General features: G+C 31.9%; 9 protein-coding genes, 1 long non-coding RNA gene, 2 other non-coding genes and 3 pseudogenes across 38 annotated transcripts; 10 read left to right on the top strand and 5 right to left on the bottom strand.

Annotated features, from left to right (window-relative positions):
* Nucleotides 1–4,048: 4,048 nt before the first annotated feature.
* On the top strand, nucleotides 4,049–8,454 carry LOC129285400 (mitogen-activated protein kinase kinase kinase 5-like). Its single transcript, XM_054921094.1, has 9 exons — nucleotides 4,049–4,435; nucleotides 5,704–6,008; nucleotides 6,102–6,177; nucleotides 6,408–6,470; nucleotides 6,588–6,748; nucleotides 7,153–7,228; nucleotides 7,654–7,707; nucleotides 7,805–7,924; nucleotides 8,136–8,454. Exons 1-9 carry the CDS (start codon nucleotides 4,058–4,060, stop codon nucleotides 8,295–8,297), a joined length of 1,395 nt encoding a protein of 464 aa, XP_054777069.1. The 5' UTR covers nucleotides 4,049–4,057; the 3' UTR covers nucleotides 8,298–8,454.
* Nucleotides 8,455–11,623: 3,169 nt separating this feature from the next.
* LOC129286138 (purine permease 21-like) lies at nucleotides 11,624–13,027 on the top strand (annotated as a pseudogene).
* A 2,984-nt stretch (nucleotides 13,028–16,011) lies between these two features.
* Nucleotides 16,012–18,261, top strand: LOC129285404 (purine permease 21-like; annotated as a pseudogene).
* Nucleotides 18,262–23,652: 5,391 nt separating this feature from the next.
* Nucleotides 23,653–25,869, top strand: LOC129285401 (purine permease 21-like). Its single transcript, XM_054921095.1, has 2 exons — nucleotides 23,653–23,793; nucleotides 24,570–25,869. The coding sequence occupies exons 1-2, from the start codon at nucleotides 23,757–23,759 to the stop codon at nucleotides 25,769–25,771; spliced, it is 1,239 nt and encodes a 412-aa protein (XP_054777070.1). The 5' UTR covers nucleotides 23,653–23,756; the 3' UTR covers nucleotides 25,772–25,869.
* A 20,443-nt stretch (nucleotides 25,870–46,312) lies between these two features.
* LOC129285485 (probable starch synthase 4, chloroplastic/amyloplastic) lies at nucleotides 46,313–57,963 on the top strand. Of its 2 annotated transcripts, none has more exons than XM_054921221.1 (16): nucleotides 46,313–46,675; nucleotides 47,350–47,596; nucleotides 49,530–49,608; nucleotides 49,700–50,780; nucleotides 50,857–50,908; nucleotides 52,872–52,994; nucleotides 53,082–53,157; nucleotides 53,230–53,414; nucleotides 53,514–53,708; nucleotides 53,787–53,858; nucleotides 54,346–54,555; nucleotides 54,933–55,058; nucleotides 55,772–55,921; nucleotides 56,781–56,842; nucleotides 56,924–56,999; nucleotides 57,320–57,963. In XM_054921221.1, exons 1-16 carry the CDS (start codon nucleotides 46,536–46,538, stop codon nucleotides 57,497–57,499), a joined length of 3,054 nt encoding a protein of 1,017 aa, XP_054777196.1. In that variant the 5' UTR covers nucleotides 46,313–46,535; the 3' UTR covers nucleotides 57,500–57,963. The 2 variants fall into 2 exon arrangements, with proteins under 2 accessions (XP_054777196.1, XP_054777197.1); XM_054921222.1 differs by having other exon boundaries at nucleotides 46,314–46,675; nucleotides 49,712–50,780.
* Nucleotides 57,964–58,563: 600 nt separating this feature from the next.
* LOC129286707 (sm-like protein LSM5) lies at nucleotides 58,564–60,827 on the bottom strand. Of its 2 annotated transcripts, none has more exons than XM_054922707.1 (5): nucleotides 60,743–60,827; nucleotides 59,977–60,049; nucleotides 59,751–59,874; nucleotides 59,239–59,311; nucleotides 58,564–58,828 (listed from the first exon to the last, which is right to left on the bottom strand). In XM_054922707.1, the coding sequence occupies exons 2-5, from the start codon at nucleotides 60,008–60,010 to the stop codon at nucleotides 58,796–58,798; spliced, it is 264 nt and encodes an 87-aa protein (XP_054778682.1). In that variant the 5' UTR covers nucleotides 60,011–60,049; nucleotides 60,743–60,827; the 3' UTR covers nucleotides 58,564–58,795. The 2 variants fall into 2 exon arrangements, with proteins under 2 accessions (XP_054778682.1, XP_054778684.1); XM_054922709.1 differs by having other exon boundaries at nucleotides 59,977–60,041; nucleotides 60,743–60,821.
* Nucleotides 60,828–64,943: 4,116 nt separating this feature from the next.
* Nucleotides 64,944–73,361, bottom strand: LOC129285216 (chlorophyll a-b binding protein of LHCII type 1-like). The gene is made up of 3 exons (XM_054920796.1): nucleotides 72,514–73,361; nucleotides 68,259–68,265; nucleotides 64,944–65,501 (listed from the first exon to the last, which is right to left on the bottom strand). Exons 1-3 carry the CDS (start codon nucleotides 73,296–73,298, stop codon nucleotides 65,100–65,102), a joined length of 1,194 nt encoding a protein of 397 aa, XP_054776771.1. The 5' UTR covers nucleotides 73,299–73,361; the 3' UTR covers nucleotides 64,944–65,099.
* Nucleotides 73,362–75,419: 2,058 nt separating this feature from the next.
* LOC129285634 (uncharacterized) lies at nucleotides 75,420–79,416 on the bottom strand. 2 transcript variants are annotated; one of them, XR_008587249.1, is made up of 5 exons: nucleotides 79,101–79,416; nucleotides 77,859–77,991; nucleotides 77,612–77,775; nucleotides 76,228–76,855; nucleotides 75,420–75,976 (listed from the first exon to the last, which is right to left on the bottom strand). XR_008587249.1 is itself a non-coding variant. In XM_054921387.1 (3 exons), exons 1-3 carry the CDS (start codon nucleotides 79,259–79,261, stop codon nucleotides 77,719–77,721), a joined length of 351 nt encoding a protein of 116 aa, XP_054777362.1. In that variant the 5' UTR covers nucleotides 79,262–79,416; the 3' UTR covers nucleotides 77,184–77,718. The 2 variants fall into 2 exon arrangements, 1 of the variants encoding a protein (XP_054777362.1); XM_054921387.1 differs by lacking the exons at nucleotides 75,420–75,976; nucleotides 76,228–76,855 and having other exon boundaries at nucleotides 77,184–77,775.
* On the top strand, nucleotides 76,282–76,880 carry LOC129285635 (chlorophyll a-b binding protein 1D-like; annotated as a pseudogene).
* A 3,431-nt stretch (nucleotides 79,417–82,847) lies between the features above and the next one.
* LOC129287301 (uncharacterized) lies at nucleotides 82,848–83,908 on the top strand. Its single transcript, XM_054923516.1, has 2 exons — nucleotides 82,848–82,919; nucleotides 83,014–83,908. The coding sequence occupies exons 1-2, from the start codon at nucleotides 82,866–82,868 to the stop codon at nucleotides 83,644–83,646; spliced, it is 687 nt and encodes a 228-aa protein (XP_054779491.1). The 5' UTR covers nucleotides 82,848–82,865; the 3' UTR covers nucleotides 83,647–83,908.
* Nucleotides 83,909–86,691: 2,783 nt separating this feature from the next.
* Nucleotides 86,692–117,281, top strand: LOC129286137 (sister chromatid cohesion 1 protein 2-like). Its single transcript, XM_054922155.1, has 23 exons — nucleotides 86,692–86,944; nucleotides 87,131–87,270; nucleotides 93,346–93,664; nucleotides 99,830–99,858; nucleotides 99,991–100,222; nucleotides 100,353–100,382; nucleotides 100,468–100,490; nucleotides 100,599–100,830; nucleotides 108,774–108,817; nucleotides 109,140–109,362; nucleotides 111,658–111,916; nucleotides 112,008–112,045; nucleotides 112,130–112,173; nucleotides 113,067–113,143; nucleotides 113,291–113,976; nucleotides 114,137–114,248; nucleotides 114,685–114,821; nucleotides 114,904–115,175; nucleotides 115,270–115,356; nucleotides 115,823–115,859; nucleotides 115,968–115,989; nucleotides 116,073–116,202; nucleotides 117,121–117,281. Exons 1-23 carry the CDS (start codon nucleotides 86,692–86,694, stop codon nucleotides 117,229–117,231), a joined length of 3,537 nt encoding a protein of 1,178 aa, XP_054778130.1. The 3' UTR covers nucleotides 117,232–117,281.
* Nucleotides 87,363–87,434, bottom strand: TRNAP-AGG (transfer RNA proline (anticodon AGG)). The gene has a single exon. It is a non-coding gene; the product is annotated as a tRNA-Pro (tRNA).
* LOC129287332 (U5 spliceosomal RNA) lies at nucleotides 94,028–94,145 on the top strand. The gene has a single exon (XR_008587653.1). It is a non-coding gene; the product is annotated as a U5 spliceosomal RNA (small nuclear RNA).
* Nucleotides 117,282–118,521: 1,240 nt separating the features above from the next.
* LOC129284754 (uncharacterized) lies at nucleotides 118,522–122,584 on the bottom strand. Of its 2 annotated transcripts, XM_054920216.1 has the most exons (10): nucleotides 122,432–122,584; nucleotides 121,668–121,936; nucleotides 121,119–121,262; nucleotides 120,908–121,023; nucleotides 120,493–120,584; nucleotides 120,340–120,361; nucleotides 120,155–120,223; nucleotides 119,931–119,988; nucleotides 119,069–119,137; nucleotides 118,522–118,987 (listed from the first exon to the last, which is right to left on the bottom strand). In XM_054920216.1, exons 2-9 carry the CDS (start codon nucleotides 121,867–121,869, stop codon nucleotides 119,091–119,093), a joined length of 750 nt encoding a protein of 249 aa, XP_054776191.1. In that variant the 5' UTR covers nucleotides 121,870–121,936; nucleotides 122,432–122,584; the 3' UTR covers nucleotides 118,522–118,987; nucleotides 119,069–119,090. The 2 variants fall into 2 exon arrangements, with proteins under 2 accessions (XP_054776191.1, XP_054776190.1); XM_054920215.1 differs by lacking the exon at nucleotides 119,931–119,988.
* Nucleotides 122,585–136,674: 14,090 nt separating this feature from the next.
* On the top strand, nucleotides 136,675–142,451 carry LOC129284898 (uncharacterized). 23 transcript variants are annotated; one of them, XR_008587017.1, is made up of 10 exons: nucleotides 136,675–136,934; nucleotides 137,019–137,090; nucleotides 137,695–137,752; nucleotides 138,430–138,487; nucleotides 138,580–138,806; nucleotides 138,908–138,971; nucleotides 139,706–139,769; nucleotides 140,154–140,274; nucleotides 140,958–141,005; nucleotides 142,120–142,451. It is a non-coding gene; the product is annotated as an uncharacterized LOC129284898 (long non-coding RNA). The 23 variants fall into 23 exon arrangements; XR_008587011.1 differs by having other exon boundaries at nucleotides 138,183–138,487; XR_008587006.1 differs by having other exon boundaries at nucleotides 138,145–138,487.
* Nucleotides 142,452–144,179: the final 1,728 nt, after the last annotated feature.

Genomic DNA, 144,179 nt, shown 5'->3' with positions numbered 1-144,179 from the left:
TATAAGCTTCGTGTGGGCTTTGGAATCACGTCGATCGGATATCGGACGGAGAAACGACGCACTCCGGAATTTGGTCTGGAGGTGCTGTCATGACAGCATTAAATTGCTGTCATGACAGCTACAGTGTTGATTTTGTAACCTGCACAAAATTCAATCCGTCCGTTGGATCTTTTCAAAATTTAGTATGCTAATAGTATTCTTTAAAAGTGACATGTGGGCTTTGGAATCACTCCGATCGGAGGTCAGATGATGAAATGGTGCACTCCGGAAGTTGGTCCGGAAGTGCTGTCATGACAGCTTTTTAGCTGTCATGACAGCAAAAATAGTCAATCTTTTAACATGTCTAATTTTTAATCCGACCGTTGGATCTTTTTGAAATTTGGTACACTTATAGTACCCTTTGAATGTGACGTGTGAGCTTTAAAATCATTTCAATCGGAGGTCGAATGACGGAACACCGCCTCCTGGAAGTTGGCCCAGGAGGGCTGTCATGACAGCAATAAATTACTGTCATGACAGCATCTTTTTATTCCATTTTCGTCTAACTTGCTTCCGTGCGCTATAGGTAGAACCTATAATTATTTTTAAGGTTTTAAATGATTTATTTCTTAAGTTGGTTAGAGGATCAACTCCTTAACCACACTTAGTTTGTTTGAATTATGTGATTTTTGGATAACACTCAAGGCAAGTGTTACATCTTTGTTAGCCTTGCTTATGGCTTCTAGAACTTGTCTACCCAAATCACATTGGCATAGACTTTGCTTCTCTTGTTCAGTTCATCTCTCAGTTCCCTGAAAGCCATAGACAAAAAAATGGGACCCACATGATTTTGCAAGAAGACTATGTAGGTTCTCAATACTGTGCTTAGGTTATTCTGGTGCTTGACTTTGTTTTCATTTCTCTGAGCTAGGACTCTAACCACAAAACAGGCTAGTGATTGAGTAACTTCCTCATCCTATGTTTCCTTGATCATGTTGGATCCATAGCTAGAGTTAGGTTTCTTCCCTCGGTTGTGCTCTCAGAGAATACTTCTTTTGTGATGGTAAAAGATTAGAAGCACAATACAGACCTCCAGAAGCAAGTTGGATCCATCTTGATGTTGACGGGGCTGTCAATTCTATTGGAGCTGCAACTTGTGGCGGCATTGTACAAGATGACAAAGGTAATTGGATTAAGAGATTTTTCAAATATCTTGGCTATCAAACCAACATATCGGCATAACTTTTAGGCATTTTAGAAGGGCTTTAACTTTGTTGGAATGTGCGATTCACTAAAATCAATATTCCTTCTGATTTTATGAAAGCTCTTTCTCTTATTTAACATAATCTCTCTAACAATCACCCTGTTTCAGAAACTACTAATAAAGTCAGAGATTTTATCATGAAAGATTGAATCATTATCTTCGATCTTATGTTCAAGAAAGCGAACAAATACACTGATATGCTTGCTTACAAGCCTCTCAAGCAAATTTTGATCTTGTTATTTTTAACTATCTACTTTTAGGATGCAGATTCTTTATAAAAGTTGACATGACTTGATTTTTATTCTTCTTTACACGGTTTTTTCGTGGCCTTGCATTAAAAGAAAAAAAATTACTTCTTTCAAAACATCTGCTTCATTTACCTTCTTCTTGGAAGAAGTGCTGAACAGGGTGTCCATCGATGGATCGTGTTCCCTCCTGATCGAATGAATAAATAAATAAGGGAGAGTAATTAAGCCATTTATTACTGTTAGACGTTCGCAACATCTTATTCCCCCTTTTTTTTTTTTTTACAGTTTTGATGCTTGACAGTATAATTTTTTGTTCTTCCAAAGGTGTAGTTGGAGAATCATGTTGGGATAATTAAATTAAAGTGTTTTACAAACACAGAAAAAATAAAAACACGAAAAGTACCAAATGGCGTGCAAATAAAAAACGCTGTAAAATAACGACAAAAAGAAGTATTTAGGAGTTCAATGGTGTGGAAAATTAATATATTAATATAATGAAGAGAAAATGGGACAGATGGATCAAAAGTCAAAAGAATTAGTTGGAAGAACTTGTGTCCCGTCCCGTTTAGTATGTTGAAAATAATTTTGATGGAAATAAAAATGAAGATGAAGATGGAAATAAAAATAAATATGAAAATGGATATGAGATTTAAAAATATGTTTGGTATGTTTATGGAATTGAAAGATTATTTTTATTCAATATTAATATTTAAAATGTGAAAAGACTAAAAAGCCCTCATCCTAAAAAAAATTGCTCACATAGAATCATCATTTGTCATGGCTTGAGTTTGCAGCTGCCATCCAAAAAAACACAAATGCAGATCATTTTTTATTTCCAACCCAGAATCATTCTCATATAATCATATAACAAGCGCATTGAAACAAAAGCATAGCTAATTATGATTCAATAAAGCAGCAAAAATCTATTTCTATCTAGAAAAAGTCATGATTTCATAACTGCCATGATTTGAACTAAATCTGAGAAAGAGGTGGTCAAGAGATTGAAGGTGGTCTCTGCCGTCACCTTCCAATGAGAGATCAAGGGAGCACGATCGACCTTTCGATACATCTCTGCTGTAGCCTTCACCTCCCCCCACAGCATCTCTAGTAACAAACAGTGGTGCTCGATGTCATCGTTGCAGCCAAAAGTAGACAAGAGGTTGTCTTCTCATCCACCTTCTCCATCTAGTTTGTCTTCACCATTTACAGATCTAGTTTGTCCTTATCATTAAGAAAGTCACCGAAAGTAAGTGAAAAGTTCATTGGCATATGAAATCGTTGATAGTTCCTGGAGGTCATCACAAGAATGTTTTGGTTCTGTAGGTCACCGTCACTGGTTGTTAGAGGTCGCTGGCACTGGTTGCTGAGGTCGTCGATGCTGGTTGCTGAGGTTGCCGGCACTTGGTAAGGGCGAGAGGATTGAACGAGAGAGGAGAAAGGAAAGGGTAAAAAAATGAAAAAAAGAATATGGAATTGAAAATCTAAAGTTTTGTAATGAAATTGGATTCCTTATGGAATTGAATTCTAGCATACCAAACTAATCATTTGTTGAATTTTATTTCCATTTCCAATTCTAAAGCCAAAATTCTAGTGTACCAAAGGGGACCTAGGTGTGCAGTGTGTTGGATTCAACCAGGATGCATACTCCAATTTCATTTATTATTTTTTAAAAACATGCATTGAATTTTGATTATCATTAAATATTTATCTAGGATATTTTATAAGAATGTAATTAAAAGGATGTAAAAAATTTTAAAAGATTAAAGTTGTATTTTTTAAAAAATTCGTAATTCTATGCTCTAGTATAAAAGGAGGATTAAAAAAAGCAGTTTTATCAAAACCGAACCGGATTTCCCTATTCGATAGGTTGAATCAATTTCAAACTGGCCAAAATTGGCATGATTAATGGGCTTACTGGTTGATCCGGTCTTAATTTTTTAAATTTTTTTAAATTTTAATTCATATTTATAAATTGCAATTTACACATATTTATACCTAATTAGTGCTCGTAAATTTAAAAAAAATATGTAAAAAAATATGTATAAAATGTGTATATATGGATACATTTTAAAATTATAAATTATAAATTATGAAATAAGTATATATATTTTGAATAAAAATGATAGAATAATGATGAGGGGTATTACCTTTTTATTTTATATTATTTGTTTAAAATTAACAATTCACTTTTATTATTATATATAATTATTTTTTTATTTTAAGCATATATTATTTATAACATATTAATTCCTTAAGTTGAACCACGATTTAAATCACGGTTTGACGTTATTTAATAACAGGTCCGGTATTCTTCAGTCTTAACATTGGAAAAGCGGTCATCGGTCAAGGATTGAAAGAGATGATCTGCAATTTTTTGGGTTTGACGGTGCCCCACTTTTCATCAAGTCGCCGTAGACCGTAGGCTCCTTGAATCGGTTTCTTTATCTTCTGCTGCTTCTTCTACTGCTCGGTGCTTATTACCAGTTGCTCACACATCTCTCACAGGCTCTCAAATCTCATTCACTCAAAGCGGGTGGATCGAGCCCTTCCATGCATGTTCAGATTAATGCGTTATTTTATGACGCTACTTACTGGAGATGTGCTGATCGGCTGCCTGCTGATAGCGAGAAATCTTGAGCTAGAATCCTGGATGAAAGAAGACAGAAGCAAAATAGATGATCTGTCTGTGATCGATGAGTTTATAGCAATGCCGGTTGCACCGGTTTTACAGTTAGGAGTGATGGTGATGGATGCCCGGAGACATCGCCGGTTTTCCTCACGAGAGTTTCTCTTGCTTTCCGAACTTGCAAATACTGCAAGTTCTGCTTTGGACTTCTTAGTTGCCAAATCCTCACCCCGTGTAAAAGCACGCTTTAAGTTTCATCTGCTTTTTACCACCGGCTTAATCTACGGCTTAATCTCTCGCTTAATCTCCGGCTTTCAGGTGTGCCATTTCTTCCCTTCTTATAACAGGCATCCTACGGGCTAGAGCCTTGTCAATTGTCAAGTACATATCCCACATAGATAAGTTATTATTTTTGTAAAATAAAACAAATTTTTAATTTTATTTTTATTTAAATAATTTTTTTAAAATTTATATGACATTATTTTTAATTATTTAATAAATTTACATAATAATAATAATAATATTTTACAAAATGTAATTAATATCTTACGAAACACATTATATTAAAAAATCAAAAAGTCTTTCTAAACACATCTTATATGTAATAGCCACTGAAAGGAGTATGTTAGATGCTATGTTAATTGTGCTTGGACTCTTTAATGCCCATCTTTCCAACCATTCTTCTAATATTTCAACCTTTTAATTGTTTTTCCTCATTATCTTTTATATACAATTAGAAATATTTTGATATTTTACTGTGATTAAATTATGCAATTTTTTCAGGTAAAAAATGATGCAATTTTACATATTTTATGATTTTTTGAAAAGAAAATAAATTAAAGCTGCATGATATTTGGGTATTTTTCTAGTAAAAAAATATAAAATTTTATCGTTTCATTTAATAAGATATTAAAATTAAAATGTCTTTGATTTTATATAAAATCTAATGATAAAAAATATATTTGGAAAATGTTGAGGCATTACCAGAAGCACCCGAGAGTGTGGTATTAAATTCTCATGCCCTTAGTGACTTCATTGCACCACAAAAATATGTTATATAGAAAACTTTCAGAGTTGAGTAATGAGTCTTTGTTCAATATTATAAGAGATGTTTTTAAAAATATCATGTTAAAAGTATCAATCATTTTAGGCCTTTTAAAATATAATCAATATGGTTTTTTTCAAATACGTCTTCATAAGGTATAATTTTTAAAATTTTACCTTTAACCGAACCCTTTTTCATAAAAAAGGAAAACACGCATACACCCACATATGCACACTCATATGTCAATGTTGGGTTCAAATTTAAGATCTCTTTTAAATAAGGGAGGTGATGTTGACACTAAAATAATTGACTGTTGACTTTTATAATGTATGATTAATAAAGTTTTTTAATGAATATAACTTATTAAATAAGAATAAATATAGAGAAATGTGTAATTTTAAATTTCATTAATTAACTTATTGAGATTTGAAGATATAAATTAGTTAAATGTTGCTTATAATATTGAATGGACGGACGGAGGGTACTAATGAAGATGCTTTAATGAATTTGCTCCGAAATGGTTGCTTCAATGATCAAGCAGGGCAGTAAACTAGAACAAGATCATAACAGCCCCACCGAAGCGACTACCTTGAACACTGAGTTGGTTGATCAACAGAATTATGATAAAGCTGCTAATTCAATCTCTTCTACAACCAACTTTACTCAACGGGAAATAGAGGATCTTATTGGCCCTGTTTCTTCTTTGAACACTGAGTTGGTTGATCAACAGAATCATGGTAATGTTGCTCTTTCAATCTCTTCTACATCGAATTTTAGCCATTGGGAAATATCGGACCCCCCTATAGGGGATGGTGGATTTGCATTTGTTCGTGTTGCCTATAACAGGTATGAAGGATTCTGACTATGTTGATAGTTTGATCTTATTGTGTTAATTTCATTTCTTAATTAGGAATATGCTGTGTTTATCATTTTTGACAGAGTAACAGGAGACTTATGTGCAGTAAAGACACTTAAAGACCCTGACAATCTTGAGAAAGCAAGGTCTCTAATTAAGGTACGTCTTCCCGTAGATCTGTATCCTCCAAAATTGAAGAAAAAGAAATAAATTAAAGATTTTCAAGTGTCTTTGAAATAGATCAACATGTGATTGAGTTGATTGAAAAAATAAATCAACATGCATGCGGCACACTATTCGTATCATTTTTTCTTACTTAAAAGAACGCTACAACTTTAAATTAAGTTTCTTACCAAACCAACTAGCTAAGTGAGATTGTGTTTTTTCAGGAAATCAGGATTCTCAGCCAACTAGACCATCAAAACATAGTAAAGTATTATGGCAGTGGAAGTGTAAGTTATCTCCTGATTTATGGAGAGGAATAAAACCATTATTTGTGGATCACTGAACAGCATAGATTCCTTTTGCATGTGTCTGTGTGTCCAATTAATTGGTTTATGTGCAAATAGGTTGGAAACCAGATATACGTATTCATGGAATACGTGGAAACTGGTACACTGACGAATTACATTAGTGAACAAGGTCCTTTCCATGAACGTTTAGTTCGAGATACCTCTATACAAATTCTCTCTGCGTTGGCTTACTTACATGGCAAAAGACTAGTCCACAGGTACATTCACCTTCTTATATGAAATGCTGCATGAGTTCCACACAAAATAAATCACACGCACGCCTGAAGGGAAATGTTACTAGTTCCACATCACTAAGCTTCATAGAAAAGTGCGGTTTATAAATTTAAAAATCTCACACTTGATATATTGGTCTTTTAAGTTGGGCTCTTTCCTTTTAAACTTACTCTTATAGAAAATACTCTTTTGGCAAGAAGCTGAGTGTAAATATTGTGGAGTAGAGCTGCTTTTGGTTTCGTAACCGCAATTTAAAATGGGCTCTTCTTTTAATGTGTTCATGTGTTCCAACCAATGGTCATGTAATCATATATGCTGGCATAATCTTAATTAATTCTCTCTCTTCTCTGTCTTAATCTTTTTTCCTTTATTTTATGCTTACATATAGGGATATCAAGCCCGATAACATACTCGTTGATTCCTACGGCTTTGTAAAGCTCATTGACTTTGGTTTGGCTAAGCGTGTAAGTACTTGAATATCTCCTACTGCAACTGCTTAACTAATTAATTGCTTGCAAGAATATGGTATTTGTCATCCTCTCTTTCGATTGTATTTCTAGCAGCTGGCGTACTAGATTTTCAATATTTTTCCCTATCTAATGAAATTACTAAAATACTCTTATATCCCTTTAACGTTTTTGCCCTCCCCAACATGTTGAAATATGATATGTTCAAGGAGCAAACCAGAACTTGAAAGAAGGAATTTGAGACAAGTGAAATTTAAAGAAAATTACTTTGTTTCACACTCAAATAAAATTACTTTTTCCCTAACCTTCATTCAAATCCAAGCCTGCACCTCAAATCACTTCACTTTTTGACACTCCGTGCGGAATTATTGATATGATAGTCCTTATCGTGAGCAAGATATCTGTTCTGATGAGTTGAACAGGTAGATGAATCTGTGGGCAATCACTCGGGAACTTCACATTATGCATCTCCAGAGGTATAAATATAAATATATATATATATATATATTCATACTCTAAATTTCATTGTATACGTTGCGAAGTATTTGTTAAAAAACCATGTTTCTCATGCAGACTATTCTTAAGCAAGAATATAGCAGCTTGAGTGAAGCTTGTGCCGCTGATATATGGAGCCTCGGCTGTGTAATCATTGAAATGTTCACAGGGAAGCGTCCTTGGCCTGATCTTAATTGGGTAAACACTTTTAACAGCCTAATATGTAGCCAATATTGCGTTAGATAACGTGATTTCATGGCATGTGGCTTGGCTAAATAGGAGGAGGACGAGTGAATTTTGAGAATACCTTTTTCTAAGTAATATTGAAATTAGCAGAAACAACGCATCTGATACAGGGATCTTTCAATTAATTGTTAAACATATCACTAAAATAGATTCCTGCAAGCAGTTCCAGGTGAACCGTGCAGTATGTTTGAACAACCGAGATCCTGAAATACCCGAAGATTTGTCGACGGAGGGCAAAGAGTTTCTCGAATTATGCTTCCAGAGAAATCCAGCCAAGCGGCTATCAGCTGCAGCATTACTGCAACATCCATTCGTGTCTCACTGAAAGCACAAATCTGCATAAAGAGAATCTTACAGATGGAAGAAGAAAGAGAAAAGAGAATTGTGATGGTGGGTAGATGGCTGCTGATTTGCCAACTTTTACAGGGAAATAACTTCAAATAGATCTCAACATATTTGGCTAGCACTTTTTTTTAATTATTATTTTTATTTAGCTATCTAACTGAGCTACATTCGAACATTGTCAGGTTCAATTGAGGTTAGCTCTCTTTCTACATGTCATAATATTGGGCTTTTTGTAATTTTATCATTTTCAACTAATAAATATTAGGAAAATTGCATATAAGTTTTAGGGAGTAGATTTATTTATAAATAAAGCTCGCGAAATTTAAAAATTACAACCAAGTCCCTTAGGACCTGAGTTTAATTAGAAATTGATGTGTAAAGACAATAATACCTTTATCAAAAATATATTACATTAATAAAATAATTTACAACTATTTTATCAATAATTCATAACTATTATTTCAACTTTTTACAATCAAAATTTTATATATCTAAAAGTTAAACTACTCACACATTACAAGTTTATTATTAATTATATATATCCACCTTATTAGTAATTTACAATAATTATTTCAATGTTTTATAACTATAATTTTATATATTTAATAATTAAACTGATAATACATTACTAACAAAATGTGTCACTAACAAAGTTTAACACTAATTATTTATAATTACCTTATCAGTAATTTAAAATTATCATTTCAATATTTTATAATTGTAATTTCATATATTTAATAATTAAAATGATCATGCATTATTAACAAAGTCTAACACTAATTGTTTACAATTACTTCATTAATAATATATAATTATCACTTGCATACCAAAAAAAAATACAATTATCACTTCAACTTTTTAATACTATAATTTTACATATCCAATAATTATAAATTACTTTATTAATGTAATATATTTTTAATAAAGGTGTTATTGCCTTTGCACCTTGATTTCCAATTACACTCAGGCTCCAAAAAGCTTGAATGTGATTTTTAAATTTTACAAGAGTTATTTTTAAATAAGTCTACTTCAAAGAGCTTTTACATAATTTTTCCTAAATATTATCATATTTTTTGAATCATGTCTATAAACCTATAGTTTTTGGGATTAATGACTCTAGTTGTGGCCTTCATGAGTCATAGCCCCTCCAATAGACTTGGCTATGCACTTTCTTCCTACCTTCGTGAGTCCAAGACATTAATTGAAGACCTTTCATTAAGGTTGCATGCATTTTTGGCAATGTATGTTATTCTATATATTGATAGATTTCATCCTTTGAGATATTTCTTAGATCAAAAGTATATAAACAGGGGCATAATTACCTATGACATTGTACACACATCAACATCAAAGGGATAAGAATTCTCCACCATCTCTCATCTTAGTAATTTCTCTTGCTCTTCTATATTTACTTATTTTATAATACATTATAAGCATGACTTACTCATTTGATTTGGTGCAATATCTCCTCTAAGAATATTTTATTTCAACGTCATAGTGATTCCTCATATAACTTATCCAAATGTAAAATGCTACCATACACTTTTGCAACATCATTCAACTTATGGTGGTAGGTAGATGATGATTGATAGTCCACCAGCTTATAAGGTTGAAATAACTTATTGTGAATACTTTATTTTGTTTAGGTATTATAAAAATAATAATAAAAGATGAATCAAGCTTGTGTGTGAAATTTAGAAAAGAAAAAATAATAAATAAAGGACCTTCCAAATAATGGTGGCCGGTTGGCAAGGAAAATCATCCAAAATTAAAATTGAGGCTAACAAAGGATTTGCAAGACCGACTTTTCTTTCCATTTTTGGGAGTCTTTATGAAAGTCAAGTCTCTTTTAACAAGTATAAAAAAAAAAATGGAAGATACAGATGATGTCAAGAATCCTAGCAAAAATAATGATGCAATATTGAGTGATCTCAAGTCATGATCTAGATACAAAAGGGGTTGAAGGCATGAAAAGAAAAGGAAAAAGAATTTCCATGATAAGCCCTCTAAAGGTAACATGTAGCTATCAAAATCCGTAGTGCATTATTGTCAAGAAAATCCTTAGCCCTTGTAGTTTGGGTTGCTCTCTTCATAACAAACTGACTTTCAACGCGCTAAATCAAGCTCCCCACAAGAAGGTTTTCCTCGATACTGTTGTCTTGGTCCAATTTGTGTGTTGAGTTTTGAGTTCTTTCGCACTTGGCCTTTGAGTTGGATTTTCCTTGTGTTTTCAATATGTATCTTGTGATTTCTTGCATTCAACTTTTGGTTCTGCTCCAGATTTTGAATGATAGACGTTGCAGTCTGTGATCTATACTTTTGTCATTGTTGTGCTTCGAATTTGCATTTGGTACAACGTTGTGGTTTAGGATGCTATACATGTGTTGTGGTTAGGATGATATCATTGATATGTATATGAACTTCATGTGGCAAACCTTGAGGTTTAAGAATGGCAGAACAAATAGCAATCATAAAGATCAAAATACCATTCACATCATAGAAGCAATGGGATCGCTATGATTCTCTGCAAGTGCAGGAAAATCCTGATGAAGAGAGAGAGAGAACAATTTTGGTGGACCCAATTAGAACCAGGGAAGTACCTACGTTGTAGGTATTGAGGGAAAGTGCCGTCACAAAAAAAATTTCATTTTGCTTAATTTTACATGTATGATGTCGATTTGTTTGAATGATTCTCAATATTTAACAAATAGTAGTTGTAATGCCCCTATGTAAAATGTATATCGTCCCCATATATATTCTAAAATTTCAGGTTCCGTTACTGGTTGGAACCCACTAATTTATCTCTCTTTCTCTCTCCACCTATCCTCTTAGCTTCTAGTTCCTTGTGAAGAGAATTCATGTCCCAAAGAAATGCAACAGGAAAGAGAAAGGAAGAATCACATCCCAAAAATTCAACATGTCTGTCTAACAAACCTTCTCAACCTCCACAGCTCATGCAATTTTCCATCTTCTTCCATCAATCATGTGTTCTTCGTGCACTCTTGAAAAACTCTTATTGGATGCAACACACCATTTGTGGTATGTCTGATAAAAACATAACATTTAGATATTATTAAATATAAATTAATTCTAATATAAACAATAGTAGGAAGATAAAAGATAAAAAATTAAATGTGCATTCTGTTATAAAAATAAAATTAATTAAAAAATGTCACACAAAATTTTATTTAAATTACTTGGAGTATTTTAATTGGACAAATTACAATTTGCATTTTTCTTCTCAAACAAACTCATTATTCTTTCTCTTCAGCTTCTCTCTTCGACTGCAATTTCTTCACATTAGAAATGGCAGAACCTCAAGTGCAGCTCCCTGCAATAGGTATGTCAAATAAGTTCTCATCTTCTATGCATTTTTGTGTGTGTTTGTACAGCTAAATTTGGAGATGTCATACTATGTCTATGTATAGCTATTGGATTGTCTTCTGAATCAGATGGAGCCAAGGAATCGAAGGAATCCAACGCAGACAAAGAAGAAAATCCCAACGGAGATGCTAATGATTTCCCTAATCAACCAGACACTACAATCAGAAACCAAAGGAAACATCAACGTTGGTTAAGAATAGCCTTGTATGCTGTTCTTCTGTTGGTGGGCCAATCAGCTTCAACCCTCTTGGGAAGGCAGTACTATCAACAAGGTGGGAAGAGTAAATGGATGGGAACACTTGTCCAGCTTGTGGGTTTTCCTATTCTCCTCCCATTTTACTGTATTCCTGCTTCCAAACACCCCACTGAAACAAAGAGCATTCACAATCATAAGCAACCTACTGTGTTAGTTCTGACATTTGTGTATGTCTCCCTTGGCCTACTTGCCGCGTTAAACTGCTACTTATACTCTGTTGGTCTCTCAAACCTTCCTGTTTCTACATATTCCATCATTTGCTCATTAGACTTAGCCTTCAATTCATTCTTCTCCTTCTTCCTTAACTCGCAGAAATTCACACCTTTCATCATAAACTCTCTGGTCCTTCTAACAATCTCCTCCATCCTCCTTGCGTTTGAAACCCATTCTTCTTCTGAATCATCCATGCAGGTCTCAAAGAAGAAGTATGTAATAGGGTTCATCAGCACAGTTGGTGCTTCAGCTGGGTATGGACTGGAGTTTTCTCTGACACAGTTTGCATTCAGGAAAGTTCTGAGAAAGGAAAGTTTCAGGGTGGTGTTGGACATGTTAGTATATCATTCACTGGTTGCAACTTTGGCAATAGTGGTGGGGCTGTTTGTAGTGGGGATTTCAGAGGTTTGATGGCAGAAATGGAAGGATATAAGATGGGGAAGGCAAGTTATGTGATGATTTTGAGCTTCAGTGCTATAACATGGCAGTTTTATACAATAGGGTATTTGGGTTTGATTCTGGAGGTGTCTTCTCTGTTCTCTAGTGCCATAAGTGTTGTGGCTTTCCCAATTGTGCCTATTTTGGCTGTGGTGATATTCCATGAAGCAATGGAAGGATTGAAGGCCATATCATTGGTGCTTGCTCTCTGGGGTTTTGTTCATATATCTATCAACAATATCTGGATGAAATTGAGTCCACCAATAATACTACTGAAGTCAGAAACAGTGGAGATTCTCACAGAGGTTCACCATCTCAAGAGGTGAATGAATGAACTAGGTAGGATTGAACAGCCAGCACAAATCCTCTCTACATTCCCTTGTCACATAAATGAATGGATATATTGCATTCAAAGAAATAAAGAGAAAACATTAAGAAAAATTTGTAATAATAAGACATGGACTCCATATATATATATATATATAACAATATGTCATATCTCTTAAATACATGATTGAAGGTTTGGTTCTCAACTTTTGTTTATAGGATCTTTTTATTCTCCGTACCTTGGAAAACATCTTTTTTTTTTTTATGTCGCTTTCTCTTCAAATACAGAAACAGTAAGATGTGTAATTAGTAATTATTTGAAAAGCTTTATTTATAAATGAGTCTCAATGGAACACTAGGGAGATATGTTGTCTCCCTCCGCAATTAGTTTTGTTGTTGAGAGTTTGAATCTTGAAGGATTCAATTAACTATTAACTAATGGCCATAGATTAACAGGACACCCTGAATTGTAACTTAGACACTAGAATTAAGAGTCAATCTTTTGTCTAATGAACAAATTAAGCCTGAACTTGTGTTCACAATTTGTTTATGATGAATTAATCTTAATGGAAAACTGGAGAGATGTGCTATATTCTACTAGCTACTTCACTGAGAAAATTCAAATTTCCGTAAAATTAATTAGAATATGTCAAATTGTTTTCTCTTTTTGCCTCTGCATCCGGTACCTGTAGGGTTAAATAGCTACAATGACTAATCCGAATCATGGTTATATCAAATTTTAGTATTTGAGGGATTCACGTGACACAGTAGATTTTTAACTAAGAATAGAAAAAAAAATTAAAATTTTGCTGATTATCTTCCGTATATTGGGAAAATTAATCCGATTTTTCTTGCAAAATAAAAAATAATATTTTAATCTTATAATTTACTTTGATCCTTTTTGAAAAAAATTACTCCTTAAAATAATTTGAGTTAATCCTTACACTTTCTTAAAATTTAATTTTTAGTCCCCTTACATTGTACACTGGAATCAACCACATTCATATTTTGATAATGCTAACTGATCAGTGGTGTTTATTAAAATAGTGATTTTCTCGCAGATAAATTTCATTAAACAATAACTTTTCTCACATTTCTCTTTTCTTTTTAGCAAAACAAATTTAGTGGACAAGATATTTCCAACCTTTTTTTGTTATAACAAAAATTTTGACTCTTCAAATTTATCTTAATCATCAAATTAGTTCTTAAAATTTAATTTTTATTAATCAAATCACTAAAGTTCTTTATAATGTTTTTTTGCCTATGAAACCTTAAGTATTAATTATATGTAGTTATAAAACTTTAGATACCTACTCTTTCCTTTTAATATTATAAGACATTTTTAATGAATCATGCTCTTAATAAGTTAGTTAATTGTATTTAAAATTATATAAATTTTTTTCATATTTACCTCTATTTAATAGGGTATCTTAATTAAAAAATTTAATTAATTACACCTATAATTAAGGATATTTCTGAAAAAAACCTCATTAGTTGCACCTAACCCAAAATACCTTATATTTCTCAATATTGTACTTCAAAAAAATTATTTGTATTTTTAAACGGATGGAATAACTGATGAAGATCAAAGTTCAAAAATTAAATAGATACATTAACAATAACAACAATAATAACAAATAAGTTTTGTCCCGGTGAGATCGTCTATATAAACCATACAACAAGGGCAAAATTTAAACAGATAACTGAAATCAATTTGAAGAACTAAAAATTTAATTATCACTTGTTAGAACTTAAAGAGAGTTTTCTCAATACGCAAGCATGAGTGGGAGTGAGACAGTGTGACAGAAACAGATATCGAAGTGGTTGTAATGGGCATTGGCTGTGGCTGCGGATTTTGCACCATACATTCATAGCCATGCCGTGTTTCACTTCAATTTCTGTCTCCATCATTTTCTTCTAGTTTGATACAAGGAAAAAAACTCTGATATTTTACAAATTTTAATAATTTTAAAAACTGTGATTCACATATATAGCTAGTGGCTTTGTTATTTGGTTTCACCGTTAGGGCAACTTGTGAATTATATATTGTTATAAGAACAATGCTTTGGCTTTTCTATAACCTTAATAACAAGAAAGAAATAATTCGTGATTGACAGTCACAATTAAAAACAATATATGTATTTCAAATGAAACAAATTATATTTCAATAAAAGACGATAGAAATGAGGGCAATACCATGCAGTTTTTTATTGAAAAATCACAAGTGGAAGAACTTTCTAAGAATTAAATATAATACTACTATCTATGGCTTTTGAGTCTTGACATTAATCATGCAAAACTTGTCTTTTTTTCAAATATCAAACCAAAACGAATAAAGTACTCTCACATTAAAGTTATAAGGAAAAATATAAATAAAGACCCCTTGATCAGGCTTATTTTAAATCAAAACCTCTAAATTTATGAAATATCACTGCGATACAATGGTCTTGATTTGATAGTTAAATTTTTGAAAAAAAAAACAACAAATTATCCCTCATTTAAATTGATATCAAAACTTTCTTATATTACTTGTTAATTTATTTATGAAATATTATTCATTGTTATATTTAACTTGTTTTCATTTTATATGTTTAAATTATTTTAAAACACTTGTTGATTCATATATTATATGTTATTTATTTACTATAGAACGTTGTTAATTGCCGTACTTTATTTGTTCATTAACCTACTTTACTTATTCATTATCAAACTTTCACTTGATTTCATTTCAAAAAAATAAACAAGTAAAGTAAGACAATTATAATATTCCATAAGTAAATAAATAAGTAAAATAGAACAATGAACAAGTGAAATAAGATAATTCTAATATTAATTTAAATAAGGAGTATTTTTATCATTTGCCTAAGAAATTAATATCACATTAGGGCTTCTAGACTACAGTGATATTTTAAAAATTTAAAGACTTTGATTCAAAATAAGTTTGATCAAGGGGTCTTCACTGATAGTTTTTCAAGTTAGAATAACCAACCTAACATTCAACTAAGAAAATGTCCTCATATAACAAATGATTTGTCAGCAATAGTTGACCATTCCTTGTTGCATTTGACGGCTATCATCTGCATTATTGACAATAATTTATTGTAGGACTCACCAATATCTGTATATCTACTATGTCAATCCATTTCATTTTGCACTTAAACTCATCATCCCAAAAAGAAGTTTCATATTTTCCATGGAAGAGCCTCAGGAATTGCAGCTTTCCATAATTGGTATGTCAAAATTCTCATCTCTTTTACACACACAAACGATATATATCATCTCTCTTCTGTTCTTCGATTCCAAATCACCCTGTAGAAATTTGCTGTACGTATATTGATGGCCTTACACACGCTTACACCCCCCCCCAAAAGAATATGTATATAGCTCAGAGATTATTCAATGACATATATAGATACTGAAAATTGATGTTCAAAGCTTTTTAATTAAGTTCTCTATTCATGAACAATATCGGAGCTCAGAGCTTTTTAACTTATGTGCTTGAAATTAAACTGCCTACATGCATGAGGAGGATGCAACAGAGGAATGACCTGGTTCCAATATAAAGTTTGATGATTCTAAGAGTATACATGAACCTGAAACAAAGGCATACTTTGATAAATCCAACCAACGGATATATCTATGTAGTATAAACGCTTTATTGCGTCTCATTGTCTCTGGCTCTGCAGACTACAGATTCCATATTTCACCTACCCATTTTCTTCCTACAGATTATTAACAAAAGACCAAATCCTCAAAACTTGGAATATAGAACACGACAAGAGACCACCCATGAGTGATGGGAGTTACTTTCTATTATTGAGCCGTGTGTATGTGTTTGTAGCTAATGGATTGATCAGTTCAATTGTTTCTCTCAGAATCAGATGGAGACAAAGAAAAGGAATCCAAGTGGTGATACAGTGTCTGGATGCAGCCAAGAACACAAATCCTAATGGACATACGGATGATTTCCCTAATGAACCAAGCACCTCAATCAAAAACCAAAAGGAGACATCAACGTTGGTTAAGAATGCAATATTTGTCTCTGTCTTGTGGGCCAATCAGCTGCAACACTCCTAGGAAGACTGTACTACCAAGAAGGTGGAAACAGTAATGGCTGGGAACATTGTCCAGCTAGCGGGTTTCCCTATTCTCTCCCATTGTACTCTATCACCACATCCAAACAACCCTCTGCAACAAATAGCATTCACAATTATAAACAACCACTGTTTCAATGCTAGCATTTGTTTATCTCTCCCTTGGTCTTCTTCTTGCATTAGGCTGCTACTTATACTCTGTTGGTCTCTCTAACCTTCCTGTCTCTACATATTCTCTTATTTGCTCCTCGCAATTAGCCTTCAATGCCTTCTTCTCCTTCTTCCTTAACTCCCTCAAATTCACACCTTACATCATAAAAACTCTCTAGTTGTTCTCAACAATTTCCTCCATCCTCCTTGTGTTTCAAACTGATTCTTCTTCAGAATCCGCACCAGTTTCAAAACACAAGTATGTGATTGGTTCATATGCACAGTTGCAGCTTCAGCTTGGGTATGGACTGGTGCTTTCTCTAACACAGCTTGCTTTCAGGAGAGTCTTCAAGAAGGTAAGTTTCAAGGTGATTTTGGACATGATAATGTACCAATCACTTGTGGCAACTTAGCAATACTAGTGGGGCTGTTTGCTAGTGGGGATTTAGAGGTTTTGAAGGCAGAAAGAAAGGAAGGGTATGAGATGGGGAAGGCAAGTTATGTGCTGAATCTGAGCTTACTTCTTATAACATGGCAAGTTTTTAGTGTGGGGTGTGGGTTTGATTCTGGAGGTGTCTTCATTGTTCTCAAATTGATAAGTGTTTTGGGTTGCCGATTGTACTATCTTGGCTATAGTATTGTTCCATGACAAGATGAATGGTTGAAGGTAATCTCTCTGTGCTTGCTCTTTGGGGATTTTGTTCATACACCTACCAGCAGTACTTGGATGAGACCCATTCCAATACTGGGATCAGAAACAAACATCGATGGTCTAGCAGAGATTCACTGTCACAAGGAGTGAAGTGAATGGAATATCTGGTTAGTAGAAAAAGGTCACTGTGACCTGGGAGACCAAGAATTTCTTTGTAATAGGCACAAATGTCGAAGCTGGATCTAGATGCGTGAATTCCTACCTCAATGGATTAATCTGTGTAAATCAAGTTTATCTAAATGTCTCATCAATAGACAATTGCAAATTGTACGTCAATAAGACGCTTCACGTAGGGAAATAAATTTTTTATGTTGACCTCTTTCAGGTGCATCAAACTAATGATACGTAAACTGGAATCAATCTTACTGAATGTTTCATCCCTTCTGTTTTTCTTTTTTTTTCGGTACACACTGAATGTTCATCTTTTACTCACGTTGTATGTATAAATTTAGCAATCAAGTACTTTTCCTCTGGGTGGGTATCTGTGTGCCGTTGTTTGATTCCAAATAATCTATGTTATATACTAACCCTAAGTGAATAATTAATAAATATATGTGACGGTGATCAAATGCTTTGGTTCTATTGGGAGGGGTTTTTGAAAGAAATCGGTTTGATTTTATTTCCAAGTCACTTTAGTTTAATGATTCGTTTGGATTATGTTAAGGTGATTTTTTAAAAATAATGACCTTTTCTTTTAATTTTAGTATTTACACTTCTAAGTGTGTGTATATACATTTGTGTTTTTTTTATATTTTTACAAATTTTCTTCAATTAATCTCATTTTTTATAAATTTAAATCAATAGAAAAATCGCTTTCAGGTCCCACACAAGCAATATAAATTATTTTTTAATATTTCACACATCTTAAAACATATCATTACATTATTAAATTTGTAAAAAATCATCTCAAAATTTTAATTCTACCCTTATAAATGGAAACCATGTAAAATATGTCCCTTGCAATTTACGAGTCTACCCATTATAACTCTTAGAGCAAAAAAAGGATATCATTAGATACTTTTGAACAATAATATCTTATACTAGTATTTTTCACTGTGAATATTTTTTTTTAATAGAAAACATGTTACAATAAGAAGGTTGTAGGATGGAAATAAGCTGGGCTTGGCCTTGCTTAAATAGGCTGAGCCTATTATAAGCTTAACTGAACCTCAAGCCTTTTATATTGTTATTAAGCAAGCTTTAAAAAAAAAAACCCAAGAATTAGGTTTAAAAAGCCTTCACTATATTTTTGAATCTAATTAAATTATCAACAAGGCTCAATTATTCAATTAAAAGAATATAAATTAAAAAAAATAATATAAATTAAATGTATTTATATATAAATAAAGTATAACACACACACATAATTAATAAAAAAAAGCCTAAATAACCTCTAGGCTTATAAGCAGGTCTTAGAAAACAGGATTAAAGCTGCTTTAAAAATATGTTCAGTAAATAGAATTAATTAAATAAGTCAGATCAGATCTCAAATAGGCTATGGCCTCTTTCTACTCTAGAGAGGTATATACATAAACAAATTATTAAAAACGAAAAATATTTACGGTACTATTTATGAATGGAATGACAGTAATATGTTGAAATGAACAAACTTAGCCGACCTCTTGTCTTATGACTGATGTTGACTTAAACCAACTTTGAAGTTGAAACTTAAGCACTGACTTTTCATTTCAATAATTAGACCTTTGATTAAGGTCAAGTGGAGGAAGTAATGGCATGATATGGCTGCATCACTTTACATGCACACTTTGGCTTTAATCATTGGTTATTTAGGATATTTTATTTTGAGAAAATAGACCATTTTAGCATATTTTATAAGTTTAAGAAAGAGTAAAGTTCTGAAATTTCATTGCACTTCATGAATTCTCACTTAAAATTAATTTTTAATGAAATGATAAAATTATGTTTAAAGTTTAAAGATTTTTTAAAAAAAAGTCACCTTCACCATATCATAAAGCTTTAGTGAAATAGTAACACTTTTATTAAAGGATAATTGACAAAGGTGGTTAAAGAAAGAGAGATTTAATTTCATAACTCCTTGATCATTGAAAAAGATTAGTGGCCACCAAACCATCAAATTTGATTAATTATATATAGATAAAAAAATACAGTAACTCAAGCTTTTAAACCACCTCTCAATTATAACATAAATGTATATTGATGGCACATTTATTTTATTAATATTAATTATTAATTTTTGATATAGTTAATTATAAAATGAGAGTTTTAAAATTTTATATATTTTACTTATTAAAATTTTAAATATATTATTATAATTATGAATGAATATTATCAAAACTCGTATTGATATTTATAAAGGAATGATTAAGTTTATCCTAGCAGCATTTTAATCAAAGACAATTATATAATACACACACCTGTAACGGCGTGAGTGTGCATATATTAAATCTGGCCTATGCACGCGCCCACCCCAAGCGGCCAGCGGCAAGCCCCCAGGTCAAAATTTGCGGCGCTTTTTTCAACTTCGCATGACGCCGCAGTAGGGGTGAGCAAAAACCGAACCGAAACCGAAAATCGAACCGAATCGAATCGAATTTTATCTATTTGATTCGGTCTCTTTGATTTTTCGGTTCGATTCGGTTTTTTTTTTTTAAATATTTCGGTTGATCAGTTCGATTCGGTAGTAAAATTAAAATCGAATAGACGAACCGACCGAATTATATATAATTTATTAATTTATAAATTATATTTAATTTATAAAATTATTTTATTTTATTTTTATTTATTTTAATAAAGAATAAAAATAATAACATCACTGAACCCCATTTCAATCAGTCACTCTCATCAGTAGGTATTGTGACTGAATTATGAGGCTATTATTTGATCATCGGTGTTTATTTATGGTTGTTTATGATATTCATGTCTTATAAATATTTGGGCTTTATGTCATATGAGTATAATTAGAATGGGCTCATATTGAAAAAAAACGAAAAGAAAAAAAGGCCCAATTTTATAGTGTTGTTTGTTTTAATATTTAAAAAATTAAGCCAAACCGAAAAACCGAATTAACCGACCGAACCGAATTATCAAATTTCGGTTCGGTCCTTGTTCGTTTCGATTGGCTTGTTCGGTTCGATTCGGTTTTCATTTTCAGTGTTATTCGATCGATCGGTTCTGCATATTTTGAGACCGAACCGAACCGAACCGACCGATGCTCACCCCTCCGCCGCGTCTTCGACTGACTTCTCATTTCCTCTTTGCAAGGGAAGAGAGCGGATAAAAATTTCTGATCCATAGTTGTTAAAAGGTCGAGCAGTATTGACTGTTGACCAATCAGATAAAGTAAAAAAACTAGAACACCAAAAAAAAAAAAAACCTCCTTCAATCGTATCATACTCTCTACAGTTTTTATTATATGGCATATCAGTTTTTAGTATATGGCATATTTTAAAAGAGATTGATAATTTTTTTTTTTGTATAAGACACTTAATGAAGTATTAATATAATTTTTTTTGATATACTCTATATGAACTCATTAAATGTACGAGAGAATATATAGAGGTTGAAATCAACAGTAGCTAGTGATGAGTAGTGAAGAAGAAGAAGCAGAAGAAGAAGAGGAGAGGGACAGGAGAAGAATACTAGCTCGTTTAAGTAAGGATCTTCATGATTCTCCATAGTCAACTTCTGCATACTATTAGAAGATTAAAAACTCATTTTTTTTGTACTTTTTTTTTGAAGAATGCTCAACCCCATGTATTGGTAAGTAAGGCATCTTTCAACTCCAAAATCATTGTTGATGAGCAAAAAATTCTTTTCATGGGTGACTCGTTAAATCAATCATTTTTTTTTTATTAATATGGCATGTGTGTGAGACCTACACGTAATAATAAGTATGACTCTACCACTTATTGACCATTTTTATGTTAATATTCTTGAACTTTTATTAAAATAAATTTAATATTATTAAAATATTTTAATATTTAATAATTTAATATTTAAAAGGCCCTTTCTCAATATTTTGTATAAAAAATTTTATTGGTCAACATAAACAAATTTATCATACCTGTGAAAATAATTAAATATTATTATTTTATATATACCCCAAAAATTACAGACAAGAATCTAAAAAATTTTAAAAAATTAAAAAAAATTTATTTAATCCTTTTTTCTAATTTTGAGGTTATTTTCTCATTAAAAACAGTTTAGTTAAGTTATAATTTTATTACTTTATGAGCTAAATTACATTATTTAAAAAATTGAAGGGCAACGTTGCATTAAAAAAATGAATTTAAATTTCCAAAGCACACTTGAATTTATAGTTTACAAGTCAATTTTATCTTTTTTCAAAATCAATATATTGTGTTTCATAAAGTTCCTCTTTAATTAAGCAAAAAACTTGCATGCCCACAAAGAGCAGCTTCCCTTGGAATGACTTCAAACGGAGGCTTGCAAAATGAATCCAAATTGTTTTACTTAGTTTCTAAGTGTGATTATGTTTTTTATGTCTTGTTGCGCACATGTTTATGATTAATTAGGAGTCCGTTTAGTATATGGAATAACATTAGCGGCCCAAAAAATTGTACTAGAATAAAATTTAAAAAATCTTTATGATGAAAGAAAATACCTTCCCTACACATACCTACGTTAAAAAAAATGCAAAGATTATTAGTTGATGATTACAATTTACAATGACAAGACGGTTAAAAGAAATAAACAAGGCTAAAGTTTGCTTTTTGTATTCAGGAAATCCAAATTCTCAGGGACTGGAACATCTAAACATTGCAGAGAAGGATTACGAGTTTGAAGAGCCATGAAAAGAACAAACAAGCAACAATGTGTTGCTGAATTTGTTGAAGAGAAAACAATGGAAGAGTGAAAGTCGAAGAATGTATAACCCTACAAGAAGCTCAACAAATAGAAAATAAAATGGAAAAAACCAACACATCTTATTAAACTATCATAATTTATGAAAATAATAAATCCTAACGGTACAGTTTGTTACAAGTTAGATGTAAAAATGACAATAAAAGAAAATATCAATTTCATGAATGAATATATAATAATTAAAAGACAAGGACAACATGATTATAAGATCCAAATAATTCAAGTTAGTGCATTCATTCTTATAGTTTTACATATCAAATGATTCATTTAGTTCTAATGTGCCATGGCCAGTGCATTTTATTAATTAACTTCCTTTTTTATAGTAAAAAAATTTAATTTGACTTGACTTGAAACTTTTTTTGTATAAGGTTGTTTCAATTTTCAATGAAATTACATATATTTAAATTAAGCATATCAACTTCTCATGCAACAGGGGGATTTTAATCTAGTTTTAATGGAAAATTAGAGAAGAAAAGAGAGAAAGAAAGAACAATTTCATGAAATAAAAAGAACAAATGTTTCAAAATCGCCCATCCGTTACTAGTTGAATGAAAAAATCAATTAAAAAATGCTTGTGAATAACCAAAAAAAAAAAAAAACATTTTGGTGCAACTGTACTGATGTTAAGATGAGCTTTTCTGCGCGTGCTCTTTGGTCCTTGCCTTAAGCTGGATGGTGGGCTATGATCTGATTAATTTGATGTTACCATGGTTTTCTTTGGTTTTGTAGATTTTTCAGATGACAGAAAGTACATTTGTGGTCATTCCCGCAGATCATATTTAGTGGTACTTCACTTTTTCATATATCACTGAAATTTTAATCATTAAATTCGAGACTGAGATTTTTATAATAGGATCACTGAAAAATAACCAACCTAACATTCAATATAATTCACCAAACCCCATATTTGAGCATTGAACTTTTTTCTATGACTCATCTATATAATAATTATCCATTTCAATTTGCACTCCCAATCATTACTCCCCCGAACAGTTTGCCATGGAAGAACCTCAAGAATTGCAGCTCTCCATAAGAGGTATGTCCACATACTCATTTTTCACAGACAGATATTATCATCTCTCTCCCCCTCCCCCTCCTGTTCTCAGATCACAAATCGCCCTGCAGAAATTTGCTGCTTATATATAGATGATCACACGTGTGGGTACTTATATACAGCTTAGAGATACTTCAAGGACGCAAAGATATATACATATAGATACTTAATAAGTTTCATCGTGTCCATGTTGGTGTTCAAAGCTTTTTTTACTTCTATTCATTGAAAATGCAAAGGTTACATGAAATTAAATTTGCATCAGACAGAAAATACAAGAGAAGTAGTTGACTCAAGCCAAACCCGTATTCTCATATACCCAGACACATAAAAAAACACAGGTGATAGGTTGCAATAAATAGAAAATAACATGCTCAAGGTAGTAGTTCTGGCTTTTGAGTGGCCAGATCTCTCCTAAACTATACTTTCAAAAGACATAAACAGACTCATCTTCCTCTGGTTCTCTTTATAAAAGCCTACTTATTCATTCTTAATACAATAACTCACACAAATTTTTTGAAATATTTGCGACTTATTTCAACAAATGTCCCTGTCTTTTTCTATAATATACCAATTAAAAGTAATTTCAAAAGTAGCAGTATTTTGTCCTTCTATCCCTCTTTTCTTCGTTGATTTCTTATTATTAGTATTCGCAAATCATAGTATATGACCACGCATGAATGGTAAGAGGTTCATTTCCGTACTTATACCATACATGTATATGTTGCTAGAAGACTGGTCATTTCAATTGTTTTTTTCAGAATCAGAAGGAGCCAAAGAAAAGAATCCAAATGATGGTACAGAAGCTAATTCAGACCAGAAAACAAATCCAATTATAGATATCAATGATTGCCCAGATCAACCAAGCACTACAATCAAAGACCAAAAGAGATATCGTTGGATAAAAATAGCCTTGTGTTCTATCTCTGTTTTGCTGGGCCAATCAGCTGCAACAATGCTGGGAAGATTGTACTACCAACAAGGTGGACACAACAAATGGTTAGGAACACTTGTCACGCTTGTGGGTTTCCCTATTCTCATCCCGTTTTATTGTATTCCTGCATCCAAATGCCCCTCTGCAACGACTAGCATTCATGTCAATCATGAACCATCTGTTTCAATGTCAGCGTTTGTTTATGTCTCTCTTGGCCTTCTTCTTGCATTAGACTGCTACTTATTCTCTTTTGGTCTCTCTTACCTTCCTGTTTCTACATTTTCTCTTATTTGCTCCTCAGAATTAGCCTTCAACGCCTTCTTCTCCTTCTTCCTTAACTCCCTCAAACTCACACCTTACATCATAAACTCCCTAGTCCTTTTGACTATCTCCTCTATCCTCCTTGTGTTTCGAAATGATTCTGCTTCAGAATCCATGCAAGTTTCAAAAAAGAAGTATGCAATTGGTTTCATATGCACAGTTGCAGCCTCAGCTGGGTATGGACTCATGCTTTCTCTGACACAGCTTGCTTTCAGGAAAGTCTTCAAAAAGACAAGTTTCAAAGTGATTTTGGACATGATAATGTACCAATCACTTGTGGCAACTTTGGCAATAGTAGTGGGGCTGTTTGCTAGTGGGGAGTACAGAGGTTTGAAGGCAGAAATGGAGGAGTATAAGATGGGGGAAAAAAGCTATGTGCTGAATTTGAGCTTTGCTGCTATAGCATGGCAAGTTTTTAATGTGGGAACTGTGGGCTTGATTCTGGAAGTGTCGTCTGTGTTCTCTAATGTGATAAATGTTTTGGGATTGCCGATTGTGCCTATTTTGGCTGCGGTGTTCTTCCATGACAAGATGAATGCGTTGAAGGTGATCTCTCTGGTGCTTGCTCTTTGGGGCTTTTTATCATACATTTACCAGCAGTACTTAGATGAGACCAGTTCCAATATTGAGCGCAGAAACAGCGTTGATCTTCCAGGCGATTCAGAAGAGATTAACGGATTATCTGGGCAAGTCGAAACAGTTCAGTGAAGCACTCTGAGACCAAGAAATTCGTTGTAATATCCATATGTAAATCGAAGTTGGATCTAATAATTGAATTCCTATGTCGTTGGGTTAATGTGAGTAAATCAAGTCATCTAAAAACCGTGTCAATAGAAAGTTAAAAAATTGTCATTGTGATGCTCACGTAGCTAAGAGATGTCAGAATTTTTAAGCAAGGATGGTGGACTTATAAACGAGAAATGACACTAAAGTCATGCAAAAGAATTGATGCTGGTTAGGCATGATAAATTTTTTTGAAAAATAAATTGTAAATATTAATAGTATAAATAAAAAAAATTTCTCTCATTGCCTTATAAATAAAACTAAAAGAAATAATTGCTATTGATAATAAGAATATAAATTATAAATTGACAGTTACACTTAAAATTAAAATATCTCATTTGTGATTAAAACTTCTGAATTTTTATATTTTTGAATTAATATTTATAACTTATTTTTTTAAAAAAAATTTATGAAGAATTTAGTTATCATTAATTTCCTCATTTAAAACTTAACCGTTATTGTTATTTTATGAACTAAAAATAAGTAAATTGCTACCTCCTTATTGTATAAGAAGTTTATTTTAATCTATCAAAAAAATGTTTATTTTAATAACTTGATGTTGCATAATATAAAATGTTTTGAAGAAAAATAATCATTTACTAATAAAATTTATTTTAAAATTACCCCCATGTTATTTTACTTTGTTTCTTAAATATTTTTCTTTTCCTTATCAACTTCTATCAACATTTTATGTTATCTTTACAAAATGCCGCTCATAAATAATCATTCGGCTTCCCCATTTTTCAATAAGAGTAATAATCATTGCATATGCCCATCTACATCTTTTTTGGAGATGTACTGATTATTTAATATTTATTAAAGCAAATTTATTTTTGTATTTTTAATATGGGAGAATAACAAAACAAATCGTTTTAAAATATTTAAATAATAATTAAATATTGCGAGATGTGATAATCTTTTATAATTTTTTTAAAATTTGTCTGTCTTTTTTTTGTGAAAAGACAATTTTTGCTCTTTTAGAAAATTTTTAAAAAAAATCCCAAAACTCAAATCTCTCCTTCCCGTTCTGGCTGGTGAATTACGCCGTGTTTCACAAAAGATTAGCAACCGAAGTCTGATCTTCAGATTTTTACAAGAAACCAGTGGTTCGCGTTTTGACATGTAAATAACAAATAGCTCCTTCTTTCTCTCCCAAAAATCTCATTCTCAACCAAATTTCAATTCAATTTAAAAAAATAAAAAATAATTTTAATTATAAAAAAGTCAAAATATCGTTTACTTATTGTATAAAATTATTAATTATTAATTAAATTAAAGGGTAAATATATTCAAAAAGTTTTTCTCCATGGACACCCAATATTATTAAATGAAGGAGGGTGCAAGAAGTACTCTTAACATTTATTTAACAAGTGCAACTGTGCCGAAGCCGTTTAAGAAGCTCAACGTTGACTGTGAAATAAACACGTAAGCAAATGGCTAAATTATTTTGCTGATGTGGATTCTGACCAGGTTATATTGCGTCACTTTCTCCTTGCCAAAATCCCCTTCCTCATCCGGAGTCGGTTTCGGTGCTCATCTTAATTGCTCAGCACCAAAATACTGCTGTTTGGTAATGTTTTTTTTTCTTTTATTTTTTTAAATCACAAATTATTATAATAATAAATAATTATTATAAAATTATTATTTTAATATTTAATAAAATAATAAATATTAAGATGTTAAAATTAAATATGAACAGATTAACTCATTAAAATATGATTTAAATAGTTCATATATAAATTTTGATCTGAATGATTCAAAACTTTGTTGAAAATATTAAAATTATAAATAAAAATATTTTTTGTTTATTAATTTTGCATAGTTATTTATCTATGAGAGATAATATCATTTAAGGCATAGTCAGATATTAAATATAGGCACTTCTCTTAATAGGAATTCAAACATTAATTTATTACAATATAAGAAACTGACTCATTTTATTAGATTTAACTCTCATTTTAAATTATATAAAAATTAATTTTTTATTTTTTCAATACAGTTCTCAAGACTCAGACCAAAATTTTTATTTAAACTATTCAGGTTTAATTTTAACATCTTAATATTTATTAGCTTATTAATATTAAAATAATAATTTTATAATAATTATTTATTATTATAATAATTTGTGGTTTAAAAAAAGTTAAAAAAAAAAATACTGCCAAACGACGGTGTTTTGGTGCTGAGCACCACGGTTTAGAATGAGAACCGAAACCGAGTCCTTTCTCATCCTTCTCTCAGTTTCTCTCTTGGTTATCGATGACAACTCTCCCTCGGCTAAACAAGTTCGTCGGCAACCCTTCCTCTCCCTCAGCAAATCGTTAGTTCCACAAAACAATATATCCAGAATTTACATTCAAAAATAATAAATCCAGGATTAGTCAACTTAGTTCTGCTACACTTTCTTCAAATTAACCCCGTATTAAAGCCAAAAATTTCAAGTTTCCCCCAATTACTTTTTCCCCTATATAGAAGTTATGATTTTCCCCCCTTTCATGGTAGCTATATGTTTTGAAACTAGAGCTGATTAGCCAACTTGATTATATTGACTCTTTTTAGGCATTTCTTCACAAACGAGAGGCTTGTGATTTCGAAGTTATCATTGCAGAATTTTGGAGAAGGAAAGGAGGAAATTTCCCCAAATGGGGTTGTTACCATTGAATCCGAGCCCAGAAAGCGAGCATGGCTTTTGTGCCATCTCTCTCTCTCTCCAACTCCTTCTTACCTTCTCTTTGTCATGACTCGAACTCATTGTGCGACAAAGAGATGTTCTTGGTTTGAGAACGGGTGTATCAGAAAATTTCACACCGAGGCTTCCGTCATCATCTGTATTGGAAGTATCGGATATTTTTGGGAGGGAGAAAGAAAAAGATGTCATGAAGTTGATGTTTGATTATAACGATGATAAATTGTCTGTGATCCCCATCGTTGGCATGGGTGGGGTGGGGGAAAACCACTTTAGTCCAACTAGTTTACAATGATGATTTTGTTAGGCAAAACTTTGACATCAAAGTATGGGCTTGTGTTTCTGAAACATTTGATCTTCTAAAGATAATACAAATAAAGTTAGTAAACAGGCAGGCCTAGTTTATATGGGCTCGGTCCTTATAGGCTCGGTCCTTATGGGCCTAAGCTCTAAAGCTCGATTACCCCAATTTAATCCTAAAATTGAAGCCCGGCCCTTATTCATAAGGCTCAAGGCCGGGCCCATAAGCCCGAATAAAAATAAAATAAAATAAAATAAAATTCAACATTTAAATTTATTTAGAATATTTTAAAATTTAACATATATCAAACTAAAGTCTCACATAATCTAAAAAATGAATAAAAAATTTAAAAATCCAAATAAGATGAAGGCAAACATCATCATCAATCCTAATCAAGATCTCCCTCATTATCATTCATAAATAAAATATTAAACCCTCAGATGTAGGTCCATTTGTGAAAGATGGAGGCGGAGGCTCAATATTAATTATTTTTGCAGCTTCTTCATCATCACCTACAATAATTATTAATTAAATTATTTTATTATCAAAATATATCTATACATATATCACAAGATAAAATATAAAAATTACTATAAAATGGCACAAAACAATTCAACTAATTGTTGGTACAAAATACAAATCAATGTTTGCACATTATCTGGAAAGAGGTGAAAACAATACTTTGTGAATAGTAAAACGGGTTTCACGGGCCGCCCGGGCCCGAGCCCGTTTTTCTAGGGCTTAAAAAGGCCGGGCTTCGAAACCCGGTTATCCTAAAAAATGTCAAATTTTTAAACTCAAACCCTTATTAAAACGGGTTTAAACGGGCGGTCCGTCAAGTCCGACCCTTATTTTCGACTCTAAACACAAAACTATAATCCAAGCTATCAGTCATCACTTTGTCACCAATGACCTTAATCTCCTTCAGCATCACTTGAAAGAGAAGTTAGCGGGAAAGAAATTTTTAATTGTTCTAGATGATGTCTGGGATGAAGATTATAATGATTGGGATACTTTAATGAATCCATTTCACAATGGCATTAGAGGAAGTAAGATTTTTGTTACAACTCGCAGTGAAATGATTGGGTCAATGGTTAAAACTATCCCATCTTTCTATCCTCTAAATATCTTGTCAGATGGAGATTGTTTGTCTTTATTTAATAGACATGCATTTTATTCTAGAGACTCTACTGTAAATTCATACTTAGAAGTTTGGTAGTGTTATTGCTAGCAAGTGCAAGGGATTGCCTTTAGCTGCAAAAAGCACTAGGGGTAGGTCCAGTCCTGATATTAAACATTGGGATACTATATTAAAAGATGATCTTTGGGACTCTATTGAAAATAAGATTCTTCCCGCCTTAAGAGTCAGTTATCATTACCTACCCCTACATCTAAAACAATGTTTCCTTTATTGTTCTTTATTCCCACAAGATTACAAATTCTGCAAGGAAGATTTGATCTTGATGTGGATGGCAGAAGGGTTTTTACAACTCTTGAGGAGAGGAATGACTTTAGAAGAGGCTGGCTCCGAGTACTTTGATGATCTAACTTCTAGATCATTCTTCCAGCTCTCTACTGAAAATGATGGGTTCTTTGTCATGCATGATCTCAATCATGACTTGGCGACTTATATTGCTGGAGATTTTAATTTTAGAGTGGAGAAGCAAGAAAACAAAATTGGCACTAGGACATGCCATTTATCTTGGAACTTTATGACTGGTCCAAGTTTAGAGCACTTCAAATCTTTGAATGGAGCAAAAGCCCTTCGAACATTTATTGCATTGCAAACAAATTAGCGTGGTAGCTTTAATAAAGCTTTTTTATCATCAAATTTTAAATACGTGAGAACATTGTCACTTTTTAGATGTAGTGTATTGGAGGTACCCAATTCAATTGGTGAACTCATTCACTTGCGTTATTTGAATTTGTTTGGGACAATGATTGAAAGCTTGACTAATTCATTGTGCAAGTTGTCCAATCTACAAACTTTGAAGTTGTGTGTATGCCACCGTCCCGAAAGGCTCCCAAATGATTTGCAAGATCTTGTAAACTTGTGGCATCTTGATATTAGATACACTCATTTGAATAAGATGCTAGGGGGAATGTGTAAATTAAAAGATCTGCAATTTTTGAGTAACTTCATTGTTGACAAAGAGTCCATGATTGGAGATTTGGGTGAAATGCCAAATTTCAAGGATAGCATAGAAATTAGAAAATTGGAGAATGTCAAGAATGCCAGTGAAGCCCATGATGCAAGGATGGTGGAAAAGAAACACATTAAAGATTTATATTTATCATGGTCATGGCCTTGCGATGATTACATGAAAGATTCATGGAGAGAGAGAGATATTATGGACAAGCTTCAACCACACTGCAATTTAGAAATTTTGAAAGTTGAAGCCTGTAGTGGCACAACATTTCCAACCTGGTTAGGAAGTTGGTTACTACCACAACTTGATTGAGGTGACCCTCACTAATTGCGACAATTGTTGCAGAATTCCTCCTTTGGGTAACTACGTACTCTAAGGTCCTTATATATTAATGGATTACGAAGTTTGGTAGCTGTTGGTGCTGAGTTTTTCAAGTTGGATGATTGTGCTTCAGTCATACCATTTCCATCCCTCGAGTCTCTTTATTTCGAGGATATGATCTCATGGGAAGAGTGGAGTTCAACTGATATGGAAGCTTTTCCTAAATTCTGCAATCTTCGCTTTTCTAATTGTCCCAAATTAATTGAAAATTTACCAATCCAACTACTTTCCTTAGAGTTTCTGGAAATAAATGAATGTCCATTTCTTGCTTCTTCCATCCCAAAGTGTCCAAAATTTCAGAAGTTAAGCATATGGAATAGTCAAAATGTAGTGCTGCCAGAGCATGAACTACCACCTTCCTTACACCACCTAGCAATTTCAGGAGAGAAGATGTTGGAGTCTCTGTCTGAGAGGTTGCATGCAGAACATTTATATATTCGGGATTGTTCTTATGCAGCATCACTTCCGGTGATTCATATGTCCCCATCAATAAAAAGTCTGTGTATATTAGATTGTGAAAATCTCAAATTTGTTTTGGCTTCAAACGCACCTCTTCATCATCTCCAAAGGATTTTCATTCATAATTGCAAGAATCTAACGTCATTGTTTGATGACAGGGAACATGATCTTCTCCCCAATCTGAAAGAGCTACACATAACAGAATGTGTTACTTACCATCCAGCTTAAAAGAACTTGAGATAAGGAACAGTGACAAGTTATTATCATGTGATGCAGAATTGTACCTCCCAAGTATCACTAAGCTGCAGATCTCTGGTCAATTTGAGACATTGAGTTGCAGAGGACTTCAACATCTGACCTCTCTTCAAGAACTAACAATTGAGTATTCTCCGAAGCTAGACAAAATGGAAGGAGGAATGTTGCCTCCTTCCCTTCAAAGGCTCCACATTTGGGATTGTGAGCTTCTCGAAGAACGATGCTGCAACAAGGATGAGGAAATTTGGCCCAAAATCTCCCACATTCCATTCATCAGTTTAAGTGGCGATAGATTGCTTTCATGAGACTACAATTATTGTTTACAAGGTATTTACTAATTTAATTATATATCATGTTACTTTTTGCTTATTATATGCAAGTAGTGAAGGTAGTTCTACTTCCATGTGAAATAATTCTCAGTATTTAATTAACTTCGAAGACCCTTTTTTCTTATTTTACTCTTTATTTACTGTCAACTTCTTCAAGCATGCCTTTTCTTTGCTGGAAATTTTCTCGCTATATGATTCTTCAATGACCACTTCTTCAATTCCTTTCATTTAATTGTTCTTGTATAAGTATCTTTATTATTCCAAAGACACGTCATGCAAGATTCTCTGTCCAATATAATTCAGTGCACAAATTATCATGTAATTACATTTATATACTCCCTCCCTTTTTATATATAAAATATTTTTAATTGAATTACGTAAATTAATAAAAGTTGATTATCTAATTAAAAATATAACAACATTTTAATTTTACCTCTAATTATTGTAAATAAAAAATAAATCTATTTTTCTAAAGTAAATTAATAAGAGTATTTATCTTTTTCTGTTTTTAATTTAATAAGGGTATGATAGTTCATTCATTATAAAATATACTAACAACATTTTATATTTGAGGATAAAAAAAAATTTTAAAAAAAATTCTTAGAGTATAATGGATGTTCTTCTTTTTTAATTATTTTTCTTTGGTATCTTAAACAGTTTAATTACCTTCCATGGAACTATTATTGATTGGCATATATATAATTAAAAAAATTCGTATTGAATTAATACTATTGTCAGTAACTCTCAAACTTATAGCTGTCTCACATTTTTTGCAGGACCTCTGGAGCATAAGCCAGACCCATAATCTCAATCTCACATGAATGTAGGCTTTATCCTTGAAGACCCAGACATGAATGATACAACAATTTGGGTAATCTCTCTCTCTCTCTCTCTCTGACACACACACGCACACAAAATATGTCTCTGTAAAATTGAGGTGGTTACAAACATTAATTCCTTGCTAAAATATGTTCCTTGACACTTTAGGTTCAGTCACAGTCACAGACAAAAAGTTGAGGCGATGATCAAATTTTCGAAGGGTGCATCATGACAAAAAAGGATAAGTCTTTATTTCCATTATATATATATATATATATATATAGAGAGAGAGAGAGAGAGAGAGAGAGAGTAGCATATAAGGTCCATTCAAGGAACACTTAAACAGTTTAATTACCTTCCATGGAACTATTATTGATTGGCATATATATAATTAAAAAATTCGTATTGAATTATACTACTATTGTCAGTAACTCTCAAACTTATAGCTGTCTCACATTTTTTGCAGGACCTCTGGAGCATAAGCCAGACCCATAATCTCAATCTCACATGAATGTAGGCTTTATCCTTGAAGACCCAGACATGAATGATACAACAATTTGGGTAATCTCTCTCTCTCTCTCTCTGACACACACACGCACACAAAATATGTCTCTGTAAAATTGAGGTGGTTACAAACATTAATTCCTTGCTAAAATATGTTCCTTGACACTTTAGGTTCAGTCACAGTCACAGACAAAAAGTTGAGGCGATGATCAAATTTTCGAAGGGTGCATCATGACAAAAAAAAAAAGATAAGTCTTTATTTCCATTATATATATATATATATATATATAGAGAGAGAGAGAGAGAGCGAGAGAGAGAGTAGCATATAAGGTCCATTCAAGGAACACAATTTCTCCTTAGGCCTAATGGATTATGATATTTCTCTTCAGACCTGAAGGCTTCAAGTGCAATTATTTTAAAGGTGAAAAGACTTAATTACTCTTCAAATGAGAATAGTTGAGCTCAAAGAAAATTAAAAACAAAAGGTTTGTAAATAACAAAAAAAAGTTCAATTATTTATAACAATAGATCTGTTTATTCATAATAGTTCATGTCAATTTATACTTGTACTTGAAAAAAATATACAAGTTAACTAATAAAATTATAATAAAATGTCAATAAATGACAGGAAAAATTAAATTATTTATAAGAAGAAGTTCATTTATTCATTGAAGTCCATGTGAGTTTATATTTGAGAAAATGTATGAGTTAACTAATAAAATTAACAACAAAAAACCCATAAATAAAAAAAAAGTCTAGTTATTTACAATAATTATGTTTATTCAAAAGAGTTTATGTAAGTTCACACTTGTACTTGAGGAGAAAATTTATAAGTTAATAAAAAAAATTAACTATAGAAGGTTCATAAATAACAAGAAAAGTTTAATTATCTACAACATGATGGCTGTTTAATTACACAAGTCAATGTGGTTTATACTTGAGGCATTTTCACTCATTAAGAGTAATTAGGATATTTGAGTGAGGAAAATAATTGCACCTCAAGTATTCGGCCTACAAAAAGTCAAAAACCATCAGAATTGACTGGGCGAGTATTTAGGATGTCTTTTTTTTTTTTTTTTTCATGTTCTGCTGTTATTGTCTTGTCCGTTTCACTTTGTATTGGTAAGACTTTCACTGTTATACTCATTTTTTGGGTTGCGTTGTCTTGGCATTTAGAAAGCTAGATCTTACAAAGTCTTTTTCCATTATCTGCATAAATCTTGGTTAAAGATTAATTTAAGCCTTAAATTATAAGTTCAAAAGCATTTGAAACCCCAAACTTATTTTTTTATATAATATTTTTTAAATTAACTTTTAAAAATAGTGTAAAATAACATTTACGTATTATTAATAAATGTTAATTTTAATTATTAATTGATTAAAAAATAAATTTAAAATTTTAGACACTTCTAAACTTATAATTTAAAAGCCAAATTACTATTTAACCTATAAATCTTTAGTAATATTTAATTCACATAACTATCATATTTCTTCAGGATAAGTGAGGGCTATTAATAAATTTAGAAGTACTGTCCTCTTTTCTTAAAACAAATTTAATGCTTTTTTATTATTTTATCAAAATTAAATAATATGTTATTTAATTAATTTATGACAAAGTTCGATCTTTTTCTTCATTAAAAAAAATGCTTTCTACAGCTTTTAACCATTTTGTCAAGTTTTTTGGTCAGTTTGTCATTTTTTTTTCATTCTACTTGTTCTAAAAGTTTTATTATATAAATTTTAAAATTCAAATTTAAAAATAATTACATGCAAAATTAAATGATTAATTTTTTCTAACGTTTATTAATGGTGTAGGCACCATTTTTAAAAGTTGAAGGAACATTTTACATGATAAAAAATTCAGGATCTATGGTGTTATTAGATCTAAAATTTAAAAAGTAATTTACTCATTTACTTTTATTTTTATCTCCCGTGTACGAACAACTTAATTAGTTAAATATTTCTTATGTAATTAATTTTAATTAAATTGGCTTGGTTAACAAAATTGAAAATTAGAGAAAGACTTGTGAGTATTAGTACTTAATTATTATATTAGCTATGTATTTTCTAAGTATTAAAAATTAATTATTGTCCATCGTATTAATTTTCCTCAAAAAAAATTATACGAAATCAACTAGCTCCTACGTATTATAGTATACTTGAAATAACTTGCTTGGAAAAAAAAAATAGTATAGTTGCATCAACATGCATGTAAAATCTGAAAATATTTTTGAAAAGCCAATTTGCCCAATTAAGCCTACGTGTCAGTAAACTTGTGTTTGTATACAAGACAAAAGAGTTATTGACTCAGTCAAATGACATGTTTATACTATATTAATGCACAATTTAAACCCTAGATTATATATATTTAGTTTGAACTCTAAATTCACATTTAATATATTTTAAATTCTAAAAATTTAAACTTGTAATAATTTTACCTATCATTATATTAAAACAAACATCTATTAAGGGTCCAGTATGTAATTTTTCTTAAAGGAAGGTAGGAGAGAGAGGGAGAGTAAAAAAAAATTATACATTAAGCTTCATTTTTTAAAAATATCAATATTTGTTTTAATTTAATGGTTGAGTGAAATTATTTCAAATTTAATTATTTAAAATTTAAAAAATATCAAATATAAGTTTAATGTTCAAATCGTCTCATGTTTAAATTACATATTAATCTTAAAGATAACACCTAAAAATATTTCTTTAACTTTAGTAATTTCTAAAACTTAAACTATCATCTATATTAGTAATTTACGTATGTGATTATTTTTTTTTCAAGCACAAAAGGTACGTGTGAATGACGAGCAGTTTTCCCATCTAATTAAAATAGACCCCACAACCAAATCATTGATTGATTTCATGTTTCTCGTCTTTAACCTTTTTTTTTTTTTAAGCTCTTGTCTTTTACCTTCTAATGGCTCAGGTGTGTTTATATTTTAATTGAGAAAAACTAATTATTAGAACATGATGTTTGGATAAAATTATAAAAATTGATTTTAATGAATTGAAGATGTTTGAATAATTTTTGAGAATTAATTCTAAATGTGCAAATAAATAATATAAAAAAATTAAATAGAGTTTTGCAAATAAAAAAAATTTCATCTTCTTTAAAATGAAGTTTCACAAGTTAAATTAAGTTTTGCAAAATGAGAGTATTTGGATAAATTTTTATAAGACCTTGGTTTTGGTCCTTATCCAAACATGCCCTCAATGATTCATGGAAATTTCTTTTTTTTTTTTAATTATTCTCATCACTTTCCCAGTTTCTCTCGGACAGGCGGTTGAGTGTTGACTCGTCGGTAGAGGGGCAAAACATTCAGAAATTGCGTTCTGATCCTTTTCTTAATAACTTGCTATGGCACCCTTGACCAATTTCAAAATGACCAACACGGACAAACAGTTTCAAGTCCCACACGCATTAACTTTAAATATGTTTCTTCTTCCACATTACCAAACTCGATATCACTCGCAAACCTCACAGTTCATATCTTGTTCGCTCAAGAGACCATGGCTGCAGAACTGGTGGGTGGAGCTGCTATTCAAGCTGTTTTCGGAGTGCTTCTGGAGAGGCTCACGCCTCATTCCGAGTTCTTCAATTTCTTCCCAAAAAAAAAGAAAAAAAAGTCAACCAGAAAAATTAAATGGAGGGAAGGAGAAGGGAAAGGGATCGGAGCTCCTTATTTAGTTCAAAAATAAAATAATAACTTGTTAATAAAATTGAATATATATAAAAAAATTAAACGAAGAGTGAAGGGAAAGTCGCGTGAAAAATACAAAAAACAATGCATGGAAATTACACAAAAATTATAATGGGATAATATGCAAATTATATCATAGTATTGAAAATTGAGTCAGCCCAACTTATTAAACTAGCAAATCATTAAGGAAAGCCACTTTTCCAGCTGGTTTACAATAAGGATTTCGTCTGGCAAAATTTTGATGTCACAATGTGGATTTATGTCTCTAAAACATTTGATCTCTTCTTAAGATAACACAACTATAATCAAAGCTGTCAGTCCTAATTTTATCTCTGATGACCTTAGTCTTCTTCATCAGCTCAGCTTGAAAGAGAAATTGGCGGGAAAGAAACTTTTATATAAATGATGCCTGAAATGAAGATTATAATAATTGGGAGGGGAGAAGAGGTGAGGTGATGTGAGGGTTGCTTCTCTCCCCTTGTATAGCTAATATTCAATGGAGGGAAGGGAAAATGGGTGAAGCTTCTTGTTTGGTTCAAAAACAAAATAATAACTTATTAATAAAATTGAACTTTTACAAAAATTACATAGAAACTGCACGAAAAATGCATAAACAATGCATAAAAATCACACAAAAAATATAATAAAATAACATGGAGATTATATCATAATATTAAAAATTAGGTCAACCAGACCTATTAAACTAGTAAATCACCAAGCAAAACTATTTTAGTCCAGCTGGTTGACAATGATAATTTTGTGAGGTAAACTTTTGATGTCACACCGTGGGTTTATGTCTGTGAAACATTTGATCATAAACTATAATCCAAGCTATTAGTCCTAACACTTCTGTGATGACCTTAATTTTCTTCAGCATGACTTGAATTTGTGCATTTAAGTATATGATGAAGTTGTAAATTTTTGCATACGTGATTGCATACATTTAGGGACTTTAACTGATCCAAAAACAAAAAAGACTGAACAAGCGTGTACTTTTTTTTGACTGAATTCCATTTAATTTAAGTAATTTAATTATAGGAATTATGTGATTTATTATGAACATAAAATCAATCCCTTTCAATTTCAGAGAGTTTTTCATAGCCAACTTTTCATGCTTGATCACATTTGTGATTGGTCAAAGGCTTCCCCCTTGGATTCCTAGTTCATTGTTATGTTCAATTCTGCTACTTCTCATAGCAACATGGAATGGTTCATCTAGTTGAAGAAGATTAAGTCAGGTAGACAAGTTTTATGTTTATTGGTTATTTGTCTTAATCATCAACCTTTGAATAGCCTTATTTAAAAAAAAAATTATACTAATTCATCATCTTTCTTTATGTTAAGTTTGAGATTGGCTCTTTGATGGATTCACTCTTACTGTAAGGACTAAGAATTTTCTTATGGAAATCTTAGAATCCTCTCATGGAAGACAAAATTCATAAGCCTAGACATTTCAATTGACAACATTTTGATACAGTGTTAATGGATCTCAACCCCTTGCTAACAGTCTTTCACACTATGGATATTTGCATGACACAAGAAGACCTCTTCTCTATTTTTAGTTTTTTTTCCCATGAATGTGTTTTAGTGTTTTGAATTTATGACTTTTTTATTGTATATTAGGTTCTTGTTTAATATTTATAATATTTAATCTTTTATAAAAAATAATTTAATGGTTTGCAACTTCATAATTCAAATTGAGCTCCACTTCTACCTTGTGCCAAAAAAAAAAAAACAATCTGCATATTTTAGGACAAAAGGTAAATTTCAATATAAAATGGATGTATCTAACTCAAATCTTTCTTCACTCAAAATTAATACATCTCTCTCTCTCTCTCTCTCCATATATATATTGACATTTGCGTGAAAATTCATAATCTACCTATCCTACTTTTTCAACATAAAATATTAATATTTTTTGTCCATAATACTTTGGGAAAATTATCTAAAAAGACTTGACCAGATTTCATTTGATAAAAGAGACTTGGAATGTTATGTTCTTCATTAGCATTAAACAAGAGTTGCAAATGACTAAATTTCAATATAAAATTGATGTATCTAACTCAAATCTTTCCTCACTCAAAATTAATCCATTACCTACTCACTTGCTCTCTCTCTCTCTCTCTCTCTCCCCTCCTGACATTGCATGAAAATTCATAATCTACCTATCCTACTCTTGCAACATAAAATATTAATATTTTTGTCCATAATATTTTGGAAAAATTGTCCAAAAAGACTTAACCATGTTTCATTTGCTAAAAGAGACTTGGGATGTTAGGTCCTTCGCTAGCATTAAACAAGAGTTACAAATGACTAAATTGCCCTTTCCAAATTTTCTCCCTCTCCCTCCTCTCTTACTTCCTTCCCATGTGATTTCTTGCATATTATTCTAGCCGACCATAATTCCGACAACAATGGCAACAAAGGCAAGTAAGGTGAGGTTTGCGGTGACCGGTGACTTTTACCTACCTCTCTCTGACTCTTATCTCAATCGTGTACTACTTACTTTGAATTCTTTGAACCCTAAAATTCTCTCTACTCTTGATCATCCTTTATCATCTTCGTTGGCCATAGACTCATGGCTTCTACTCTGCAATCTTTACAAGAGTGCATATTCTTCATATCATTGAACCTTCTCATGATGTCGTATTGGTTTAGGCATTCTTTCATCTCCTTTCCCTTTTTCAGTTTGGATATAGGGGTCTCACAGCTTGTGACTATCATTATTAGGACATTATCATTGTTCAAAATGCACTATCTAGGAAGGTATATATATATACTGCATCTATATTTATGTCTAATATCAAGTCTAGAAAAGTAGTAAGATTTTGAGGGTATATTTTCAGCTGGTAAAAGATTTACTAATTGTATTCTTCTAGTTTGACTTGAAATGCTTCAAATGCAATGTTTTCATATACTATCTTTATGTTAGTGAAATTTGATCAACATGAATTATGTGAAAATTGATTAAAAGTTGTTTGCATAGCTATGTTAAGTTCAAACTTCAACTTTTCCATGTATGAATAGGAAGCTGTGAATTTTTGTTGACAACTATCTTAAAAGCAAAAATATTTTATTAAACCATTTAATTTGATTGTGAAGTGATTAAATTCACTCATTCTCTTCCCTTAAAGGCTTTTTCTGAACTTCATGGCTTATATACATGTATCCTACACTTGTGACCTACTAGGAAACAGTCATTTCTTGATAATCAAATAACATATATACATATATATGCTCTTCCAAAATATAATATGTATGCTAATTTTATTGTGATACATCTATACTTTGTTTAAAATGTTTGATAATGTTGTATTTCTAGCTAAAGGTGGATTTATTGCATATCATGGTCCTATTAAAAATATGGAAGAATACTTTACTAGAATAGGAACCATTGTACCTAACCAAGTGAAGACCATTTCATTAAAAAGTAACTCAACCATAAGCATATTAGCCACCTTTTTTATCTCTTCATTGTGCAGACTTTGGAGGAAGAAAATGGATCAAAGGAAGTAAAAGAATTAAAGGTCCTTTGAAGCAGTTCCTATATAATTGTGTGTATATATATATATATATATATATAAAACATATATTAGACTTGTTAAATCTAAATGAAAAGTCTCTACATCCTACCACTTTCATGAACATCTTGAAAGATGTTCATTCCAAGTTTTTTGAGGAGAAGTTCATTCATAAAAGTTAATTGAGCATAGGCCTTTTAGACAAAAGTAAGTTACAAAAGAAAACTTCTACAATATATAATATAATGCATTGCTTTGTAATTGCAATAGCTTATAGGGACGAACTGTACATGTAAAATCATCCACGAGATGTAAAAACTTGTATTAGATGGTAATTTATGTTTTGCTTGATGTTTTGAGAGTTGAGATTGATAAATTGAATTGCTACAAAATTCTTATGAGGTGTAAAAGCTTGTATTAATTTAGTGTTAATAAACTTATTCATCAATTTATAGCTTGTATTTCTCTTTAATATTTTTCCATGCTCAGTCTTTTAAGGATGTATATTTTTTAGAATATCTATATGTCTTTTTAAAAATAATAAAATTTTTAGGATAACCATATGTGTTTTCAGAATATTCATATATATTTTTAGAATATCCATATGTATTTTTAAAATGATCATTTGCATTTTTAGAATATCCTTCAATGTTTTCATGAAAAAATTAAAAAAAAATAGAATACGCATTTGTGATATTCAAATAATAACATGTGATGTCCATCCAAGTTAATAAATTTTAGAATATCAAAGATGTTATTTAAATAAATAGAAGTTTTCTTACATATAATTAAAATTCAAGTGCATATAATGGAAAAATTGCATCATGTGACTTAAAACCCTTGCTTTTAGTATTTTAGAATGTTTTTAAGTCAAGAATTTTTAAAATATGAAAAGTTGTTATTCAAGTAAATGGAAGCTTTCTTGCATATATAATTGAAGTCCAAATACATATAGTAGAAGAATTGTTGCATATGACTGAAGATCTCTGCTTCTAATATTTTAGAGTGCTTTTAAGTTAAGAATTTTTAAAATATCAGAAGTTGTTATTTGAATAAATGAATTTTTTTTGCATATAATTAAAATTTAAATGCATATAGTGAAAAAATTGTTACATATGACTAAAGATCCCTGTTCCTAATATTTTCAAATGCTTATAAGTTAAGAATTTTCAAAATATCAAAAGTTATTATTTGATTAAATGTAAGTTTCCTTGCATATAATTAAAGTTAGAATGTATATAATGGAAGAATCATTGCTTATGAATGAAGGCCCTTATTTCTAGTATTTCAAAATGTTTTTAACTTGAGAATTTTCATAATATCAAAAGTTATTATTTAAATAAATAGAAGTTTTACTGCATATAATTAAAGTTCAATTATATATAGTAGAAGACCCCTACTTCTAGTATTTAGAATATCCATATGGATTTTCAAAATAGTCATTTGCATTTTTATAATATTCATATGTGTTTTTAGAATAATTAGTTCTATTTTTAGAATATCCTTTATTGTTTTTATAAGAAAGAAAAAAATTTTAAAATATATATTTGTGATATTTGAAAAACAACATGTGGCATTCATTTAAGTTAAAAAATTTCAAAATATCAAAAGATGTTATTTGAGTAAATGAAAGTTTTTTTACACATAATTGAACTTCAAATGCATATAGTAGAAGAATAGTGCATATAATTGAAGACCTTTGCTTCTAGTATTCCAAATTGACATATTAACACTAAAGGATATTGTGTTAAGTGTTGACATGAAATTATTACAACGAAAGACCTTATAACATATTAACAGCGAAGGACCTAATGCAAAATATTGACAGTGAAGGACCTTGTTCAACTTTTACTTTTTTAGCAAGGGCATTTCTACCATTTAGCTTTCAAAAATTATTGCCAACAAAAGACCTCAGTCCCAAATCTCTCCCAACTCCTTTTCAGCAATTAATTTGATGGTGTAGTCTTTTATGACAATTTTCCCCCTATATTTTCTATTTTTATCAAAATGAATAAAAATATTTTCAACATAATACCAACTAACATATCTTCTAAGTTTCCAAAATCAAGAAAATTTTAAGGAAATAAGAGAGAAAAAGAGAAAACAAAATGTTTTAAAATCACCTACCCATTTTTTTTTTTGGATCAAAAAATCACCTACCCATTACTCAGGAAGAATTAATCTACAAGTCATTTTAGTTACCTTCAATTTGAAATTAGATCCTTATATTTTATTTTATTTTAATCAAGCTCTTATAGTTTGATTGATTAAATATATTAATCCCTCAAAATTAAAATTCTTGAATTTTTTATTTTAAAAATTTAAATTGAAAATTTTATATTTTTATTAAAATATTATATAAATCTAGAATTAATTACAAATTTTTTTACTCAAAATTTATATAATTAGATTATTTTTTCTAAAAAATTTTATATACACATAATTTTTGAACAAAATAATAAAAAATTAAAAATTTTATTAAATAATTTTTTTTGACTAAAAGTATCAAATCAATTTTTCTATAAATTTTAAAAGAATTTTTGTTTTGAAATAGTTAATTATCCATTAATAATTTTAACTTTCAAGAACTAATATATTCAATTAATTAAATTATAAGGACTTGATAAAATAAAATGAACTATAGGAACTTAAATCAAAATTGATGAAAACTAAAAGAACTTAACATTAATTTTTCCCATTACTTATTACTAGTTAGATGAATAAATGTGCTTAATATAGTTGGCAACCCAATCAATAAAAAGTGCTTAAGAGTTGGGCTAGGCCGATTATGTTAAATTGGGCTGAAAATGCTAGCTTAGAATTGCAGGGGAATTGGGCTGGGCCATTCAACAATGAAAATTTTTATTAGATAAAATAAGTTTTTATCTAATTAAATTATAAGGACTTTATAAAATAAGTTTTTCTTTTAAGTTTGATTCTAGAGAAATTTTTTGATTCTGGTTAGCTCATTCGTAGTTTATGTGAAGTTGATTGTCAACTAATTAAAAAAAATATTAAGATAATATTTGTTTTGTGTTCAAGGTTAAAATCATAAATATTTTATCTACATTTTTAAGCATAAAAATATTTTCTTTTGATTACAAATAAAAATAACTGATATAATAAAATAAAGCAAACATAATTAACATTGGGTGTGTAATTTAGACTCTAGTAAATGGGCAGGCTTGGTCCTTGTGAGCTAACAAAAGCTCGATTAATATAAAATAAGTTATTTTTTCAAGCCAACCATTATTAATTTAGAACTCAATTCACCAAAACGTTACTTGTATAAAAAATTAAAGCTCTCAAAATTTTTTTTGTGTTCCATAAATATTAAAAATTAATTATTAGTTTAATTTTTATTCAAATAATTTTATTTTTAAATGATAATATTAAACGGAAATAACTATAATATTACCTTTTGTAGTATGTAAGATATAAATATTTTGTTGATTGATCTAAACTAGGTTTGCTTTTATCAAATTAGTTAATTTTTTTTAATAATTTTACTTCATTTATTAAAAATATATTTATTTCAAACTATATAAAACACAATTCAAACAAATTTTTTTTAATACATTTGATTTTAAATATAACATCTATATGTAAACACCACCAAGAAGTAATCAATACGTTTGTATTGAAATTGCTTGACAAATAAAAAAAAGTTACTTAATCTAATTAATATAACCAATGGATGTTAGGTTTGAATGGATTCTTCATAACATGATGAATAACATTTAAATATTTATTGAATGAAGTATTCATATTTAATATTTAATTATATTTTAAATATATTTTTTTTTATCAAAAAAAAAGAATACAATTTTTTAATAAAATAGCACTTACGAGTTATGATCAATAAAAAGTAACTCATGTCCCATTTAAAAAAGTTTGTTGCATCAAATGACAGTATTTTTTGAGAAGACTGTGATGTGATGTTGTAGGGAGGTTAACTGAGGAGCAACATCCTTTCAACGTCAATATTCTCAGAATCCCTAAGCGGCCAAATCAGGTGCGTTTAAATGGTAAAATACTGATCAATACACATATCAATGGCTATTAAAAATATGTGTGAATAATTTATTTTTAAATAATAAAACACATTTGGAAATATCACATATTGATAAAAATAGCTCAAGTTTAAATCAAATTTCAAGTAAACAAACTAAGCCTATTTATATAAATAGGCCTAATTATAAATTTAAGCATGGTCTTTTTGTTAAACAAACCAGACAAAAATTTAAACAGGAGAGACAATATGTTTCTGCAGGCAAAGTTAAGCCTATTTAACAAAAAAATTTGATTATATTAAAAATAAGCAAATAGGCTTATGCACATATAACATGTGCTGCTTGAATTTTGACATGATCTATTTAACAAAAAAGATCATGTTTAAATTTATAATTAAGCTTATTTTTATAAATAGGTTAAGCCTATTTATTTAAAATCTGGCTTAAGCCTGACTTATTTTTATCTATGCATGATATTTTAAAATATATATTTTTACTATTTAAAAATAAATCATTTACATGTATTTTTAATAGCCATTGATATGTGTATTGATTAGATTTTGAGACTATTTGAACGGATTAGATTTGGTCGTTGAGGGACGCTGAGGATGTCGATGTTGAGAGGATTTGGTTCCATTAACCAATTAGATAAAATACTCTTTATTTTAAGAAGCCCTTCTTAATTTAAAATATAGAACATTAAATAAATTTTATATTATTTTTTTCATTTATACTCTTATTTTAATGAAATTAATGAGAATAGTTTATTTCATTAAGGTATAAATAGAAAACTGTGAATGATTTGAAGAAATTAAGATATTAACCAATTTTGTTTTAGAAATTTAAGTTAGTTAATAATAATTTATATTATGAGGTGTATGATAAATAACTTATTCTTGTCTTATGTAAGTTGTGTGATATGAGGATTGTGTAACTGTAACCCGAAGATAGAGATAAGAATTGGGGGGATCAGTGCGCAGCAAATTGTTGCCTTCTTCCACGTTACCAATTTACCATTGGCTTGTGCGGATGAAATGAGAGACACCACGATGACGTTGTGTGGAGTGTGGACTGTGGACTGTGGGTGTTCTTTCACTTCAATCTTTAGATAAGGCGGTTCCATGGAAGGATATGAGAGAGTTTTTAAAAGGATGAACTAATTTAATTTAGGCATCAAATATTAATTTTTAAGAATTTATAAATTTTTATAATTTTATTATGATAAATTTATAATTTATATTTTAAATTTTAATATAATTAAAAAATATTAGCATTTGAAATTTAAATTGAATTTATTGGTCCTGTTGGACCTCAGTTATTCTCCCGCGGTTCTATGGTCACTGTCCGGTTGCACAAACCTGGATTTGATTTCAGCCACTCTCTCTCTCTCTCTCTCTCGTTATATATTATTCCTTACCCAATACGCATTTAGACAGGACCAGAACCCATGTGGCATTTACCGTTCCCGGTGAGGAAGACGTTGCGCCAACGGAATCGTGCAGGTTTTTGTTTAACGACTTCTTCTGATGCAGTTTGTGCACAGTCACAGAGCAAAGCTTGAGGAAGAAATATGGCGACGAAGCTGACCACTTGCTTTCTCTGCTGGAACTTCAGTGAGCTCAGCTGTTATCACTCTAATGCAGTTCGCTTTCCCTTGCCTTCGCATCGGTTTCTCGGTGCTTCTTGTAGAATGCGACAGCGTAATCTCAGGTGCAAACCATCTGCTATATCTTTTATTTTGATTTGGAAGCGCTAATTTATTTGATTACTTTGTTTGGTCGATAATATGATTTAAGTTGATTTGCTTGGACGAGTTGGTTTTGATTGGGGAATGGAAAAATAGTCGTTCCTTTTGATGGATTCTTTTTATAATGTTTTTGTTGTCATTTTTTGTTCATTGATTGAATCGTGGATTTATATGAACATTTCATGTTCAATATTCATCGTGTTGTTGAAGCGAGGACATGGGATTCATTGGTGTTGTGTATGCTTTGCCTCTTTTTGTTATCTCTTAATCATATTCGAAAGGGTTAGCGAGTAAACTATTAGGGTTTTGTGAATCTAAGGTGTTAATTTTGAGAGTCTAATACATCTAAAAGTAAAACCACTTCATTTCATTGCGTTGATGAATTTGTTTCAGGCAATGCTGCGCACTTTTCATGAAATGTAGCTTCTCTCTTTTCCTCTCACTGAGAGTAATTGTAGTTTAGCAATCAATTACATATAAAATTGAATGTTAACCTACTTAAAAGAACAAAGAGTTATCTTTATTTTGTTAAATTTTTTTTTGCTTCTACTTCTATAATGTGGCTGCTATACTTTGCTGTCTAGTAATTGTGTATATTTAGCAATTAGCATGCCCGAACTCATACAACTGTTCACAGTGCCCAGCATAAAAAGCAACAGATCAAGAAAGCTTCTCATGGACCCCCTCCCACTGAGGGAGATCTCCATTCAAGTGAAGATGAGGACTCTGAGCTTAGAAAGGTTTCCCTGGATGGCATCCCAAACTTGAATCAGGAAATCTCGGACGCTACTACTGATATGGACAGTGACCGCAGTGATCGTATCAAGTATATTGATGTGCAGAATTTGAATAATCCTGCTATACTAGCTGAACCAGCACCTTTGGTATCTACTTCAACTAAACATATAGCTTGAAATTGCAGATGTATTCTTTCTGGTTTTTGCTGTAGAAATGCTGTCTGTTTTGTTCAATTATTTTCTGTTTGGATGTTGGTCTGTTTTCACACACATCTATGGTCCACCAATTTAGACATTTCATGGTTAAGACTATAGATTATTAATCTTACTGAGAAAATTGGGAGAGCAAAAAGTTGGGACGAAAAGAGTAAGAGATCAAACACAATATATCATTGAAAGATTTAATAGTGGTGTACACATAAAAGTGACTCTGTAACCTCTAATTATACTAATACCATGGCCGTACAAAGGCACTGTATCTCTTCTTTTGTGTGCACTATGGGTAACTTTTATAAGACTAGCCTCAATATGTCACTTCTGAACAAGATACTCGAGAAGTAATTCTTTTCTTCATATACTAAACTTTCCTAAATCCTTAATACCTGATAGCAAAACTATATCAGAATGTATAATAGTTCGGCCTTCTTTTTCTACATTTTCATCAACATTCTTTTATGTTTACTCTCTTGGGGATCATATGTTGGGGAAATGTTGAAATTATTGATTCCATTAATAACAACAACAATAACAACAACAACAAGTTTTTATCCCACTAGATGGGGTCGGCTACATGGATTGCAAGACGCCATTGTGCTCTATCATTTATCAAGCTTTTAGGAATTGATTCCATTAATCAAAGAACCAAATCATTGGCAGCATGCCACTATTGATTCCATTAATCATCCTCTATATCTTTGATCTCTGTTTGAGATGTCATGAGAAAGAGGAAGCTAAAAGAATATATCAATGGTTTCTCTTGCATGTACTGAATAGAGTTTAATTAATTTATTTATTTTGTTTGCTTGCATTCATCTATGTTGAAATTTACGGCTCACAAATTATGAGGATGAAGATAAACACCTTTCCTCATTTCAGCCCTTGTACCTTCTTTTGTTTTATAATATTGTGATAAAGAGCTTAGCTCCTAAAGATAAAGAAACATGATCAAGCAACCTATAGATAACTAACTCTCCCATCTTAAGAATAAATCTTGAGAATAATCCTAACAAACAACAATAAGACTCCTAAACAATAGTTAACTCTTAGATTCCCAGATAATAGTAGACTCTAAGTCTCCTAATGGGTATAAGTGTCTCTTTCTTCATTAGACTTACTCAGGGTTTCTCAAGAATCATGTTGCACTGTACCAAAATAGAAAGAGATTCGATTAAAGTATGAGAATGATGATTGCTTAAATTATAAGAAGGTAATATTAACTACTTCATCTTTTAGTGTTATTGGGTGTGATTCAGGATTTTCATTAATTATGAAGTTTCAATAGTGTTGTTTAAATTTTCGGATAAGTTATTATTTGTTGAAGTTGTTTCTAGATTCCAGTACTCTTATTTTAGTTGCTTTATGACTTCTTGTTTCAAGAATCTTATAAAATAGGCCTAGTTATCATTTGTCTTTGGTGATTATCCCTCTCTGACATATTGATATTGAAGCAAGTTTTATTTGCAATCTTTTTGTTTCACTAATTTTTGGTTCTTGTTCTGTATCACTGCTGATGTCAAAATTTCAAATATGAGTCCTTTATTGATCTTCAACACTAGGCGGAATATTGGTGCATGATCTTTTCAGTGCAAGAGTCTGGACAAATAGTTACTGTCCCATGAATAACTTTTCTTGGCTATGAAAATGATAGATATCTGTTATTACACTAAACTAAGCTCAACGTGTGCCTTGCAAGGGAAATTCAAAATTCTTTTGGACCACACAAAATTTGAAAGGGTAAATCAGTTCTTCCAAAAGAAAGAAAGATAATCAACAGTCATGTCAATAAATAGTAAAGTAATAGTGCTCATGCATTTAACTTTATATAATATTGACTGATTTTGATTACTTCATTTTGAAATAGGGCATAGTTGATGTGGCAGAGCGGTTGCCAGGTAGTCAAGTAAAGGATTTGTTAGGCTTGATAAAAAGTGCTGAGACAAGTAAGATGCCTTTTTGAAGCACTTGCAATTTTTCCCCTCATCTCCATATTTACAGTTTAATGGGTTGTTACCTTTTGTTGAGAAGTATTAGTTCTTATGGCAGACATCCATCTTTTAAATCAAGCCAGAGTTCATGCAATTGGAGACCTTGAAAAGGTTCTAGCTGAGAAGGAAGCATTGCAAGGCGAAATGAACTTGTTGGAGGTGAGGTTGGCAGAGACTGATGCACGGATTAAAGTTGCCACCCAGGAAAAGATACGTGTGGAATACCTGGAGAACCAGCTAGAGAAGCTGCAAAATGAAATGACTCACACAGGAATTACTGAAGGAAGAAACATTGAATTGTATTCACAGTACTCTCTGACTCGGAATGATAGAATTCATTCCCTTACTGAGGAGCTTAGCTCATTAAGAGCAGAAAATGCCTCCCTAAAGAATGTCATTGAATCATTGAAAGCAGAGCTTAATGATGTTAGGAATACGGGTGAACATTTAGTAATGTTGGAAAAAGAGCGCGCAACTTTGGAATGTGCTGTTAAAGACTTGGAAAAAAAATTGTCAGTTTCTCAGGAAGATGTATCAAAACTATCTACCCTAAGAATTGAATGTAAGAATTTATCAGAAAAAGTTGAAAATTTGCAATTGTTACTTGATAAAGCAACAAGACAAGCTGATCAAGTGACAATAGTTTCGCAAGAAAATCAGGACTTGCAAAGAAAGGTTGATAAATTGGAAAAATCCCTTCAAGAAGCTAATGCTTATAAGCTGTCATCAGATAAATTACAAAAATACAATGAACTACTGCAGCAAAAGATAAAGCTATTGGAAGACCATATTCAAAAGTCTGATGAAGATCTAAATTCTTATGTTCAGTTGTATCATGAGTCAGTGATGGAATTTCAAGACATAATTAATACTGTAAAAGAAGGAAGCAAGAGAAGAGCACTAGATGAACCATTGGAAGATATGCCATTGGAATTTTGGAGTCGGTTATTGCTTAAAATTGATGGTTGGTCACTGGAAAAGAAAATTTCAACAGATGATGCTATGTTATTGAGAGAAAAGGTGTGGAAGAGAGATAGGGATATTCGGGATACCTACATGGCTTGCAAAGAGCAAAGTGAACAGGAGGTCATTTCTGAATTTCTTAGGCTCACATCTTCTGCAACAAGGTATTAATTTTTTAATAGCAATTCGTAGCATTTGCATCTTCCCTTGTCTTATGCATACCTTATTTTTCTTCTATAGTTCAGGATTATATGTGATTCAGATTGCAGTAGAGATGGCACCAGTAGCCAAGGTGAACTCGTTGTCTTCCTTTTTGTTTTTCTCAACAGAATTTCTTTTAGTAAGAAACATGTCAAGCTATAAAATGAAAGACTGAACAGTTCAAATATAATCTCTAGCATACTTACAGGGATTTCCTCAATTCTAAATATCTCTTAAAAGCTTTATAACAAGCTCAAGTAATGTAAATGGATCTTGCTAATATTTAAATTGTCATCATGTGGCATCCTGCTTACTAAGATGAATGCTATTTAATTATGTTCAGTCAAACAAATTCTATGTATTTTGTCTTCCTCTTATTATGGATTTAAGATTGTCTTATTGGACTTAAGTTTTATATGGAGTACCCATGTCTCTGTTGTTTCTGGTCCATCAATTTGCGTTTTGCTTATCATTTCCATACCTATTCAGATTAGACAATGTTCAAAATCACTTCTCCTTAAAAGTGGTTTTGTCTTCCTACCCTAGTTTTCTGAAATTACTTAGATCGCAACCAGCTGAGATATCATCATGTTGGTGTCACACTCTGTTCTTCGAAATCAATTAGTCAAGGTCATCAGATGCATCGTAGCAGGGAAAATATTTATGTGATTATCTGTTTAGGTTTCTTGGTTAGCTGCTTTTAATGCATACAGTTAGTTTTACTATAAATAGGACAATTAACATTCCAACAGCATATACAATAGCAGTTGTAGACTTAAGTTGTTGAAAGACTATCGATAAATCTAAATCAACATTACTATATATTTTCTATTTGCATTGGATTGTGTGTTTTTGTTTTATTATTATACATTTAATACCCAGGAGTAATCTAATTTCAAATACATTTGAACCATGATAGTTTTCAGCTACTGTCCGTGTCATCACTTATGTTTGATCTAGTCCCATTCATAGTGCTTAGAGTCAGTAGGATCCACTAGGTAGGGTTGGCCTAATTCCTTGGTATTTGGGACTATTGATAATCTAATATAAATAGGCAGAGTTGAATAAATTTTTGAGTGCAGTCACTGGAATTGAATTCTTCTGTTTCTTTATGATTCAATGCACTCTGCATTTTGAATGCATAATCTGCTTCTCAGCTTAGAGAAAGTTTTCTTCAAGATACTTGCATAGTTGCTTTGCATTGATGGAACACACTATTGTGATTTGAAACATCCTTCATTTTGATGGAAACCTAAGATAGTGGTTTCCAAATTATATATTCCCTGAGAATTATCATGGTTTCTTTTTGCTTGCATGATGTGTATAAGACTTAGATACCTTCTTATGTGTTTGCAAATGAAAAGACCTACCAAGCATGAGAGTCCTGAATTTTTCATTTGTCACATGCCCAAACTTCTGATAAGTAGAGATTCCCACATACTGCTAGTCCTAAATATAGGAGCTAGTTAACTAATTCACATAGATTAACAAAATCAGGTAAGTTAGTTGTTTCTAAAGAAGAAGAAAAACGTATGTTGGTTTTCTTAAAATACTCCTTTTAATCATTTACATTGGAGGTTTATCAACTTAGCTTATATAGAATCTAATTATAGGGGTGGTTTGGGAAAAAATAATAAAGATGGGAGACAAAGGAGATTGGGGTCTTATATTTAGGGCCAAAACAAACCCTCTAACTAACTCCTGTTTTTATGACTGGAGGGAGTACATTGGCAATCGAATCACAGCCAAAGGGTATTTCATCTATCCTATCTAAAAGGACGGCTGATCAATTGGAAGAATTTGTTGGAGAAGCTAACAGATTCTGTTACTGCATGGACTCTGGGAAGGGATGTTTCATTTTTCTCCCACAGTTTTCCTCTGAAAAAGTTATTGAGTATCCCTTCAACTCAGATTTAACGGATACATGAGGTCTCTGTTGTCTGATTGTTACACTAGACCTTTTCAATTTATCCTAGGATGTCATAATCTGCTTTCAGTTACAATATTTTTCCCCCTCATTCACTCATAACTGTGTTAGGTTTTTTTGGTGACAGGTTGGTGGTTTGGGGGATGTTGTGTGTGGTCTCAGTAAAGCTTTGCAGAAGAAAGGACACCTTGTTGAAATTGTTCTTCCCAAATATGATTGTATGCAATATGAACAAATCCGTGAACTAAGGGTATGATATTCTATTAAGAAATGAATTTGTCTAGTTGATAGAATTAAGTGTCTTGAAATATTCATGATAATTTGATAACTTTTGCAGGTTTTAGATGTAGAGATAGAGTCATACTTTGATGGTCAACTATTTAAAAATAAAATCTGGGTTGGCACTATTGAAGGTCTGCAATTAAATTCTCCATTTTAATTGATTTTGTTAAGTCTTGTGTTGTAACCTAACTCTGTTTATGCAGGGCTTCCTGTTTATTTCATTGAACCCCATCATCCTGATAAGTTGTTTTGGAGAGGAACATTTTATGGAGAGCATGATGATTTCAAGCGCTTTTCATTTTTTAGCCGTGCAGCTCTTGAGTTTGTCCTTCGTGCTGGCAAGAAACCTGACATCATTCATTGCCATGATTGGCAAACGGCTTTTGTTGTATGTGCTATCATCTTTTTTTGAGTGAACTTGTTCTTTCTCTGGATTATATTTTTTATGCTGGATTTTCAACAATCAAAATTTTGTATTATTTGCTAGGCTCCTTTATATTGGGATCTTTATGCCCCGAAGGGACTAAATTCAGCCAGAATATGTTTTACATGCCACAATTTTGAGTATCAAGGCGCTGCACCTGCTTCAGAATTGGCATCTTGTGGTCTAGATGTTGACAATCTAAACCGACCAGATAGAATGCGGGACAACTCAGCGCCTGATAGAGTCAATGCAGTTAAGGTACAACAATAAAGAACTTTTTCTAGAACCATTATTCATGTGCTAGGATAAATGACAGCTTTAAATTCCAATTGTCAGGGAGGAGTTGTTTTCTCTAACATTGTGACAACAGTGTCACCTACCTATGCCCAAGAAGTGCGAACTGCAGAGGTATGGTTTTTTGACTCACTGTTGTGTATATAATGGAGTTTTGCTTTATCAAAATATCAATTTTTTGTTACGCAAGTAGCTGGGCAAGCACATTCTCTGACAAGTGTGTGATGAAGTAAAGGAAAAGGCCTCGGTCTTGTGAACAGATGTTTCAAAAAAGAGCACATAGATACTTGAAAGGGCCCCAAAAATTTATTCATAAACAACAAGGGACATCAGGAAAGAACTACTATTATATCATTACAATGGTTTTCTAGTCTCATTCTATCATTTTGTTGGGGCTACCTGTGTTCACAATGTCTCTGTATAATTGTGACACGTGTTGTGAGTGTCAGTTTTTGACATGCCAACACTACTGAAAGTAGGTATGTCCCTGCTTTATATCATGTAAGTTGTCATCTCTGCTTTTTAAGCTCGAACAGTTTGTAAAGAATCATGCGGTTTTTCTAAGATGTTCTTTTGGATGATATTCTTCTATGCAATGCAGGGAGGACGGGGTCTCCATTCAACACTTAATTTTCATTCAAAGAAGTTCGTTGGTATTCTAAATGGTATTGACACTGATGCATGGAATCCTGCGACTGACACATTTCTTGATGTCCAGTATAACGCAAATGATCTTCAAGGGAAAGCAGAGAATAAGGAAGCCATAAGAAGGAAACTGGGTCTTTCATCTGCAGATGCTCGGAGGCCATTGGTAAATTTTAATTTTAATTTCAGATGAGATGGTGTTTGATACAGTCGACCATTGTTTATTTGTTTCTTTTTCGATTTAGATACTTTTTACTATCAATTAGAATATATCAATCGTTGCATCAAAAAAGAAGAAGAAGAATATCTCAGTCATTAATATTTATGCTATTCTGTTAATTTCCGTCAATTTCTAAGCAATCTCTTTTTTATAGTTGATTTTCTGTGCCATTGCTGATTTTTAATTATGTGCTACACCACCAATGCAATAATGATGTTCATTGTCAAATAACTTTACATTATCTTGTATGAATTTTTCGCTCTGGACTTGTGAACCAGGATGCTTTGATACTTTTTTTTTTTTTAAATTTTATTATTTTATAGGTTGGTTGCATAACAAGGTTGGTGCCCCAAAAAGGTGTCCATCTAATTAGACATGCAATATATCGAACATTGGAGCTGAGAGGACAGTTTCTTCTTCTCGGTTCAAGTCCGGTCCCGCATATTCAGGTTTTACTTGCTTCCCTTCTATCTGAAGTTAGGGGTTCTATTTCAGTTTACACGAAGAAAAGTTAAGGAACAGATGGAAAGAAACTAGAAAAACAAAAAAGTCACATCAACTTAAAAATGAGGTGAAGTTCGTGGAAAAATTATGACTTACAATTATAACTTCAAAGATAAAAGGTTGAGATCCCTAAGACAGGTTTTTTCATTATATAGGCAATTCATATAACCCTAATTCCAATATAACAAGTGACAGAAGCTCAAGACTTAAGAAACCCAAGCTTAAGAACCAGATCTTCGTCCTGAAGAGTAGTATTACAATATTACATGAGATCAGATATCCACAAGCCTAACCAACTAAATCCTAAATTTCAAATAACTAACCATAATTCCTCAATTTTAAACGCATCATAAATCATTATAATAATCTCAATTTCATTCCATTGTATTGCACTGGGAAAATCATACGAAATTTAGTTTTTCAAATAATATTGAGCTCAACTCGTTAAATGAATGTTCTGTTTTGGAAGTTGGCTGTTATGATACTTGTTATATTGTGAATTATTCTCGTTTTTAGCAGATAAATTGTCTTAGCTGAATCTTTGTTTCTTTTTCTAAGTGTTGCTGTCTTGTATCAATTCATCTTTTTCTCAAAAAATTATAAACCAATTCATTTTTCCCATTTTTTGTCAAGTGATTAACATTTTTCTCTTCCCTAGAGAGAATTTGAGGGCATTGCCAACCAATTTCGGAATCATGATCAGATACAATTGATATTGAAGTATGATGAATCTCTCTCGCATGCCATTTATGCTGCATCTGACATGTTCATCATTCCATCGATCTTTGAACCTTGTGGGCTAACACAGGTAAAGTTTAAATGATTGTTCTTGCAGTTTGGAGTAACTGTGTTTTTGCTCCATTGTTTTCACATTCTATAATGTATATGACAAGCAGATTTTTGCTTCATTATGTTCATGATATATCATCATGATAAATATTGCTTTTACATATATGTGAAAAGAAAACTAAGTTGCCAATAAATGGTTTTGTACGTCCACTTACTCAATTTAATTGATTCTGTAATCAAACGCAATCCAACCTGCATGTGTGGCAAATAAGTGTTAAAGAGAGCAAGATGGAAATGCAGAAAGAAAGGCCGTGAATGCAAGGGGTTAGTGGGAGTTGGTTTGGACCCTCAAGTCTATGAAAGTGAGATCAATTAGTTTAAGGTTTTAACTAAGGGTATTATTTTCTAGGGATGGAACATGATTGAGCGTGGTATGGAGGTAACAACAGTGATAACTAACGCTAACATGATAGTATTAGCAGTGCAAAACAAAGGCAGCAGGCCCTGAAGTCAGTGACGTTGGACTGCATACTGTATAGCAATGAGGGGACAAAAATGACTTGCTTGCAACGTTGGCATAATTGCTTTCATAACATTTTGCTTTACTTCTGTGATTCTGTGTCGGTTCCACACAATGAAATGGTTCTTTAGGACGATATCCAAAATAAGAATAAGGCTATAAGGATGTTGAATACCATATCCTTACCTATAAACTGAATCCTAGAGGTATGCACAGACAATGTGCCTCCTATTTACCAAGATGTTTTGCTGAATGCATATGTTAGCATTTCTCAGTATGAAACATCTTTTACTTTAGCTTCTGCATCCCATTCCCAAGTCTCCTCTTTTACCTGTACCCAGAATTCTCTTATTTGCAGATGATATCAATGAGATATGGTGCTATACCCATTGCCAGAAAAACTGGTGGTCTAAATGACAGGTTTGTATATTCCACATTATTTCGCCACATTAAAGTGTGATTCTTCTTACACGAAAAGTAATTAAATTCTGTATCTTGTAGTGTTTTTGATGTTGATGATGACACAATACCTTCCCAATTCCGAAATGGATTTACATTTTTGAACGCTGATGAGCAGGTATGTTAGTGATATACCTTGTCCCCTATGTCGTCCACTATCTTACATAATAAAATCGGTTATGACAAGGTTTGTCACGCTGGTTCTTTCATTAATGGTATGTTTGGATTGAGAAAAGTAAGGAAGGGATGGCAAGTTTTAGATTAAAATTTAGGGTTAATGATTTAATTAAATACATCCTCTTGGATTCTGCTCAATTCAGACACAGTCCGTTTCACCTCCTTCCCTGCATCTTGCACGTCTCACCTTTAAACATTATTGTCCACTTGAGAAACCTTGATCTAATTTGTCATCTGTTTTGATATGATCTAATTGGACAGGGATTAAACGGTGCATTGGAACGTGCCTTCAACCTCTACAGGAACAATCCCGAGAGCTGGCAGAAGCTTGTTCGGAAAGACATGAACATAGACTTTAGCTGGGATTCTTCAGCAGCTCAATATGAGGAGCTTTACTCAAAGGCTGTAGCTAGAGCAAGGGCAGCAGCAAAACGTGCTTAAATTAACGTGTTTACCTTATCACTTCTAAAGTTAAAGCTGGCTGAAGTTTCCAATTTTTTCTATATAGTGATGAAAGCTCAGATTTAATTGATTGATGATTGCTAAAGAATGAGAGGGATCTAGCTGATTGAGGATATCTGGCTTGGATGAACACGTTAGCTTGAGAAGTATATATTGAATGCGTTACGATTGGGACGTATATAGTTGCTGAAACTGCTCGTCTGGTTCCTCGTTTTGCATTTGGCTGGGGTCCTTTGGAGTGGTCGATGAAGCATCCTGTCAAATGACAAAATGCTAGATTGTATTTTGAACTCATACGCCTTGCAAGATTCTGATATTCTTTTTCCCAATCTTTTCTATTTCTCAATTTTCAAAGAGTGTATAAATATAAAATTCCTACATGTAAAGCCTTACAACAAAATCAATAGAAAATGTTTTCTGCCTATAGCATATTAACGCCGTTAGTGTATGATTGCGCCTTTGTATTTTTAGTTGCCAAATGCTCTTCCACTGACTTTTCTATTGGTTTGTATCATCTGCTCTTTATACATACCATGTTTCCCTATAAAATTAAACAAGAAGCCGTTTCAATTTAATATGAATAGTTTAAATTCTCAAGTCTTTCTTCTTTTTTATTGAGTTAAAAATTTCACTTCTACAAATTTAAAAGATTTATTGTATGATACGGTTTACTCTTTCTAAAATAAAAATATTAATATTATTAAAAAAACATCTGACTTCCTAAATTAAAAATAAGCACCTTATCAATTTATAGATGAGCACAAGGTTCACAAGCTTGTCCACGATGCTATCTTAATTAACACCAGTAGCACATATAATCAGGTATGCAATTCAAAACCTCAACCATTAACACCAGTAGCAAATCTAATCAGGTATTTACATCCACCGCCTAGGGTCATGAATTTTTTAGGCGTACAGTAGCATCGTATCAATATGAACCTTACGTGCTCTCGAAAATTAAAATCTAGAAGTTAAATGAATGGGCATGTAAAGTTTAGAACATAATAGTTTATACAAGACTAGGTAGAAGAGAGGCCAAGAAATTAGATCAATCAGTTCAGTTCACATAAAATGGGAAAATTCTGAGGAACATCGTGGCCAACAATTTATATCAAGGGCATTAACAGAATTCAAAGAGGACTACAATCATATATCAGACCTAAATTGACGAAACAGAACATCCAGGTGGCCCCAGAATCCTCGTTAAAACAGAGGAACGATGAGCCTTCAAAAATATGAGCGTAAACACTAAAGCAGCTACCAAGTAGTAATGCTTCATTCTGGATCAGGTGAGCCACCAGGAACCAACTGTAATAAGCATGACACAAAGCATAAGCCTCACTAATTGATGCTCAAAAAATTGCATGAAAATAAATATGAGGACCTATGCCTCATAATATCATTAAGACCTTTAATCTCTTTCAGGGGCTAGAAGAATAGTTTGCTAATGCTTCCAAAAAATTACAAACTCATGATCCCTAAAATTACAACTTGGTCTTTCAAATATCACATAGTAACAAACCCATAACAATAACAACATTGAAAAACCATGTTGTAATTTTGAAGGATGATGAATTGCAACTGTAAGAAGCAAAAGTGGTAACTTATTTTTACAGTCCCTGGAAGAGATTTTGATTTTTTTTAAAATCTTGAATTGTCAAGATTATGATTTATTCATTATGGATCCTTGAATGTCATTTTCGTTTCTCGTTACTTACAATGGCAATGTTGTTTCCATTAAGTAAAATCTGGTCCAGCTTTGTTATCCGTCTCCCTTCAGCAGTGATCTCACTGTCATACGAATATAATAGCAATATACCAAAACAGCTTATTATTTGCTTTAGACGACCATAAATGCATGCAGGCACAAACTTACAAATCGGAGAAAGAAGTAAAATTAAAATAACCCCAGGGTAAGCCAGAATTTTCTCAGAAAGTACAATGGCATAGCTTAGTTAATCAGAAGCAAAGTTGCCTCTCAAGTTCCAAACTTTGACCAGATATTCAAATATTTCAAACAGCAAAAAGTTCAATGGGCATGGAAAAACTTGAATCTGTAAACTCTATCAGTCTATCTTCACTCTTCAGCTCCTTTTTGTTAATTTCCTTGCAGATAACTATATGTTCACAGGTTTTATAGGGAAACAACCAGATGGCCACAATTCAGTAACAGAACATCAATATCAAAATTAGAGCATGTATGAAGACTAGGTTTCAGTGAAGTTCTTACTATTCAGTAACATCTTCAAGCACCATGTTGACATATACATCAAAACCTTTGAGAGTACCAACAAGCTCCTTATCTCCTTTCATTATTACCCATAGTTTTGACCCTATACATCGGTCAATCAACTCTGTTTCCAGCATAAATATCCCATAAACAGAGTTCAGTGCTTTATTGGGGGAAAACGAACAAAGTAGAATTAGAGATAGCATGTAATCAGAAGAGTGCGAACCTGATGGAAGAAGCTGCGATGGGTTGTTAGCCATAGACACTCAGTAGGTGATTTTCTCAAAATCTACGGAGACCTACAGGTTACGCGTTAATTCTCAATAGCATAAAAGTACAAAGGCAAGCTTGCTAACATCGATTGATGGTAAAGAAACAAAAATTCGAACAATGAGCAACGAGCTGGTCACTGGACAGTAGACATCATTACAAGGTGGTAAGAACCTAGAAGGAGAGAAAAAGATATAATTGCTTAACATCAGGCTTCGAGCTTCAAAATAGTCCATTAACTGGAGTAGTTATTATAACTCTATAATGTGAGGTGAACGAGAAATACTAAATAGTTAATGATACACTGTTTCCTTCAGAGAAACTCAACAAAGTCAAAATTATCTAGACGATGAACAATGAAAAGACCAACTAACTAAATCTAGAAAAATTCAGAAAATAAGTATAAGAAGACATAGACCAAGAGGGGAAAAAATGAATACAAAGCGGGGAAATCAAAATTTAAAAAAATTTGCCCATGGATCCCGTGGATAATAGTTTCCGAATAATGGGGGAAAGGACTAAGTTCGACAGATGCTTCAGAAAACGAAATCATCCTTCCCCTTCTCTCACCGAACCTTCCGACAAAAACGAAAACAGAACTTCACCAGATTGTGAAGAAAATCATATCAAAATATTTATACTCTGGACAAAATACTAAAAAGAAAAACAGAAACGATAGGGTTATATTATCAAGCACAATGAAAAAGCCATGAACGAGTTACCTCTCGAGCTTCGCTGAGAAGAAATGAACTTTGAAAGCCACTTCTGTGCCCTAAACGTCCATTCGTTGCTTTCTTGTTTCTTTTTCATTTTCTTTAGTAATTTTTTTTTATCAGCATTTTCTTTTAGTAAGTTATTTCCTCTTTGCTTTGAAAAATATTAAAATCACATTATCATTTTTTTAATATTTTACTCCTAAACGATGCTCGTCATTTTTTTTTTAAATCAAAGATGTGGCTCCTCTGATTGGTAATTAAAATATAGTCAAAATATTATAAGAATGACAAAATTTATTCCTCCCTTTTTTAATAATAAGTCAATATTCTAAAACGAATTGACATGAAAAGTTGATGAGTGAATATAAAATCATTATCTGGTGTGTTTTGAATCTCACAAGGCCATGCTGAGTGATCTAAGGTCAGCTCAATACGTGCATGACATGGCTCCTTTTGAGAACAGATTAAATCTCGTCTTCACTTGAGTCTATCAATTAAATTTTTTTTTTCTTTATGATTTTAGGCTAACACAATTATAAAAAAGGCTCAAACTAAAAACAATGGGAGGGCATGAGAGATAATTGACATAAAAAATCATCTCAATTTCACTTTTTTGAATTACTTACCCTATATTTCATATTTAAATTTAGTTTATTTTTAGTTTGTAAGTTTTTATAACTGTAATTTTATACCTTATTTTTCATTCATCAAAAACACTTTGTGGAGGTGGAGGATGAAGTAGTGGGAGCTCTATGAGGACTGAGTAGGATGAGGGTAAGGCCACGTGAGGAGAGGATTTCAATGGGTATTTTATTATTTTTGTCATTGCATCTCTAAATTTGGGGGGCTTGGGACTTTAGAAATATTTTTACATTTCACGAGACTTTAAAGTATTTAATGAATTTTTATGAAAGTGACTTTTCCTTTCTCTTTATGAAAAACTCATATATTTAGTCTTATATACTAAATGTATTTGTTTTCAATTAGACGTATGTTTTTAATTAAACCAAGACATGTGAATCTTATATAAATTATTTAATTATTATTATTAATTTTATTAATATATTAAATCCACTTGTTATAATTTGATTAGATATAAATATATTAAGTATATAAGATTAAGTATGTAAGTCTTATTTTTTCTCTTTCCCTATCTTTTCCAAGCATCAACTGTTAGAGTAACATACAAAATACATACACCCTATTTGGTACATGGAATTAAAGGGTTGGGTTTGGGATTGTGATTGTAAAAGCCTAACTTTTTATATTTAGTATGAATCATTTAGAAGACCAATATGAGTCTCAATCCTAACTTTTATGGGATTTTTCAATACCACAACCCTATGGAATTGAAAAATCAATTTTCAGATTAAAAATATTCAGACTAAATTTCCCTTCACACGTTTCTCTTTCCATCGTTCCTCTCATCTCCATCCTCGATAGTATGCTATCTTTCACTTTTGCTCCCTTCTCCCTCTATCGTTATCTTTCCTTTCTTCGGCATCTTCAACCAAGAGAGCAATGTCACTGGTACTCGTTCGATTTCAAGTTTGCCATCAATGGTGATTTGGTTTGATTCAAGCATCCTCGCTGATGTTGTCGAAGTGGGGAGTTGGGTCACCAGGGGGTTTCAAATTTGTCGAGAACCATTTGCTGGAAGTTGCTATTAATTAAATATGGATTAATGTTATTTCATTGTAGCTTAGAAGCATTTGTTCATCGGATATCTCATCTCCTAGGATTATTTTCGACTTGCAGCACAATGACACAAAAATGAGGGCAATATCTTTTACATTATTTTTGTTTCATTTGATTCCTGTTTGTTTTTTAATCCCGTGACATAACAAACATAATTTTTATTGAAGTTATTCCTACTCCCACTCTCATTCACAATCCTTTAAATCAATACATAATACAAAACAGGCCATAGTATCTTCTAATCTTGTGCAGGTTATAATAATCCAATTCATAATATCAAATAATAATGTTCTGGGCTAATCAAAGTCTAAAAACAAATTATTCACTAATTAGAAGGAATTAAAATCGATAATTAGAAGAAAGCAACATGTCTTTTGTTAAGTAACCCCTTTCTTTTTATAATATATAATTAGCCACATGACAAATGAATGTTTAAACAGCTACTCTTTCCTTACACTTACAACCGATGACTATGAAAATGTAATTATGGCTTGCAAGCTTACTAGCATTTTTGAAATCCTTGAACAAATTTACTCCTTCCATCCTTATATATAAGATGTTAGGTAGAATTTTTTTTTTGGTCCCTAAATATAATGCTTGTTAGAATATTTTTTAAAATAAATGGACAATTTTGCTCTTATGTTGTCTTGAAAATGAAAAAAGCTATGTACTGTATTAATTTACTTTTGAAAATTAGTCAAGGGCAAAATTAAAAAAATATATTATGCTTTTAAATAAATAACCAACTTTTATTAATTTACATGAATCAATTAAAAACATCTTATAGATAAAAATAGAAGGGGTACTTCTCAAATGCATAACTTCATTCAATACCAACTTATAATAGTAGGTAAATTATAAGTTCACAAGTTCCTCCCCCTTTGAGACACTCACACATTCCATTGACACATTTACGGTTACCCCCATGATGTATCTGCCTTTTTTCTCAACCATTTGTTATAGCTTGATTCCATAGTTTACTGTTTCCTAAATCCAGACCTTCGCAAACAAGCTTTAAGGAAAACAACATGGATACCACAATACAAAGACATTGGCCTTTCAACCATCATTTTGGCCACACAGGAACATACAACATATTTTTCCCCATTCCTTTTACAGTGTCTTTGAGACCAATTTGGCTGCAAAAGGTGTATCATTTTTGGCATTACACGTGCGGGTAGCAAAGATCAATGTTTGTGTGGGAAGCAAGGAACAAGAAGATTTCTGACATTGAATTTTCCTCTGCTCATGAACTCTTCACATGACTAGTGCCTTAAGGCTCCAATTTTTACACAAACTACAATTTTTTATTGCTTATAAATACTTTTTTTATTGAAAATAATCTTATTCAAAATAAGATCGATTGCTAAATATAAACACTTTTTTTAAAAAAAATTTAAATATTGATTCATTATATTATGAGAAACTGACATCTTTTGTTAGTTAAACTCAATCATGTTGGTACAAACTGCAATTTTTTTAATATTATGTTGGCAATTACTTTCTCTCCGTCTAAGAAAAGAACGAGAACACCTAAGTATTTCATAGGGAAATAACCCACGTTAAAGCCCATTAAAATCCATATTTCCTGCTTAGTTAATATTTTCCTTCATCCCATCCACACATATTTCGGATTATTTATTATAATTTGCAATCAAATTGATAGCCTTTGAGAACTCAGTGAAGGCTTCTATTAATTCTTTACCTAAATCAAGACTTAACATTGTAAACCATCAATAAATCATTAGCCAAGCATGAATAGATGAATTTTGAAGTATATTGATATAAAATTTAAATTTGCACCAACTCGGGTTGTCATGTGTAGTGGGTTCAAATTAAAACTCTTATACATGTAACAATTTAATTACAAAGGATCTACTCATCAGTGTTCCCCTCAACATTTTTTAGGAGAAAATCTCTTGTATAAATTTGCTTATTTAAATTGAACCGAGTGTATTGTGATCGATTTCATATAGTTTCATTTTATTTTATGTTTTTAAGAGTGAAACTAGAGCTTTATTGTTTTCGAGGTCCCCAACGGACATGACTATTTTTTGGCCGGACAAAAAAAAAACAAAGAAACTTGTGCGTTGAATGAATTCAACAAAGCAATAAGTGCTACAATCTCGAACATTATGTTTCTTTTTGAAAAAAAATAAAATTTATATTTCTTATTTTTTTGATAAATCTCTCTTTCTTTTTGGCCAATTGATTCATTTCTTATTGTATATTAAATGAAAATGAATATCATAATAAATACTAAAAATTTGACCAAAGATTCAAGAAGGAAATAATTTGCCTAACTCTGATTTTCTTTTTTGCCAACACCTAACCTTGATCATTTTGTTAAACATTTGCTATTTTAATTCGCAAAAGAAAAAAATCCTAGTTTTCATTATCCTTCAATTCAGTCACCTCAAAAAATGTTTAACAAGCAATTTAAACAATTTCATCACAGTAAACGGAGGCCACAAAGAAAGAAAGTAGAGGAAAAGATAGCAAACAAAGATCGCCAAACTAACAAATTGAATCAAATAATTTCAAAGGGGCAACACATAAGATTGAGCATCATTACACAAAATTCAATTCATTATTTCACTCGTTCTCAACAAATTTACATCAACACCCACATATTCATTCAATGTTCTCAAGGGTATAAAAAAGCTCACTTTCCGGGGACAAAGTTTGTGGCATAAGCCCAAGCATTGTTGTTGACTGGGTCGGCAAGGTGGTCGGCAAGGTTTTCCAATGGGCCCTTTCCGGTCACGATGGCCTGAACAAAGAATCCAAACATTGAGAACATGGCCAACCTTCCATTCTTGATCTCCTTCACCTTCAACTCAGCGAAAGCCTCTGGATCATCAGCAAGTCCCAATGGGTCAAAGCTTCCACCTGGATAGAGTGGGTCTGTAACCTCACCGAGAGGTCCACCGGCAATACGGTAACCCTCAACGGCACCCATCAAGATCACTTGGCAGGCCCAGATGGCAAGGATGCTCTGTGCGTGGATCAAGCTTGGGTTGCCTAAGTAGTCAAGCCCGCCCTCGCTGAAGATCTGGGATCCGGCCTTGAACCACACGGCCTCGCCGAATTTGACACCATTGCGGGCCAAGAGCTCAGGGAAGACACATCCCAAAGCTCCGAGCATGGCCCACCTGGCATGGATAACTTCAAGCTCACGGTTCCTGGCGAAGGTCTCCGGGTCAGCTGAGAGCCCAGCGGTGTCCCAACCATAGTCACCAGGGAACTCACCGGTCAAGTAGGATGGGGGCTCACCAGAGAATGGACCCAAGTACTTGACACGGTCCGGGCCGTACCACGGGCTTCCAGAGGAGACAGGCTTGGTGACAGTCTTCCTCATGGAGATGCGGCCAGTCTCAGTGGCGGAGGGAGCAAGTGGTACGGCCTTACCGGCAAATGATGGGGAAGACAGAGCCATGGTGGAGGCAGCCATGATTAGGAACTTGAAAGAACCGTTAAGGTGGGCTTTTACGTGATGATGATTGAGACGGTGGAGGGTTTGAAAGAGATAGGTGGGCTTTTATATTGAATGAAGAGATTGGCTTCTTATCTCCTTGATATCAAAATCTTCACTCTCATTGGATGTTCAAGATTTCGGTGTTGGATCTCTCGGCCTATCTGGCACTCTCTCATCCGCCAGAGGCTAAGAGTAGTAGCCAATGTGACTAATCCACGTGTATGTTTGGATTGTGGCCTCATTCTCCTCTTGTATTCTGGATCCACGGCCATAGAAAGGATGATAATCCAGTTTCACACTATTATCTCCATACTTTTCAGAATTATAAATAAATGAATTTAATTTTGATTTGTCTTTTAAAATTTGGCCGAGAAAAAATATATAAAGAAGATGGTCTAGAAAGTCATTTATGAGAGAGCAGGATTAGACAAATTTTAGTATATTGAATATTAAAAAACTGAAAACAACATGTGAAAGAATCAAACTGGTCTTAATTGATGGTTATAGAAATGAAATGAGAGATATTTTCATGAATTGAAATCCAAATATTGTGGTTGTAATAACTTAAGAATATGATTGCAACCAAAAGTTGCAAAATTATTGGATTCGTGAAAGAGGCTTATATATATTTCATCTATTCCCCTAATTCTATAATAACAAGCAAAAAAAATCTCAAGATATAAGAATTAAAGGTCATGTTAATTCAAATTTCAAAATACTTTTAAAACTCAATAGTACAGAAACGAACCAATCAAGATATCGGTTGACATGTTTTACTAATTGAATTGTGAAAAAAATGTGTTTGAACTAGTGATCATTGAACAGCTCACATGCGCGCGCGCGAACATGTCAATATGATAATGAAATATATTATTAAAGAGAATTCATCATGAAAAAGTATTAACCTTTTTTATCACAAAAAATTATTAACATTTTAATTTTTTTTAGAAAAAGTATTAACATTTTATAGTAACAGAGTTCTTGTTCATTAAAGGTTGGGTAGTTTTACCTTATAAATTAATTTATTCGAATAATGAAAACGGTGGATTTAGCATGATTTTAAATTTATGTATAGTTGGCGGGAAAAAAAAACAATGATTTATAATTGTGGCGGTTGGTTTCATGTAATACATTATACAAGGTTTTCTAGTGTTCTGAATATTATCTGAATGTTTATATTGTCCAAAATATGTTTGGATTTTTAAGAGCTGAATTATATATTGGGGGAATTGCTAAAACAATACCTGACCACAAATTTAATTATAGCAAAGAACCTGAAAATTTTTCTAAGAGGAGGCCACTCGCTCACAATATGTTTAAAAGTAAAAAGATTAAATTACCTTTCACAAAATCTGCCTCCCTCCCCCAAAAGTTCTCTCCTCCTGTGAGAGCTTCTCCCGCCCCTAGTAAGTGTTTTCCTTGATAGTGTCTTCCCAACAGGCAAGAGAGAGTGTTACTTTGGTGAGTGAGTAAGTATTTCGATGAGTAGTGTCTTGTGTCCGCAATTTGAAACAAATGGAGAAATTAAGGTTCATCAACTCTTAAATGTAAGATTTCAAGTTTAGTGATTTTGCTGATTATTGTTAATTTAAGCTTTCAAGTTTATTTTATTATTGAAAATTAGTCCTGAAAGCCAGGTTTTCTATGAACACGATTTGGATCTAGCTCAGTGCGAGAAAGTGTAGGCGGTAATGGAGCTTTTTTGTTTCCCCCCTTGTGCGCGTGTGTGTGTGTGTTTTTTTTTTTTTTTGTCATTTCTTCTTCTTTTTATTTTTGCAAGATTTTTATTTTGATTTCCACAAGAATTTCCAGTTTGGGGCCTTTCAGAAAGCCGAGTACCCGGGCTCAATTCTCACGGGTCAGGTTAGCTTCCTTGTGATTTTTCTTTTCAAACCTCCATTTCCTTGCTCTCTATTTTTTTCCCTAACTTTAGAAAGAAAAAAATTACTCAATGACGAGCACAAGCTTAGAAGAAAATCTCATTTCAAAAGATAGTTGTTGGTGGAAAGAGTCTCTCACACTTATAAACCCCATACCATTTGTGAGACTTCTCAATGTGAGACTCGTAACAATGTCACCCCATCAAGAGCCGATGTCCCCAGCGGCTTCACTCCATAACACTTAGTCTCTTGCTGGTCAGAACCCTTCATAGGTAATCTTTTTCATGACACCTGTCTCTCAATAAAAGTACCAATGTGACAGCACAAACCTAAAGAAAAGCCCATCTCAAAAGACTAACCTATTAAGAGGGAGAGCCCTTTAAACTTACAAGTCACATACTACTTGTGAAACTTCCTGATATAGGACTCATGACAATGTCACCCTGGCAAGAGTTGACGTCCCGACGACTTTACTTCACAACAATTCACTCAATTTTTTGCTGGTCAAACCCTCTATGGGTAGTTCTTGCCCTTTTGAGCTCTTCTTTCACGTAATTAATTTCACTTATTATCGTCAATATGTCATTAATAACGGTGTTGATCCAACGTGTGCATTAGAATAGATTGCGCCTTGAGGCTGCATTAATTTGCTTCAGACTGCTGAATAAATTGTTGATGACTTTGTTATTGAATGGCTAAGACATTTCATACTCAATTCATTTGGATTCACTTGGAATTATCAAGGCTGACTGAGAAAGTTTAGCTGCAGGTTGTTAAATTGGACCCATTAGATTTATGTAGGTGAAAAGTACACTTCTATTTTATAAGAATTACTGGGCAATTACTCTTGTTCAAAATAAATTTTGAGACTCATGATTTTCGTGGGAGTGAATTTATCAGAGGTGTCATATTTACAGTGATAAATATGAACTGAGAACAGAAATTGAATAATCCTAATTATATGACGCTGCATTGTGGTTGTTCTTTGTATTATTCGCCTCTATTTCAGACTGGATACTACCGCTCTGTTTGTGAGTGTATGGTAAAGGATTTTGCAAATAGAATTTTTTGACGTATCTGTACATGAAGTTCTAATTAAAGTGCCATGTAACAGTGCTCCCCCCTCTGGAACTTGATGATAATTGCAAATGGAAAAATTCTAATTAAAGTTCATTAGAACAGTACCGTTTTTGTTTTGTCCTAAACCTTAATTCTGACAATTTGATTAAGCTATCCAACATTGAAATTCAGAGCCCATAGATGCTTCATGAGTTTTTGCTAGTTCATTGCAACACCAAAGTCCTCTAGTCAACTAAGATACATCAGGTTTTTGTTTGCTATTGTGTGAATTGGAGAAGAAGTTGATCATCCTAGATTGATTACTTAGTAATTTTTGTTCATGAAACACGCTTTAGAGGGTTTGAAATTCAACACAATATTTGCAACTGAAACCATAGTCTTCTTGTGTTAAGGCAAATGCAATATTTTGCCACTAAATTTGCTACATACTAAAAGTGCTTTCTCATATCTGACATTGATTTTTGCAAATATTTGGCATCAGCAAAATGGCATTTGGTATGGATTCTAGGTTTTCCAAAATGCTGGAGAAGGAAGAGGTTAGGATGAATAAATTAGGAGTATCATTAGGATGTGTCATTTGAAAATGTTCTTGTCAATAAAATTGTTTTCATTTGTAAAGCATGCATAATTATGTGTATGCGTATCTTAGAATATAAAAATCTATTTTTTGTAACTTTTATCATACAAATTACATGATATGATAAATAAATATTCGAATTCAATTTATTGTCTCAAATGTTACTTTGCTCATAAACTTTACATATGACAATAGTAACCATGGCTGTTTTCTTAAAAATTTGAAAATTTTCAAAATTTTTACTTACATTTTCAGAATATCAATTAGTGTTTTCATGAAAAAATAATTTTTTTTAAAATATCCATTTATATTTTCATGAAAAACAATGATATATTCAAATATTTAGTTCATATATCCTGAAATTTTTAATTTTCAAATTTTGTATTAATAAAGGATTTTTGAATATTCATTATGAATATTCGAATACAAGGTGCATTATGTGTAAAACTTTGATATTAGGATTTCTTTTCCAAAATATGTAAAGAACATATTCGAATATAAAATATATTTCATGTAAAATTTTGGCCACTAAGATTGTTTTTTAGAATATACATATGTAATATTTGAATATGTGAAAGAAAATTACATGTCATTAAAAATCAGTTGCATATGATTAAAGAAAGCTTGCATATGCTTTCAAAGTGATCTATTAGCGAAATTAGTAGGGAATATTCACATATGCATAAGTGATATTTGAATATATAAAAAAAATTATATTTTATTAAAGATCAGTTACATACTGTTAAAGAGACGTTACATATGTTTTCAAAGGTATCAATGAAAAAAAAAATTAATAAGAAATATTTGAATATGTATAAGTGATATTCGAATATATAGTAGAAAATTGCATTTATTAAAAATCAATTGCATATCATAAAAGAGAGGTTGCATATGCTTTCAAAAGTGTCCATGAAAAAAATTAGTAAGGGATATTTGAATATGCATAAATGATATTCACATATATTAAAAAAATTATATTTTGTTGAAAATCAGTATCATATCATTAAAGATAGGTTGCATATGTTTTCAAAAGTGTCCATGAAAAAAATTAGTAAGGGATATTTGAATATGCATAAATGATATTCACATATATTAAAAAAATTATATTTTGTTGAAAATTAGTATCATATCATTAAAGATAGGTTGCATATGCTTTCAAAGGTATTCATAAGGAATATTCAAATATGCAAAAGTGATATGCGAACATATGAAAGAAAATTACATATTTTTGAAGATCGATTGCATGTCGTGGAAGAAAGGTTGCAGATGCTTTTAAATGTATGCATAAGGAAAATTAGAAAGGGATATTCAGATATGCATAAGTGATATTTGAATATATGAAAGAAAATTATATTTTGTTAAAAATTAGTCAGATATCATGAAAAAAAGATTGGATATATTTTGTTGAAGATGATTTACATATATCATAAAAAGAAACATTGCATATGACATATTGACATTAAAGGAGCTCATGCTTTAGGGCTTAATAAATTGACATCGAAGGACATTATTTCACATATTGACACCAAAGAATATTGTGTTATAAATTGATATTTAATTATTAATAACAAAGGACTTGTGATGTATTAACAGTCAAGAACCTTACATGACATATTTACAATGAAAAATTTTGCTCAATTTTTGTTTTCTTAATCATTTAGAACATTTATATCATTTAACTTTTATTAATTATTGACAGCGAATGATTTTTTCTCCAAAACAGTTCCAAGTTCTTCTTTACAGTTAAATTTCTGGTGGAGTTTTGCTTTTTTGGCAATTTCCCCTTATTTATTTTATAAGATGCCTTAGGAGTAACTTCTCATCAATTTATATTTGTCAACGTCACTTTGTGTGATCCAATCTGAACAGGGCGTTATCATCCACACTCCCGCTCTGCCCCTTTGTATATTTGCACCAAGACACGTGTTTTTTGAAATTTCTAGGCTGTGACACTATATTCACAATATTTTTACATTATGTTCAACTTTGTTTTTCGTAATTAGTACGTTCAAATTTTTAAAATTAAATATAATTTATTAAATAATATATTTCATTAATCTCTATTTTGTGGTGAAAAATGTAAATGTAACATGTAATAAATTTCAAAAATATTATGTTAGTCAAAGTCTCAAATATATGCAATATTTGTTATAAGAAATATCACTATAGTATATATTTTAATTTTAAATAAAATGAGTGTAAATTCTCCAAATAAAAAAAAAAGAAAGATTAATTTTAGTAAACTAATAGTTTGCTCATTTTAAATAAATTGATGAGTAAACCAGCTGTATTAATTTTAGTAATTTTATAAATGTTGCCAGCACATCTGTTTAACCTTAGCATTAAGAATTTCAATTTTTTTTGTCCGACCTAAAAGTTTCATATTTGATTCTTTTACTAGAAAGAACTACGTTCTGAAGCATTTTACATTGACTCATTTTTAACGACACTCGTGCTAGTATATCAAAGACAACATCTTGGACCAACTAAATTTGGCGTAAGTGACTGAGTTTTGAATCTCAATCCTCATATAAATATAGCAACTTAGTTTAGAGATATCCATCATTTGCCTTCCATAGCTTGGAGGAAATAATTTTTTTATTCCCACAAAAAAAGATGATCATCTCATAAAAAAATGATCATGATCTATACATAGTTGTAATTATAATTTTGAAAAAAAAATCAACTATAGATTGAATGTTATAGAAATATGATTTCATTTTATGATAATTGGGAACTTAATAATTAACTTTGACAGATTTTACCTAATTAGACATATTTCTCCATAAATTATGCAGAATTAAAAAAAAATCATATCATTCATGACTTGTTAATGAGCAAACAACGTTAATGAGCAATTTCAATTTTAGTGATATAAGGCGAAGAAAATTACACGTGCAAATTGAGCAGAATAAAATCGAGCAACTTTTTTATAGATCGAACATCATTACACAAAATTCCAAGTCGTTGATTTCACTGGTTCTCAACAAATTTACATCACCACCAATTGATCCAAAGTTAAGCGGGGGGAAAAAAACACCCTCTCTCTCTCTAGAACTTTCACTTTCCGGGGACGAAGTTTGTAGCATAGGCCCAGGCATTGTTGTTGACTGGGTCGGCAAGGTGGTCGGCAAGGTTCTCCAATGGACCTTTTCCGGTCACGATGGCCTGAACAAAGAATCCAAACATTGAGAACATGGCCAACCTTCCATTCTTGATCTCCTTCACCTTCAACTCAGCGAAAGCCTCTGGATCATCAGCAAGTCCCAATGGGTCAAAACTTCCACCTGGGTAGAGTGGGTCTGTAACCTCACCGAGAGGTCCACCGGCAATACGGAAACCCTCAACGGCACCCATCAAGATCACTTGGCAAGCCCAGATGGCAAGGATGCTCTGTGCGTGGATCAAGCTTGGGTTGCCTAAGTAGTCAAGCCCGCCCTCGCTGAAGATCTGGGATCCAGCCTTGAACCACACGGCCTCGCCGAATTTGACACCATTGCGGGCCAAGAGCTCAGGGAAGACACATCCCAAAGCTCCGAGCATGGCCCACCTGGCATGGATAACTTCAAGCTCACGGTTCCTGGCGAAGGTCTCCGGGTCAGCTGAGAGCCCAGCGGTGTCCCAACCATAGTCACCAGGGAACTCACCGGTCAAGTAGGATGGGGGCTCACCAGAGAATGGACCCAAGTACTTGACACGGTCCGGGCCGTACCACGGGCTTCCAGAGGAGACAGGCTTGGTGACAGTCTTCCTCATGGAGATGCGGCCAGTCTCAGTGGCGGAGGGAGCAAGTGGTACGGCCTTACCGGCAAAGGATGGGGAAGACAGAGCCATGGTGGAGGCAGCCATGATTAGGAACTTGAAAGAACCGTTAAGGTGGGCTTTTACGGGATGATGATTGAGACGGTGGAGGGATTGAAGAAGTTGGATGATATTTTATAGTGGATGAAGTGGATGGCTTCCTTATCTTCGGGTTATCAAAATCATCACTCTTATTGGTAGCCACAAGATTTCGAGATTTTATTTCTCAACCTATCTGGCACACTCTCATCCACCAAACGGTAACAGTGGTAACCAATGTGAACAAGTCACGTGTAGGCTTAGAATCCGATCACATGTCCTGCTTACTCACCACTGTATTTGAAAATCCGGATGCCAAGTCAAAGAAATGGTAATTCGGTTTCGAACTGTATTATTATTTGATAAATTATAATGTTAGTATCTGAAATGTGGTGGTTGTAATAACATGAAAGTTGCTCGATATTTTTTTCTCTGAGTGAGCCACGGTGCAGTGCAACTAGGCAATGTATGATCGAGCTTATTCTGTTATTGTTTTTAAAGGGTCCACGTTTGTTCTCTGAGCACCTTGAATATTTGAAAGTGAAGCTTTTGAAATCAGCTGTATTATCAGCAACATCTTATTAACAAGTTATGAATATTACAGTTCATTTTTAAAATTTTATGCAAATCCCATCACTTCCTTATAGTTAGTTTGTATTTGGGGAGCACACTATTTCAAGTATTTTAACTTATTAATTCGCTTCCAAGTTAACAAAATGGTAGGGTTTTCTTTTGGCCTGAAATTAAAATGATAGATTTAATTTGATTGTTTTAAATATGAGTGACTTTAGAGTTGAGATAATTTAATTCATTTAATCCACTAGTTACACTTATTCTTTTGATAACTTTTAAAACACCAAATACTTTTTTGATACATTTTGATCAATATATATATATATATATATAAGAGATATACACTCATGACTTGTGAATAATTGATCGTGTTTATATTATGATCATTTAAAAAGATATCAATCTATATATCCAGATTTTATATGCATATAAGATTTATTATAAACTGCAGTATTGACAACTTGTACTACTTATTTCCTTAAAATCTACCTAATTGTATTATAAATCGGAGGTTTTTCTTCTGATAGATAAAAAATTGAGAGATATGATTTACTTAAAAGAAAATTAAACTGAATTTGAAGAAGAAATTATAATTAAGAATAAAAATGTAAATAATGTCTGTGTGATAAGAGTGGATGATTAAAAGTGGGAAAAGCGTGGAGGTTTTTCCCCCAGGCCAAATATTACAAGCTTTCTGACTTTTTTTAATCACAAATTTAAATATAAGATTTTAGAAAGAATTACATCTAAATCTTACTCAATATAATTAATTACTATTAGGTCCTGGACAATTAAACTTGGGAGAATGATTGCACAATGTGTTGACAATTAGTTACTTTCAAATTTATCAACAACTAAATTTAAAAGAATGATAATTAAAAATAATTAATTGTGTCGAACGAAGTTTAGATATACATTTTCTATATATTCGCCCTTGCGATAATTACTACCCGTGGTCCAATTTGAATAGAGCCTTCTCATCCACAAATACAGTTTGTATATTTAGCCATAAGACAAAAGCCTTTTATTTATTATTTCTAGGCTGTTAAAGTTGTTATTTTTACTGTACAGCGGTTCACTTCTCTGTTTTTGCAGATATAGTGCTATCCAGACGAAAAAATGGCAACATTTTATTGGATGGAGCAAGCACTTTTAATATTGCTCAAGACATTTGATCCGAGAAAACAATCCAGGTATGATAAGTGGACCGAAAAAATCCAGCTTTTCAAGATGGAACGAGAGAAATTTGGATATTGGATCCCATAAAGAAAAAAGATTTTCTGTTTCAACTTTCAAGCCATATATAGAGCCCCTCTAGGTCCAACGTTGCATCAACAACTGCCTGTTCAAACTCAATTAAAAGTTCTTTTCTTGAATTATGGTGTCATTTTGGAAGTATCACTACAATCTAACAATGGCACTCTTCATCATTAGCTGGGCAGGCAGTGAAACTAGCCGCCTCCACCCCTGAGCTTGGGGTTGGACGGATCACCATGAGGAAAACAGTGACCAAGCCTGTTTCCTCTTGTGTCAAGTACGCGAGCCCCCATCCTACTCTTTTGTTTTTTTTTTTTTGGTAGAAAAGAAGGTTATACCCTATATATTATAAAGCAAATTACAAAGAAGGGGATTGAGATCCCAAACTATCCAAAGAAACTAAACTCCTTAAAAACGTAGGAGCAACCTCAAACGAAGAAGAACAAATAATTCCTTCCTTAGTAAGTCTGCCACTTGGCTTTGTTCCCGCTTAACAAAATGAACCTTGACTTTCCAACTCCATTGAAGCATATTGGTTACCTCAGCAAGGACATTGCTACCCTTGAACTGTCCGTAGATGTATGAATTTGGTCAACCAATTCCTTGCGATCGGATTCTGGTAGCACTTTCTTGAAACCAAAATCCCAAAGAAGCCTAAGACTTCTTAGCACAGCCCATTCTTCTGCTTCGTAGGCGCTGCACGCTCCTAGAACATGACAGAAGCCTGCTATCTAGTAGCCCTCATGGTCCCATAAGACATCACCACACCTAGCTTTATGGTCCACTAGAGACATAGCCCCATCTACATTCATCTTTACCCACCCATAAGGAGGCGGTAACCACTTGAGATTGAGAGGCTGAGAATTCGAACAGCAAGCAATATCCAGATTATTATTTTCAACAAAAAATTTCCAGGTAGAGACAATGACAATAAGTGGATCGTCGGGTTTGTGAGAGTTGGAATAAAAAACACTATCATTCCTCCATTTCCACACCAACCGCTCCCCATATCAAATTCCAATCCAGACTAAGATCTATCTCAAGTTCTTACATTAAATTGAACTCAATCCAATCTTTGAGGGACATCAAAAAAAATAAGGAAACATACCTTGCACGCACCAATTTCCTCCAAACACTCTGAGCATACACACAGTCCCGAACTATGTGAAGACCATCCTCTGTCTCATTCTGGCACCAGTTGCCCCCATCCTACTTGATTGTTGAGTTCTCTGGTGCCTACCATTGGGACACTGCTGGGCTCTCTGCTAACCCAAAGACCTTTGCTAGGAACTGTGAGCTTGAAGTCATCCATGTGAGGCGGGCCATGCTTGGAGCTTTGGGTTGTGTCTGCCCTGCACTCTTTGTATGGTTAAAGGCCGGATCCCAGGTCTTTAGAGAGTGTGGGCTTGACTACTTGGGCTTGGCATCCTTGCAATTTGGGCTTGCCAAGTGATCTTGATGGTTGCCGTGGAGGGCTACCATATTGCTGGTGGGCCTCTTGGAGAGGTGACCGACCCACTCTACCCAGGTGGAACCTTTGATCCATTGGGCTTGGCTGATGACCCAGAAGCTTTTGCTGAGTTTAAGGTGAAGGAGATTAAGAATGGCAGATTGGCCATGTTCTCAATGTTTGGATTCTTTGTTCAGGCCATTGTGACTGGATAGAGCCCACTGGAAAACCTTGCTGATCACCTTGCCGACCCAGTGAACAACAATGCTTTGGCCTTTGCCACAAACTTTGTCCCCGGAAACAGAAAGTGAACTTGAAATGGGCTAAATGGTCATTGTATTTAAAAAACAAAAAAAAAAAAGAAAATGAACCAGAGTTAACGATAATGGTTAATGATTTGGAGAGGGGTAACTAGTAGGACGTGTATCAAAATCTGTTTCTACGGAAAACATGAATTATATGTATGAATTTACCTTCTATTTCCTCTGGTTGAATGATACCTTCCAACATTTGTAATTTTTACCTCACTGTCTTGCCTTGCCAAGTGCATGATCAGACGATTAAATTTGAAACATTTATCAGCAAGCCTTTCAAATCACATACATGTTACAAGATTTACCCATCTATTTTGATTCTTTTGAATCTCAAAGCTTGAACAGTATAATTTTCAAATGACCAATGTGCATCCATGCCAAATGCATCATAATCTCTAATAGCATCCTTTGAATTGTACAATGACAAATGCAGATCAGTCCTAAAGACATCTCAGAGACTTGTGTCGATTGGATAATTCAAATTTGATGAAAACAAACAGCTTTGGACCTTATTGAAATAAGCACAAGATGAGAACTCAATGAACTGGCAAAATATCAGGAGTATTTCCTGTAAGTTATTGGGAATATTGATGATTTAAAAAACTCCACCATCTACATGACAAAGTAAATTTCAATCTTCTTGATTATTCTTTTAAGCCCTACTCTCAAATTCGTCACTTCTTACCCTCTGAAATGTCAAAGACCAAGAACTACCACAAACTACTTACTGCAGAGAATCCAAAAAAATGGAGAATAACATGCTGCAAGTTTTCTTTGTCTCCCCAAACGAGCTCAAGCTACCATCCTTAGTTTTAGTGTTAATAGAGGTCCCATCTTATGCTGGTTCATACAGGCCCAAAACGTGCCCATCAATACACCTCATAGCGGCAACCTACTTGCAAGCAAATCATATCAGACAACCATGGTTCTAAGCCTATGAAAATATAAAGCATTATATCTAATACGAATCATTACCTTTCCATGGATCTCATGTTTTATAGGACCATCTAGCTCAGCTCCTAATGACATTAATTTAGTCACTGTGCTGTTGATGTCAGTAACTGTAAATGATAGCAGCGAGGAGTATCCCTCCTGCAAACCATGGTTACTGTGAAACTAAATTAGTGCGTTTAGAACCAAATAACACGGATAACCCCACAGAAGTAAAAGGTAGGACTATCTACCCAAAGTTTTAACCCAAGATAAATAAATGACATCGCTTGATGCTCAGTCAATTGCCAAAAAAAAATTGATGCCTAATTCAAGTTGCGCATAGAATTAATACAGTAGCTTCCATTTGAAACAAATAATCCTAAAAATACGGATGTTTTTCCACATCTTAAGCCATGTCACAGGGGAAGAAAAACAATTCATCTCCCCATGCATGTTTTCTACATTCAGAGCTAATGAACAAATAGAAAATTCATCCAGACAACCAAAGTCAGAGTTGACAGCATTTGAATGCATATCTAATCAATCCTCCTGCCGTGGAAGAATAGCTCAATTCCACTACCATACCACCCCTATTAAGAAGCATATTTATGGGGCAATAATAAAGAAAGAAATGACCAACCAGACCATGATCATCTGCTACCATCTTAGAGAAAATGTTCAGTGAGAATTTTTTTTTTTTTTTTTGATATCCTTCTTATAATCATTATAAACAAGGCTCTCTCTCCTCAGCTCAGGAAATGCAACTAAAATGAAGCATGAAACCTAAATTAGTGATGACACCCAGAATTCCTCTGACGGGGAAAGCTCTGCTATCTTATCAACTCGACTTTTCCAAGTTTTCGCACAACACCCTTTTTGCATTTCAAAATGAGAAATGCACAAAGATCAAACATCAAATGAACTGCCATGATGCCATCAGCAAACTTTCTAGGAAGAAGCGGGCCAAAAGCGTTAAAATGTGGGTATGTGAATTTTCATTGATCAATGAAATGTTTCATGTCAATTCTTGAGATATAAGGTTGGCAAGATTAAATTCTTTTTTAGTTAGGGAAGAAATATCTGGTAAACGCAATCCGGGCACCCTTCTATTTAGTAGAGAATAAAACCAGCAACAAGCTTTCTCCAAATTGATGGCATCCCTTAGCTGCTCATCTTCGTTCTTTTGGCATTGTAATCTCATATAAGTAACAATTTATGAATCGACATTTTATCAAACCGGTAGAGCGCATCAGATAAAAGAGACAGGCGATTAGAGAAACATACCTGGGAGAATACATTAGGGCAAGCTTGAGGGGACCGGATCGAAGTTCAGCCCAACGAAGAGTGCAGACGTCGACGGTGAAGTCCAAGCCTTCCGCGTAGAATCGAGCAGCTTTGGGGACGTCCTTGTGAAGTTGTAAAATCCACCTAAACGACGCCGCCATAAAGGAGTCTGCGCACGCCTTCGATTTCACCTGCCGGAGGATGACGGTCAACAGCGGCTACTCACTGGCGAACCACTCGCACGCTCCGAACTAATCCCTCAGACTTTCACTTGTTTTTAGGGGGACAAAATCATTCCTTCAATAGTAACTTCAGTAACAACATCTTAGTTTTATATATTACTAGCATGGATGAACATGCAAAAAAATTCAATAGAGTATGTTATAAGCACACGATCTTCTGCTTGAAATTGAAATTTCACATTTGAGTAGTTTTATTACTCTTCTTCAATTTGATTAGAAGAACATTAACACAGTTGTCTTTTAAAAATATTTCTATGAGGCTGCACACATAATAAATAAGGATTTAGCTTATGCCTAGTGTTAAGAAGAGGAAAAATTTAAGCTATATGGTAAATCTTCTTAGTCATCGAAATTAGATAATAAAAAATAATAAAAATGAGATAGAATATGGGTACTGGCTATACTACCGTATTTCAAGTAAGTTGAATAGAAGATAAAAATAATGTTTTTATTTCTTGGGCCTTAAATCTTTGAGAAAGAGTGGTAAAAGGAGGGTGAATATATGCAAAATTGGAAAAATTTATAAAATTAATTAATTAAGATAAGATAGTATTAGATAAAAAGAGTAATGATTTTCTCCCATTAAGAAGGACAGTTCCAAATCAATGCACAATTATGGATCCATTAACAATAGTGAATGGAATAAAAATTATATAAAAAATTATATAGTGAATGGAATAAAAATTATATAAAAAAAGGTTTTCAAACAAATTACATACACGCTTGTCTAAAAAATCAAATACAAGTGAAAAACAAAAGGAAAGAAAAAGATGTGCTTAGCAATTTTGTTACAAACATATTACAACCAAAGTTAAAAAATCAAACAATTTTCACAAAAAAAAAAATAGAGAGAAGATTGAGTTAGTTTTGAAAGAAATGAATGAAACTGAGAGTAAAATGAAGACTGAGCCTGAGAGGGAGATGAATTGAGAATGAGATTGATGGAAAATTTCACCAAGAGAGATGAGGCATCGCTTGTGGCTTATGGCTTCGAACCTTAACTTTGGTGGCAGTTGATAGCATATTCATGATATTGGATGAGGATGAAATTTAAAAAGTTTATATGGGCTTGCAAATGTAATGGGGAATCGGTGCTTAGAGTTAGAAGGAGAACTAAATGTTATGATATCAGATTGTGAGAGAAGTAATGATAGGATGAAAGTTGTGGAGATAAAAAATTATTTTATGATTAATAATTAAATTGTGGATTCACATAGATAGTTAATACATATATTTTAGGAAAGTTGTCAGTGTTTAATTTTAAAAATTGTAAATTAATTTAAAATCTCATAACTTTTAAATTAATTCTTATATGCTTGTGATATTTTTTTAAAAAAATATTTACATTAAAAAGATAATTAGTCCTAAGTTGGTAGAGAAATTCTCAAAAGAAGATCAAAATAGTTGAAGGATTGAAGGCATTTTATTAGTTTTTAAGTTGAGAGAAGTTATGTTTTATTAAATTTTAAATTGAGAGAAGTTATTGTATGATAATAGATGAGATTATGAGAGAGAGAAAATTTAAGAATAAATTAAAAAAAGATTAAGATAATAATAGAAAAAATAAAGGATAAGAGAAAGTTATCTTGACATCTTTAAATATCATATTTATTATTTTTATAAAACATTTTAAAAACCAATATAGCAATGGATAGGATCATGAAAGAGAAAGTTTAGGAATAAATTAAAAAAATAGTTAGGATAACAAGAGAGAAAAATAAGGGATCAGAGAAAGTTATCTTGATAGTTAAAGATCATGCTTATTGTTTTTAAAAAATATTTTAAAAATCAATGCTAATGTGGATAAGCCAAAATGGTAGCATTACAAAATCTTCTTATTTGTCAAGCTATGGATGATGCTTGTAGTTCTACTTTTGTGTGTGTGTGTGTGTGTGAGAAATTTTATTATTTGTTACGTTTATTTTAAATTTTTATTAAATATTATAACATTATTAAAAATAATTTATTATTTACATATTACAAATTCTTTTAATAATTTTTTTATTTTTATTAATAATTTTCTATTTGTAATTATTCCAAATTTATTATTTACATATTACAAATTTATCAACTAAACTATACGTATTTATTATTAAAATAACTTAAATTTATAAGTTTTTTTTTAAATACAAAGAGGCAAGTCAAGGCTTGAAAACATTACAAAAGCTTAGCCAAAACCAAGCACATCAAAAGAGATAGTCTCCATACAAAACTCTGGATATGAGCACAGTAGTTGAAACTCCCTACTCGATAAATGGGCATGCCTTGCAATACTATTTGCGCATTTGATTGACTCCCTATAAGTGTGACTAACGAAAATGCTCCATTCTTGATAGACAAGGTCTCGGATCTCTTTAATTAAAGTTGTGAGAGGATGACATAGTCCATACTTCTTAAAAATAAGGCTTACAACTTCTAGAGAATCAAAAAAGACCTGTACACATTGGATACCTTCCTGATGGCATACCTTAAGTCCCATTCTAAGTGCTATAAGTTTAGCTTCCAAAACTGATGTCAAGCCAATCCTATATTGAAAACGTAGTACCCACTTGCTTTTAGTGTTGCAACAAAACCCTCCACAAATAGCATAGCCCATTTGGTTGATCGAAGCATTCATGTCCAAGTGCTCAGACCACTACGAAGGGGGGCACCATATATCATTTGCAGTTGTTGAAACCTAAAACACCTCATGCTTGTATGCATCACCATTAGTTTCTTCCACGAGATGGAATAGACACTAGTGATACATTTCTTGAGGTTTGATTTGAGCATCTCCAAATAATTTGCTACACGAAGTTTTTCAAAGTACCCAGCAGACAATCCTAAAGGTCCTTGTCCATGGACCATGGCCATAGTTTGAGTTTGGTTCTACTAGGATAGTTTTTTGAATTCCAAGGAATCTATTCCTGCAAATGAAAAGAGAAAGATGCAAATTTAAAGTTATGACTAATAAATCTCTCCCACATAAATTTAGCAAAATTGCAATCTCAAATTATGTGTATGACACTCTTCTCACCATGACACTTGAAAGGAAAATTAGAATAATTGGTGAGACCCTCCTTAACACTGAGTAAATTAGTTAAAATTCTCCTTTGAACAACCTACTGCAAGAAACATTTGATTTTTGTTTTTTTTTTTAGGAAGGGGCCATTTCCACAGTTTAGTCCACAAAGGCTCTTCCATTCCGTTTGATTGGTCTTGGACAAAGTTATAAGCATTTTTAACACTGAAATGAGAATCAGCAGATTACTTTCAATGAAAGGTGTCCATCTCAACATAAATTTATAAGTTAGAATTGATACTTACCATTGTTTACACAAATTTAACATTAGAAAATAATTTTTAAAAATAAATATCTTCTGAATTTGGATATTTGGAATAATTCTTTCACAAATTTTTGCATATCAAGTAATAATTTTTGTATTTTTATGATAAAAAAATTAGGGGGAAGGGGGAAAAATCTTTCCTTCCAATGAGTATTATTATACCAAGGAACGAACCAAAAATAGGGAGGGAAAACAAAATGCAACCACCGCCTCCGTCTCTGCATTCGAATTTCTTCTCCTCTCTAAGACAGGTGCGTCAATCTTTGAAATTCCAGTATCCCCTTTTTGATTTTTTTTTTCTTTTGCTATTAACCTGAGTCTAATTCCCAATTCATCCATCATCAGGTCGAGAAGAGGCTGAAACTAGAACATCCCTCGCCGTCGCCGCCTTCGGCAAAATCACGAACACAAGAGGACAACAATGCTTCCACAGGGTCACTGAGCTCTCCTATGTTCCTCCACGTCGATCAATCCATCGCCAATTCTTCTAACGACCTCTGCGGTAGCGAACCGCCGCGAGCTTTCCTATCTGTTTCCCAAGATTTCCCATCGCCCGACCAACAACCGCCTCAATCAAGCCCTTCAGATCGCCACAGACCTGAAGCTGAAACTGAAGATGATGAAATTGACGAGATCGAGCAGTTAATACGGCTATTGGGGTTGTCAGAGGAGGAGGAGGAAGAGGAAGGGGAAGGGGAAGAAGGTGGCAGCGATTGTAATTCTTGTCACTGTGAGGGTGGATTTTACTCAAAGATTGTGGGGGTGAAGGGGCCTAAGTGTAGAAAGGAGATGAAGAGGCTAGATGGGTGGATCAAGTTCTTTCGAGAGGAGAAGAAGGAGCCATTGAGATTGGCACATTTGCTTTTGGGGAAACGTGTTCTTCTTTCTCAGGGTGGTGATGATGATCATGGTCTTGGAGGCTTGGAGTTTCCTTCAACTATACAGGAATTTCTTCACAGTGACCCTCCTGACCCCTGATTGAGGCAATCAAGCTACTCTCATGTACTTGATTGAGTTAATGAGCAATTTTCAAACTTGTTCTTTTTTCGTGACAATTTGCCTAATTAAGTCTGAGTAGTGATCGAATTGTTGAAAGTGTTTTCTCTGTAATCCCAAGTTGCCCCGTTCATTCATGCAGCTCGGACAGTTCAATTTACAAATGTCTATAATCTTGAACTATGATTGTTCTGAGCTGGATTTGTTCAAGAGCATGAAAGATCTGCATAAGATTACTGTGATATGTTATCATTTTTGCTGTGAAACTTCACAAAGATTTTTTAAAATGGCCAGCATTTAAAAGCAAGGGACTTGCAGATTACGAACGCAGTGAAAATAAAAAATAAAAAAAATTAAAACCTGACACCTGTGGGATTTGAACCACGCCCTTCGGGACCAGAGCCTAAGCGTGTGTTTGGATAGTGTATTTAATCAATTATTTGGGGCAAAAAATGGAATTTTTGCCTCAAATTATCTAAACACTCATTTTCTGGTTAATTATTTTTGGGCCAAAAATCAATTTTTTTGAAAAGCTGAGAATCAGATCTTGAAAAGTTTACCAAAAAGGATTAGGAAAAATTATAAAAAAACAAAAAAAATTATAAAAAAACACATAATTTAATAAAAATAAAATCAAAACTCTCTTCTCTTCTCTCTTTCTCTCTTTTTTTAATAAAATTTAGATTTTGTATCCTTAAAAAAATTATTAACATAAGTTTTTGTCAATCATCACCTTCAGCACTTATTATAAAACTAATTCAAATAAAATATTAATTAATAGAGAAAATTTAATTTAAAATTTATAATCATGACAAAAATTGTTGCAAAGGTCCATAGAAAAAAAATTTTGTATATTGTTACATTTTCTATGTTGTCAAAATTTTAAAGTAGTGCTTGACATTTTCGTTAGATATAACTCATATTCATAATATCATTAGAGATCAATTTATATATTATCATTTTTATTAGTTATTATAAAATTGATGTTTAGTATTTAAGAATTAAATCTTTCTCTTTCATTAAATTTATTTGAACTAGGATATATTGAGTTATTTATTTATGTAAATTAAATTATTAATATTAATATAATTTAAATTTTTAAAATTAATCATATATGTAATTTAAATAATATATTTTACTTCTTAAATAAAATTTAAAAAATTTAATAATATTAGATAAAAATATTTTAATAATTTAATTTTAAAAAGCAATGTTCTTATAGTAATTTATATAGCTAAAATTTATTTTAATTAAATTATTTAAATATTTTTAATTATATGAAAATTAATTTTAAAAAAATGATATCCAAACAGATTTTGTTATAATAAAATTTATTATTATTAAAATTTATTATTTAATTAATTATTTTTATAATTTATTATATTTAATTAAAATTCAAACGGGCACCAAACTGTCGCATGGAAGGAAAGTTGCACTCCGAAAATAGCCGTCCCACAAGCAGTAAAATCCTTAAAGCAGTTCTTTTAGAAAATATTATTAAAAAAGTCTATGTGATCCATTGTTGAAGAACATTATAGTAGATGCCTATTTAATTTGCTTGGGACCCATTAAAAGAAAGGAAAACCAAAGTTATTAAGTAGATGAAAAATAGTTCAAAATGACATAAAGCTCATGTATTGTTAATCAGAATCCAATTTATATATATATATATATATATCAAGTATCCGACTTTTAGATATAAAATAATTAATTAATAGATATAAAATAATTAATTAATAATCAATGATTATATTTGATATATATGTGTGTGTGTGTAAAATGTACTTTAACCTATACATGGATGCCATGTATGTGTGTATGTATATATTTTGTAAGTATAAGGAATAGGATGGCATGTATATTTTATACATAAATAAATAAGGCACATTGACTAACTCATCCCAAATATATATATATATATATATATATGCCACCTATCTGCCCTAACTCATCCAAAAATGCATGCATACATACATATATCTATACTTGTCACCTATATATGCCATTCGCAATGTACATTGGTTATTATTTGCTCGAAGTTCCCCACATTATTGAGCCTTAACCCATCGGTTCATCTTCTACTTAAATCAGAGTGTACATCACAGATTTAGGTAATCTTAAACAAAACGTAATTTTGATTTTTAATACTATATATAACGTAATGTTTATCAGATATAGCTATTTAAACGTGCTGGTCCCTTAAGATTTACTATATACATGTATGGAAGCTTTGAACTTGCTTCCCAACGTTTTAATTTCCTTCCCACGAGGTTTTCCGCTTGACTTCACACATAAATGACTCAATAAATTCGTTTATAAAAAAAAATGACCCAACAAATTCCAACAATTTTTTTGGTTCTTACGCTGCTATATACATACCTAGACCTTTCAATATCACGCTAAAGTAAAAATCACAATTCAGCCTATTTTTTCAGAGCATTTGGTTTCTCCACTCTATCAAATCACACCATGGCCAGACCAAGCGGCTCATCACTTCATGTTCTCTTCCTTTTACTTCTGATCGTCTCTTTCAACTCCGGTACAAACTCATTCATCTGACATTAGTTTTAATTTTACTTTGTTTTTGGTTAGAACTAATCATGGCTTATTTATCCTCTTTAAATTTCCCGACTTGACCGGTTCTAGATCTCTAACCAGGATGAAAAACTTGTTATTTGCTTTGAACTGGATCAAATCTCAATAAGCTAACACTGGCATTATTAATCCACTATTCTCCTATATTTAAAAATAAGATCAAAATCTTGTGTGGTATCTTCGTGTATATTGACAATTCTCTCAGAAGGCATGTTCGTATTTTGCAAACAGATCCTTTTACTTCTGTATCCCTCTAACATAGACCATGAATCTACGCATGCCATGCAGGAGAAAACTTGAAGGTAGCCAAAGGACAGGTAAGAAAAACTCAAACTTGATTTGAAGACTAGTCACCAAAAACATGAAACAATACACAATCCTTCTATATAAAACTCTTATTTTTTCGTCATGGTGGTGATGAAATAATATTGCATGAATACAAAGCAGAACACGTGGTGCGTGGCGAAGCCTTCAGCGAGGGACACAGAACTGAGATCAAACATAGAGTACGCGTGCAACATTTTGAGAGACTGCAAGATGATAGAACCAGGAGGGTCATGCTATGAACCCAACACAGATATGAATCATGCTTCTGTGGTCATGAATCAGTACTACTTCTCCGAGGGAAGGAACCATTGGAACTGTGACTTCAGTGGCTCTGGTCTTACTGTTATAACTGATCCTAGTAAGTGAGTGTGTGTGAGTGAGATTAATTCAGAGAACAAGAAATTACTATTAATTAATTAATTGAAACCTTTATTGGATAATAGTACTATATTATTAGATGCATGTGAGGTTTTTGGATTCTGAAGTGAATATTGTGTGGTTTGATTGATCTGCAGGTTATGAGAACTGCAAATATGCTTCGTAGTGGGGAAGAACAGTGATGCGTTGGAGTATATATTTATGATTGCTGCTGCTGCTGCTAGTTCATGTTGCTCTCGTGTTAGTTTGTGTTCTAGTTCTTCCTTTTTCGATGACTGTTGTCGGGTTTACTTTTCTCTGTTAATCGTAACTACGAATATAAATTGTATGGTCATTGGTCAGCAACACTTCACTTGTTTCCAAAAGAAGCCAAAAATAAAATGACAAATACATGAATTGGGGCATTCCGAGAATTGAACTCGGGACCTCTCGCACCCTAAGCGAGAATCATACCACTAGACCAAATGCCCGATGTTGGTAGATTGTCGAAAACAGTAACATGTGAACATCGAGAGCATCTGCAAAGAAGCTAAAGAGATTTGTTACTAATCATTTGGACGTTTTATGGAAGCTCTATGCGATCCCAAATACAAGACATTAAAATTTATTTTATATATAATATTTAATTATACATTTAATTTATTGTATTCTATTTAAATAATTTATAAAAAAATACTTTAAATTAGTCACGTATTATATTTATTTTACTCAAGGAATGATTGGAAAAATATGAGAATTTCTAGAAAAATAAGATTTTAATTTTTTAAAAACATAAATGAGTTAATAATGAGTAAAGAACTTAATCCTTCTACTAGAATTTTTATGAAAAGCCTTTTATTTACATAGCTAACGAGTTTAAATAGATATAATCAATATAAGAAAATATAATTAATATCTTATCAAATACTTCCTTCATTTTTATATATAAAAAAAATTATATCATACAGTTTAAAAAAGTTTAGTTAATTATAATAATTATGTTTGAAAATAAAAAATTGGATGAAAATGACCTGTGTTAATCAACATAAGTATTCGTTAATATAAATTATGAAGGATGATTTAAAAAATGTGTAATAAATGCTTATTAAAATTGATAATTTTGCTTATATAAAAAAAATAAAAAATAATAGTTTTTTTAACAATAATAAAAAATGGAGAGAGTATTAATTAAATAATATTTATAGTATATTGTAATCTGGAGGCGATAGTAGAAATAGGTCTATATATAATGAAAGCATTTAATGCATTTAAAGCAGTGCACGATTGTGATTCATTCTTAAATGCCCTATTTAATACAGCCGTTGAGTAAGCTTATTGTTTATTAAGAAAACCCCATTTTGTGCTTCGATGGAAAAATAGTTCCACTCAGTGAATATGGAATTGCTTCTTAGAAACAAGAAACTAATGGGTCCAATTGCTCAATGGCGTATCGTTCAGTCTCTGCTTTTTCTAGTCTCTCTCTCTTAGGTATGTTAACTTTATTAAATTTTCGTCTTCTTATTTGAAACTTCTATATATTATGAATATAAATTTGAACTCCCCCTGTCAGTATTACAGGATAAGCTTTTAATAATAAATAAAGAATACTTTTAATAATAGTTATAGACCCGTTATTATTACAGAGGATATTAAAAGTTTATGATTTTTAACAGTGACTATCCAACTATTGTTAAAAAAAAAAAACTTCTAACAGTTTCAAGTTCACTGATAAAAGTTGCCAATTATTTGACATGTTGGGAAAAAAATAAAACTTTTAACAATGATTATCGTAACAACTGCCATTAAAAATATTATTTTTAGAAGTCTATTTTCAACAATACTTATAGTGACAATTGCTATTGACAATGGACTTTTATCCGAAGTTATAGTCATAACTACAGATGAAAATATTTTATAAAATTTATCACTAGCCAGCTAGCTTCAATATATATATAAACAGTTCAAATTTTAAATATAGAATTTTATAAAAATTATATAAAATTCAAATGATTTATATAATTTTTTAAAAAACTACTTAAACCTTATATATCATCCACAAAATATTGTACCCAACGTGTGAAGATGTCGTCAACCTCTTCCTCTGAGAATGAATTCACAATGTCAAATATCTAAATTAAAGTATAAAACTACAATTAAAACATTAACTATCTAATTTAAATAAAAATAAAATTAGCTTTTTGAAAATATATTCAATTCATTAGTAAATTCAGTCATTCTCAATGTGATGATATTGAATATGGTCCTTCCATCCGATATTAAAAGTGTCCATTTTTCTTTTATTGACAAGCCAACTGATGTTAAAAATTTTTAATATCGGATGGACCTTCTGCCTATTGTTAAAGATGTCTACATTTTTTAATAAAAAAATTAAAATATATTTGAACATCGATTATAGATAGATCTGATATTAAAAGTGTTAGACAACATTAGTTTTTTTTTTGTAATTGACGTTGAAAGTCAAACACACATTCATTTAGTTATAAAATTGCCACCACTTGTACTTTCAACATTGGTTGCCTTTAAACTGATGTTGAAAGTTGGTTGTTAAACTCATTTTTTGCACTAGTCTATACACGATAAAAAAAGGTGAATTTTATTATGAATCATTTGCACTCATGAAACCATATATCCTCAAAAAAAATATAACAGACTCAAGTTACTGTGAGGCTATGAAAAATAAAAACTCTCATCATATAAGTAAATGCTTTTGGTTTGATTCTCAATTTTTTTAAGTAAACAAAACTTAATTAAAAATGACACATAAAGTTGTGGTGTGGGATCAAATTTCGTTGCCAATGTAAAGGCTTTGTTGATGGATAATCTATCAAATTACTTCTTGGATGTATGACCTGTCTTTGGAGAGTTTTTAGAGACTCAACTCCCTAAATTTTTTTGTTTTAAAAATAAATTTAAATCAAGAATTGAAGGCCAAAAATATTTATATTGTGTAATTTATAATTTCTAATGCCTTTTCCTGCCTTCTCTACCTGATTTCAAATTGATATTGCAGGAGAAACTTGCATGCCAGTTAATGGAGAGGTAATAATCTCAAATAAATGATGTCTACATTATTATTGAGTGATGAAAGTAGAGTAATTAAATTCTGAAATAAAACCAGTGAATGTGTGCGTGGGGGGTTATAATTATAGAATGCATAGTGTGTGGCAAAGCCTTCGAGCAGTGAAGAAGAATTACAAGGGAACATGGACTATGCTTGCTCACAACCTGGGGTTGACTGTGCACCATTGGGCCTGGAGGGAGCTGCTTGGGCCCAAACACAAAGGCCCACCATGCCTCGTTTGCTATGAACTCGTTCTCTCACACCTTTGGAGCCCAACCTCACACTTGTTCCTTCAAAGATTCTGCCCTCATTGCTGCTTCGGATCCAAGTAATTTTCCTATTTCAATTAGTTGTTATTTTACTTTGCTAAATTAGTAATAGATCTTGTGATATTTAATTCTATTACAAGAATCTCAAAATGATTCTCCCTTATTTTTTAGAAAAAAATTTGGTGCTTTGAATTAAGATTTTAAGGTCTTGTTTGATATGATGGAAATTTTTTTGATGAAATTAAAATAGGAAAAAGATTTGAAATTAGAATTGGTATAGATTTGAGTTTTAAAATATATCTGATATATAGATAGAATTCTATTATATAATCCTTATATAATTTTTTTTTCAATATATATATTTAAAAACATGAAAAGACCAAAAAAATCTTTTTAAAATTTTAAACAATGTCATTCTCATGTGATGAGCCCAACACCAGACCAGAGGGGGGAGGGAGGGAAGGCATTTTGTTTTTTTGGTCATTACACTTTTGATTCTGAATCCTCTCAATTGCATCAGCTCACCCATGAAATCATATTCTAGTAGTTTTGCTTCAATCAGAATTCCATGAAATCCTGACTCAATGACGCCAAACAAGCATCCAAGTGAATTCCGTTTATTCCAATTTCGGTCCCAAAAAAAAAAATTTAAATTCAAATTTGTCACGGTTTTAGAGACATGATGAGTTTACAAGTTCATGATACTCTTTTAACCCCTTCTTTTCCATGAATTCTTTATGGATGTGACTCATATCTTAGAAAGAAAAAATTACTTTGAAACCTTACACAATACAATTTAATATTATAAAATTTATTAACAGCTGAGCAAATGAAAATAACAATTAAATGTGTTGTCATTTTCCTTTATCCCATTATTAATGGATCTTATGACATTTAAATATATTGTGTGAGATTTGTATGTAATTTTCTTTATCTTAAATGGGTCATGTTTGAAATTTTAGGATTATTTGTAAATATTTATATATATACTCTTTGAACTTTAGTGTTTGTTTTGATCTATTGAGTCCTTTTATTTTTAAAATATTTGTATTACGCAAATTTGGCTTAACTTTTTATATTAAGTATGCTTGATGATAGTTTACTCTATCAAAATACCTTAAGTCATTTAGTTAGTCACTCCTTAAACTTTATATATTATTAATCTGTATTCTATTTTCTAGATGTAAGAGTTCATTTTTTATCTTTAATATTTACTCTGCTATTTTTTTTCTTTTTTCATATTTTTTTCACTTTCTTCTTCTTTTTGATTGGGCTTATATTTTTTTAATTTCAGAGGCCTTAAGTCTATTCATATTCAGTCTCTTCTTTGCTCTTTTATTTTTTAAATCTTGAATTCTTTCTTTCTTTTTTGTTTTTGGTCCTTGATCAAGTGGTTCATGATATCATGCTAAACTTTTTATATTAAATATGTTTGAGGATAGTTTACTTTACTAAAATAATTTAAGCCATTTAGTTAGACATATCTTAAATTTTACATATTATCAATTTATTTTTCATCTTCTACATGTGAGATTTCTTTCTTTATCTCTGATAAATAACACTAATTTGTCTCAATGCAATGTTATAGGTTTTGGTTCCTGCAATTATACAGTGGGTAATTATACAAAATTAGCCTGTTAAAACATTTCGATAATTGTATTTTTTGTATTAAATCTTTAGTTTTATTCAACTCATAAAATTAGATAAATTTCACTTTACTAATGATTGAATTTTAAAATTAAATCAAGCTAATTTTTTAACTGTTGATGGGTTCCATCTGATACACACATATTGCTAATATACACATCCAAGGTCTTGAAAAGAAAATTAAGATTGTTGAATGCTTAGATGCAAAGTATTGTAATGAACAGCTTTGATTTGATAACATTTAACAGAGGTTTAAAAAGAATTGTAAAATTAGGTTTGACACCCTTTAATCCAAAATTTTAAAATATTAGTCTATCGTTATTTTTCACTTATACACTTTTTGTATGGTCCAATTTTATCTTAAGCCAGACTCTTTCTCGTTATTTATAAAACCCATCAAAAATTTTAAATTGCTTAAAACCAAAAGTGCAAACCAGAATTTTTCTAACTTCTAATAAAAGGAGAGATTTGTTATCGGCTATCTTAGTTGCCACAACTTGCTAACCCTTTCGTTATTTTGTTATGCTGAAATTTCTTGCAGGAGATGGCCATAGACCCCTACAAGAATTGGTAAATCAAGAGACTTCACTAGTTTTTATCCATGTAAGATTTGTCAGTCATATTATATTTTATGAAAGATGAATTTGCTTATTTTCAGCTTTGCTTATAATTATGATACTGTTTATTAATTTTAAAATTACATTAATATCTTAATTTATATTAGTTATATTTCAATACTTTTTATTACTCATTACAAGCAGACGTAATGAATAGAGTGATATTGCCAAAGAGAGCTCTTCCTTTCAAGAATTTTTTGCTTGGACCAGGTGCCTTACTCTATCCAATAAAATTATACCAATTTAATTGAATAAAGTTATATATGTAATTATTTTCAATGACTTTATTTTTGGAGTGGTGTGCTTCTTCAATTTTTATCCTTTTTTTTATTATCATCAATAACAAAATCAATTTATATTTACAAATACATGACATGTAATATTTTAATTAAATAGAGTATAGATGATATGGTACGCCGAGTTTTTATAAGAATTTCTTTTTAAAAAACATCTCAAATACATATGTACATGCATAAACTATCATTACTCGGGAAAACAAATTTATCATTTAAAAAGTTAAGAAAACACTCAGAATATAGATTGTGGAGAGGAGAATTAGACGATTTAAGTCTCATCTCAACAACGGGCATGTAGTGTTATTCATTCTAACGAGCATTGAATCTGGACTGCTCAAAATTGTTGGACTTGATATGGCTGGATCAATGAACATTATTTATAAGGTGGAACGCAAATCAAATCAGATAATGATAATGTTTAGAATAACGTTGGAGGCTTTAGTTTATCAACATTCCTGTTGTTATGACATAATGTAATAATGTGAAAACAGAGAAGATGGTGTGTAGCAAAGCCAGGGACAGAGGAAGCAACGTTGAAAGCAAACATAGATTACGTCTGTACGAAACTGGACTGCTCAGATATTCAACAGGGAACCGCATGCTTCAACCCAAACACACTCTGGAGCCATGCTTCTTTCGCCATGAACCTCTTCTTTCACAGTTTGGGCCGATCTCTTGACTGTGACTTCAGAAACTCTGGCCTCCTTGTCCTCACTGATCCCAGCACCACCCCTTTCCTCTTCTTTAATTCTATCTGTCTCTGTCATAACCTGGAGATTAAAAATCTCCTCTTTCACAATTCAATTGCAGGTTATGGAATGTGTAGTTACGGGTGAGGGACTCTTGAGTAGCAGAGAAGAGACTTGTGGGTGTGTGTGGGTGTGTGTATATATTAAAGGAGTCAATGACTGTGGTTTTGGTTGACTTGTTAAGAGCAAATGTAATGAGGAAGAACTGGAATAAGAAATTTTAATAAATGAGTTGAAGAAATGGAGGTGAATTTGGTCTGTGTCATTTTCCTATCGTTCTGTTAGAAATTGGAGCTGGCTAAACAGCCATTATTGAATATTGAAGCAGCCACAGCACTGAAAAAGTCCCATACCGAGTATCAGAAGATGCTACTCGCTGGATAGAGACTATAAAATGAAAGCGCGTTGCTAGGCGTAAGCACGAAGCCGTGGGGTAAGCACAGAGCGAACTATTCTTTCGCCTTTTACTAAAGAATACCGTGTGCTCTCCTCCTTTAACGGCATACGCCAATTTTTGAAGGGTTTCTCCCTAAAGGAGAGGCTCTCTGCATTGGAGTTCAAGAGTTATTATTCTGTTTTCTATTTTTTAAAAAAGTGAGAAAGTATTTTTAAAATAAAATTAGAAGTATGTGAAGGTAATTAATTTATATGTAAATAATTAGGATGCTACTTTTTATTGTTGATATTATCATATCATTAGATCTTTCATAATAAAAAAAAATGAGTAACCATAATTAAGTGAGTGTTTTCATTTTTTATTTTGAGAAGGTTAATCAAAGTCCTAATAATTTCTTTAAATTTTGAATTAAATTTTATGGTTAATTTTATTTTAATTAGTTTACTCCTTATTTAATTCTTTAAAATTAGAATCATTAATGAAAGATAATTCGTAAATGAAAGATTAAGAATTCATTTTTTTATTTTTTATGTTGTTAAGAAAATTAATTTGATTATGTTAACTTAAAAACATTAATATTAGTGATTAATGGTGGATGCTTATAATAGTGATTGATCAAAGGACTGTATGTATTTAAAAAAATAAAAAAAATAGTTTTAAGATGTTCTTATTTTTTATTAAAAACACAAATTAAGAACAATTTTGGAAACATTAAATTCATAACATTTATCCAAATGAGTGCTTTTAAAAATAGAAATCGAACAAGCCTTGACTTTCTCAAAAATTGGAATTTGGTAATAAATAATGTGATATAATTGGGAATAAAGGCTGAGGCTAGCAGATTGTCCATTTAAAACTTATTTTTATCAGAGTTTGAGTTTAAAAGAACTTTTAAACTTATTTTAATAAAAATATAAAATATTATAATTAAAAAATTTAACTTTCAAAAATTTAAAAATATAAATAATAAAAATTGGTTTACAGGCTTGATCTCGAGCTTTGAACCCTTTGAATAAGGGCCAAGCATCAATTTTTTTTTTTTTAAAATTCTCTAAGGTCATGTGCAACAAATTGAAGCCTTATCCTGTTTGATCTTATTCATTCTCATAAGAGTGCTTATTTTCATAAGGTAGGCTCGTTATTGACAATATTCTAACTTACTATTGATATTATGACTTATGTACCACATCCATCATGCTTACAATAGAAAAACCAAGTGTGTTTTTTTGGCCAAAATAGAAGAACCAAGTTTAGTGCACCGAAAATAGACTTCCCCGAGGCTTTTGATAAATAATTTATCATGGGATTTCATAATTGTTATTAATAAGCTTATATTATGAGATTTCAAGAAAAAAAAAGGCTAAATCTAATTTTTCCGTGCCTTTTGACAATTAAGTATCGGATTCTCTTTATTGGCTGTCTCTGCAGTCCCATGACACTTCACAGGGACATAAGACAAAGTGATTCTTTATTGCGTTCGGCACCGACTGTTTATCAAGTCAGGTGCAATTCTAACTTTCAGTTTTCATTTAAAATGATCTCTATTATGTATTTAAATTAATTTTTAAATATTTTTAATATTATATTTATTAGTATAAAAATATAAAAAATTTAATATTAATTTTGGGCTGTCTTTAGTGTTCATAAGGGAATAAACATCATGATATTTATCACTTCTGATGAGATCTACATCATTCAAATTTTAAATTTTTTTGTTTATATTTATTAAAATAAATTTTATAAAAAATATAAAAAATTTTACTTAATCTATTTATCATCACTCTAGCTAATACAAATTTAACCTAGGTGGTCTAATTTAATATTAAAATTTTTTATAATTTTACCATCTAGATAGACTCTGTATAGTTTAAATATAATTTGGATAATCTAATTTAACTTTTTTATTACCTTAGCGATATATATTAACAACAAATTGCCATGGCCTTTAGAACTTCCTTCTTCTTGAACTGTGCCAACCTTAGCTTGCTTAACTTCTAAATTTTTACTAAGTCAATTGAACCCTCATAATGTAGACAAAGAAATTAAAAAGCTTGGTTTGCCAGAGAGATACGAAAGCTTAAGAGAGAACTTGAGAGATTTATTAATTTATTTGGTTTGTTTGTGGGTTGCAAGTGAGAGGTGGGGGTTATTTATAAACTTTTTCCTTATTCTAAAGTTTTTCCACCTTCTTAATGGATGGCAAAAATAAATTCAATTCTACAGTGTATGTTTATTCTTTAGAAATATCTATAAGAAATATTTAAATATTTATGAGAATATATCTAGAGATTAATTTTCAAGATGTGTGAAATATTATTGAATATTTCAAAATATTTTAGATATCTTTACATTCCTCCATAAATTTTTAAAACCTTCTAGAAACTTTTAGATCATTTTAGATTTTTTTCAAATATGTCCATGTTGTTCCAAATGCTTGTAAAATATTTTAAAACATTTTAGAATCTTCTTAAACATCTTGGAATTCTCTTCATCATTCTAGAAGTCTCTATAAACACTTTAAATTCATTGGTTCTCTTTTTGAACATATACTATGAAAAAATGTTCTCTTATGTCTAATTAATCAAAAATGAGAAAAGAGTTTGGCGAAGAATTAAAAAAAATAAAAAAATAATTAATAAAATTATTGAATGAGATCTTTTGATTAATAATATATTTAAATATATTTGGTTACTGATAGAGTATAATGATATCCTACAATTCATGTTAGAGACCACATCTAATAAGATAAACTTGTTGTATCATAGAAAATAAATCTGAATCATTATGGATTAGATAAATGGTTTTAGAATTCGTGAAAGTGGTTGAGTAAGAAGTAAAATATATTAAATGACAGATGATTAATGGGAATTTTTGGATCATTAAATTATTATATAATTTTTTTTTCCGCATGCACTTGATATACCGCGTGTTTATGTTTTGTCTGGTAAAATTTTAATTAGTATTTTAATGGTGATGTTCTAGATCATAACTCGTCATTTATTTTCTTGAAAAACAAACACATGCAGTACAATTTCTTTCCGCGTTTCATTCCCTTTTCAGGGTCACCAAACAAACTCACTTTATCTTCATTTTATGAATTGAAATGGATGTTTTTTTCCTGATCACATTTACCAATTCCATGAAGGTCATCAAGATCAAAGAAGGAAGGTTCTAAATATTTATAGAATCAGAATCACACAATCCTTGAGTTTCTTTTTTCCCCCTCACTTCTCAAAATTAATTAAAGAGGAAATTCAGTTTTGTGACGACGACTGCAATTAATTATATGTCAACATTCTTGCCAATATTAACAAGCTAATTTTCTTGCCTGAATGAGCATTTACCAGTTATGGTTATTAAATATTAATTATTAAGTTCTTACATATATAACTAATAAAATAAGCAATCATAAAATTTTTACATAGTCTATTATTGCACGTTTCTCTCATACACAAACTTGCTCGGTTTGAAATATATTTCTGACGAATTAAGATAAGCCCACTATCGTCTTTTTGTTGAAAGATCATTTATATTCCAAAAGTATTACTATGTCAATAATGATTTAAACCCAAATTTAAAGTATTAATTAAATGAAAACTTGAAAAAGTTCTACAATACTCTCTCCTATCTATACTTTAATTCTAAAAATCATGTTTAGTTAAAAATATAAGATATTGATTAATTGTTGTAACTTTTCAACTATAGCTTTCATATTTATTATCCCTTTTGAAAGAATATTCATTATAATTTCAATTATAATTATTAAGACGTACATACATACATATAATGAAGCTAAGGTATAGTTCGAAGGATGTACAACTTTTTAAAAATTAAGATTTTAATTTTAGAATTGTGAAGCATTTACCAATACCATATATGGTGGATTAAGAATGTATAATCTCCATAATTATATGTGGCTTATATTGAAATAAAAGAACACGATTAATGCATAGAGTAAGCTCATATAACTGCTGGATAACAGCTAATTAATTAATATTCATGGATACCAGCCAATTAATTAATATTCATTTACTACTTATGAATGTCCTAGTTCTAAATCTATTTTTTTATAATTAATATGCAACTTATTATCCCATATTTTGAGGTAAACCAATCAAACAATGTTACCATACATCAATTTTTAGCAAATGTCGTCTTGGTTGTTTCTTGCTGGTTATAATAATTTTTTTTAAGTTAAATATCGGTTGTTTCTTGTTTTATGCTATTTTTAATCAGACTGATGATTAAGATGGTTCGAATTATTAATAGACAGAGTGGTGAATGAGTTGTATATTGCTAAATACTTAGCACTTGCCATTAAATAAGTCAAAATTACGATTATTAATTAAGATGTCACAATAGTTTATTAATTTACAAAATAATGTTAAAATTGTAATCAATAAATATATTACTATTGTATAAAACTAAAATCATTTACCATTATAATACTAATATTGACAAAAGTGCGCTTTGGTTTTTTAACTTTATATTTTATTTTGATCTCTTTAATTTTTTTCCTTTATTAGTCCTCTAGCTTAACACTGATGTAATTAAAAAAAATGTCAACATTCTGACTTTTGAAAAAATTACATTAGCAAATCTTGACATGTAAAATTTAATTTTTTTTTATAAAATTAAGGTATCAAACTAAAACATTATATAACATTAAAAGATCAAAAATATTTTTTGTCACTACTTTTTGTTAGAATAAATTTAATATGAAATGAATTACTAATTATTTACTATTAGATGAAGTGATGATATTCTTTAAATAATACATAAATACTGAACAATTTTATCACAATCTCCAAGTAGTAATTTATTGCCTCCCCCCTCCTCTCTAATTTGTAAGTAAGTCAAAATTACGATTATCAATTAAGATGTCACAATAGTTTATTAATTTACAAAACAATGTTAAAATTGTAATCAATATATATACTACTGTTATATAAAACTAAAATCATTTACCATTATAATACTAATATTGACAAAAGTGCGCTTTGGTTTTTTAACTTTATATTATTTTGATCCCTTTAATTTTTTTATTTTATAAAATATCCTTTATTAGTCCTCTAGCTTAACACTGATGTTTCATTAATTTAAAAAATGTCAACATTCTGACTTTTGAAAAAATTACATTAGCAAATCCTGACATGTAAATTTAATTTTTTTTATAAAATTAAGGTATCAAACTAAAACATTAAAAGATCAAAAATATTTTTTTCCACTACTTTTTGTTAGAATAAATTTAATATGAAATGAATTACTAATTATTTACTATTAGATGAAGTGATGATATTCTTTAAATAATACATAAATACTGAACAATTTTATCACAATCTCCAAGTAGTAATTTATTTCCTCTCTCTCTCTCTCTATAATTTGTAATTTCCTTCTGTGGCCATAAATCAACATGGGCCGTGGCAATATCAATTCTAAACACCTATATAAATGTGGCATCCCTCCTATGATCTTCATCACAAAACACAAGTCTTGATTATATATCAGCCATAATAATTTTCAGATTCTCAAAATCTCAAAGCCATGTCTTTACCATCTTTCTCCTTCTTCATTCACATCTTCCTCTCCCTTCTCTTTCTCTCCATCAATTCAGGTTCTTACATTACATATTCACGCTTATTTCTTCATTTCTGAACACTCAACTTTCTGCCTACTTCATTAATTTCTCATAAAATTACTTCCATCATCGCACATTGAATTCACCTCTGATCTGCATGCATTTCTCGCTTGTTATATGTTAATAACATCCTTCTTTCTTCCAATATATATACAGTGACTGACTAGTGACTACGCTGAATTTATTTGCAGGTGGCATCAAGGGGACAATAAATGCTGAGGTAATTATTAATTACACAAAAGGACCTATCTAGCATGCGTGCATGAGCTTGAAAATTCTGACGAGGTGGTACACAATGCTTATAAATATATTGATGTTTATCAACATTTGAAGTCGTACTCCTGGTGTACAGAAAACTTGGTGTGTGGCCAAGCCATCTTCGTCTGAGAAAGTACTGCAAGAAGGCTTGGATTATGCGTGTTCCAAATTGGGTGAAGACTGTGGCAAACTAGGTCCTTGCAATTATCCAGATACAAAGGCTCATCGTGCCTCCTTCGCCATGAATCTTTACTATCAATCCCAAGGAAGACAACCTCAAGCCTGCGACTTCAAAACCAGTGCTCTTATTGCCTCCTCCGATCCCAGTAATAATAAGCCATGCATTATTTTTCATTATGCACTACTCTGGTCTTCAACTCAAATCATCATTACTTTTATTTCAGCCTTAGCTTGTTGATGCTTTTAATTGATTTACTTTTCTTTCTTATTTTGCAGGCTACTCTAAAAACTGCAATTATCCTGGTGGTAAGTGTTATCATACAAGTTTTCAGAATGAGAACATGAACTGATAGTCCTGCTCTGATATTCTGTTTAATTATTGTGTTTGCAGGTGAAGCTGAAATACCAACCAGAGTAAGCGAAAAAATAAAAATAAAAATTCCCTCTCTTGTATCCAAAAAAAAAAAAGAGCGTCATAACGTATCAGTTTATAATGAAGTTATGATGATGATTATTTTGCAGAAAACATGGTGTGTGGCGAAGCCAGCAACAGAAGACAGTGTGTTGAAAGACATCATCAACAGGATTTGTTCAACTCTAGATTGTTCTGTAATAAAGCCGCCAAGTGGTCCTTGTTACATTCCCAACAATCTCTGGAACAACGCTTCAGTCGCCATGAACTTGCTCTACGTCAACTTCCCTGGTCACAAGTGTGACCTCTTCAACGCTGGCCTTCTTGTTGTCGTTGACCCAAGTACGTAATAATTTGATTCAACTAAAATTTAAGTTATATCTCTTATTAGTTATTACATGTATTCATATTAGTTGCTTGACAGATTTTGATGACATGTATATCAGTATATGCACTCTTTGACGGTTAATATGCTATATATGCTTATTTACACAACGGGTCATCAGAAGAATCAAGTTAATTAACCAAAAGTTGTTCAAGTTTTATTGATCATGAAGGTTTACGACCCATGAAGCATAGTTTCATATAAATTTTCAACATGTTTATTTTTTTTCCCTCAATTCTTTTGTTTCTAATTTGTATGTCCTATTTATAATTGCAGGTTACGGATCGTGTAACATGCCAGGGAAACTATAAATACGCAAACATGTGGAAATGGAAGAATATATATATTCAATAATGTGTGACTGAGGGATTTGGATAATTATCTATATATTGTATCAATGGAAAAACATAAGATTGAAAATAAAATTTATTAATTTTGTGAAGAACTTGTGGATATGATTTTGCATCTCAATTTTTCTGATTAATCATATTTGGTCTCTTTACTTCAGTGACAATATATAATATAAGCCGAATAATAAGTTAATTAATTGCTCATCACCATATGGCGGCAAATTAATTAATGTTTAATGCAACGGTTTTTAAGCTGACTCTAAACGATAAGCTCGCATAGACTAGGGCTTCAATGATTTCGTAAACAAGTTTGAAATCAAAATATGTTATATTTAGAACATATAAACTTGATAGATAATTAATATATGTTTCAACCCAAATTATAAATTTGATGATCCAGGCTCAACTCAATTTAATTTATAAAGCCTTAAAATAATTAAAAATGAATATTTATGAAGCCTTAACTATTAAGTCAAAAACGGGTCTAGGTCATTATCTCCACATTCCACCCATAATGAGTGACTATGATGAAAGAAGTGTTTCCTAAATTCAAGAAAAGTGGCAATCATGGGGCTTGGATACTAAGCCATGATCACCTATAAATAAAGAAGCCCTCTCTCATCAAAAGGGATCATCGTCACTATCAACAAACTACCAGTCAAATTCTTAAACTTTGCGTCTACTATTTTATTTTTTTTCTTTTATCATATAGTTTTAGTCTTTCCTTTTCTATTGTATAGCCAGCATAGCCCGCCACCTCTTTTTTTAATTAATGTATCTTAGCTTTTCTGTATTTACATTACTTTTTTTCACTTCATATTCTAGCATCTGGGTTACCTATAGTAAGGAAGCCTGAGTTCCCTATATTTGATTAGAAGTCAGGCTTTTCAATGCTTTTGAGATTTCAAGTCTCTAGCATGCTGTGCGACACTCGTTTTTTTTTTTTGCTGAACAAATTGTGGCACGCCTGGGTGGACACATGTGAATGGAATGCCTCAGATAAGTAAAGATCAATATGTTGTTGGAAAGAATAGACCTGAGTCTTATGACTCAGAGAACATGGCTGCGCACGCAAAATGTGAAGTACAAGCCTCTCGCACTCTAGTATTGGTGGGGCTACAAGCAACACCTATTATACCCACGAGCTTGGGATGAGAGTTTCAAATCCTCTCACTCAACTAAATCTCTTATTATTGTGTCTAATGATGTTGGAGCTTTGTCATCATCATCAACAAACTACCAGTCAAATTTTTAACTTTACGTCTACTATTTTATTTTTTTCTTTTATCATGTAGTTTTAATCTTTACTTTTTTGTTGTACAGCCGGCATAGCCCGCCACTCTTTTTTTAATTAATGTATCTTAGTTTTCTTGTATCTACATCAATTTTCTTCACTTCACATTCTAGCATCTGGGTTACCTGTGGTAAGGGAGCCAGTTTCTCGCATTTGATTAGAAGTCAAGCTCTTCCATGCTTTTGAGATCCCGAGTCTCTAGCATACCTTGACACCCTTTTTTTGCCGAACAAATTATGGCACGCTTAGGTGGACATGTGTGAATGGAATGCCTCGAACAAGTAAAGATCAATACGTTGTTGGAAATAATAGACCTGAGTCTTATAACTTAGAGACCATGGCTGTGCATGTAAAATATGAAGTACGAGCCTCTCATACTCTAATGATTGTGGGGCTACCAGTAACACCTATTGTACCCGCAAGCTTGGGATGAGAGTCTCAAATCCTCTTGCTTAAGTAAACCTCTTATTATTGTGTTTAATGATGTTGGAGCTTTGTCTTTAACCATGCTACAGGATCGTATCGATAAGCAAGCAACGACTTCACATACACTGATAGAAGAACTCGAGAAATAACATCTGAAAAAGAAACAGGAGCGAGCCAAAGCCTAAGAGAAGTTAGAATGCCAAGTCGATGAAAGGCAAAGAGCTTTGTTGCTAACTTTAAGTACAAGTTAAGGAACATCTTTGTTATGCTATCTAGACCATCGTAAGAACAAGCTCCAATTAGTTTGCCCATTCAAAATAGACTGACTCAAGGAGTAGTCTCCTAAAGTGCCCTCCAACTAAAAGATCAACAATGAGAACTGCTATATCATTCCTCAAAGGAGAAATAGCGAGTCTAACTCAATGGGAGGCTCATTTGGCCTCTAGAAAGGACAAAGGACAAGATACTATGAGGAGGAATGATAATACCACCAAGATACCTTTCATGAAGCTCTTCAAAAGTGACACCACTCAGCCAATGCTCTCAACAAGTCTCTCTAAGAAATGTGAAGAGATCTCAAGACTAGAGCCAGGCCTATAGTCAAGTCACTATTGAAAAGCGTAGGGGTCAATCTATATGGGCTTACTAAAAAGGACTCCATCTACAAGGTGCCTCTTCAGGCCAATTTTCAAGCTGAGGAGAAGTAGACAACTTTACCTAAAATATGGGAAGAAATTTGAAAGTCCACAAAAAAACTCAAGGCTCTAAAAAAGAGATGAGAAAGGTCTTAGGCTAATAGTTTCAGTAGCCCTTATACCTAAACTATCAATTTTTAAAACCATAAGGCTTGGCTTGTCATATTCGTTAAGTCCAGGATGTCATTTGCTATAGCCCCAATACCTGAGCTGTCATTTCTTACAACTTCTAATCTTTCAAACTCAAACGGCTTTAATATGAAGGAGTCATATTTTAAAAGATTGGATCTTAAGTTGCCAATCCCACAAGGACTAACCTCACAATGGCTAACTTAGCATAGGCCAGCATTATAGGGGCCAGAGCCATAGAGGCTAAAGTTAGAAAGGCAAGCTCTGCAAAGGCCTCTCGATAAGAGCTCTCTCCTCAAAGGCTCTCTCCACAGGGCTAACTTCACTTCACACGAGCCCGCGCCATAGGGGCCAAAGTCAGAAAGGCAAGCTCTGCAAGGGCTTTCTCCACAAGAGCTCTCTCTCTAAGGGATCTATCTATAAGATAGAGCCCCACAGCAATTAGAGTTTGCAGAATCAACCTTTGAGGTCTTAAAACTTAAAAGCGCCAATTTCAAATCCATCTCTTGAGCTCCCAAACTTTGAGAAACTTGATCTTAAGCTAGATCATATGGCCCCTAATCCTCAACCATAACAGTGTGCTTCAAGAAAAGTACTAGATCAATCATTAATCAAAATGGGAATCAATTGGTCCTCTAAGACATATTACTCATGCAACGCTTGGAAGTGGGAATATCCATAGAAAATTGACATACGAAGGCTCTTGCTAATTTGTATGTGGGAGGTATTGTTTGCATCCAAATTGTAAATTTGGTGGCCTGAGCTCAACTCAACTTAATCAGCCTTAAAATAAATAAAAATAAATATTTATGAAGCTTTAGCCACCAAATCAAGATCAGGTCTAGGTCATAATCTTCACAATCCACTTATGCTGAGTGACCACGATAGAGAAAATGCTTCCAAAATTAAGAAAAATGATGATCATAGAGCTTGGGCACTAAGCCAAGATCATCTATAAATAGAAGATCCCTCTCTTATCAAAAGGGATCATCATCATTAATAAACTATCAGTCAAATTTTTAGACTCCGCGTCTACTATTTTTTTTCCTTTTATTATTTAATTTTATTCTTTACTATTTATTGTATGGCCGGTATAACCTGCCACCTCTTTCTTTAATTAATGTATTTCTGCTTCTCTACATCTACATTACTTTTCTTCACTTTGCATTCTAGCATTCGGGTAAATTGTGGTAAGAGAGCTCGGGTTTTCGATGTTTGATTAGAAGTCAAGTTATTCCATTCTTTTGAAACCCTGTGTCTCTGGCATGTCTTTTGGTTTTGTTGAACAATATATAATAGATATTACTAATTAAGAATTCGAAAGCATAAATTAAAGCATCATAGTAACAACCATATTGTTCACCACCATCAAAATTTAAACTTGTTAGAGCATATAACTGCTCGATTTTCTACTTTTCAAATCCTCATGTAACGTGGATATCTTTTTGACTAATTAACTGTAGCAAGGATATCTTTATATTTAGTGAGCAGGGATATCATAGTAACTCACCTCCAAACAATTTTTTTTGGCTAGAAACAACCTTTCTTTTTTTTTGGGTGAAAACTAGAAACAGCCTTTTACGTCGCTATATATATAAACATTAAAATTTTTGTGATTATAGTTTGGTATGCTTAAATAATCTCTCCCCCGTCTTCTAGATGTGAGAATGTGCATCATTTTACTTATTTTTTTAATATTTTCAAGCCTGACATAATCATTTTTTAAATTATTACATTATTAATTTTAAAATTTAGTTGCCATTAATCTCTCTTTACTCGAGTACTGGCTTTGTCATTAAATATATACATAATCCCCATTTGGTATTAGGTTTTCAAGTTCATATGAGGTCACTATCAAATTGAAGCCCTTGGATCTTATTTTAATGGAATCAAGTCACTAACATTTAACAATTATTATTCTATCAAAAAAAAATAACAATTATGATTGATGAAGAATTTTCTTAATACATTAAATTAAATTAAATAATTTATAGAAAAATATTTAAATTTAAGCTAAAAATCTAAATTTTTGAAACAGACAATGGATTAAATTTATTTAATTTATTTTGAATTTTCATTTAGTTATTATTATGATTATTATCCTATTATACATTTTCAACAGTGTTTAAGAGCATGACACGTAGCCCCCAAGTCAGAACTGGGAGGAACACGGGAGTGACACTTTTCTCCCCACTCAAGTGTTTTTCTTGGGATAAGTTCACGCTGGATAACTATCACACCTTTTACTGTTCCCAATTGTTTACTGTAAGAGGAATTAAAGGTATATATTTTATTTCAAAAAAAATTCCTAATTTAGCATTTTAACTAATTTATACAATTACATTGAATATGTTTTCTTATAGCTGACAAGAAAGAGAATACATATGTTTCCAATAAAAATTAATCCGGCTACTTAGTACGCAGTTTGAGGGTGAAGTCCTATTATTTATAACTTGCATATATTGTTTTTTATTATAAATTTTCAATTGAAATATCAAATATTAAGATTGGACAATGATGGTAATTGGCAAACTGAAAGATGAACAAAATTTAGGAAGGGCAAAATTTTCGTATATTTACGACAAGCATTTTTAACGGTCAATTTATTAAAAAGAATTACTATTATTGCTTATTTTTAATTAATAACAGCATAAAATAATACATTTAACTTTTGTCATGTATAAAGGGCTAGTGAATATTTTGTCAAATATTCAATTGTATAACTAAAGAAGATAGATTGTGAAATGAAATTATATTTGGCAAGTGAGAGAAAAAGCAAAACAATTTATATATTTTTGTATTTTACAAATGAAAAAAATGATTTTTTTTGCAATAATTTATAAAGAAAAATAGAAGCATATTACAGCTTTCCATTCCTCTCAATGTGAATCAGTAAGCACATAAAACGTAACGGACTTGCCACATTTCACAAATATTTTTGGTCAAATACATAGCAGCTACTATCATTATATATTTGTATACATTAGATGGAAAAATAATTTGAGTTAAATTGGATTTTATCAAATTAATTTAATCAAATATATAACTTTTCTCACTTATGTATGCATTACGGAAAATAATTACTTTTATCACTTCATTCGAAATTTTTAATGCACCTTTCATTTCGTGATATGAAAAATTGTTATCATAATGTATTCTAGTTTGCCTTCTACTTTGAATTCGCAATAAAATTTAAAATAAATGAGAAAAACACAATCAACTCTCCCAAGTTGTTTCTTTCACATTATTATTTCAAATCATTATAAAATGAAATATTATTTTTTAATCATAATTCATCCGTTAAAAATATAATTCATTTTTTCTAAGGATATATATTAAATAATATAAGTTATTTTTAATTTTTTATTATGTAATTAATAAATTTTTTTAAAAAATATTTTTAATAAATAAATCAGTCAATTATTTATTTTTAAATGAGATATCTTATAAAATAAAAGTAAATATAAAAAGATGACTTCAGTTTACCAAATACAGTTAATTGACTTATTGAGGATTGTGATTCGATTAAATAAATTTTATATTTTAAAATGGATGAAAGAAAATAGTCTGATTTATTTTTAAAATTGAGTGCAATTGCAAGTCTCATAGTAACGTATTTAATAATAAAAAATCACACACTCCAATAACCAGTCAGCTTATTCATTACCCAGAACCAGAAAAAAAAAACAATGGAGTCTGTTGTAGATATTTTTAATATATTAATTATCAATATATAAATAATAATACAAAAGGAAAATAACTGTTTTTTTATTTATTTTTAAATTTTAAGTATGCTTTTTAAGGTAAAATATAGGAAAAATAACATCCACGGACCACTATGTAAAATTTATATCACACAAGGATCAAATGATTTCATATTTTTTTGCAGTCTTTTGGTCATTTTTTCATATTAATTTCATAAGTGAAATGATGGAATTGCCTCTTAAGTTAAAAAAAAAAAAACTTGCCGTCAGATCGCCGTCGCCTGCAAGGTCATCGAACCCTTGCTGTCGACGGGTTGTCGGTAGTTGGTCATTGAAGCTCCAAAGCTACAAACATTTATTTCAAAGATAATTGGTTTAGGCTGGCCGAGGGAGGGTTTGATTCATGATCTTTGACCACCTAAAAAGCTTGTTAACCTAGTCCTTGAATAATATATAGTAAAAAAAATATAAATAATAAACTAAGCTCAAAATTACTTTCATGTAATGACATAATTGAGTGTTGTTAATTTCTGAACAGAATTTATTATTTTACAAATATTACTTGTTAATTTGACATAAACAATTACAATTAGGGTGTTAAAACTTCACTCATTTTATTTGTTAAACATCCAATATATTGTTGGTAATTATAAATAGATTGTTGTTAAAACCAAGCAAATACTTATTAATGAATGATTAACATATAAACTAAACTCTTTCCATCAATTTTTTAACTTGTTAAAACAAAAATAGATTGTTGTTAATTTCAAATGAATTATTGTTATTTTACAAATGTTACTTGTTAATTTGACATGAACAATTACAAATTAAGGGCTTTAAATTTCATGTATTTTATTTGTTAAACGTCTCAATGTATTATTTTCAATCACCAATAAGTTGTTGTCAAAATCTAAATGATACTTGTTAATAAATAACAACACGTACAACTAAAATGGATGAAGTTTAACAATTTATTTATGATTAATAACAATACATTGGGACGTTTAACAAGTAAAACGAGTGAAATTTTAAAGCACTCAATTTATAATTATTCATATCAGATTAACAAATAACATTTGTGACATAACAAGTTTTGTTAAAAATTAACAACACTATATTATGTTATTACATAAAGTGGTATTGAACTTGGTTTAATATTTATATTTTTTTTGCTATATGTTATTATATGAAAGTGACCAAGGGTCAAAGGATCAAACCTCCTTGATCACCTAAATTAATTATCTTTAAAATAAAATGTCACCAGTGTTAGCTTTGGTGATTGGTTGTCGGTGACCCCCACAGGTAGCCGGGGTTCCAACAACCTCGCTGCCAGCGATGGTCCAATGGTCGATAACAATAGATTTTTTTTAATTTTTTTTGGTTATTTTTTAACTTGAAAAGGTAATTCTGTTATTTTACTTATAAAATTAATATGAAAGAAGAGAGAATTGTAGAACAAATATAAAATTATTTAATCCTGTGATATAAATTTTATACAATAACCCTTGAATGCTATTTTCTCCATAAATATTAGTACGATTTTGCTGTTGTTTTCACTTTCAATTTTCATCCGAGAGACTTCCTGGGCACTCTACGCGACCGTTTCTTTGGTAAGCCAAAGGCTTTACATGCCATTCGCAAAGGCTCTGCATGTATTGTCTGCCATAGCACTGTCAACCTTCCTTCTCTAATTTCAATCTCAGAATTCGAACTCAAGAATCAGAAGAAGAAGAAGAAGAAGAAGGTTCAGACTTCAGAATAGGAGACATGTTCTTCTCACAGTGCCTTCTTTCTCGAAAAGCTCCTTTAGGAACCATTCGAGTTGCAGCTTACTGCTTCAAAAGGCTCAAGAAAGTTCAAGTCAAAGAAACTGACATTTCCTTTTCAGTCGGTTCGTCCTATTCAATAAATTTCGTACCCTTCTTCGTGTCATTCATCAAATGGGTTTTTGCAGGAAATGAAAGCAAATGAAATTTTCTCTCATCAAAATCCAGCTTTTCTTATATGGGTTCATTTATAATGAGGATTCATCGTTGCCATCTTTGTTGGATTTTCTCATTGTTCCTTGAGAAATAAACATGCTCATGTTTTCTTTCTTCCTTTTATTGCTTGTGTGCCTGCGTTCATTCCTGTTTTCAAAAAACTGTATTCTGACGTTTTTGTGTTTGTTTATGTTTCGTGGCGTTTACAAGTAGTACGGAAAGTTGGTGGCGACGTGATACTGAGATTGTCATAAATTATTCACTGGTCTATTCGATTTAGTTGAATCCTTGAGATGGTATCACTAGCTTGACCACTATGCTCCCTCTTGTTCCAGTTAAAATGAAGTATGGACACAAGTCGACTTGGGTTGAAATGAAATGATCCTTGATATGGTATTAAAGTCTATCTGACCAAGCAGTCGTCAGATGGGCCCTAGTCTCTGTTCTTCTATTCGAAATTGAGCCCTGTCACAAGCTTTAAATTTTGAATTGAAAGTTTCTGACAGATAGAGCTTCATGAGTGGGGATAACTTCAAAATTATTGATTCGTCTTTCCATAATTCATCCGGTTTTCAAAGATTACATGTTTTTTCTTTTGACCTTTATGAACTGCTATCTCGGTTTTTTCGTCACTGTAAATTTCAACTATGGAAGGCATCAATATTCAGATATATTTCTTGATGTGTGGATACTAAATCGTATACGTATCTCCATATCACCTTTGTTGTAACACAGTTTAGATAAAATCGCTGGAAGGCCAGACTGCTGGGTGTTCCAAATGCTCACTTTTAATATAAAAATCTAATTGCTGGTCAAGTTTGTAGCATGTCTTGATATAAACCTGATGCTTTTCTCGCATCTATGACTTGCTTCTTAAGATAGTTTTATGGATCATTCGATGCATCACTTACATTTAATGTGAGCATTTATTACGAGAATTCATTTGTCATTATAAGTTCATGCAGTTTGGAATACACTTGATAAGATTACTAGTTAGTATATTAGTTGAATACGATGAGGAGTGCCAGTTCTTTGGCTATAATTGAGTAATGATGTGTATATTATAATATTGGGAATTGAGTTCGACTGTGCCAGTTGATAGCTCCTTGAGACAACCTATACACAAATCAATTAGAAGGTAGTGGCTATCAAGGAAAAGCTGATAATGCATGAAAAAATGGAATCTGCTGGATAGCTTTAAGTTAATCTATCTTCTACATCTTCAGGACAAGTTAAGTATTGTGGCTCATAAATTGGGATAGTTGTTATATCCTTAAAGAGAGGTTTTATGGAAAAGTTTTCTCTAGATAAAAAAAAAAAAGATTTCGTATTGTTATCCGGAGTGCACTAGCATTGCTAGATAAACTATATTGAGTAGTTGAAAATCCACCAGATATGTGCTTCATGGTAGTTAGTGTGATGTTATTAGCTTCAACTTCTGGCAGCAATTAAGATGGTTGTGTCATAGTCATCAAATTTGGTAATGGGCAGAGCAGGAAGAATGGCAATGATAGCGGTTGCAGCCAAGGGCAGAGCCATGATTTAATTATAAGGGTGGCCAAGATTAAAAAGCATATATACAAAAAAAAAAATTAATAAATCTAGGTGAGCCAGAAGTATATAACATTTATATAATACTAAGAAAAAGTTAAGAACTTGGGGGGAAGGGTGTGGCCCATGTCAGTCCCCCCTCTCTCCACCCCTGATTGCAGCAATGGTTTGCTTTGATCATGATATTGATGATTCATAAATTATGCCTGTAAACAAATTGAGATTATACCTTCAATTATTGAAAGCTTCCTATTTAAGAAGTTTGCTATTAGTCATTACTCGTTATATTTTAGCTTCTAAATGACTGTGTTACATGATAAATCTTCTGAACTTTATCATGTAAAGAAATTAACGTTACTTTGTTTTAGTGACTTATTAATTGTAGTTACAGAAAGAGACACTCTAAATAAACTAAATTCATCTCAATCGTTAATTAACTTTGTAATATGAAAGATATTGATAACTACGTTAGGTGTTATTGCTTCAATCATCCAAGGCTTAAAGCTATCAACATGGCATGTCCTTTTTTTCCTTTTTATTGAACTAACCATTCAAGAATATTTTTTTGTTTTAGTTTTGGGTACATCTTATAAATTTTGAATTTAAAGTAACCATTTCCTACGGTTCTATTTTATTCTACTTCCCTTCTGCAGACAAAATTTTGCAAGATGAAATCAACGATCAGACATATCGAGTTCTGGCTGCTCTTCTCCTTGGGGTAGTTAGAATATATTCGAAAAAGGTTGAATATCTTTTTCATGATTGCAATGAGGTTCTTTTGAAAATCAAGAAATTTAGGATCAATACAAAGGGGAATGGACCTATGGAAACCTTGCGTGCATCAATTACTATACCAGAGAGATTTGAGCTTGATACTTTTGATCTGGAAGTATCTGAAGATGTTGGCAGTGGGTAAGTTGTTATAATGTTTTGAAATTTAATTGGTTTTTCAAATTACTTATATTTGTTTGACATTTTATATTTTTGCTTCGACAAATTTCAGGGGCAACATTGTTCCACAAGAAGAAATCACACTTAAAGGTACCTTTGTTTCTCCACAATTTTCTCCTTGGAAACTATAATATTGTTTCATTAATTTATGTAATATGGCTTGGTATGGAACAGATGTGTGGGAAAATGAGCGAATTGGACAGTTTTCGCTGGACAAGGTAAGAGCTACATAGTTCCTAATAAGTTCCTTCTACGTGTCATTTTATTATACTCAAAAGTTTATAGATCCATTGCTCTCAGATAATTAATTTTTATCTCTCAATTGTTATGTTTGGATTCGCCAATCAAATGATGGAACGTGATATATATTTCCATATTTCATTTCTTCTTTCTTTTATGTTTGTTGTTGTAGCTGTTTGTGTACGTATCTAGTGCAGATTTTTATTTCAAGCCTTGTATCTCTTTTTCTTTTTGACAAGATTACCTTGGCTTATACTGTGTTCCCAAATGTTATCTTTTGCTGGAAATAACATAATTGTTGAAAAGTAAAGAACCATTATGTAGGAAAACTGAAAATAGAAGAAAGAGGAAGGTTTGAAGTAATCAACAGCTACATGTGCTCTAGCAGCTGCTTTTTTTTTTTTTTTTAGGACAAGCTATAGCAGCTGCTTTACATTATAACTGAATCAGCCACAAAATGCAACATCATGTACTTAAGTCACAAAGATGTCAATGCTTACAAGGTTTATAACTCTGAGCATCATAGCAGAGATGTAACAAAATGTAGAATCTCATAAAGAGTAGAACATCCTATGTTATTTGAACCGGTCATAGTTTCAATGAGAATGGAAGCATAAAAATTAAATGAGGGGTGGGTGACTTGTGACATGTGACTGCTGGTGAATTTAGGGCAGTCAAAAGTTACCTTTAAAGTTAGAGAGTGCTGACCTCTATCCTTGGGGCCTTATATAAGGATGCATCTGTTGAATTTTACCATGTTTTTCATCTTGTGCAAATAGTTAGCACTGCCATGTTTTACATGGTCCCAAAAAAAGTGCAGAAAAACTATGTTTATGGCTGGACTACAAATACCCAATATCTTACATTTCAGGAGTTGCAGTTTCAGTCTGAGGAGTTTTCTTGCTCTCTAAATCTCTGCTCTGCTGCCAACCCAATGGTAGAAAAAGAGTATGTGAACTGCATCCGATCCATCAATTTATTGAGGCATTTTAATTGTTCATTCCATCAAATTTTGCACTGCTGAATTTCTGTCTAAATTGTTGCATTTTATCCTCCCAAATGAACTTATTTAATTATCTAATATATGCCTTGCAGCTTTCTTCAATCTCACCATATGGACATCAACTTTGAGCTTACTGGACAAAATAGTCCAACTAATTTACAGGAAGGAAAGGATACATGCTCTCCAGATAAACAGGTGAATTTTGGCACTGATTTAGCAGTTGAAGTACTCATGGAGCCTGTGAATATGTTAAGTCCAGATAAACATAATGATGAAGAAAAGACAACAGTAGGTGAATTGTATGAAGATGAAGTCCAAAACAATAGCATCGAGAGAATTCAATCATGTGGGATTTCTCAAGACAACATACGTGTGTCTTTCCCCCGGGAGGTGGTGCCTGTGGTTCCTTTTGAACCATTTAATAAATCTCATCTGGTGCTTGAAGTTGAAGATCGGATTGAGGCTAGGGGAAACCAAATGCATCAGGAAGCTGGGGAAGTTCATGAGGCAAGGAATTCAGAAACAAATGTGGAATGGATCAGAGATGGCCAATCCTATCAAGAAGAAGGCACATTACATAATAAATCTTCATTTTACAAGGAAATGCTCAAAGAACACATTGAAGGGTCTAATGAAGATAATCATGACAAAAAAAATTTAGGACCTAATGAATATATTTCGATGGAAAGCAAAAAGATTCATGCTATTCCAGCTTCATCAATATTTATTGATTTATCTCCTTGGTTTCATGATGCTTCAACTGCAAGACGAAAAAAAGGTTTGTAGTTCTATGATTCTGTTGGATCCACTGATCCATTGACATGTGATTCTTGATTTTTTTTAATTTTCATTTTTCTCATCAAGATTATAAATTGATTTTCTTCTACAAACAAGTATTTATTCTACTCTCCCTCCCCCTACGGGATGGATAATGGCAGGTGCTACTATGCCAAAGGATTTGCTTATTCCAACACCAGCTGCAAGAGAGGGTGCTTGTTTTACAAGGAAAAGAACAATTATTACTGATGATGTGACAGTGTTATCAAATGAGTATGTAATGGTTTAGATTATTTGCAGACCTTTTATTGACATCTCTTTCTTGCAATATTCTTGTATTTTGTAGTTTTGTTGATATGTATTATATGTTTTGCAATGGTTGATCTGCATGTTTCCTTGTGGCAATGCTAGTTTGCATTTTGGAGTTTGAGATATTATATCACTTTTTGCATTGAAAGACTTACCAAATCGATAGTAAAATACTGTACTTTGGATATTCACATCATAATTGGCAAACAAGTCACTGATTTTGAGGCTTTCTGGTTTAATAAAAAAATATATGCTTTCAAATTCCACCTTTTTTGTTCTTTAAGTTTGACAGTTCTTTGTCTGGCTCTCTCTAATTTCCCTTTTGTCATTATATAGTTTTGATTTGGACAGTCAATTATCTAAGCATTGTCTGAATAATTTGCATCTGGAGCCATTTCAGGGCAGTTAAACAAAGCATATGCGATACAAGAGATTTAATTTCCAAACGAAGAAAACATTGTCACACTCTACTCAAAGCACGGAAGGAATATCGTGTTTCGACTCTTCCTAAAGGCTTCCATGACTCTTTGCTTCCTTGTGAGTTAGCAATTGTCTTTATTATTGTTGTTGTTGTTGTTGTTTTAATTTGGCTATCATTGGTAACCCTGTTTTTCTACAGGTCATTCATCAGAGCTCCAATCTCTGTTCTCCAAAAAGAAAATGAAGATATCAATGTCCCTTGAAGCTACAAAAACTCCTAGAAAGTTGGATGAGTTGGAATCTGATATAGTAGCTTCTCCAAAAACTCCTCCTCGGCTCTCAACTATTCGATCAGTTGAGGGCCTGAATGATGTAACACCTTTAAGTCCACATGAAATCTTGAGAAGAGAACAGTCTCTGAGAAATGATGACCAACTTAACCTGATGAATGAGGAAAATAATAACAATCATGTAATCTTCAAAATTCTGCTGATATATTGACTGTACAAGTACTTTTAACTAATCTAAATGGATATCACAGTTAACCTTGTGAAAAATCTTGCAGCGTAGTGTGGGAACATTAAGCTCATATGAAGGCTTAGAGGGAGGTCAATCTTTGATAAAGGATGAAGAACATTACCTGATGAATGAGGTAAAGTTACTACCATGGGACAACATTAAAATTTCTGCCAGTCCACAATATTGCATTTGTACTATATTGTATTCCATATCGGCAATCATTTACAGTTCACCTTGCAGTGTTAAACACATTAATCCAATAAAATTGAAACACATTAATTCTGTTGGAAATATTTATTTCATTTGTATGATACTTTGAGATTTGGCTTATGTGAAGTGCAGCCTGCACTTTATCAAACCCTGTACTTAGCAAATAACCTTTAATGAAAATATCATGGACCTGTAAATGATCTGTTTAAATATTTAAATAAGATATGTTGAACCATGTACTTTTATTACCTTTATCATATAATTGTCCAATATCCTAGGCATGACCACTTATTGGTAGAAGCTAAAATTTTGGTCACTTTTGCTTTCTCTATATTCTTGAAAGCACTATGAGCTAACCATTTATATATATTTTTATATTTTTGTACCAGGATTCAAATTCATTTGAAACACGGAATTCCCAATCTTGTAAGAAACTTGCAAACCAATATTTTTTAACTTGTTCCACATCTTTGTTTATTTATTTTTTGTCAAGCTTAATATGGTGTTGCTTCTTGATTTCTTTATTTGCTGCAGGTGCTTGGACTCGACAAACTAGGTGAGTCTGTGGTTAACTCAGAAATTTAGTTCGGTATTTGATTGTGATATTGGATTTTGATTGTCAACGCTAATAATATGCAGGAAGGTTGCCATGCACTTGCAGAGAAGGTTTTCAAGTCTCAGGAACCAGAAGGATGGGGAAGTTAACTTCTCACAAGCTTTTGGTTCAAAAACCAGGAAAGAATGTGCAAGGCTATTTTATGAAATATTGGTATGCTTTTTTAAGTCTTTCCAAATTATATCTTGCTTGGAAGTTTCCAGATAATATTCTGGCCCATAGGAAGATATCAATTTTCTCAATTCAGTCCTCTGTGATCTCTTCTCTTTGTAGCCTTGTAGAGTGACTTTTGTCACCAATACAATCCTCATTTTCTTTGTCACGCTCACATCATTAATAGTCACATGAGAAGACGCTCATATTATGTCAGCGTCTCCGTTAATTTGCTAATATGAGTATTGTATTGGTGATGAAAACCACATGGCAGGATTACAATGAAGTGCCACAGAAATAGGGGACCAAAATGAGAAAATTGACATCTTTCAAGGACCCAAAAAGTAATTTATACTTTTTGTTATTTAATGGCTATTGGAAACAAGCTGGTTAGGTAATAGCATATAAATTCTCATTATTGCCGGTGGCCTTGTGCCACAATGGCACTAGCACTCCTCCTGTAACAAGGACGCGCGTTCAAGCCCAAAGTGGCAATTTGTGGAGGGTGCATTGATTTTTCTTTCTTATGGGAAAGGAATAGTAGGGTGAGCGAGTGGGTATTATTTAGTAATTGTCCCTTATCAAAAATAAATAAATAAATAAATCCTCGCTATTCTACCATCATGATTTTTGGCTGGCTTTCAATAGAAAAAAATTTTGTTAGGTTAAAAGAATTATAACAATTATAGTAGAACTAGACATGCTACATATGCATTGGATGGAATTTAAAGAATGCGTTGTACTATTCATAACTTGTAAATAATGCATGTTGATGTAAATTTTATTATATAATATATATATATTGATATTGATATTGATATATTGATTGTAGCTTCTCTTTTCCTTGTGCGTGCTTCCAGCATGCTTTTTCATAAGACGATGAAAGATGTTAATGTTTTCTGCATAACAATTTTGCAGGTTTTGACAACTACAGATTTTGTGGATGCAAAGCAGCATGATGCTTATGGTGATATTTCAATAAAGAAGCTCCCGAAATGGGATGAAACTTTTGGTGTAGATGCTCTCTAAAAGGGCAGAGATAAATATCAAAGGTTATATATATACATATATTGTATGATGCTCCCTTGTGTTGCATGAGAACAATTATGCTGTTTCAATCAAACTTCAAAGACTGTTATCATTTGCTGGTTTTCTCTGATGCAGGAAAGTCATATTTATTATGACCTTTCTTGAGATGAGATATGAGAAGTGCTTTTTTTTTTTTTTTTTAATTCATCTGTGACATTCTTATGCACCACACATCTTTCTGTGGAGTTAATGAGTGATCAAAAACTACATACACAATGCAAAAATCTGGATTATAATATTATGATTAAATCATGCATATATGAGATCTAGAAAGTAATTGAAGTGCATTTAAACTACTGGGATTACTAAAAGGCTTATCATGGCTTGAACTTCAACTATTATTTGATAGAGGGGTGGACACTAATCTTCTGTTGACAACGTGAAAAGCTTAATATGATGTAATTATGGATGATGCAAAGCTTAAGAATGTTTTTTTAATGGTTTGTTATGGTTTACCTTGAAATTTTGCGGATTGAGCAGCAAGAGAAGAAAATAATATGATGATTACAAACACACATACCAACTTCATTTTACAATCCTTGAAAATGACAAACAATTACTTTCTTTTTTATTATACTGGGAGGTTCAATAAAAACGAAAGAAAGTCAGTTGGGAGATCAACTGGACACCCAAAAAAAAAAAAGGCATATATCAATTGCCAATTAAAGCAGTACATTTTATTCGTTTTGAAACAATTATTGTATAACAAAATACAATATTGTTTTACTAAAATACCCTTATTTATTGTTTTAATTTTTTACCCTTACTTTTCATCAATTATATGATTAAAAAAATTAGCGTTTTATTAACAGTTTAACACCCTAAAGTGATAATTGTTTGAAAAGAAAAGGAAAATCTCAAAATGACTATTATTTCAAAACATAGGAAGTTAATATGCTAGAAACAGTATGAAGTTCTGAAACATCTGCTTAAAATTAGAGCTGTTAGAGTTGATAAAGGAGTTGGTTGATTAAATTCCTATTTACAGCCTCATAAAGTTGTATGAAGTTGATTAACATAATTTCTACAAATTTGGGGAAACGAACATATTTTACTTAAAAAGTTTAATAATAAACGTGTAAAATTTATATTTAAGTTGTATCCGAAATTCCAACGCCAGCCAGGAGTGGCACACAACTTAAGTCTCTGCAAACTAGAAACCAAGTAAGCCAATAGAATCTTATGTGCTTTGGACTGAACAAGAGGGGTTAGCATAATAAAAACATGAAATTTAACAGCCAGGAAAGAATGAGGTGCCCTCATATTCCACGATAAAATGTAAATTTTGTTATCGGTGAAGTACATATCATTTGCGTCTCACTAAATAATCCTGCCCCCACTGGTCTTGTTTTCTAGATCCGCCATTATCATCACTCATCTTTTTTCTTTAAATTTTCTCCGAATGCACTAATATGCAGCTGTTTTCTTGACGACAAAAGATTCCTATGAAAGATCAAACTGTTGGAAGGTATTGAGGGGACTCATCTTCTATCAAAAGAATAATGAAATAACACTACAATAAGGTCAGATATATCTAAGGCCCTAAGCCCCAAACGAATGAGAGGCGAAGGGGAATACTGAATCCTCCACAAAAATTCAGAAAACCTACTAGAGGTCAACCTTGACTAATTTCCTTCTCCTTTGCCTTGCATGCATCTTCCGCATTTTTGATAAATTTTTTGGTCAATTCATCAACCTGCAGGCAGGAAAAAGTATCAGAAAATTGAAGTTATGAAATCTTGTTGGCCACTTGCCCGGAAATAGGCTTGTAACTTACTTCTTTCTCCAATCTTTTTATGTCATCCTTGGGGAGACTTGAATGCAGCTTTTTTATCACATCCATTGCCTGTAGAATAACATCCTTAGACACAATTGGCAGTAAATTATGGTACAGCTCCACTTCATATATATGGTAAGGATCACAACCATTGTAACTCAGTATAAAACCCTTTGGACACAGGCTTGGCGATCCAATAGCATTGTTTTAAGAAATTTTGAGGCATTCTCTATCCTAACTTCTTAAAAAGCTAAACATCAGATATAATAATTTAGGACAAGAAAATGCTGGGCGTTAGGTCTAAAGCGTGAAAGCAAAAACCAACCAATAGGACCCTATTTGAGAATACGTCAATGTTAAGAATGAAAAGAGTAGCATAAAATATTTGAGGGACTTCATATTACCGAACCAAAGTTGAACTAGGTGAAAAACAGATGAATACATTTAGAAAGAGGGAGAATTCTGGACGACTTGACCTGAAGCCTTTCCTTGAATTATTTAAAGCCACAAATTTTCTATAATATACATTTACAACTTAAAGTGAAAATCAAGCATAAAAAATTAATGGGAAAACATAACTTTAAGTTCCTGCATTTGCACTTTTTCTTCGGTGCTCTAGGTCCCAGCACTTTTGTTTTTTGGAGTCCTAGAACACCAAAAAATAAAAGTACAAAAACCCAGAATACTGGGAAAAAAAAGTGCTAGGATTTATAACAAAATTCAAGCAAAATACAGAGATTCAAAGTTATGTTTTCCCAAAATTTATTGCATAAATTTGTTGTCAACACTTGAAACTTGGACAAAATTTTCAGTCTATTTTTCAACTTTATTAAGCATGACATAAGATGAAGGCCTCATATACCTGCACTGATCTGAATTACCCTCACAAAGCCACATGAAGACCAAAGCTGTTGGCCAGCCTGATCCATAGACAAGTACAGTCATCTACCCATTTCCAGGTACTGTGAAGTTTACAGGGGCATTGTTGTTTTGGATGTTTTATTAGGAAGATATAGTTGTTTATGCCACTTTTTCTCAACAACATATACATACAGATCGAGGAAATGGCACAGCTTTCCACCATACCTTTTGTCGGGCCCTTCTAATGCTTTGCCGGGCATCTTCACATGACTTGGTGACCAATTTATTCATAGCCTAGATAAATGCTCAACACAGAGATATACAGCAATTATGTGTGTGAGCCATAAATTCTCGCTAAAGGGGGAAAAAGTTGAAACCACATATAACTTGAAAAGGTATTATTAGTTTACCTGCATATGCTCTTTGGTCAATCTGATGGTTACATGGTGAAGTAAATTAGTAAGTTACAATGAGCAAATATTTCATAGTTCTTTAGCGGCAAAATATCCAAATGAACTTCATTCTGACATATATCACTGAGAATACAAGGATTTAAAACCTACGGTGGAATAACAGCAATCAATCTTTCACCATCCGCTTTAGGATTTAACCCCAATGGAGAGGAAACGATGGCATTCTCTAATTGTTTAAGTGCCTGAAGAAATTATTGGGATTCAACTGTCATACCAGTTTAGTAATTAAACCTTAACAGAAATATAAACTTGATCTCCAATGGCTGTGGATTACAACTTACAAGTGAAAATAAATGTATTCCTTAAGTACATGGAAATGTAATAAAATTATATAATCAATTTTGTCGCCTTGAAGTCCATGATAAAGAAAACAAATTTAAGAAATTAAACTTTGAAAAAGTTCCAGATTGCTAGAGGTAAACCATAGAAAAGCTAGAATGAGAACTGGTTCAGACCATTATTAAGCATGGAGATAGATGAATGTATGTCTGCTTCAGGAGAGTACCTGTGGATCATATGGATTTACAGATAAGGTCTTTGGATCTATGACTGAAACAACAGCAATTCGGTTTAAAGGCATCTTCACCCCTCCAGTTTCTACAATAATATGGTCAAGCATTCCTGTAGAAACAATTCATAATGCATGTACAAGTTGATTATTAACAATCACAGAAGCAAAAAGTAAAGTTTCAAAATAAAGATGCCCTAAAATATACCAGGAGATGCCCTTCCTGTACGTAGCTTGTTTAGTTCTGTTGATAATGCAGTCATTGCTGCCTCCATCTGTGAAATAGCGTTTGCCTTAATAGTAGGCCCAACATCTGGTGGAACTTCAATTGTCTTAACACCAGCTCCATCCTCTAATTATATAAATCAAATAATTAACAAATTATTTTTTAAGTATTAATATTAACATACCTAAAGACAATATGTTTTGCATAGAAGTAAGCTTGATTAGGCAAGTCATTGGCATCCTTTTACAGAAAAATCTCATATCAACTTATGTTGTGATGTCTGAAGTCAGTTCATTTTATTCTGAGAAAATTTTCTGTATTAAATGCTCCCTGAATTTTTGCCGTGTGCTTACTGTTCGGTTAAAAGGAAATATCAAAATTACAGCGGTAAGTCCATTCACTTGGTAAACACCAAAAGAGTTAGCATATTTAATTTCTCTCCCTAAACCAACAAATTCTCCCGAGATTAACAGGACTAGAGAAGGAACGATCTGTAGAAGCTCATGTTGGAGAAGAGACAGAACGACATACTTGATTTTCGTCCTTTGGCATAGCCTCTGCGACTCTCTATGATAAAATTAGCTGCCGGGAGACTGAATACCCTGTCAATATTAGAGTTACATAAGTTGACAGGATTTTCATTGGTGCATGAGAGATCACGACCGTGGAAAGCAGAGCTCCGAAGGAGGAGAAGGTTTCTGTAGGAGAATGCACGTCTAATGAAGGTAGACATCCGTCTCCCTTGTTATTCTTTCTTCCTACTCTTCAGAACTTAAGTTCTTCACTTCACAAGATTTATTCTGCACGAGTAAATGAAATTATTCAAAAATTCTGGCAGCCTAACCCTGTAAAGAATGTTCAAAGAAATTTAGGCCCCCAGTGCAAGCACGTTTGTTAAAAATTGGGCGGAAAAGTAGCAAGTTTTCCACTTTCATAAGGCTAATTCAGCACACACGTCAACAGTTCATATTTAGAGCTTTCAAAGTGGCATGCCATACTCCGGTTGTAAGTGAAACGAGTAAGAACCTTTAATCCACCCTGCATGAACAGAAATATGCGAAGTGCCCACCAAGTCCAGAAAAAAAATAAAAATAAATAAATGTACACATTATATCCGACAAATTGGAATCAATATTAGGGTTTATAAGAGCTAGCATTTCCAAAGAATCAATCTCATATGTTGACTTTGCGAGATAGTAATTTTGTCCCCTTTTAAAAGCAATCCATATGAAAGAAAGCATCGCACAGCTTAGATTTCAAATATCAAGAGGAGAAGAGGATAAACAATCTCTTACTATTGCTTGCAGTGATGTTGCTGCCAAGCTGTCGCCGCCGGCGGCCGCGGAGGAAGGTGAGTATGTCTAGTGAAGAAGCCAGAAAGCCTTGCTAAGTGATTGTGTGGAGTGCACTCGTGCGAAGCTGCGAAGTAAGCCAAGTAGCCAACTCAATGAAACGCTGCGTTTAAACGAGAGATATGGTTACTTTTTTTAATTTTTTAGATACAATAGAATAGAGATATGGCTTCGGTCGACAAAATGAGTTGCGTCTCTTTTTTTTCCAGGGGAACACAAAGCCCTCTCCCTCCTTTTCTTTCTAGTTTCCAGCAACACAATTTTACAGAGTAAACCCATTGGCAAGCTTTTTTTTATAAAGGGAGAATAGCAACAGAAAAAAAACTCTTACAAACATGCAAATGACAAATAAATATCCTGACTTGTGATAATTATTGTGTGATCTTTAGAGACTTGTCTATCATTCTCAAATTTTCAAAGTGTGGCCAGCTGAAGTATAAAAAAAAAAACTCATATTTTATAAATCTAAACTCATATAAAACTTAACATATAAATTACAAATTTATCATTCTACTATGATTTACATTAATAAGCATAAGTTAAAAGGAACAAAATATACAAATTATTTGTAAAAATTTTGGTAGTCTTCCCTTTATATTAGATTTCTTGAAATCTTTACAACCTGTGAAATAGAATATCCAAACAACATTTAGAGTTCTACTCTAATATAATATATACATATAAACCAAAATACTTTAAACAAGGATCTTGACTATATGTTTCATGAAGCAACTCTAGAACAAAAACAAAATACTTAAATATTTATATTAATCCATAATATAATTGAAGCAACAAAATGCTTTTTGTCTCAAAGAGTCCCACAAGGTCTACTGAAAAACAAGTTCATTTCTACTATTTGAATATAAAAAATTCTTCCAATAAATAACGTCCCTAAATAATAATAAGGGTTAATGAGCATTCTAAACTCTGAATTGAGTGAAAAGCACTCTTGTCCTTGAACTCTTAAAATGTGTAAAATAGACTTTAAACTTTTAAATTTAAGGCAAATTAAACCCCACAATTAACTCTCCATTAACATTACTGTTCATTAAGTGGGGCTCAGTCAAAATGTTGATGCGTTATTTTTAATGAGCACCACAGACTCTAAACTATTATACGAGTAACATCCTGAATCATAAACTTTGAAATTCAAAGCAAATTATCACCACATTTATGTGTAGAATGCTGACTATTGTGTAGACGAAATTAGTCTCAACGTAGTTTACCACGGTAAATGCATCGTTGGTTGCTGCAAACGACCCATAATTTTATCAATGACATTTTTGCCCCTTTTTTCAATGTTTTTCAAACGATTAGTATCTCATGCTTTCATATATTATATAACTCTAATTTATTCTTATTTTGAATAATTTTTATTTATTTAATAGTGAAAACTTGAGATCTCATTTGAAAAGAAGTTTAAGTATCAAAGGATTTTATAAATCATGGATGCGAAAGCCAACAATTTCATTAATGAATTTCAAACCCAAATTAACTAGTTAATTAAAATATTAAACTTCTTTTCAAATGGAATCCCAAGTTTTCACCATTAAATAAATAAATATTATTCAAAATAAAACTAAATCAAAGTTATAGAATATATAGTAGCATGAAATACCAATTATTTGGAAAACGTTGCAAAAAAATAGGCAAAACATGTCATTTCACGAGATTATGGGTAGTTTACCATGGCCTTCACTGTGGCGGACATGTTGAGACTAATTTGATCTTTATAATAGTCAGTATTCTACACATAAATGGTGGAGATAATTTACTTTGAATTTCAAAGTTCAAAGTCCAAAATGTTACTTGCACAATAGTTTAGGGTTTGTGGTGCTCATTAAAAATGACACATTAATAGGGAATTATCACATCAACATTTTAACTATGCCCCACTTGATGAACAATAATGGCATTAATGGTGAGTTAACAGTAGGATTTAAGTTGCTATGAATTTAAAAGTTTATGATCTATTTTACACATTTTAAAAGTTCATGGCCTAGAGTGCTTTTTACGCAATACGTCATGGTCCAGAATGCTCATTAACCTTAATAATAATGATAATCATAAACATATAAAATAGAAAACAAGTGACTAATCTAATTATTAATGGTATTAGAAAATAAAAACATAATTTATCTTTAATAATTGAGTAAAAAAATAGAAAAAAGACAATAGAGAATCATAACCAATAAATTAAGAATATATCTTTTCAAAAAAATAATAATAAAAACACAATTCTTAAGGGTGAAAATATAACTTAGAAAACTTGTTTTCTATTAGGGCCTTAACAAAACGAATAACAGGTGTAGACATATATAGTTTACAAGGGTAAATAACATCTGATGTGGCTAAAAGCCACAAAAAATAAGTGTAGACATAAATCTTATGAATAACAGGTGTGGATTATATCTATGAAATTACATCCTTCCTTCCACGTGTGTTGGCTGACACACGGGGCAAGCACCTACAACATACTTTGTTAGCTAAGTGTGCCATAACGTGTTAAAAGCTAACGAAACTACTGTTAGCAACCAACATTTTATATTCAATCCTATAAAATATTTCTATCATGCATGGAATCCAAAAATTCTTATAGTTCAAAATTTTCCTTTAATTATGAAGTATAAGTAACTTTTTTAGCTATAACTTATCTAGTCTATGCATGTATAATATTTTCAGGAAAAATAAAACACCATGAGAATTCCTACATAATTAAAGTTGAATAATAAATAAGCTAATTACATATAAATTGGCTTAATCATAAGATAAAATTAAAAAGATTTATTTAGAATGATTAAAGTAGATAAATAAATAAAGTACAAGAAAGATCATCATTTCTATTTATTGAGAAACAATATTTACTTAATTACTTGGTATATCACCTAGCTCTAAATCTCTCTCCTTAAAACTGTAATAAAGTTTTTTCTTTTTCTAATGACCCTATTAAACATAATAGAATTGTAATAGAGTTTCTACCATATAAACAAACTCTCTCACTATTGTAGTACAATCACAATTAATTTGAATAAGTCAAAGTTTATCTTTCATCGTTATTTAAGTGTGTGTTTGAATAAGCCTCTAATTGAGGTTTAGGAGGACTCTAACCTCAGTTGAGGATAAGAAAGCTCATTAAAAGATTTAAAATCATGGTTGGATATAAAAATTTTCAACAAGCGTCAAAAGAAAAATAATGTTCTAGCCAAAGCTATGTCCAAGAGCTTTTTAACGAGCGTTCAGATAGGTAGGACGTTCAGATTCTTCTCTCTCTTGCTTATCACCTTCCAACTCCCATCATTTGCTCTTCTCCTTGCACTGTCGATCCTTTAGTCTTCGCATGCTCATTTTTGCCTCCTCCTTCTCGCTACCATTACTAACCTTAAATGTCATTGCTGTTCAAGGAGGTCAAGTTTGTCATGACTGCTTTGTAGTTTTGTTCTTTTCGTTGAGACTCTATCGCTCTCCTTTCATCCTTGCAACTGAAGATATGAAGGAAGAACTTGACATGAATGATGAGGACAACCTGCAAGAAATGATGGAGAGCACTGATAATGACGATCTTATCCCATAGCACTATGTAAAAGAAGGGTCTAGAAGATATTAACAGAGAAGGGGTGCCCGATTTCTTCTTCTTGTTCTTTTTTTTAATCTTTGAATAATTTTTTAATAAAAGTATAATTTATCAATTTATTTTAAATTTTTTAATTAAAAAATACTTTATAATTTATAATATTTAATTATAATTTATAAATTTATAACTTTTCATATTTGAATATTTTGTAAAGTTATCATTTCATTCTACCTTTTCAAAAATTAATATTTTTTATTTATCATTCTATTTTATATTTTTAATCTATGTTTTTAAAATTATAATTTTAAGTTTAAGATTTTTAAAAAATATTAAATTAGTCACAATATATATATATATATATATAAACTTATGTCCTTTTAAATTATTATACATCTCAATTGACTTTAAAGTTAAATTATCCAAACAAAATTCAGTTTAATTAACTAATTTAAAAAAAATGTATTCAAACATAAATTACGTTATATTCATTAACTTTTTTTTAAAATCTTAATCTCAACTATAAATTATTAAAATATAATTCTCTTTCATGCCTTTTTACAAACATTTAGGATACATAAATTTCCAAAGCAGTCAATTTAAATTTTTTAATCTTTAATCTCTTACTCCAATAATTTCAATATCAATATTATACCATACAAATCAAACTCCTCATGAGAGATTAATTAGGCTTAAGAAAAGACTGATTCTATATGCACCTTCTTTCTCTTATATTAATCAAAATAACTCAAGCGGAGTTACCTAACAAAATATAATCTTTAAAATTAAATTTCTAGTTCAATTAAATTCTATCCACTTTTTAATTCACGCATCAAACAAGAATAGGGAGAAAAGTCAAATTTTACAACAACCCAAACAACACACTCACACACAGACAGACGACAGTAGCAAAAAAAAAAAAAAGGACGAGAGATTTCAAGCATACCCATACCAAATCAAGCTAAGGGAAGAAGGAAGAACAAGTGCTGAACCACCAGAAAAGGATGAATCAACTGGGAAAGGAGTCTTCAGTGCCGCTGCAGTGAATGAAGAGGGAAGAAGAGTAGACTAACGAGAAGAAGCAAGAAAGAGAGAAGACCACCAGAATGGATATTCAACAATGTCGACGGACAAGCCACAGTCACTGGCGATTGACAAAAGTGGTCGGAAGAGAAAGAACAAAGGGAAGGAATGATGCGAGTTTCTTTCGTCCTCTCCCCCTCCCTTTTCTGACTGCAAATTCGAGAATATGCAAGAAGTGAGAGGAAGAGAACAAGGGCTTATTTGGTTTTTATTTTTATTTTTTACTTTCAAAAACTGTTTTGTAGCACAATTTTTTTAAAATTATTTTTTAAAACAAAATAAAATGAAAATTTATTTAATTATATCAATTAAAAATAGTTTTAAAATTTAAAAATAGACCGATAGTGATAATTATAAATAATTAATGGTGATAATTAATAATAAAAATTGATCAAAATAACTATAATTTTTAATAATCAAATATAGTGTATTTTAAAAATAAAGAAAATAAAACAAAAAATATAGTGTATTTCTATTATTGGCATATTAGAGATATATTTTTTTTCATTTTTAAAAAATAAAATCATATTAGTAGAGTTTAATAAAATTTAAAAAAATTTTTGTAACTCAAATTTTATTTATAAAAAACACTGCATAAATTTTTTATATAAAAAGATAATTTATGTTTTTTTAACAACTTTTTAAATAAAAAATAAATTGTATTCTATCTGAAAATAGAATGAAATTAATTCAATTTTAACAAAATTCTAGATTCAAGATGATTTTGTATAATTTTAGACTCAAGTGTATATTTGTTGGCAAAAAAAAAAAAAGATGATTTCGTATGATTCAGCCGCTGACTTTTGAGCTTGAGGAAAACCCGTAGTGGCAAGCCTTTGACAGTTGTTTTTTTATTTTAAATTATAAAATATTTTTAAATAAAATTTTATATATTAATAAATCTCATTAAATTTACTTAACAATCTTATTTTTTTAAAATAAAAATATAAATTTTTAAAAATATTTATTATTTAATATATTAAAAAAAGAGATAAAAATTAATTATAAAAAAATATTAAAATTGATATATTTAATAAAATTTTAATCTATTTAAATTGTAATAATTTTTTTAAAAGTTATAGTTTGAAACGGAGGGAGTATTAATTAGACTCCCTTCGTGTACAAATTAGACTCAATACGGTCTAAAATGGACAGCAAGATATTGGATTTGAATACCAGCCAGGACTCGATTGACTGTATATGACATTCTGAGCTTTTTTACTTTTATTGATAATTTATTTTACCAACCTATTTTTTATAAAATGAAGTGAAAGTTACTAACTTTAAATATTAAATAAAATGAATTATAGTTAGAAAAATAAGAATAATCAAATAAAAATTATGCAGTATAAAATATAAATTATTTGTAAATCTTATAAGTATTATATTATATTTTATTATGTTTGTAAAAATATTTGTCATTTTAAATTTTAAATGTACTTTTATTTGAATCTTTATATTTTATTATCAATTTTTCTATAATTATTGAATCATGAAACCCATGATCCATTAATCTTTTTGATTTAATATCCGGTTCGATTTTTAAAATATTAATTTTGACCAAGAAAGCACATTTTGATGCGGATGACTTTTTGTTACTTAGGGGGGCTCCTTCTTTTTATAATGATATTTTCATTAAGAACATGAGCTTATGATCTAGTATTTGAAACTTTAAATCTGGTTAGTTTTTTTCTTAAGCTTAGGCTTCTCCTTTTATCCAAAAAAAAAGGGGGATCTGAATTAAAATAAAATTCACTATTTTGTTAGATCTTAATATCTCAATTCATATGTATAATAAATATGATAGAATAAAGTAGTTCATGCGTACCTGAAGAATCCATGAGTGCTAGAGAAATTTCGATTACCTCGAGTATAGGCAGGTACACAACCCACAAGTCCCCAGAGCCTTTAGAGAGTTCAGAGATAATAGAAGTAGAAGAAAATGAGTCGTGTGTTTGCAGTTACCGACTAATCGTCTTATATAGATCAGATCGGTAACTGCCTTATTAAATAAAATATAATTATATTATCTACTATCTTTGACTCAATCAGTTAAGAGATAGGAAATAACTGACGGCTACTGGGTTGTGGGTTGGGCCTCTGCCCATTGGGCTCACTTGTGTGGTCCACCTATCATGGTCCACACAAGATCATAAGGACCAATTTATTAGGCTTATTAATTAATGCTAATTCATAAATAATATTCCAACAATCTCCCACTTGGATTGCATTAATTAAGCAAGTTGTATAAACAAGCCACAAACAAAATTCAGAAAATGAAACTCCACAAAATCACTGAATCCTATGGGAAAACAAGTGATATGATATCTCATAATCTGAGTAAAACATGAAATTTTATTTCAAACATAGCTCAGTAAGATAACAACATAAATCACTGATTCCTATAGGGAAACAAGTGACATGCATAGCGTACCACAACAAAATCATTGAATCCTATAGGGATATAAATGATATAGACGTATCTAACTGAACTGAACATAACTCACAGAAGAAAAATAAAGCCTAAAGAGAAATTGCAACATAAAATGTTCTCAAACTCCCACTAAACTAGGGTATCAAAAGAATTCACAATACCCATACAAGTTACATGATTTTGAAAAACTTCTACAGGTAAGCCCTTAGTCAGCGGATCTGCAAGCATCTGCGTGCCAGGAATGTGTACCACACGGGTTTGAGACTCAGCAATTTTTTCTTTCACAAACATAAGTTTGATATCAAAATGCTTTGTATGACTGGAATTTCTGTGATTGTTAGCACAGTATACTGCAAATTTGTTATCACAGTAAATGGTCAGAGGACGTGATATTGACTCAACTAGGCGCATGCCAGATATCAACTTCCGCAGCCATATAGCGTGACGTGTAGTCTCAAAGCAAGCAATATACTCAGCTTCCATAGATGAAACTGTCGTAAGTGTCTGTTTCACACTCTTCCAAGAGACAGCTCCTCCAGACAACATGAAAATATAGCCAGTCGTGGATTTACGATCATCCAGACAAGAGGCAAAATCTGAATCTGAAAAGCCAACAATCTCAAGATCTTCTGACCCCTTAAAGTCATAATCAGAATACCCAACAACCTCAAGAGAATTTGACCTTCTGTAAGTCAACATATGATTCTTCGTACCTTGAAGATACCTCATAACTTTCTTAGCAGCCTTCCAATGATCCGGACCTGGATCATTTAAGTATCGACCTAGCACTCCAATGGCAAAGGCTATATCTGGTCGAGTACACACTTGAACATACATAAGGCTGCCAACAGCGGAAACGTATGGTATCTTTCTCATTTCAGCCCTCTTCTTATCATCCTTGGGACACTGTAACTCTGATAACAGCTCACCTTTCTGTACAGGAGCAGGTGAAGGAGAACATGAATCCATTCTGAATCTCTTAAGTACCCGCTCAATATAAGTGGCCTGTGATAAACCAAGAATACCACGAGATCTATCACGATGAATCTGTATCCCAAAAACAAAGGAGGCTTCACCCATGTCCTTCATGTCAAAATGGCAAGACAATAGGCGCTTTATCTCATTGAGGAAATTTATTGAATTGCTGGCTAATAAGATATCATCAACATAGAGAACAAGAATGGCAAAATTGTTCCCATCAAACTTCTGATAATACACTGATCTGAGACGTTCTCAATAAAACCGAGCGAGGTAATAACTTCATCAAATTTCAGATACCACTACCTAGAGGCCTATTTTAGCCCATAGATGGATCTCTTTAATCTGCACACTAGATGTTCTTTACCAGATTCAGCAAAACCATCGGGTTGTGTCATGTAAACTTCTTCATACAAATCGCCATTCAAGAACACAGTCTTAACATCCATCTGGTGAAAATCAAGATCAAGCTGTGCAACTAAAGCCATTACACTCTAAAAGCATCTTTGGTGGATACCGGAGAGAAGGTTTCTGTGTAATCAATACCTTCTTTCTGGTTGTAGCCCTTAGCTACAAGTCTGGTTTTATATCTGTCAATTTCACCTCTAGCTCCTCGTTTTGTTTTCAAGACCCACTTGCAACCCACTGGTTTAAAACTCTTTGGTAGCTCTACAAGCTCCCATACGTGATTGCGGTACATAGAGGCAATTTCTTTACTCATAGCCTCCAACCATTCAGAAGAATGCGAGCTAGAAATAGCCTCTTGGTAAGATATTGGGTCTAAACTATCAATAGCATCTGAATCAAATTCCTGCAAATACACCATGTAATCATCTAGAATAGCAGACCTGCGAATCCTTTGGGACCATCTTGGTTCAACAACCAGATCCCTATCACCTTCTAAAAGTAGTTCATCTTGAGCTTCATCCTGATCTACGGCATTATTTCTGTCAACATGAGGGTTTGTAAAGATAGGCATAAGCAAAATGCTACTTTCGTCATGTAAAGTAACATGCCTAGGCACAAAGCTCCCACTGTCTAAGGCATCTTCAAAGAAATAAGCTCGGTCAGATTCAATTACCCTAGTAGTGTGATTTGGACAATAGAATCTATACCCACGAGATCCGATGCAATATCCAATAAAAAAACCATCAACAGTTTTAGCATCAAGCTTCATCTGTTGTGCATTGTAAGGTTTTACCTATACTTTACAACCCCAAACTCGCATATGCTTCAATGCAGGAGTCTTTCCAAAATACAACTCATATGGAGTCTTTGGAACTGACTTGCTAGGAACTTGATTCAGAATATAAACAGCAATTTTAAGTGCATCACCCCACAAGAATTTTGGCAGTGAAGAGTGACTGATCATGCTTCTAACCATATCCATGAGAGTACGATTTTGCCTTTCTGCAACCCTATTTTGCTGCGGGGTGCCAGGCATAGTATATTGAGCTTCAATGCCATGCTCTTGAAGGTACAAAGCAAATGGCCCAGGATTCCTGCCAGTCTCAGTATATCTCTCATAAAATTCTCCTCCTCTATCAGATCTCACACACTTAATCAACTTGCCAGATTTCAATTCGACTGCTGCTTTAAATGTCTTGAATGCATTAAGGGACTCGCCCTTTTCACGCAAGAGTTCAATCCATCCATGACGAGAGTAATCATCCGTGAAGGTGATGAAATATTTGAAACCACCCATAGCCGGAGGCGTGATAGGTCCACAGATATCAGTATGGATTAGGTCTAAAATATTTTCTGACCTCTTTGCCCCTTTGGTTCTAGCTCTAGCAGGGAATTTTCCCTTTATACAGTCAACACAAGTCTCAAAATCTGAGAAATCAAGGTCTCGTAAGACACCTTGCTTGGTCATGCGCTCCAATCTCTCTCTAGAGATATGACCCAAACGACGATGCCATAACATAGAGAAATTATCATTGGGCCTTTGACGTTTATGCCCAATAGCAGCATTGACATGAAGATTAGGAAGTTCAAGTGACCAATCATTCAATCGATATAAACCATATATCAAGGAAGCGACACCAACATTAATGGAATCAAAACAAATGTCAATTTTTCCATTTCCTTGAAAGAATGAATAGCCACAAATATCCAATGCAGAAGTTGAAATTAAATTTCTCTTCGCAGAAGGTACATAAACAATATTGTTCAAATGTAAAACATGACCAGAATTTAAATACAAAGAAATAGTTCCAATGCATTCAACTGATGCTTGCTCCCTGCTATGCCAAAGACTGACCTCTGTGCCTCACTTGGAACCTTCTGGTTTCTTAGCCCTTGTAGAGAATTCACAACATGTACAGTGGCACCAAAATCCAGCCACCATGAGTCAAAGGAAGTTTCAATGGTGTTAGATTCAAAACAGACTAGAGCTAGAGGGGCAGTTTGAAGAATTGTACCTTTACTTTAAGGGGTCAAAAGATCTTGAGATTGTTGGCTTTTCAGATTCAGATTTTGCCTCTTGTCTGGGGAATTCTGTTTTATAATTATGTTATGCACGCATAATTAATATTTCTCATTTTCTGTTTTGCGATTTCAGTTTCTGCTTTTACGCAACTATCCTTTGTGAAGGCTCTCAATGGGACTAACTATGATGACTAAAAAGAGTCCCTTAATATGTATCTGACCATTTTTGAGAAAGATTTAGCTCCGAGAGAGCCCAAGCCTGCGGATCTCTCTTCCAAGTCCAGTGCTTCTGAAATAGCCTTCCATAAACAATGGAGTGAGTCCAACCGGATCTGTCTAGCGATCATCAAGTACACAATTGAAAAGGGAATTAGGGACAGCATTCCTGAAAAGGATACTGCAGTAGAGTACTTGAAAGCTATTGGTAACAAATACAAGAAGCTTGACAAGACTCAAAAGAACTACTATTTGTCACTTCTTGACAATACTCGATATGGCGGAGTCTCTGGTGTCAGGGAGCACATTCTGAAGCTTGTTCATTACTATAACAAGCTTAAGTCATATGGGATTGATTTGGGTGAAAGTACCTTAATTTACCGTGTTCTTCAATCACTGCCATCAGAGTACGCATTCTTGAGGACTTCATACAACTCACAAGAAACTGAATGGTCTGTTGACCAGATGATATCGATAGTCACTCAAGAAGAGGAAGCTATAAAGAAGAATTCCTCTCACTCAATAAACTATATTTCTCATGGCTCTAGCAGCAAGTCTGGAGGGTCATATAAGAAAAAGGGGAAGAAGTATGATGCTCTAAAGCCTAATAATCCAACCTTTAAGAAGGATGGTGATAAGAGTGAGAAGTCGAGGAAGAAACCCTTTAAAGGGTTATGCAATTATTGTAAGAAACCGGGTCACATTAAAGCTAATTGCTTCAAATTGAAGAACAAACAAGAAAATGAAGGTACAATTCTTCATATTTGACTTGGAATAGTAAAGTTGACTATTACTGACGTCAATGTTGTTGTGCAAGGCCAGTTCTGCTTTTCGAGAAAATGGAAATTGTGATAGATAATTTCTATATATTAATTGCTAATAAATTATCAAAATTCAAAATTTAGATAAGTTAGTTGAAATAATGAAATTATTTTAAAATTAAATTTCCCTTTAGTTTTGCCTCCACATGAAAAATGGTTTTTATTAAGAATCATTAATAATGTAGGAGAAGAATTTCTTATACTTGATTGAATTATAAGGGGGAAAAAGAAAAGAAAGAAAGTATAGAAAAAATATACTCCCTCCATTCAAAAATGTAAGACATTTTTTGAAGAGTTAAATGTTAAAAAATATAAGACATTTTTAGTCTTTTGAGGTGTAATTATTTTCTTTTTTCTAAAAGTACATCTATTAATGAATGATTTTATATTTATTGTAGAGTGTTTAATATGGATAAATATAGAAAGATAGAGTTAGTTTGAAAGTAAGTAACTACTTTATTAGAGGGTGAGATTCGGTTAAAAATATCTTACATTTTTTAATGGAAGAAGTATACTATATTTGGCTATTGATATTTTTGCAAAGTATGAAAATCTGAGTCAACTCGATTGTAAAATAGTTTAAACTGGTATTTTAACAAATTTAATAAAATGTTTTGTTTAAGACCATTTGTCATGAGCATAAGTCTAAAATTATAAACATTACTTCACTTATAAGGCTCCCCTTAAACTTATATTAGAATTTCACATCTCAAAGTCTCATAAATGAAGTGAGATTTATATTTAATAAACTCCCTTAGCCAATAAATTATTTTTTTTGGAATGAACTATTCTTTAAAATTTGTGCTCATAGCATTGTGCTTTTGTTAAGAGTTTTTGTGCCAGGAAAAAGATTATCCAGGGAGGCTTTGACTGTCAGAATGCCTGGTGGAGTTGTTGAGGATGTTGACTTTCGGTGAAATGATATTGTAATGAGTTTTGTATTAAAGAGTCTCATGAATAAAATAAATTTTATAAATTCAAAAAACTTTTCCATAGTTGCCATTGTCACATGAGAAAGTCGCGGGATGAATTATGTGTGCGCTTTTGAATTCAGGATAAGTTAGTTTTGCTCCAACAAATTAAAGGGGAGAAGTTTACTGTATTTATTCATGAATCATGACGCAATGCGACGACATATATTTTTTCAAACATGTGATTTGATGTTTTCAAATTTTTCCCAGCGTATTTTTAATCATTAATAGATAGATTGAATATAAAATGTACAGTTTATAACAACTCACTTATAAATCATGACTGCATGATTGATTCGTTAAGATTCATATAATACATGACATGATCGAGAGTCATAATGTGTAGTTTAGCCTAATAATAATACTAAAAAATGGTTTGCGTCGCATTCTATAAATTACCTTACCGTTATATAGCTTGTCAACATATCCTCGAGCACCTTGACATATAATTTTCTTTAGGGAAAATCACAGTGGAGGACCTTTGGATTATTTTATTTACAGAAGAGAAAAATGATTCTAAATTCACCCTATAGGACTAAGCAAACAAAATGTAATTAAATTGTAATGGAAAAAGACAAAACTACCTGTCATTTTCTTAAAAAAAAATCTCCTAATTGTCATCAGCTTCCAAGGAAATCTCTTACACCAATTATCGGATCGACAAGGAGACAGATTAATTTTTTTTTTTTTTTAATGTGGTCAAGGATTCCCATCTCCTTGACAATTAAAAGAATAGTTAATCATTAGGTCAAAATTGCAAATCTTTATATATATATATATATATATAAAATTTTGTTTTTACTTTTTATGTCAATATTTATTAAAAGCTTAATGTTTATTTATCAATTTATAAATAGTTACTTGTTAAACTATTAATAAAATTTGTTAAAAAATTTAATATGTACTAATTTTTATAAATGTTTACTTATTTTTATTGTCAGAAATGACAAGTTCTCATTAATAATTTAACAAGTAATCATTTGTGAAATGACAAATCCCGTAACTAGTTTTAAAAAATTCTCTTGATAATTTGATAAGTAAATTTTAATAAAATAATAAGTCATATAAGCTTTTAATATGTAAGCTTTTGATAATAAAAATAAGTAAACATTTATAAAAATAACTCCATATTAAATTTTTTTAACAAGTTTCCATTGATAATTTAACAAATAATTATTTGTGAAATGACAAGTTCCGTTATTAGTTTTAAAAATTTCTCTTAATATTTTGACAATTAAATTTTAACAAAATAATAAGTTCACATAAATTTTTGATATGTAAAATTTTAATAATAAAAATAAATAAATAATTATAAAAATTATTTCATATTAAATTTTTTTAAAAAATTTTCATTAATAATGATGAATTTTATTACTAACTTTAAAAATTGAACAAAAAAGTTTTAATTAATAATTTAATAAATAATTATTTATAAAATAATAAGTCTCCGCTTTAAAATTTTTTCCTAATAATCTTATATCTGATAAAGATCTAATAAAGTCCGTGTACTTTTCCAATGTTGCACTGTTCATCTATAGTGTTTTCCTCAAATGGCCTTGCTTGAAGCCGGTCGTCTACAGTATTTTTTCTTAATGCCCTTTCTGATGTGGGTCCATCATTTGTTTGTCAATTATTATTTTTCTAGAAAAATATTCTCATTTCCTCACTCTCACCTTCCAGACCTTTCCGTCCTAAAAAAAAATCATCAGCCTCTTACCCTCTCTTGCCACTGTCGATAAAGCTTTTCCTTGGACTTCCTCGCATAGTCGCTCCGTCTTTACTCCCAACTGTCGATCAAACTTCCTCCTCCCAACAAACCTCCTCTTTGACTTCGTCTCCCTTACGGCCTCACCGCGTCTTCTTCATCTGCGCAAGCTCATGGAGAAAACCCAGATGCCTTATCTGAATCGGCACCTTTTCTCTTTCTTGCAGTGGTGCATCGCAGGTGGAAGCAAACTGTAGGTTTGGTCTATTTTACTTTAATGTATAAATTTTAAATAAAATTTAAAATTTGTTATGGATTGTGCAGTTATCTTGTGACAAAGTTTGAAGCTGATCATTACGTGAGAGAATTAAGGAGGGAGCAAGAAGAATGATTAATGTACCTTATGCTAGTAATTCTTTTCCCTTAATTTTTAGAAACTCAAAGGGATAGAAAATTCTTGAGAAACTGAATTTATTAAATTTCTTGAAAAACTGAAGCTTGGGAGTTTGTAGGGAACGTCTCTGTTGTTAATAATGGGCCTATGTTATAGCACATTGTTGGCGTGGAGTATGTGACCTATTATAATATATATCTGGCACATTTAGGTGATGATGTGCACCTAGGAGTTCTATTGACACAGATTCCTTTATATCGACCTGATGATAATTACTGTGGTCCTCATCTTAATTCTCCAGTCATTAATTAGGTAGCATCTTTTACCCATATTTTTTAAAAAAGTTTGTCTTCAGTAAGCCTATCCCCTATCATGTTTTAAGGCACCAACCCTTAATAGTCTAGTATAGAGGTGCGCTTGAATGCTTCTCACCAGCCAATCTTAAAATTACTAATTAGTCTTTCTTTTGATATGTTTAGAGGGTATCTCACATTTCTTTAGATAATGACATACGGCAAGTTACTTATCTCAAAAGCCATGCAGGGAAATTCAAAACTGCATAAATGGATATCAAAGATTTAGTTAACAATTAGTTCGATCGTACAGGTATCGGAATTATGTTTCTGAGGATTCATCAAAGAGCATAATGGACATTATCAAACCTGTGAGTTACCTATATGTTACTTGGTCTAATGTGCATGACTATTCCGCCCTGATTGTTGATGGGGATTCATTAAAAAACTTAATGAACATTATCAGACCCATTGCTTTTCTATTTGCTCCTTAGAAGTGTGCATAACTGTTCCACGCTGATTTGGGTATGTAACAAAAGTTCCACACATGGGTATATTTGGCAGTAACTGTTGATGCAATGCAAGTTTTGTATTTCCATTTTGTGTGTTTCATGTGTATGGGGGATTGCTCATTGTGTTTTTTATTCGTTTTTAAAGGCCCTGTGTTTTGGTGACACAAATGCTTCAGTCTTTTTTTTTTCGTTATGGAAGTATTTGCTGTGAAGATGACTGGAAAACTAAAATAAAATTACCATAAATACAGGGAAATGGATTTTACTATATAGTTCGTGATTTTTACAGAAGCTTATTTTGTCCGGCCATGATCATGATTAGTGCACCATTACTTATCTGTCCAAATTTGAGCCCATGAAGGAGATAAGAACCATATTTTCTCAGTTCAACATTATCCCTAATGGAAAAGACAGTTAAATTAACAGCAATGTGTAGCACACTCTACATACCATAAGTTGGCAACAAGGAAACTTGTATCCCTCTTTCATGGTACTATCAGTTAGTAACTTGACTCTTCCAAATTCCTCTACTCCAGAAGATGCTTTGCTGACTCACCTATGTTTCCTTCCAATGCAAACACACATATACAAACGGTAACACTAAACACTGCTAATTATGTTTAAATAACTTTATCTTAGCACTTAAGACAGCTTTTTGTTGAATTTTGTGTTGCTGCAAATGCCAGGTATGCTGTGCTATTTGTTCTTACCCTCCTTGCTGACCTTTTCTGGCCAACAAGTGGCACAAGTTTTTGGCATTAGTTTTTGAACCTATCAGTCATTATATACAATAAGGCACCCATGTGTTAGAGATAGTGAAAGGCATGTATGTGGACATTCTTATTCAAGTGGATATGGGGTTTCAAGTGACTTAGCTGCTGGTGATGGCTATGGAAGCTACAGTGGTTCATAGGTACGTTTTAGGCATAGGGAATTGTGAACAAGTTACTTATAAGTTCTGCATGTTCACTTATTTCTAATTTAATGACTGCAAAATTGTGCCATTATGTGTAGTTTGGTGGTAGCAATGCTTGTGGGCTTATGGAAGTTATTCTTTGGGACAAGCTGCCACTGTTAGGTAATAAATTTTATCGTATTTGCTTTTTTCTCTTTATCAGTAGAATTTTTTTAGTGTGCTTTGGCTTATGCTACATTGCTACTCTCTCTAGGTAATTGCGTAATGTAATTCTGATGTTATATGAGGACTAAAGGTTTTTCTTTTAGATGGTTATGAAGTCAGTTTTTAGACTAAAGCTTCTTTAAGAACCCTGTTTGAAGCTTCTGTGTTGTGAACATGAAACCTATTTGGAATGGTAGGTTTGGTCCAATTTATGTTGTACGAGACTCCTTAGTGTTCCCTATCCTTTTCCTCTTTCATTTCAATTAAAGGAGAAAATGTGTTTTTTTAACCATTTTGCAAAGTGGTATTTGTAAAGACATTAAATTGGATATCTTGGCACAATTTATTAATCAATATATCTCTACAAAACTTGTAGAAAGCTGCTGATTGGTCAGATTTTTTTTTTTATCTCTGATTGGTAGATGAATTTTAATTTTCCACTTTCATTGGCTGGATGACTATGGTCTGAGGAAAATTCCTTATGTTATTAGTTATGCGCTCTGCCCCCTTCCCATTTTTCAAATTCGACATTAATGATTGCTATTTCCATGGGAGCATTAACTTCCATTATGATCTCCATTATGCTTGATGTCTGTTGCCATTTCCCATGCTTCTTTGTCATTCTTGTCTTTCGTCATTTCCTCTGTCCAACTGTTTCCTTTACTGCATTTCCATCTGAAAAACCATTTCAGGGAATTGAAGATTAAGGTGATCATGGAAGAAGAAAAGGAAGAGAGAAAATAAACAAAGAATACGGTCAGTTTTTCTGTCTTATCGAGTGAGATTTCAATTTTTCCATATTTATTTTCTTTGTTTTCAACCTCTTTAATTTCCTAATTTTTGGCCTCTTCTCCCTTATCCATTTTTCTGGATCTATGTTTTCAATTTTTGGAAGTTTGTTAATCTACCTGTGTTGTTTTTCTATTTTAGTTTATCAGCCATGGATGAATGTGAATGAAAAAGGAGGAGATTTTTTTTTTGGATTTGTGATTCAAGATGTTATTTCTGACAAGAGAAACCATTTTCTGTTTCTTATCATTATCGCCTTCTTTTCTTTCCCTTTCTGTAAACATCATTATTTGGTTTTATTTGCTTGAATTCGTTTCTTTGATCAAATTAGTAATTGACTATTGCATATAGGTTTAGGTAGAAGGCACTGGACTTTGCTGCCCTCATAAGGGGTTCTGTTTGCTTCTTTTATGTCTAGAAAACTTAAACTGTTGTATGACGGTGGGCAAGGGCAAGGACAATAGCAGCTAAGGTATTCAATCTTCTAATAAATTCAATTTTGGCATTCAATCTTCTAATAAATTCAATCTTCTGTAAATTACTTGTACAATATGGTTCCTTTTAGCTCTCATGTGTTTGCGAAAAGTATCCAATGTGTGTTTATTTTACAGTCAATCTATTATGTGCTCTCTGTTATTAAAGGTTTTTCTTATCTAGATGGATCTCAAATGTTTTACTCCCCTCAAACATCTTCAAGAATGAAAGCATGGTATTTGCAGACTTGGTACATTGTAGAAGAAAGAACTAGAATATATATGCTAGGCTTGTGATGAAAATCCTGAATGGAAGATTATTAATCAAAATTGATACTGGTACAATTCTTTTCCCTAGCTTTGCATTGGTTTTTTATTTAGTGGTTACTGGAAAAGTTCACTCAGTTATTGTGAATGACATTTTCTTCTTGCTGATATATGCTGTTGGACATTGTCTAAAATTTCCCAGCTCTTTCATGAATTTCTTGCAAATCTGAATGACAAATTTATATGCATTCTAGATGATTGATGAAAGTACCGGATGAAAAATTATCAACTGGAATGAGTTTATGTTAGAATTGATTTTGGTATAATTTTTGTTGTTGTCTCTGGACTGCTTTATTCTTCACTGGTGGCTGAAAAACTAAGCATCCAGGTGACTTACTAAGTTTATTACATTTAGGTTGGATGTTGGAGAAGGCAAAGAAGTCAATGTTGACTAGTGTCCAAGGTCCACTCTTCAACCCCAATATATTAAATATCTTGGATGAGTAAATTCTCTATAACAAACACATGACAAACATTTGAATCAGATTTAGATTGATATCCAGAAATCAAATTCTTGCAATCTAGCAGCATCTTTTGAATGAAGTAGCAAACCACTTTTTAAGATTGCAACGGATAAAAGTGGATGTTCTGAGTGAAGTAGCATCTTCATTTTTTCACTTGCATTCTCTTTTGACTATATACAGGTTTAACAGTGGTTATATATAGGTTTTGAATGTATAATTAATGGAACCCAGTAAGGATATATTTGAAGTATTTTGATGCCTTTTATCATGTCTTCTCTTTTTTAAGATCCTAGCATAATGAAATCCCATTTTTAATGTCTTTGTGGCTGTTATTTAATTGGCTTCAGCTATTTTAATCTTAAGCAACATGTAGCCCTTTATACCTTGCTACAATTTACAAGTTTCTAAATTTCTATAGAATTATTTATAGTTTTAATAATCTTCATATTATAGTAGTTAATGAAACCCAATATTTTTGGTTGATCAAGGATATTACTAACCCCCCACACATTTCATCAAAGGTGATGACTCTTAGTCAAATGAATTTAAAGAAACAACCAAAAGAATATTAGTAACTAACTTGATATGAACTTCTGCAAATTACAAGAGATTACAATCTTAGTCCAATGGTTGGCCAAGAAAAAAAAATCTGAGTCCAATGGGTATTGAGGTGTTGTATATTATTGATTACCTATTTGAACTCTTTGTTCCATAAATGTTGGTACGAGGTTTCTTTTTCATGTTTCTAACTGAAGCAAGAAATCCTATCTCGTTTTGAAATTATTGATAATAATTTATTTGTGGCATTTTTTTTTTGGGAGGGGGGTTATGGCTGAGAATTAAATTGAAAACTACCCATTTTTGAAGTTCCAAATTAAGAAGAAAATCTTATGATTCAACTACTGGGTCATTAGTTGTGGGTACAAGGTAATAAATCTTTAATTCTCAAAGAAACTTACTCCTATCAATTGTACTAGAATGAATTCAAATCCATAACTATCTTTCTTTTCTGTTTTGAATGTCATTGACATTATTGTTGTTTTTGCTCCTCAGGGCCCAGATTTTAGTGATGTCATAATTAATCTTGGAAAAGTGATCCAAATCTTGCTCCATCTATCTACAAGATTTAAAGGCTGAAGACAGTTCTCTAAATAGTTTTCTAGTTTCCCTTTATCACCAAGATTTTCGAGCTTGATCTTTACACTCGTCCTTTTGTTTTGTGGAGATGGAAAATCAAAAGATCAGTTTGGACTTCGGAGTAATACGTGACTCAATTCCTTCCTTAAGGCTCCTTTTATGTTAAACTACAAGCTACTACAGGACTGTTTTACCCCTTTGGCATGTTAATATTATTTGGTTCCTAATTGTGTGTTCGTTATCGATCATTTTGAGTTAACTTTGTTATTATTTATCATTGCATTGTTATCGCCAGAATTAGGTCGAAAATATTTCTAACTGGAACTAGCACAAACTCTAAAGGATGATTGATGTTGTGTAAACAAATAATTAGCACGCTGAATAATGAGCTTCCTGTTGCAATGGGGGTTATTTTAAAAAGGCAAAATGGTGTAAACAAATAATTATCCAAATTTATAGAATTAAATTGATTGTATTTCATTGACACATGGTTTCTTTTATTTTAAATTATGGGACAATTTCAATATAATTTATTTAAACTTTAATAGAAGATGTGTATAACAAAATCTCTTGATCTCAAACCCGTGCAACACATGGGATTTAAGCTAGTGATATTTTAAAATTATATTATGTATGCTTTTGACTGAGTACATAGGACGCCATTATTCGATTAGTGAAAATCATTCTTATGGTCACAAAATCATTGCATTTTATCAAGAAAAATAACTTGCCAAGAAAGTTTGTTGGTCGTGCTAATGGTAATTTCATTTTGGGAAAGCTTACAACTATTGATAATTTTCTTAAGAAAATGTATTAGTCTGAATGAATATGAAAGAACATTGTGTCGAATTTAGTAAATTCCTAAAAAGGATGTTACGCATAGATTTTAACTATAATTTTTAATTTAATTTGTAGATATTTAATTTGGATCTGTCCTTAGCTAAGCGGCATCAGAATTATATGGAAGGCATTGGCTAAACATTTCTAGAAGGGATCTTAGCATTGAAAACAACAACATCATAGATTAGTGAAAATCATTCACACAGTTTATAGAATTTTAATACATTTGGAATGTATGAATTATGGTAATACAGAATGATTGACATCTTAGCAGAAGCATTAGTAGTTTTAATTAGTTTAAATCCACTCTGTATTATGTGCTCCATCATTTTCATTGTCCTTGCTCTCTGTCAAATACATTTAGTAATATCAGTAGATTTTATATAAATTTATATATGAGACAGTGTATCTGGTCATCTATTTGGAATAATCAGCTTTGTTCTCATGGCTCTACATCTTTAATTGGTTCTCCTTCGTTTTTGCATGACAGAAAAAGGAAGATAAGAGGTTTAGATAATTCCTTGCAGGTAACCTACCTATAGGTAATATGTTAGGTATTATTCTGTTTGTGATGTTTGTCATTTGTAATATTTGAATGGTTTAAGTAGTACATCTAGTAGTTTCTCATTGTACAAAAAGGGAACGAAATTGGATTTGAGTGTGGCATCCAATTCATCTAATGATACTATTTCACTAAGTTGAATAATTTTGATGATGGACTGACACCAGTTGGTTTTTAGTTAATGATTTCAGACGTACGAACACTTAGGTGTGAGCATCATGGCATCAAATTATTTACTATTTTATGTCCCTTGTGAAGCAAACCTGTGTGCGGATTCCTTAGGACAAGTTGGCCCAGAACTATAATTTTCTAGTTATGAGATATTGTCTCACTAAATCATATATGTGTCACCCAACCAAATGACATCTTTATCTATAATAAAGAACCTGCAGTTATTAAAATTTCAAAGAATTCATATAAAAAAATGACAGTTTTTTTTTCTTACACTTTTTTCATTATCTCCAAAAATTAAAATTTGAATGTACAAGCAATAACAAATTGTATAAATACAAGAACACAAAAAATAGGACCATAAAAGACTTAACTAAGGAGAAATGGTTATATGGATTCATTA

Source organism: Prosopis cineraria, unplaced genomic scaffold (genome assembly GCF_029017545.1).
Source record: "Prosopis cineraria cultivar Desert tree isolate PC_DT_omini unplaced genomic scaffold, ASM2901754v1 PC11, whole genome shotgun sequence".
In the NCBI taxonomy this organism is placed as follows: Eukaryota; Viridiplantae; Streptophyta; class Magnoliopsida; order Fabales; family Fabaceae; genus Prosopis; species Prosopis cineraria.
The sequence above is the reverse complement of the archived record's forward strand: the minus strand, read 5'-3'. Positions and strand labels throughout refer to the sequence as shown.

Coding starts and splice junctions, on each gene's coding strand:
- LOC129285401 (XM_054921095.1), top strand. CDS start 23,757: ATGGAAGAACCTCAAGAATTGCAGCTCTCCATAAGAG. Junction 23,794..24,569: donor ATTGCAGCTCTCCATAAGAG/GTATGTCCACAT, acceptor TGTTTTTTTCAG/AATCAGAAGGAGCCAAAGAA.
- LOC129286707 (XM_054922707.1), bottom strand. CDS start 60,010: ATGGCTAACAACCCATCGCAGCTTCTTCCATCAG. Junction 59,875..59,976: donor ATCGCAGCTTCTTCCATCAG/GTTCGCACTCTT, acceptor TGCTGGAAACAG/AGTTGATTGACCGATGTATA. Junction 59,312..59,750: donor CTTGAAGATGTTACTGAATA/GTAAGAACTTCA, acceptor TTCGTATGACAG/TGAGATCACTGCTGAAGGGA.
- LOC129286137 (XM_054922155.1), top strand. CDS start 86,692: ATGAATACAAAGCAGAACACGTGGTGCGTGGCGAAGCCTTCAGCGAGG. Junction 93,665..99,829: donor CTTTCACAATTCAATTGCAG/GTTATGGAATGT, acceptor ATTTATTTGCAG/GTGGCATCAAGGGGACAATA. Junction 115,860..115,967: donor AACACGGAATTCCCAATCTT/GTAAGAAACTTG, acceptor TATTTGCTGCAG/GTGCTTGGACTCGACAAACT.
- LOC129285485 (XM_054921221.1), top strand. CDS start 46,536: ATGGCGACGAAGCTGACCACTTGCTTTCTCTGCTGGAACTTCAGTGAG. Junction 50,781..50,856: donor CTCACATCTTCTGCAACAAG/GTATTAATTTTT, acceptor TTTCTTCTATAG/TTCAGGATTATATGTGATTC. Junction 54,556..54,932: donor CAGATGCTCGGAGGCCATTG/GTAAATTTTAAT, acceptor ATTATTTTATAG/GTTGGTTGCATAACAAGGTT.
- LOC129285634 (XM_054921387.1), bottom strand. CDS start 79,261: ATGGCGGCGTCGTTTAGGTGGATTTTACAACTTCACAAGGACGTCCCC. Junction 77,992..79,100: donor GCCCTAATGTATTCTCCCAG/GTATGTTTCTCT, acceptor TTAGTTTCACAG/TAACCATGGTTTGCAGGAGG. Junction 77,776..77,858: donor AACATGAGATCCATGGAAAG/GTAATGATTCGT, acceptor GCTTGCAAGTAG/GTTGCCGCTATGAGGTGTAT.
- LOC129284754 (XM_054920215.1), bottom strand. CDS start 121,869: ATGTCTACCTTCATTAGACGTGCATTCTCCTACAGAAACCTTCTCCTC. Junction 121,263..121,667: donor TGCCAAAGGACGAAAATCAA/GTATGTCGTTCT, acceptor TTATATAATTAG/AGGATGGAGCTGGTGTTAAG. Junction 120,224..120,339: donor TGACCAAAGAGCATATGCAG/GTAAACTAATAA, acceptor GCATTTATCTAG/GCTATGAATAAATTGGTCAC.
- LOC129285216 (XM_054920796.1), bottom strand. CDS start 73,298: ATGGCTGCCTCCACCATGGCTCTGTCTTCCCCATCCTTTGCCGGTAAG.
- LOC129285400 (XM_054921094.1), top strand. CDS start 4,058: ATGCGTTATTTTATGACGCTACTTACTGGAGATGTGCTGATCGGCTGC. Junction 6,178..6,407: donor AAGCAAGGTCTCTAATTAAG/GTACGTCTTCCC, acceptor GTGTTTTTTCAG/GAAATCAGGATTCTCAGCCA. Junction 7,708..7,804: donor CACATTATGCATCTCCAGAG/GTATAAATATAA, acceptor TTTCTCATGCAG/ACTATTCTTAAGCAAGAATA.
- LOC129287301 (XM_054923516.1), top strand. CDS start 82,866: ATGCAACCACCGCCTCCGTCTCTGCATTCGAATTTCTTCTCCTCTCTA. Junction 82,920..83,013: donor TCTTCTCCTCTCTAAGACAG/GTGCGTCAATCT, acceptor ATCCATCATCAG/GTCGAGAAGAGGCTGAAACT.